This window comes from Amphiprion ocellaris, chromosome 24 (genome assembly GCF_022539595.1).
Source record: "Amphiprion ocellaris isolate individual 3 ecotype Okinawa chromosome 24, ASM2253959v1, whole genome shotgun sequence".
NCBI classification, from domain to species: domain Eukaryota; kingdom Metazoa; phylum Chordata; class Actinopteri; family Pomacentridae; genus Amphiprion; species Amphiprion ocellaris.
Genome location: NC_072789.1, coordinates 21,704,951 through 21,849,129, shown reverse-complemented (window position 1 = coordinate 21,849,129; position 144,179 = coordinate 21,704,951). Strand labels below are relative to the sequence as shown.

The window sequence follows — 144,179 nt, the reverse complement described above, 5'->3', positions numbered from 1 at the left end:
TGTCTCAGCTGTATGCTGTTTTGAATCTGATGTCAAAAATATTTCAGGGTTCTCAAACACTAATAAATATTTCTATTCTGAATGCAATTCTTTGTCCCTGACTTTCTATATGTACCTAAAGCTGAGTTATGAGGTTGAGTCATACATACCACTAGCGACGTTAGTCCATGAGAGGAAGGGCATTGGCTCGCCTTGTGCCTCACAGGGAAGCTGAGCATCTGTTTCAGCTTTCACAGTGAAAGTCTGGAAATTGTTCTTAGTTATCCTTGGCTTCCCTCTTGGGATAGATTCTCGTCCAGGTAGCTGGTGCTCCCTGGATGCATCCCGAGTGCTTGTTAGCAGTCTGTCTCTGGATGGATTAGACGTAGAGACTGTTGGGGCAGAGGTGGGTGTCTGCTCGACTAAATACCTGCTTTGCAGTTCTGTAGCTGGGAAAGTTAGATTTTGGCTGGTTAGTTTGTGGTCAGGTGACTGGATTGCAGGACGGAGGTCGGCTGTTCTCCTGGGCTCTGATGTGATGGCGGTGAGCTTTACTTGGTCTTGACTGTGGGTGACTATAATCCCGGGAGCCTCCTGGGTGGTGGCTCTTAGTGACGGGTTCGTTTTGGGTTGTGTAGAAGACGTTCCAAGTCGTGTGAAATGTGGCAAGACTCTAGATGGCATTAAAACATCTGGACTTGATGACATAGCAGAGGGAGGTGTTGTTTTTGTGGCATCTGTGGCAAGAGCATCAACATCAACCTCTACCTCATAGTCACCGCTTGTGGTTTCATTGTGACTGGAGTCATGATACAATTTTTCAGGTATTGTAGGTGGTTTTGTTGTAATCTTTTCCATCTCAGAATAATCCAGCATGCTTGGAATCAGAATTAATCCACTAGTAGTGTATCCAGAAGTTGTCGTGATTGTGTTCTCAGGGAAAGAAGCAGCTGATATGGATGGCAGTGGTGAGAAATCTATCCCAGACTCGTTCAAAGGCATCTTTCCATCTTTTTTAGTAGGTGTGTATTGATGGCCTGATTGATGCTCCTCAACATCTGTTTGCACTTGCGTTACAATGTGTAAACCACCAAAAGCATTGTCAGATTGTGATCCAAAATGCGTCTCTTCTGAAGGTTTGACAGGTGGAAGACCTCCAAACCTCTGCTGCATGGTGGATGTGAGCATGACAAAGCGCTCTGGAGGAGATGCACTTTCTGAAAGGGCTGTTTGAGAACTCGTCTTTCCATGACCCACTCCTGGAGAGGCTGCTGGAAATGATGGTGCCGCTGATGTGCTCTCGAGTTGTGGTTTGGCAGGGGGTAGACGGCTGTCCTTTGTTTCGGATGGAGAAGCTGGTAGTGAGTTGGGTTTGGTGGCTGCCTCATGGTCATGCCTGGAGACTGTGCTGTCTTTAGGACTCAGACTGCCTGACGACGCTGCTTGGCTGCCAAGGAACGGAACAGTGGTGCTGAAATCGACTCTTGTAACTTCTGATGGTCTTATTTTTTGCTCTGTGGAGGCGGTAGGCTTTACTGTTGCTAGGGGAGCATTTGAAGGTGTGGTGGCAGTAAACTGGTTAAGTTGATTCAGCTTTTGTTTCCTTCTGTTTGGTCTTCTCCTCCGACCACCATTCCTTCTCCTGGAGTTAGGTTGTCGGAGGCGGGATTCCCTGTCAGACCCTCCCACAGTACTGGGAACAAGTGTAGTTGTGGGAGATGCTGTCGTGAGCATTGCTTCAGACTGCAATTCATTAAGTGTTGTTTCCTTCGACTGAGTGTTCAACTGTGAAGCTGTTGTAGTCTCACTAAGATATTTTCCATTTTCTTCTTGGCTTGTGACAGATTCATTTGGGCTGACTGAAGATATAATTTGACTTCCCCTCATAAAGGTTTCCCTCTCATTATTTGAGCTGGCAGCGCTGTTCGGTCTATCTGCATTCTCACTCCTCTCCAATGCCTTGGACCAATCAGCTGTTTTGTCTCCGTCAACATCTGTCTTTGTGCTATGGTTCTCTTGTAGAGAAAATGTGCCGCCGCTGCCTGCAATGTTTGGACTCGCCTGCCAGAAAGTGACAGCGTGTAGGGGAACAGATGTGGTCTGTGGGAGGAAAAACACACTGTTTGAACTTGTGTGCAAGTCCAAGTTTGTATTATGGGTTGTGTGCTGTACACTGTATGTGTTCTGTGTTGTGTAGGGCTCTGTTGTGGCATGTATGCTGTGTGTGTGCTGACTGATTGAAGTCATAGGCGTCACATGTGTGTCTTTCCCTTGTGTAGTGTGTTTAATAGCTTGGATTTGTGTATGCTGTACAGGAGTACGTGCTGTTGTATAGTAATCTCGGCCTCCTTTTTCCTGCACAGTCATACCATCTGATGACCCTTCAATAGTTTCTTGTGACAGAGTTGTCTGCTGTGTCGCTTTAGTCTCTGTTGTGTGCTGAACTGGGAGTGGTGTCACAGTATTCTGAGTATTTCTGTCTCTAATCTTAGCCAAAATATCGGCCCACTTCTCTGGGTCTATTTTGCTTTTTGACATATTAATCCTCCTTCTGTTGTCAACTGTAACCTTCCTGTCTTCAACACGTGATCCTGTAGGTTTCCGAAGCACCAGCGGCCTTCGCCACATGTTCCTGGATGGATGCATGCCCCTCCTGCCAGGGGCCACACCTATCGGGATTCTCCTTCTCAAAGGATCCAGGCGACTCAGTGGAGGAACTTCCTGAGTCATCTCTATGTCCCCTGATGCCTCCTCTGTATCCTCTGTGGGAACTTTAATCTGTGTGTTGACCCCTGAGGCTGACTGAGGTCTTGCTGGAAACCTCCTCAATGGCCTTATGAGCCCTGTCCGCCTGACAACAGTGATTTTAGTAGCCAGTGTATCCACACCATGCTGATTAATAGCAATGCATTTATAATAGCCACTATCTAATAACTGAGTCTGTGGGATATGTAGCGTGCCATTTGAATAGACCAAAGCTCTGGAAGAGTTGGCTTGAAAACTAACTGTGTTACTGCTGGGTAGGATCCAGATAATTTCAGCATCAGGGGAGCCAGATGCCACACAAGGCAGGGAAACAGAGTTGCCAGCAAATCCCTCAATAGGTGCAATTGATGTGTCCTCTCCCGGGGGAGGACTGGAGGATTCCTGCACCGTCAGATGGAAGGGCAAGACAGCAAAGTCTCCGTGAACCCTTGCGATACAGTAGTAAATTCCTGCATCTGTGTGGCTGACAGCTTTAATAACCAGCCTTCCATCACTGGACACAGACATGCTGTTGTCTGGACGGCTGTACGGTACAGTCACTTTGGAGCCGTCTGGCAGCATCCACTGTATAACCGGTTGGCCAGAACTGTGCACGTTACAGTACATTTGGCTTGGTTTCCCCAGGATAGCACTCAACGCTTTACGAGTCGTGTTTGTTGACTCGATCATGACCCATGTCCTCCTCTGCCTCTGCACCAGCTCTGCCTCCACTGTCTCTGAGAAGTCTGTGCTCAGAATCAATTTTACCATCTTGGCTGACGACTGAAGTCTGTTCAGCTGAATGTCTACAGATGTCCGCATCAGCCACGCTGGTTGGGCCATCATGTTCACTTTTACACCGGTGTAGTAGAGAGCGTCCCTCTCAGAGTCCTGTCTGTACACATAGGTCAGGTGAGGATCTTTGCTAAGCATAATTCCTCTTTGTAAGTGGGCTGGGACGCTGCTGTAGTATGCGATTAGCCTCCATAGTTGCTCATATTTTTCCCTATCAACAGCACATTCAAGATCCACTGACAATGTGATGTTGGAGGCCAAATGGAGTTGGCTGACCTGCTCCCAGGTGATCTTGCTAAGCTCTCTTGGCTCACCGATACTGCACTCCAGATCCACCTGGTTTCCATGTTCATCAGATAAGGCCAAGGAGACGTTGCCAAAAGGTTCCTTGAAGTCCTCTCTGGGCAAAACCTCACTCTCAACACTCTCAGGTGGTGCTGTTCTGTGAGGAGAGCTGATGATGGGGCCGTTGCACACCAGGTTCTCCAAAACGTGGACTTCTTTTTGCTGGAGATGTCTGGGAGAAGAGCACATAGGACACAGCTGGCCACCAGGAAGGGCTCGATCCTTTTTACATTTCAAGACACCTAGGGCAAAAGAAAGAAGAAACTGTTGTCAAACAAAACCCAAAGCTTCTTGAATTCTTTGCTTTGAATGTTCCAGTGTATGAAGTCTGTTCATGAAATTAAAAATCTAACCTGGAGATGTTTTGTCCCAGTCATGGAACCACCTCATGTTGCAGTCACAGGTCCACGGGTTCCCATGGAGGTACAGGTTCTCCAGCTGAGGCATGGTGGCCACCAGCCTGGAGGGCAGAGACGTCAGTCCGTTGTCTGACAGGTAGAGGTGCTTCAGCGTGGAGACGTGGAAGTGGCCCATGAGCGTGAAGGTGGTGAAGGTGGCCGGGTGCAGCTGCTGAAGCTGGTTGCCCTCGAGCTGCAGCAGCCGCAGGGAGGTGAGGCCCTGGAAGGAGTCCGGGTGGATGAACTCCAGTCGGTTGTGATCCAGATGTAACCTGGCCAAAGACCATAGACCCTGGAGGGTGTGTCTGTTGATCTCCTTCAGCTTGTTGTAGCTCAGCTTCAACATCTAAACCAATTACAAACAAGAAGAAATCACAACATTATAAACCTTGACACACCCAATCACAGTCTATAAAGTAATTTAAGACGCATGCATAGCTGAAAGACAAATATTTTAATTTACTAAAATTTATGCATTAATCACTTTGAAACTGAATTCAGTTTGAGGTAACAATGAAATTGGGTTGGAAACTTCATTTTTCTTCACCATGAATCTTGCGTTTATGCTACCAATAAATAAATAACTTTCAGTTAATACCTTTGATTGTAGCAGTAAATTTTAATTCCCTTAACTCAGTTTACTTTGTTGGTTCAACATAATTTCAGAAGAAGTTCTCAAAACTAAAAGAAATCTATTTAATTTGTTGCATTAGTTTGTTTGTTTAGCCTAAACATTATTTTTTCATGGTGCACAGATGTTCATCTTAAATATAACACCTTAAATTTCCCTGAGACACAAAAAAGTATTCAATGACAGGAAATTGTTGTCTAATGTAATGATGCAGCCATATGTTATTCACATCAAATTTAGTATGAAGGAACGGTGAAGGGAAAATTCATGTATTGGACATAAAAAACAAACGTTTCAAGCAAAAACCTGTGTTTAAATGGACAATATCATGTCAAGTCATGTGTTGTACTATTTATCTTTTACATTCACTTTGCCAGTACAGTGGTAAACTTGTTATTAAAGTTATTAAAGTTGTGTCAAGGCCAAAGATCTTTTTAAATGTTCCTTTTGAGTCCCATTTTCATTCACATTATAATTGAAGAATATTTTGGCCCTTTTAGAATTGAGTTCAGGGTTTCAGGTTTATTTTCAGCTTTTTAACAATAAAAATGAAAAAAAGTAATGAAAAAGAATGCATGAGAGAAAACATGAAAGGAACAAAACAAAAACCGGGCTAGTTATGAACTTCTTCTTAGAAACTGTGAAGTTGAGGGACACAGAAATAAATCTGTGTGAGGATAAAGGTCTCGAACATGTTTTTGGAATGCATACCATAGCTGTATGTAGACACTGGAGATGCCAAAGGGACGTTTTATGTAATGTAATGCAAATGTACACTACCGTTCAAAAGTTTGGTGTTACTCAGAAATGTCCTTATTTTTGACAGAAAAGCATTTTTTTTCAATGAAGATAACCGTTTCCAGCAACCATCACTCCTGTGTTCTAATGCTACATTGTGTTAGCTAATGGTGTTGAAAGGCTCATTGATGATTAGAAAACCCTTGTGCAGTTATGTTAGCACATGAATAAAAATGTGAGTTTTCATCGGAAACATGAAATTGTCTGGGTGACCTCAAAGTTTTGAATGGTAGTGTATGTCTGCAAAACCTAAGAATGGAACCTTATAGAAGGCTCGTACGAAGAAATTATCTTTGCAAATCATTGTCACACTCAGATCTGAGTTACCTTCACCAGTGTTTCAATATTTTCATTCATGCATCCAGTCAGTGTGTACCTGAAGTGAAGTGAGGTCCCTGAATGCTCCATCAGGCAGGTCGTGGATGTCATTTCCGTGCACCATCAGCAGCTCCAGCTTCCTCAGACCAGCCAGTGATTTGTCTGTGATCTTATTAATGCTGTTGAACCTGAAACAGCAAAACCAGAGTGGTAATAAACATTAAACCCAAAAAATGAAAGCGCTTCAGCTGCATTAAGTCAATGGTGAGGATCCCAAAAAGGACTGACCCCAGGTTCATGCGCTCCACATGTCTGGGTACAGCAGCAGGGATGGTGGGGAGGGAGCGGAAGGTGCAGTGGAGCTCGGTGGGCTGAGGGCAGGAGCAGGGACGGGGGCAGGGGGCCGGAGCGACGGGGGGCAACAGCGTTAGCACCAGCAGGGTCTGGAGGACGCACAGGGCCGGAGGGTCCATCTTCATCTGCAGTCACGGCAGCTGCTTGTGTCGCAGCTACAATCACAGCATGTTACCAACACTGATACTGTTCTTCTCCCTCTTACTTATTTAATAGATTCCAAGTTTTACGCATCAAAATGCACTTCTGCAAAGAAAAAAGAGGAAGGAGGAATAAATCGATTTAAGATGTCAGTTGTAATTGGTCAGAGGTAAATTTCATTTACTGTAAAAGCTGACCCGACTTTGGCTCAAGATTCCTGAGTGACTCTGCCTCCATCACCGCTTGAATGGATGAGCTCCGGTAAATTACGCACGTTGCGCTCAAACTGGGGGTTTCAGCCAAAGTGCTTTCTAAATATTTTATAAACTTTAGCTCAAGTTATTGTTATAAAAAATGCAGACTCTTACCTCAAATCCTTGATAGCCTCTCTCTGGGGAGCTCCTCATATTCCATTTTAACATGGGAAAAAGGCAAGAAACCGCAAAGTTGATGTACAAACAGAACAAAAAGTGACGATGAGAGCTAAATTTGCTGTTACAAAATGTGAAAAAGCGCAGAAAGCAGATCAGAAACACAGACTGAAATGCAAAATCCTGAGGAGAAAAGAAAAAAGTTTGGGTCTAACCCTTAAGTGCCAGTGTGCGCTGTGGAGCTCCAGAAAGGAATGAAGAAGTGAAGGAGACGCTGCAGCGCAACGCGGAGACTCAACAGGAGGAGCCTTCTGGAGAAGACAGAGGAGGATGAAGGAGGCTTCAGTAGAGGGTCCTGACTAACAATATGATACTCTAGTGCAGCCAAACACATTCTTATGCTCATGAGTGTAAGAGTATTCGGTTAATGTTGCTGGGATATACTTGGTGACACATATTGAAGCTGAAAAATACAGTATAGAGTAACACAAACTGAGAGGGAGAAGCAGGAGGAAATGTGACGAACTGAAGTGTTTAAGGCCTGAGCTGAGTGTTGATCTGTTTCTGTCCTTATTATGGCCTGCACAGGCTGTACACATATTACACTGTAAAATCTGTAATTTACCCACTTTTCCTTCATAATTTCCTCTGTATTTTTTGAAATACACGAAATATTAATAAAATAACAAAAGAGGCTGTAAATTTACCTGTTTTGTAACTATAAATAACCATACATTTATATTTTTCTACAAAAAAGATTTTTTGACATAAAAAACTTTGCATAAATACATTTGCATTTCCTTTAAACTTGTGTCAAATTCAAGTTTAAAATTGTAAATAAATTTCTAAAACTGGAAATAATTAGCGACAATTAACAGCAAAAAGGATTGGTTCTGCAATTTTATTTACATTTTTTGTTAAATAAATTACATGGATATAATTATAGAGGTTTTCACAACAAAGATGTTGAATGAATGTGTATTCGTCAATAATTTAAGCACCGATACTCTGTGAAAATACAGTTTTTATCATTAAATCCTCTGCTGTCATAAGTATATAATTTATGATCATTATAGGTTAGGTCATTTCATTGTTTGTGCAAATGTAAATATCTTTTATTACACATTAAAAAGCCAAAATAATGGATGTATTTGTATTTTTCTCCTATTAATGTACTGAAGGTGTTAAATGCCAAAACTGATTTCACCATTTCCTGCCAAAGTGTCACACTTGACTCTGATTCCTGAAATGGAGTTCAACATAACACAGACCTGGGTCCCTCATTTAGTTATTCAGAAAGTATTTATTGGCTAACTGGGAGATGTGAGGTTCCTAAAAGTTGCTGCTGTCTCTGGGAAATACTGCTCTTACCCCACAATGCCAAATGCAGCATTTGGTCAAAATCATGTTTCTGTTTATATCAGACTTTTTAAATTAGTACTAAGTATAATCCAGAGCTTTAAAGGCAAGTGCAGCATGTATGAATTCTGGTGTTATCAGTGAATTCAGGTTGAGGTTGCGTGAAGCAGCCGGGACATTGTTCTCTCCTGGGAACCAGTGGATTGCTTCCCTGGGATGGAGGTGAGTTGCTGCCCAAGACAAAGGAGTTTAAGTATCTTAGCATCTTGTTCACAAATGACAGGAAAATAGTGTGCGAGATGAACCTTCATGGCAAAGAAGATCTACATTCCAACCCTCACCTACGGTTACAAGCTCTTGACAGCGACCAAAAGAATGCTTTCAGAATCCGGTGAAAAAAGTTCCCTTAGTAGGGTGGCTGGGCTCAGCTGGGATGTCCAGAAGGAGTTTAGAGAAAGGTCAGCGCTACTTTACGTTAAAAGGAGCCAGCTGAGGTGGTTCGGGCATCTGATTACAGTGCCTCCTGGGCACCTTTCTTTGGAAGTTTTTGGGCACACCCAACTCTTAACAGACCCTGGGGGAGTCCAGAACTCACTGAAGGGATTACACATGTCCTGGCCTTGGAACGCCTTTAGATCGCCCAGGAGGTGTTAGAAAATGTTGCTGGGGAAAGAGACGTCTGGAATGCCTGTTGCAACCACGACCCCTCCCTGGATAAATGGAAGATAAACAGCAGCAGCTAAGTACTTTCAGGATGGAGAGGAAAAAAGCTACCCAAGTCTAAGTTAAACTCATGCTAGAGATTGCTCACTTAGCAGATCTTAGTTGCATTTTACAACCTAAACGTCATTCGATATATGTGTAAACTCATGTGCACCTACTATTGTCATTTGCACATTTGCACATTTCTGTACTACTCTAGTATGTTCTGTTGATTTTTTCTATATCCCCTATAAATTTTATCTTATTTTATTTTACCTCCACTTTACACCCGAATATCCTGTGTTGTCTTATTGTTTACCCCTTTATTTACTGTTCATGCTGCTGTAACAACTGAATTTCCCTCCAAGGATTAATAAAGTCAGTCTAAATCTAGCTGTCCTCTCATTTTCTGATTCCATCAGGTCTTGTTAGATTCATCACAGATTATTTGGATGTATTAAAAAGTAAATCGATTCAACATGCAGTCAAGAACAAAAGTTTACAATACATTTGTAAAGGCCACTGGCAGCAAAACAGCCCCAGAGCATGATACTGCCACCACCATACTTGATGGTAGGTTTGGTGTTCTTTGGGATAAAGTCCTCTGCTTCTCTTTTCCAAACAGTTTTGTTGCTCATCATGGCCAAGACCCATGTGATATAGTTTAGATTATCCAAAGGCAGAGCGCACCTTGTGAGGCTGGCAGTATTGTTGTGATAAACTAATCAGTCATGAATTCTGCTTTACAGTTTGCTGTCTCTGCAGGGGCTGCAGTCTGTCTTTGTAGGACAGAGTTAGCTGTTAAACCCTTTGTCACATCCGTTGATTATGCATTCACGACATTGATTCCCGATCAAATTGCAAATTGAATTAAATTAAACAAACCTGTTGGCACACAGTAAGCCAGCAGCCTTCAGGGCCTCTGGAGTTCAGGTTCTTTGCGGCAGTTTGCAACCCAGTCCTGTTTACAAGGCCGTGGTTACAAAGACAAAAGAGCAAAACACAGACTACATCGATGTGTTGATTAGACTTTGATGTTTGACAGATGTTTTAGGGAGATTTAACCTGAAGAAGATGATTAAACAGACAGCAGAATATAAATGCATTTAGTTATGACGTACACTGAATTTATCCACAAACTGTTCTGTCAGTGTAAAAGGTGTTGAACTGCTGCGTCTACCACATCTTCACTGCAAGAGTGTTAAAAAGTCAGCTGAGTGCTAAAGTAAACTTGAAAACCCTCTCATTACTGCTGACTCACACATGCAGTGAACACCTACTGGAAAAAAAACATGCACAGACACATATACAGACTCAAAGGAAAGGTATAAGACATAAAAAACAGAAGTTGATAGGAGGAACGCCTGAGGGATAGTTTAAAAAAATCTTCCATCTGCGTCATTCTGTGCAACTGGATGCTGAATATCTTTCTGATATCAACTCCAAAGCTGATTTATGTCCTCGCATAATATCATGTGCTGGAAATTTGGGCTCATTTATATTGACATTGAATTTCTCCTCTGCACAGCTCTTGAAACGCTACCTTTGCTATTAGCTTTGGCCGCTGAGCTTCCCTCCCCATCTCTGGAAGTCTCCGTCACCTACGTGCTGCAGTTTCAAGCCTGGCGGCTGCTGAGTCCGGGCTTTGTGACGGTGTTTAAGTTGGAGGAAAACGGTGGTGGAGGTCAGAAGTGGCAGAGGGACGGTTAGCAGAGGGCTTCTTGCTCCCGCTGCTGGACCGAGAGTCTCCATCCATCATGGTGTCACTGTGACTCTATAGCACACCTGCACCAAAAGCACATGGGAGTAAGGCCAGTGACCGGAGGAGAGCCTCTATTATTCATCAGAGCAGCATGGATCATTTTAGCTGAAATATTTCATAGAGATCTGGAAGCTGAATGCTAAACTTCCATTTAATTCAAAATACAGGTGAATCCAAGGAGTGTATCAAATGGGCCCTATTTAAATTGGCTCAGAGGAGTCACCAGCTGTAGTCAATCATAATCACGAGAAGTATAAGGTCATGCCATGAAGAAAATTTGATAAGCTTTCTACTTCACCAAAACTGATAATTCAAGCTGTTGTATGTATATCTTTGATCCAGTAGATTTTGCCATATACACAGAAGACCTGTGATAAAACTATGAAAGAAACCAGAATGCATTTTTTTTGTTACAAAGACGCTTGTGTTTCGACGATTCCGTCAAAGAGTCATAGGGATCATTGGAAACTCATGGCCTTTACAAGTATATGCAAACTTTTGTTTATGACTGTAAATACTGTATTAATAGTTCTCAGATATACAGAACTCTTTATTCCTATAAGCTACATGACAAAAGAGAGTTTTAAGAGAACACACTTTATTGGTAGATACTGAGAATTTCCAAAGACAGAGCAGCATGGATCATTTTGTCAGAAATATTTCATAGAAATTCAGAAACTAAATGCTAAACTTCCATTTTATCTAAATGCAGGTGAGTCCAATGAGTGTATCAAATGGGTCCTATTTAAACTGACTCAGAGGAGTCACCAGCTGTAGTCAATCATAGTCATGGGAAGTTAAAAGGTCATGCCACAAAGAAAATTTGACTAGCTTTCTACATCACCAAAACTGATAATTCAATTTGCTGTATGTATATCTTTGATCCAGCAGATATTGTCATATATACAGAAGACCTATAATAAATCTATGAAAAAACCATAATGCATGATTTTTTTGGTTTGTTACAAAGACGCATGTGTTTCAGTGATTTCATCTTAGAAAGTTAACAGTTATAGGTATCATTGGAAACTCATGGTCTTTTCAAGTTTATGTAAACTTTTGTTTATGATTGTAAATATTTATAGTACTCAGACAGACAGAAACTATTTCTTCCTATAAGCTACATGATATAAGTGAGCTATAAGAGAACACACTTTATTGGTAGATACTGAGAAAAATTTCCAAAGGCAAAGGCATGGATGATTTTATCAGAAATATTTTACAGAGATCTGGAAACTAAATACTAAACTTCCATTTTATTCTAAATGCACATGAGCTTCTTTTCTATTTCATGGGATCCTCAGCTGAGCCACTGAAGGACAGAGACTGAGGTAGCTCCAAGAAGGTGGAATTATGAGACCTTTCCTTCAAAGCTGCATTAATGAATATATTTATACGACCAATAAATCAAATGTCTGTGTGTAATTTGAAAATGGTGACTATTAGTGACAGAGCCCAAGGAATTATCACCAACTCAACTCTACAGAGATTTTTAGCCTCTTTGAGCTGTTTTGATTTTATGGCCCAAAGATTTAGTGTTTTGGTTCTCGTCTCTCATCAACCACATTTCCAGCAGCAGCAGCTGTTTTCAGTGAAAAAGTAATGAAAAAAACACCTACCTGCCGAGCAGACAGTCCAGTATGGTGAAGCATTTAGCAGCTTAAGAGCCCAATATTTTTCTAACGGAGGTGGTGGGGATCAAAAACAGAGTTAAAAAGAAGGTGAAAACAAAATGATTATGAAACAAAAGTCCTTCTACAACAGTGTGAGTGACTGCAAAGCAGTTAAGTTGTTAATTTTCCTAATTTAAAAAAAGTAATGAGCAAGACTTGAAAAAATAACACATTAAAACGGAGTTTTTCAGCATTCAATCATTCACTCTCCCCTGCTCAAACTCATCTCGACACCCCATCTGTTCAAGCCTGTGATAAATATTTATCTTTTATCTCATCCCAGTCTCCTTGTATCTCTGTCTAGCCGGCCTATTAACTCTAGCTAGTTGTAGCTCATGATTAGGTAGCATGCCTCTTAAAAGACGGCTAAACAATACATTGAAAGGGTGAAAGCCACCAGAAATGAGCAGCTAATGGCAACTAATCCTACATCCAGTGAGTCAGACTGTAAAACAGCGAACAGGTTGAAAGTACTTCATCTGGACATAAAAAGGGAAAGTGAGCTTAATGAGGTCTATCCATCCATTTTTTCCCCTGGGGTTGGGTCATGGTGCCAGCTAGGCTAAGTAGGGTTTTCCATTTCCCAATTCCTCCTGTGGGATTTAAAAAGGTTCCCAGGCCAGATAAGATATGTTCAATGTCTATCCCAAAGTCTCCTCTCAGTTGGATGTACCCGGAAAACCTCCAAAAGAAGACGCCCAGGAGGCAACATCATCAGATGACCAAACCACCTCAGCTTCATCTTTTGATGGAAAGTAGCAGTGATTTCACTCCGAGCTCTGAGTTAATCACCCTATCTCTAATGCTGAACCCATTCACCCTATGGATGAAACCTATTTCAGCTACTTGTATCCACACTATCAAGTATCACTAATAATCCTTCACTGCACAGGAAAAGTATTTTTGGTTTTAAATTTGTTGGAGTTTTGTCCGATTGTGCCAATTTTTATTGAGGTCATTGTGTTCTTAGATCTCCATTACTACTTTTTGGAGTGTTCTATTATCATAAGTGATAGAACTAATAGCCAGAGCTGCACAAATAAAACCCACACTAATTCGATTAAGTGAAAGTTGTTACATCAGCTTGCTGAAAAGCTGCCTCAGTCCATTTCGAGCCCCCTGAAGCAGATCATGAGAGTAAATTGACTGGCAGACTGAGTCCACTTCGACCTGTTAGAGTCGAGAATCAGCGGATCAATCCTCATCACCTGCTAAGTGGTGAGGAAGAGACCAAATAGGTGTGGAAACACTCCGCAGAAGGTGTGACATCCCTCAGCGATTCTGGATACAACAACACCATTCAAGGTAAAACTGGACAATTTCCAAATGAGCAGTCGATAAACCAAAAGTGAAACAGTTTATGTCCATCAGTTCCAATACAAACAATGTTATTCCATTTTCCAAGTGCTGTTCTTGGAACTCCTCCTCGCTCCCTTGAGTTATTGCCCAAAAAGAAGAAAGAGGCTGAGGATAACCAAGCAGCTTGATGGATTAGTCTCAGGATTGATGAGGCTGTCTGTTTCCACTATATTTGATTGACTTTCAATAGAGCTTCCAATGAGCGGTGGAAGGTAATGTGACATTAAAAGCAGTTAGGGGCCCTCAGCGTGTCTCATCCCTGCCAGATATCAGCAGTGATGGACTGATATCATATATTTAATGGTTTCTGTAGCCGTGTTACTGTGGTATTTACTGTAAATCACTCAGATAGTTCGTTGATGAGGGCTGGGTTTTTGTAAATCATGATTTTTATACTCTCCAGTCTGTTGGCCTTTTTTTCCAGTTATTTTTTAACAAAGTGGAAACTTGGAAATACATCACTGACTTCCATAGAGGCTTTTGTACAAATCTAATTGCTTCTATTTATTATTATATTTAGACATTTTCCAGCTGCAAACTAAATTTTTCTACTTTTTTTGAAGTCGTGCATTTATAAGAAATCTAAAGGAAACATCCTACAAAAAGTTATCGCCCTGATGAAAACACATTCATTCAACATTTTTTTGCAGTGAAAACTTCTGTAATTATACAAGGTATTTTGCATTTAACAAATATATGCAAAATTATAGAACTGATAAGTCTTTCTCTGTTAATCATCATTAATTGTGACTGATTTTAGAAAAAGATTAAATATCGAACATTCTGTTGAACAACTTTCATATTTTTATTGATGAAGTGTGTATTGTTGGTACATTTTGCTATTGTTTTCTCACCAGTGTTTAATAAATAAATACGAATTGCTCACAAATATACACTATATAAAAGTATATTTGGAGGAGAGAAGAAGAGGACTTTATCCCCAAGAACACCAAACCTACCATCAAGCATGGCGGTGGCAGTATTATGTTCTGGGGCTGTTTTGCTGCTAGTAATCTTCACAGAAATGCATGTAAACTTTTGTTCTTGACTGTACACTACCGTCAAAAGTTTGGGGTCACCCAGACAATTTCATGTTTTCCATGAAAACTCACACTTTTATCCATGTGCTAACATAACTGCACAAGGGTTTTCTAATCATCAATGAGCATTTCAACACCATTAGCTAACACAATGTAGCATTAGAACACAGGAGTGATGGTTGCTGGAAATGTTCCTCTGTACCTCTATGGAGATATTCAATTAAAAATCAGCCGTTTCCAGCTAGAATATTCATTTACCACATTAACAATATCGAGGCTGTTTTTCTGATTCATTTAATGTTATCTTCACTGAAAAAAAAAGTCTTTTTTTTTTCAAAAATAAGGACATTTCTAAGTGACCCCAAACTTTTGAATGGTAGCGTATATCTAACTTGAATGGAAACAGTTTCATGTAATAATTAAAAAGCAAGTTTTAACAAATTTGTGAACATATTTCAACAGTCTTATGTTAAAAACTAATAATAATAATTTTTAATTTTATGGTTATTCACAGTTACACATTTTAAATGTCATTTTACATTGGACATGCTATTTCTATTGAGTTAATTCACTAATATTTTCCTGTATTGTTAAATCAAAGAGAAAAAAACACTGCAAAAGTCTTTTTTCTCTCTTTTTTTTACTCTGCACAGTTACAAAGTATTTAGTGATAATTGAAGTTTTTTGCTTTTTTGTGGCCTTTCATTTCCTCAGTGCAGTGAATGGCAGACAGAACCCACCATCAGAGTCTTAACACTGCTTGATTAAACATAATAGCTTTTGTTTGAGAGTCATTACATGAGTTTTTTAATCAAAACACAATTAGTTATGCTGAGGTCTCCGCGTTTCATCTTCACAATTAGGAATTCCTTCCGTGAGGTTTGGTTTGTGATGAGAAGGTCATGGACTGCAGGCATTTGCTTCAATTGCAAAAAGTACTTAAAGCCTGAGAGCCGATCTATAAAAACCCAGAGAAACACGCTGGAGCCGGAAAATTCAGGCAACAGTGAATTTATATTGGGAAGAGTGGTAGTTTTAATGGAGGAAATGGAGGAAAATCAACCAAATAGATAGCTTCTCATATCTTCTTGTGTTGTGGATTTTTTATTTTTGACGATTGGACCATATTAGTTCTACCAGTAATTGTGATGTAATCAGTCTAAGCTGTTTGAAACACAAGATCTCAGCATTCTCTCATTAGAACAAACACAGCTACTCAATGAGTCTAAAAATACCAATTCCTGATTCTGGCAGCCAATACAGGGCTGAATTCCAAAATGTCCTTGATGGTAATGTTTTACAAAACAGCTGTGAGTTTACTGAGTCCTAATCCCAATTTCCCTGGAAGCAACAAGTTGGAAGTTAAAATCAATCCAGTGTATATGCTTGACACAAAGAAAAAAGTTAGATCTCAGTATCCAAGCTGTTACTTAATGTTTGGTAAGTGGCCATGAACATTGTGTAAAAGCTCTGATAGGACACTGTCTGAAATATGGTAGGGCAAAGTTGGGATGTACTGTGGCTCCACAAGCTACAAAAGATGGTTAAAACCTGCATTTCCTATATGCACACCAGAAAACGTATTGTTAAATTAGACGTAGTACCTCTTACTGTTCAATATTCCACAGGTCTCTACAACCTGAGGAGGCAGTCACTTGGATGACAAGCAAATCTGTGTTGACATGCATTATGGGGGTTTAGCTAGAAACGGGCACCATGACAAAGACTTCTGTGGTGTTTCATGACCTCCGGCTAGAGCTTAAGTGGGATCAACTAGGACAGTGTTTCTATACATCCGTGGCCTTTTTAATCCCCTTGTAGCCTGTATCATATGTCTGGCATATAAAACAAACATCAGTACAGGTCAAATGTCTACTGTGCTCAGTCTGTGCCATTGATTAATCCATTCTGGGTTCATGATGCTACCAAATTTGCATCCCTTGCATGCAACAATAAACAGTGTCTCCCTTTAGAAAACCTGTGTGACAGCAGACATAAAAACAATAGAATCAGATTTGGATTCACGGTAGTTAAAAATTACAGGACATTCTTGTTAACAGTGGATCCAATGACTGTGGGAAATGAGTCATCTTGGTTATCAGACATTTCAAGTTTTGTGTTAAAGATGATGCTGAAGTCAGGAAGTTGATTAAACCAGACGGTCGGAATGGTTGAGTTCTTTGGAACATCTTTAGATGTCTTTGGGATATTGCACACAGCTACTGTTCGCAAAAAAACTGTATTTAACTCTCCCTAGGACTACAAACTGTTATGGTTATATGTCTGTCAAAGTCTATATGCTAAGCTAGGCTAAATACAAAAATGACTTTCTCATGCTACTCTAAAAATATCAAGTCGTACATTACCCTTCAAAAGTTTGGGGTCCATCAGGCAATTTCACGCTTTCCATGAAAACTCCCACTTTTATTCATGTGCAAACATATTTGCACTAGGGTTTTCTAGTCATCAATTAGCCTTTCAGCACCATTAGCTAACACAATGTACCATCAGAACACAGGAGTGATGGTCGCTGGAAATGGGCCTCTGTACCGATGTGTACATATTGCATTAAAAATCTGAAAATTCCAGCTAGAATAGTCATTTATCATATCAAGGTCAAGACTGTATTTTTGATTCATTTAGTGTTACGTTCATTGAAAAAAAAGTTCTTCTTTCAAAAATAAGGACATTTCTCAGTGACCCCAAACTTTTGAACATTAGTCTAATTATATTTCGCAGAATCTTAAATCGTTCCATTAACTACGACCACCATTGTTGCAGGATTCAGGCAAGGGGACCAAAGAGCACAAATGAACTTGGGCTCCGGCTGGTGCTAAATTAGAAATATGCCACACAACATGACAGGGGATTATTTTACTTACTTAGACATGTTACATATTGGTTGATTATACAACAAAGAGCCTAAATGTGATGATTATGTGGGCATATTAAGTGAATTATTTCATGATGGGTTGGAGCATCTCAAGGCTTGTGGGGTGGTGTTGAGCCTCTCTGAGATTGATCCAAGAAGATGCAAACCATGAACCGGTGAGATGGAAGAAGTCTAATCAGCAGAAGCTCCTAGTAGTACCTTCTGGTATTATTCCTGGTACCACAGGGCAGATCCAGACATCTAGTAGACTCCATGCCAGAATGGGGCAGAGCTACTTTGCTGGAACGTAACCCAACAGCATATTAGACAGGCAGTTGTAATTTTTTATGGTCATCATCGTAATTTTATGTCTGATCTGTGCAGAAAATTGTAATCCAGATGTTATCGACTGCCAGCTGTATGTGAGGAGATGGATGGGATGAGTTGATGATGTAGTCTTGTATATCAGCTGTCCAAAATCCCCATCAAGGGTCATCCATATGAGAAGATGGCCTGTGGATGAGTCGAGCCTCTGTATGCCGCCAGCTACCGTGACCCACCTGAAATAAACCAAAGTAAGCCCTAGTGTATAAATCTGCCTGAATGTGTGCTTGTGTGAGAGGGAGACAGACTGAATGAAAAAGGCAATAAAAAGAGAGAGAGGAGAGGTGAAAAGAATCAGCAAGAATAGTCCTGCTTTTACACACACTGTAAATCTCTCTCAGTCAGACATATGGCTTTTGTATGTGCTCAGGGTGCCTTTGTGCGATCTAATGACGATTTGCTTGGAAAACAGCCCACGGAGGCTGCGCCAAAGAGCACTTGGATACAGTTCTGACATTACGTAAACGCCAAGGGAAGCCTATTGCTTGGAAAGTTAGAAGGTGAAATCCTCAACATCTGCAGATGCATCCTGGGTTGCGGCGTCTGGACTCGACTCGGCAGCAAAAGGTAAAGAGATTAGTGCTTCATCCTTCTCGACTACGAGAGAGATGGTGTAAGGTGAAGCAAGGTCCCTCAAGATTTATTCCCACACTCCTGTCATTTTGTACTCCAACAGCCAAGCCAGAAATTGGGGAAAAAGCTGCAGATATAAGTAACACTGCTTGGTTGAACTTTAAGTAATTACAGTGAAAAGGAAGCTTTGCAGTCCAGCGGGAGGAGAGGGAAAAAGTAACTCATTTGGTGAATGGAAAATCCTCCACGACCTCGTCACCCTTGGACATATTTTCAAACGTTGCCATGTGTCAGCCTTTACAGCAAGAACTTGACTGATTTTCTCCCTCCATGTCCGATTCACTGGGACGGTTATGACCTCATGTTAGACCATGATCCATAGCAGATGACAGCGGGGGAGGTTGATGGATGTCACTCAAACTGTGATATTTTTTCTCCCTTGTTAAGTTCCAGCAGTTCACTTCGCAACTCAGTAACAGGACTTTTGGTCTTTTCTTGTTCTTTTATCATTTTCCTTAATAGCGGGCAGTAAACAAATGGTTATGTATATGTATCCACTCTACAAGTTTGCCATTCTGCTTCAGTCCTGTTGCTCTCAAAACAATGTTTTTGGCTGCAATACAGTTATTTTCAGATAAAAACTACTTTCTCAGTAGCAAACAGAAGATTGACACAGCTAGAGATTAGCTGCTGAATATAGCAGCACATATAGTGTTTAAATAGACTTTTTTTTTTCTTGGAGTTGGAGGAGACCAAAAGCTGAGCTAAAAAAAAAAAAAGAATATTGGGCTTAAGTTCCTATGGTGGACATAAACACCATTGTCAGGAGTGGTGCTGTGAAGTCCTAAAAGAAGACAAAGAGGACCCACTTAAACAAATGAGACACAAATCTTATATTTAGTCTGCCAAGGAACGTGGCAGAGTTATGTGACAATTGGCATACGTTTGTCTGTCTGTCTGTCTGTCTGTTAGCAACATTACTCAAAAACTGACTAATGGATTTAGATTAAATTTTTAGAGAAGGGCAGAAATGACACAAGGATCAAGTGATTCAATTTTGGCAGTGATGCGGCTTATAGTCTGGATCCATGGATTTGTTAAAGATTTCTGTATCATTATGAGATAGTAGCATGGCGTCACTGTAACTATGATAACAAGTGAACACTACGTCAACTGCCTATTGTGATGCTACTACAAATTGACTGCTGCGGACTTACCAGGATTTATCCATCGGAAATGATATAAGGAACAATTGATTAAATTATGGGGGTGTTTCCGAGTCCCATCAATTCCCACTGCTTCCTACATATTTAGGTCACGTGATTCAGTATCCGTACATAACATACACATACATAACACACACCTGTGTGCAGCACAAGGTCATTTTGTTTGTGGGTACATCTATATTAAATGGCCACATTCCATGTTGCTGTGATTTCTGATCATCAACAACTAATAAACAAATGCTACATTTATTTAAAAAAACAAAAACAAATGCTGTACTTCTGATAATGCCATATGGGGGAATGAACAGTCTTGGTGTAGTACTGCACTCTCTGAGTGTTTTTCTAGTTAGTCATGAAGTTACTGAGGAAATTTATCTTATCATACAGTATCTGCAACACAAGTATGTGAACCTATGCTTTTGGTATCTGGTGTGACCCCCCTTGGGTGCAATAACTGCAACTAAATATTTCCGGTAACTGCTAATTAGCCTCACACATGAACCTGAAGGAATTTTAGCCCATTTCTTTTGAGATTTACTTGGCAGTCACATGTCATGGAGATACATCCTGTCCCAGATGTAGCAAAACAGGCCCAAACCATGATGCTTCACAGTTAAAGAGGTGCTGCAGCAATGTACAGTCTGAGAACAATAGTGTGTTTTTCAGTATTAAAGCCCATAGACATTTTCTAGTAGACTCCAAAAATAAAATTATAAACCTGTACATGTGGATAATAAGTGCTTTTAACAATCATAATAAGGTGCTGCAAAATTTTACTTTGGGGTACTTTTATATTCAAAGATAATCTCCTTCAGTACTGGCCTTGTCATATTTTTTGTGGTAAATTTCATTTTGGTTCACATTTCTGTCTCTAAAAGAGTATCAAAAAATTGAATCTATAAATAGAGACAGTTATTTAAAATTTTTAGCGCACCATTATGAACTCATCCCATTATTCCATTATTTCCTCCACTTTAGACAGTGATAATAGTAACTGAAATGCACTTAGACACAATGTCCTTTCATTGAATAATTGTCTGTAGGTATCTGCCAACTGTAATCTCATTTCCTGCACAGCATTGTGCTTTCAGTGCACATGCTCTTGATCTTGCCCTCGCTAGAAATTTCTAAAGTTTCCATGCTGTGTGATGTAATCAGCCAGACCTTCTCCACCAGAAACACACATCCACGTGCATGCCAAGGGACCAGGAATAACATCTGTTCTTCTGTTCTTCAACTAGCAGGCACAGAGCAGCACAAAAACAAACAGCACCCTCCTTCACAACCGCATTGGACCAAACACAAGCGCTCACATCCCAGAATAAGCAAATATTCACTGTATTAATATGCCACAACCATAATACGTGTTTGTTTTGTAAAAACAAACAAAGCTTTTCTCTTGGACATAGTATGCATTAGCATATATGCTCTGCTCTATCTTACTGCTGCATTTTAAAACATAATTATGGTGTATAATTGTATTTTTGTATCCCAGAGAGTTGTTTCTATATGCAGCTATAACATTGTAATCTTAATATTATAACAGCAAACGATACAAAAGTTGCTGATGTGATAACATTTAATGCATGTGAGTATCATTAACCTCTAATTTGCATCTCATAAGACTTTAAAAACTATTAATCAGGCTGAAATTCCTGGATCATATTTTATTGTCTTACTAGTACATGAAACAACCAACAATATCTCCTTGGCTTTTTTATGTAGGGCTATTTTCAGTCTGAATCCACTGATTTCCATATTCCATTCAACACGTGGTTCAGGCATCTCATGATGTTTTGTCGTCAGTGCCGGCTGTAGGAGTTTGCAGTTCTGCTTTAACACCACTACAGAGCCGTGTGCATCACGTTGCATAAAAGTAAATCTCAGATGAATTGCACTGTTGCAGTTTTACAATATACCATCAGTGTATAAGATTAGTGGTGCAAACACATTGACTGGCAGAGTGTCTTTGTGCTTGAGCCGTTGTTTTCTTCTGAAGAGAGTGATGAAGCCAGACTTTGCGATACCTTGGGTGTTGAATTTCTCTCCAATTTACACAGATATTGTGCTTGAAGTTCAAATTATTCTACCCAATCCCTCCTGACAATTCAGAGAAGGTACAGTGGGCTTACTGTGAGAAGAAATACGTATTGTTGCATGAATTCAAAGGATAACAGAATTATTGTAGATTTAACTTATTGTCAACAAATCCTATGTGCAGATCCCTGCCAACTACTTTTTTGTCTGCCAATGCTTTGTGACTTACATGTTCTCTGCTCATTGTAGATATTTTCAAGCTCAGCTATGAATTGTGTTGAGTTTCAAAGCGTCCGTCGAGCTCCATATATCACATAGGTGTTAGGCTGCAAACATTTTGCTGATATTTGAATTGGAGGAGCTCATTTCAGGGTATAAATAACCTGGGAGGCCTTCCTCAGTAGAATAACTCAGGGGATAAACAGTCAAGGCCAAGCTTTAATTTTACGTGTTCAGGGCCCAGAGCAGAGCTTTGAAATGTGTTATTTTACGCGTATAAGTTGTTGATTTGTGGAAATAATTTACTCATATTTCTGGGTCAAGTTACTTCCAGAATACTTAAAAAATATATTAACATATCTATGAGGAATATTGGGTCTCATCTATCCATTTCCTTTACCCAGAGGGCTTCCAAGGCGTTTCCAGGCCAGATGAGATATGTACCCTAGGGTTTCCTCCCACAAAGAAGGTGCTGAGGAGGCGTTGTAACCCTTTTGACACAAAGAGCTTGGACAGGTCACCAGTCTATCGCAGGGTTACATATACAAACAATCAAACTCACATTCACACCTACAGACAATTTAGAGTTACCAATTAACCTCAGCATGTTTTTGGTCTGTGGGAGGGAGTTGGAGTACCTGGAGAAAACCCACGTATGTACAGGGAGAACATACAAACTCCGTGCAGAAAGTTCCTGGGAAGGCCAGGATGCGAGAACCGGGTATCTTCTAGCTACAAAGCAAAAGTGCTGATAAGAAAACACCACTCTAGTTTAGATCAGTTAGGTGGTTCTTCCCAGTCATGTACGTCCAGGTTTCCCCATCATCGCCAATGTAAGTGATTAGATCACCCAATAGAATTCTGTAGATGGTATCCCTTCCAGGACCAACTACATCTAATTGGTATTGGACTAGATGCAGATGTAGATGTATTGGATCTATACTTGTACTTCTGCTCCTGAAACTTATGACATATCTTTCAATATTTAGCCATTGATCCCAACCCACAGGTCCCCTTTACATTAGTGGCATCTCCTCGGATAATAAGTAAATTTGTTGGACAAATCCTGTCTACTGTTGACGTCATACTCTGCATTCTGGCTGTTCTCTAACCTATTTTTTCACCGAGCTGACTTTTTTTTTTAATCACCCCCCTCTTTATGTATTAATACAATATGAATAATTTCCCTTTATTATCCATCTTCAGCTAATTTCCCCTGACCCTGAAAAATCTGACAATTGTCTATTTGTCCTGGACAAAACTGGATCCTGTTTGCTGTTAATAAGATTTGGATTGGAAGGTTGTGAAAACCCCTCTGCTTTGGCCTTCATTTCTGTTTTGTATTCACACAGCTATTCATGTTGATAATCAACAATTAGATACTTGTGGACAGTTTAATCCATCAGGTTTGCGGTTCTACTGTTCAATAAGTTATCAATAAAGAGATTTTAGTTCAGATTCTCCATAGCTTTCTCCTCCTAATGAATCAAAGAGATGAGAATCCTGCAGGAGGACCAATACATGCCAGAGAAATCTTTTAATCCCAAGGGTAATCTATTAATGCCTTATAAGTGATCTATATAGCTTTAGTAAATGTTTTATTCACAATTAACAGTCATTAGTTATGGCCGATAAAGTCTTTAATGAGGGGAGCTTTATTAGAATGTTGTACCACAGTAAGATATTTAGATGACTAGTGTGGATTTCTTGCTGTCACAGTTATAATTGAGCATAACAATCCTTTCATAAGGCTGCTTCCAATCAGCAAATGTTGATCAGTGGCCCGGGGAAGCTTCTGGCAGCTATTTCCCTCCTCATATTTCTGTATTTATGTGTGCACAAAGTTTATTCAGCCAGTTCCTCCATTCAAAGTGGGCTTTTTTTTCACCGTTTTGTATTGTGCCCGTCTGTAGCCTCCCCCTGCCTGCTGTGCTGCAGCTGTGCTGTCGGCTGGCAGTGGGCAGGAAAAAATAAAAAAGAAGGGAAACCAGTCTGCCTGCTATCATAAAGCAGCCGCTAACACACAGAGCCACCTGAGACGGAGGTCAGACCGGAGCCCTGCAAGTGGCTGCCAGGTGTTTGTGTTAAAAATACACACTAATTACAGGAATGTAAAAACACTCATATACATTAAACACACACATACCAACAGGCAAGTATTTTGACACATAAATTAACCCCCACATCTGGGCCAGGGGCAGTAACTTAGAGGCTTTCCTGTGACGTTGATTGTATTTTTAGGGGCACTTTGGTGCTTTTGCTGGACAAACCTATTAAACTGAATGTCTATATGGGTCATTCCAGAATTGGAGGCCTCAAAATTTTTGAAAAATTAAGCTTCTCTTTTAAAATTTTCTGCTACGTATTCATCAACAACAGGAAATAAACTATCAGAGGCGTGACTGGCTCAGCTTACACATCAGTGGTAGCATTTTTATTCCATGTTTTATTTGTTGCTTGCTAACCCTACTCTAATCACATTAACAGGGTTGCTAATCCATGCTAATGTTAGAAGCTAGATATTTAGCTAGCTGTTACTGTTGACCAAGAGGACAAACTTACTGATGGAAAAAAGTAAAGAAAAAAGTCAAAATAATTTGTCTTATCCTGATAATATGCATAACAGGGTTGCATGAGGTAGAGTGAGATGTTCAATCAAGGCTGACAATGTTATGAAGATCTGAAAAATAGAAGAGCGGACATAGCTTTGTTCTACCCATTCTTTTGGAAAACTGTTTGATGATATCAATTCCAGGGTTTCATGTGATTCACTGTTTTCGTCTTCTTCTACCAGCTAAAAAGGTTTTGCTAACATGTTGTGGGACACATTTTCCATGTATAATAATTATTATTTAAAATTTTATGTTGATTAAAAAAATGTTCCCACAATTACAAGAGACATCAACGAAAAAATAATACCAAAAAAGAGATTTAAAATTCATTTTACTATATTATTTGAGATTAAATTTGGTCATCAGGGGGTGGGACAAGAGAAAAATGGCATTTTAGGAAGAACTCCAGACTTATTTGGTGTTTTTAAAAATACACTTTCAAATATTCTTTTCTCCTAGTTATTTTGATTTGGTCTCAGGAGAAATAAATTTACACAACAACTGCATGTTTTAGTATTTTATATATGGATTATTTGAAATTTGATGGGTGGGATGTAAAATGTCCTCCTGGAATGACCCATATGACACATTTGAAAACATCTGTGTAAATCTTACATTTGCTATTGTGCCGATGATAACAGTTGGAATCATTATGAGTTTCTCTGCTGCTTCTGGTGATATGATTAGTTGTTTTCTGATCACGGTGTCTATTTTCTCCCCATAAAACACAAGCAGATCCCAGCAATCAGCAGCTATGGCTCATAGGAGACTCAGCAACCACACAAACCTTACAAGTGTATGACTCACTGACAAACTGATAACAGGGAAAATCAGAATATAAATCCCAAACAAATTTAATGAACTTTGAAGGGCATGTTTGCATTGGTTATCCCCTAATATCTGATTTCAGTGTAACTGATGTTTGAGGCAAACAAGTGACCTACAAATTACAGTTTTAGTCTACAGAAAGCCCTGTAACTGCATTGACTCAAATGGTGCATTGTTTAATGGATTTCATCCTTGGACCAACTCAACTGAAGAACAATGTACACAATATATGGGCCCAGAAACCTGGAAACCTGGTACACATTCTCCATACATGTTCCAGGGCACAAACCCCACATAAACTAGATGACATCTTCAATATCCAACTCATAGAGCTGCATGGTTCTGTATTAAGTTGAATGTTAAACATGCTGTAAACTACAAGACTTGTAAACTTCAATGATGTGAAAAACCAGCCATCACCAGTTTCTCTTCAAATATACTGATATCAGTAGAAGTGCAACATGTGCACTGTGCATGGTAGCATGTGTTGAGGTCTTTCCACACTTAAGAGTGCAACAGATCAGCTGTAAATTACTCCCTTGTCTGGCATTTCCAGTACACAAAGATGACTTACGCAGCTGGATCATGAGAAAGCTATGCCGAGCAATAATGATGTGCAAGCTAGAGTTTCATGGGAGAGCAGCACTGTTTGGTGACCACCTGTTTCTGAGCAGGATACTGCGTGTATTCTGTAATGTTTGGTTGTCTCATTGCTGAAAGATCTGGTCCTGGTTGCCGTTGACAACATGAAAACAAGAGTTCACGGCTGGGATTTTCTCTTCATGTGGTACGAAAAAATGTCCTTGTGACCTGAATTCCTCAGTCACACAGAGCCAGATCACAGTCTCTATTATGATATCCCTTCTCCTGTTATTCCCCACAGAGGTATCAGTAACAGGGAGGATAATTTCAAATCTAAGGCACGTCCGCTCATTCAGCAAATCTCCTCTCCCTGGAGCGCCTCCATCTTAGCGGCATCCACTCCCCTGGGCACGAGCCACCCGCACTGTTTCCTCAGCTGGGGAATTCAGCCAGACCCATTCGTCTCCATCAGTAGAGGGATCTGTCTCCAGAGAATAACGTCCAGTGATCCAGAACGGCTCATGCGCTCAGAGTTTGCACAATAACACACGTTGCGGAGCCGCTGGCTGTTTAAAAGCCGCTGAAAGCCACTGTTTAGTTCAATTATAGATGAAGTGAAGGATTGAGGGTTTGCTGAAAAGCAGCATTTGCTGCAGGAAGGAAGCACTGGAGTGTTAGTTTGCCTATACTAGCCAATCAAAAAACACTGGATAAGCCAGTGAGATCTTCACACATGCACCACAAAATATCCGTGCATCAGTAATGTGTATCAAAACTGGTAGCACACTTACACTACCGTTCAAAAGTTTGGGGTCATTTTATTGTTGAAAGAAAAGTCGTTTTTTTCAATGTAAGACAACATTAAATTAATCAGAAATACACTCTAGACATTGTTAATGTGGTAAATGACTATTCTAGCTGGAAACAGCTGATTTTTAATGGAATATCTCCATAGAGGTACAGAGGAACATTTCCAGCTACCATCACTCCTGTGTTCTAATGCTACATTGTGTTAGCTAATCACACTGAAAGGCTAATTGATGATTAGAAAACCCTTGCGCAATTATGTTAGCATATGAATAAAAGTGTGAGTTTTCATGGAAAACATGAAATTGCCGGAGCGACCTCAGACTTTTGAACAGTAGTGTATGTTCAAACTTTAGTTAGCGGATGGAGTAGTTTGCTTTGGCTCAGTTCTGTTGCCACAAATCTTGACTAAACATATATTGATCCATGGTTGTAAATAGTTGCCAACAAATGCACTATTTCCTCCTGGTTGAGTAATACTTGCAAAAGGCTACAGTGGTCAGCTGTTTAAAGACATTACTGGGCCTCTTTAGTTAGAATCGTTAGTGCTTTGGCGTTTTGGTCGAGAGCGAAGTTGGAATATCTGAAATGGAAGGATTCCTTTTCTAGGAGTCATAATGTTGATGGTGGCGTCAGAAACAAACATGAAAGTATAAGCCTAGACTGCAGACAGAAGAAAATGTTAATCTTGCCATTAGAAAAACTAAAATTCTGATAGAATTGTTGTCATCCATCCATTCCTCCTGGGAGATCCTGGGTTTAAACTGGGGTCTTTTCCCAGCTGGACAAATTAAGGAAACCTCCAATGGCACCCAAAAAATCTTCATTGAAAAAAAACTGCTTTTCTTTCAAAAAGAAGAACATTTCTAAATGACCCCAAACTTTTGAATTGTATTGTGCATATAAACAATTACTCAAGACTGATGACTCAACCAGGGATTGATGCGTTTGAAATTAGAATTTCTCATTTTCTTGTCAACTTATATTGATAAAAGACGACGGCACATGAATGCTTTCAGGCAATATCGCCTCAAACAAAAGACAAAGTGGGACTGATATACTGTAAAGTCTAAATGACAATTAGGTTCCTGACAGAATATTGACATAAAGAGGTTCCAAAAAGAACAATTCCTCCTACTTTCAACTCATATTTCCCATATAAATGAGACTTTGTGATTCAAGGTTTGGTTTAATGTTTCTGAGGTTTAAAGGGTTTGTGAGCTCGACAAGGACTATATTCTCTACCAATGAAGAAAGAGCTAATATTTGAGCAAAAGTATGAGAGCAGCTATATGTATATTTGGGAGGTTAAAAACAACATACTATTTAATTTTTGCATGCAAAAGTCTGGGCAGGTGTAAAGACCTTTCACAAGAGCCACATCATTATGGCCTTATTACTAGGTCACATCATATCTGGCTTGTAGAGGCTTCTAGTCTTCAGTGGTGAGTACCGACCAACAGTGGACCCAAAAGGACCAACCAGGAAGTGGCAGCGGGTTTTTGGAGGATGTGCTGGAACAATTTTGATCTACAGTGACTCCAATTTGAACTTATGGGACAAAACCCTTTGATGCACAGTTTGGGTGAGGAGATACCCATTATCCATTGGAATTGGGTCACTTTTGACCCATGTTGTGCATCAAAGGGTCAAAGGATCTGCTGCTGAGGTCTTAGTGCCTGATACCACAGGACACCTTCAGAGGTCTTACAGAGCTGCTTTGGCAGCACACAAAGGGTGCACAGTTTACAAATTTCTTATATTTTGCACAAATCTTTCATAAAGTAGCAGAATAAAACTCACCATGATCCTGTGCTGCTGCTCCACATCAGGGGTGACTGTTTGACAATTATAGAAGCTTTTCAGGTGTTGTCTCTTACATAACAATGCGGGCCAGTTGCACAAAGAGGTCAAAGAGTCAGATTTTAAATATCTGTGTTCATGGCTTTAGTGCATTACCTCGTCCTGTATCCCTGCTTCCCCTTCCCCTCTATCTGCTAATGCATCACTAGGGCCAAGGTGAGGGAGCCACACCTGAACAGGAAAACAACCAGGAGCTGATGGAAACCATCTGTCCACACAGCATTTTGATGCATAACTGTGATTCCCAGGTTGCCCATTCAATGAAGGCGTGAGCAGCAGGACCTCATTAGTAAAAGATGGAGGCCTTTGGGGATGAAAAAACAAAGATCAGCTTTGTAAAGAAAACAGGAAGGCAGCCAATGAGATCCCAAAGTGAGGTGGACCGAAAGAAGAGGGATACTTTCCGGAGCGACCAGTGGTGACGTTAAAATCATGCTGACCTCTATGTGGAGCCTGCAGAGGGACAGAAAAGAGACGATGACATCATATTTACTGGTTATGTTTGCCAGGATGGGACACTGGGTTCCAAAAGGGTTCTTCCACAAAGGCTTTTTGCTTCTGTTCTTCTATTTGCTTTCAGAAGAACTCTTTCTTGGAAATAAGGGTTCTTTGTAAAACTTAGGGTTCATTTTGGAACCCTTATCATGCAAAGAACCTTTTTTGAAGGAATAAGGTTTTCAAGCTTCCTTGTTAAAAGAGCTTGACTTTTAAATATTCCAATGTTTAATGATGTTCTCCTGGCAAACGACTCTGGGGATTATGTGGTTCTGGTTCTTCTGGATTTAACTGCTGCATTTGGTGGGCATTACTGGTAGTGCACTGCAGTGGTTTAGGTCCCATTTGACTGGCAGAACTATGAGTGTGAGCCTCGATATCTTTGAATTCCCCCCTGCTCCGTTGTCTTTTGGGATCCATCCTCAGGAAGCACGGCATCGCCTTCCATTTTTATGCGGATGACACACAAATTTATGTGCCGTTGAAAAAGAAAGACTCTCAATCGGTCACACTGCTTCTGTCCTGTCTTGATGACATTAAAGCCTGGATGGCTTTAAATTTTTTATGTTTTAATGAAAAGAAAACTGAGGTAATGGTGTTCGGTCCCGGTGGCCCTTGTGAGTCTCCCCCTGTTGACTTGGGCCCCCTGGCTCACTATGTTAAGCCAGTGGTTTCCAACCTGGGTTTTAAAATGGACTCTGATTTTAAACTTGACCATCAAATCAGTGCCGTGGTGAAGGCTAGCTTCTTTCACCTGCGACAGTTTGCCAAGGTGAAGCCCTTTCTAACAGCAGAGCACTTTGAAATGGTGATCCATGCTTTTATTATGACCAGGTTGGATTATTGTAATTCACTATACCTTGGAGCTAGCCAGTCTGCCCTAGCGCGTCTCCAGTTGGCTCAAAATGCTGCTGCCCGTCTTTTAACCAGCACTCGAAAATATGAGCATATTATGCCTGTTTTAGCCTCCCTCCATTGGCTCCCCGTGTGCTTTAGGGTTGATTTTAAGGTTCTTTTATTTGTTCTTAAAGCCTTAAATGGTCTGGCCCCTCCCTACCTCTCTGAGCTACTCCATCCTCATCCCTCCTCACCAACCCTCAGATCAGCTGTTCAGCTGCTTCTGGAGGTTCTAAGGTCTAGGTGGAAGCTCAGAGGAGATAGAGCCGGTTTTTAAAACGAAACTGAAAACCTATTTTTATTCACTGGCTTTTAACACAGTATGAGACTCTGCTTCTGTTTTATTGTGCTGCTGTCTTAATATGTGTATGTTTTATTTATTGTTGTAATGTTTAATTCATTGTTTATTGTACAGCACTTTGTTTCAGCGGCTGCTGTTTTAAAGCACTTTATAAATAAAGTTGAGTTGAGTTGAGAATGTTTTAAATGCCAAAGTACACTACTGTTCAAAAGTTTGGGGTCATTTAGAAATGTCCTTATTTTTGAAAGAAAAGCATTATTTTTCAGTGAAGACAACATTAAATTAATCACAAATACACTCTAGACATTGTTAATGTGGTAAATGACTATTCTAGCTGGAAACAGCTGATATTTAATGGAATATCTCCATAGGGGTACAGAGGAACATTTCCAGCAACCATCACTCCTGTGTTCTAATGCTACATTGTGTTAGCTAATGGTTTTGAAAGGCTAATTGATGATTAGAAAACCCTTGCGCAATTATGTTAGCACATGAATAAAAGTGTGAGTTTTTATAGAAAACATGAAATTGTCTGGGTGACCCCAAACTTGAACGCTAGTGTATCTGGAATCTGATAAATCAATACATTTCCCTTTTGTTCTGCCATAGATATATATCTTTCCCGTCACCAGTGGCTTGTAAGAAACAATTTTACATGGCATATCATTCGGGTGTTAGGAGCAATCTTTGGAGCACTGCATTTAGAAAATGAGTCACAATTAATTGGGGGTTTGGCATTTTTTGTGGGCTTTGCAACACGTGGCCTCTTGCCTTTTTACAGTCAGCTCTGTTTGGTGTTTGCAAAGCTGGGCTGGAGCAACATGCCTAAATCCCATATTTCTGGTTAGGAGGAGAAACACAGCTACTTTTAAAAACTATGGAAAGAACAAACTTTTTCTCCTAGGGGTTAATTGAGAGAGGCAGAGATATAAACCTACTTCAAAAACATAAGTGAACTGAGACAGACCAGGCTGACAGTGAGACTGCCACTGAGAATTCATTGGATCATAACAGCAAACTCACAGAAAACTATCACAGAGTGCGGTTGTTTTAGTGTCTTTTAGATCATTATTTTTCTCCCCCAACAAGTGATTTTGTTCACTCATTCAAAGCAGCACAACACAGACATTTTTCAGGGAAATCTCTGCCCTGCAAACTACTTAACAGAACAGCTAGTGAAGACAGTGGAGCATTTGGCAGCAAAATAGTTGGTGGAGACCAAAAACAGAGCTAAAATGTAGTGAATATTGTACTTTGGCATTTATCAGGTGGACACAAACATCACACCAAAGGAATGATAATGTTGCTCAGCTGCATTTGGAAGCTGGTTCAACACTTCTTTCAAATGTGATTGTTTTTCAATACAGACTAGTTCATACAAAGCTGGGCTTTTAGGGTATAAAAGATAACTTACTATATTTTCCTTTGCATCAACAAATCCCCATAATAACAAAAACCAAAAATAAATTTAGTCTGTGCATCTTAAACCTGGTTTTTATTGTTACTCCACCAAGGAACGTGGTGGAGTTATGGGACGATCGGTGTCTGTCTGTCTGTCTGTCTGTCTGTCTGTCTGTCTGTCTGTCTGTCTGTCTGTCTGTCTGTCTGTCTGTCTGTCTGTCTGTCTGTCTGTCTGTCTGTCTGTCTGTCTGTCTGTCTGTCTGTCGGGAAGGTCAGAAATGACACAAGGACCAAGTGATTAGATTTTGGCAGTAATGCGGCTTATAGTCTGGATCCACGGATTTGTTAAGGATTTCTGTATCATTGTGAGATAGTGACACGGCATCATTGTAACTATGACAACAAGTGAACACTACATCAGCTGCCTGCTGACGATCACATGATTTCGATCCTACTAAAAATTGACCGCTGCAGACTTATCAGTGTTTCCAAGTCCCACCAATTGCCTCTTAAGACAGAGACCACAACAATTGTCGGTTCATTGTTGGTTTCTGGTTTCTTATGGAATTTGTTGAAAAAAAGGAAACTATAGAAAACCACCAAAGTTAACCTTTAAAAGTACAAATATTTTTGTATCTCTTATTTTGCCATCTGCATCCACGGAACACTGGCCCCATCCAAATGTCCAGATCCCCAGAGCTATAAAGAACAATAATTAAAAAGCATAATAAGCTGCATACACAACCTGCAGTTCAGCTGAGAATAATGTTTGCCATGTAAACGTTGGTCGCAACTGAGTCACTACTGACTTCTCAGTTGCACCAAGAAGCACAGAATTTATTCATGATTATTTTTGATTATTTTTCAGTGAGACGCATAAATAAAGCAATTTTTGGATTCTTGGTTTTCTCTGTCTAAAATTTGAAAGGTCTAAATTGTGAATCGGTGCTAAACCAATAAAAATGAATCAAAATTGAAGATGTTTGTTATTGTCTTAAGAAATAAACAGCACATCTGAGTTAGACCTGATTAAGATGATAAGAGGCACCAGAAAAAAATAATCAAATTCAATGAGTAACAGCTCCTCAACTGTGCAGCCAAACCGAACGACCTTGGGCTCTATAGATAAGAGACACTGATGCCATTGAGTCTGTTCTAAAAATGTTCAGCTATAACTCTGCCAAATCTTCCATTACCAGGCAACAGAAATGAAGTACAACAAAGCTACATTAATTTCAGCCACAGCAGGATGAGGCAGCCTTTTCGTTGACTGTGCCAAGCTTGGTAACCTTCAAAAATTTGAGTTTTTTCAACTTGTTTTATTATGAATTGCAATATGCATACATACATAAATATAACATGCATACACACACACACACACACACACACACACACACACACACACACACACACACTTGAGACCACTTGAGGTGCAAATGAGTGATATCTGATCTCCTATTGGCAAGATTATATGATTACAAATGTGATTCATGCTGTCGGTTGCCAGTTTATTAACTTTTAATTAACTACTAATTCAATTTACTACACTCAGTTGTGCAATAACTTCAGCCTCCATAAAAACTGGACATCAGCCAGTAGGATTTTATAATAGAAGTGATGATGGGACATTCGGAACACGGTACTAACTGACTGTTGATGTCCATTTTAATGAGAAAATTCTTAGCAATTAAACAGTTTTACATTAGGTCATAAAGTCAAGGACTGCAGTTCTTTCTGTCGAGCAATCGCATTTCCGAAATGTTGCATTATACCAAATGTGTGAAGAAAAAAAAGTATGATTTTCCATTCTAAAAAGGAAAAAGAAAGCCTTTAAATGAATGGAATGTTGTGGCTTTAGTGCACTCTATAGAGAATAAAAATAGTAGAAACTCCTCAACCTGCCAATCATGTTGGCTGCATTTCTTGCATTGTTTCTCTTTTTGCTAATTAATCTTAAGTAGTTTCAGTAATAATTTAAGAACAAAAACGACTGAGTTAAGGTTTGGCAAAGATCACAGTCATGATCAAACATCTTCAGCAATTTCACAACATATTTAGGAGTAATGTTGCAATGAGAAAACACAACTTAATACTGAAGTGCTGCCTTTAAAACCTGGAAAAATACATTAATGAAGCTCATTTTCCAGCAACAGTGTCAGGTAATGAGTCACTGTGGCAACAAACAAGTATGTCCCCGCCATGTTCATGACAGTTGTGTGTTTCTTGGAAACCTTTCTGTTGTATTAATATTTGTTTTTTTCTCTTTTTTTTGGTATTTGCAACTTTTTTCAGTTTGTCTGGTTGTGTTTATCATTTTTGCAGTGCTTCTGCTAAATCCCGTGCATGTGTTGTCAAACTGGTATGACACTGGAATGAGTGCACTGAGTGAAACAGATGCTAGACTGGATGTTCTGACTTTGTATGTCAGCAGATTGGAATGAACTGACTGTTATCAACATCTCTGCTGCTATTGCACCACAACTAAATTCTTCTACAGCCGAGGTTTTAATCACTCAGCAACCTCAAACTCAAACTCAAACTGTGTATCGTGAATATCTGATTGATCATCACCAGCCACACCATGAAAAACCAACCAGAGACAAAATGAGCCTCGTCTGACTCAGCGGATGTAGACAGTGAGTATTAGTCTGCTGCGTCTGCCATTCTTGTAACCTTCTGCTGTCTACATTACTGTTCAAAAGTTTGGGGTCATCAGACAATTTCATGTTTTCCATGAAAACTCACACTTTTATCCATGTGCTAACATAATTGCACAAGGGTTTTCTAATCATCAATTAGCCTTTCAGCACCATTAGCTAATACAATGTAGCATTAGAATACAGGAGTGATGGTTGCTGGAAATGTTCCTCTGTACCTCTATGTAGATATTCTATTAAAAATCAGCTGTTTCCAGCTAGAATGGTCATTTACCACATTAACAATGTCTAGACTGTATTTCTGATTCATTTAATGTCATCTTCATTGAAAAAAAACTGCTTTTCTTTCAAAAATAAGGACATTTCTAAGTGACCTCATACTGTTGAACAGTAGTGTACATGTTATGCTTTTTAAAATCCCCTTTGCTGCAGGAAACAACTAACTTGGGAACAACAGTCTCCATGCAGAAAAGGCCACCTTTTGCACCAGATTTGGATCATTTGGATGAAACAGACCCATCTTCTCTCCATTATTTCAAGGTCACTGCATCCTTGGCTTGACACCACTTGAGACAATTGTGACTGGTTTGAAGAAAGACAAAGCATTTTTAATTTTTTCCTCACAATAGAGCGATGTTGAGATGTAATCAGACCATTCTTCAACCAAAATAACTAGCACGGCTGCCTTACCACACCATCCAAATTCTCTGCAAAACATTAAATTTTCAAGGCTTGTACGTTGCTAGACGGGGGGTTATTGTTGTGTTTCTTGTAGTGAAGAAAACATTAACATACTGACAGCTAGAGGAAAGAAAGTTGCCTGAATTGGGAAGCCAATGGCAGAATTGTATCTGCATCCAAAGTCCCTTTAAAGAACCAACAAATGGCCACCACTCATCCAAATAGCTACAAACTCTACACCACACTTCCTTGGGAACCCAGCAGCACACCAGCCAAATCTGAGGTAGATCGACTGGCATGCAAGTGAGCGTGACAGAGGGGGTGATGGTCTATTCACTTGGACAGCAGACTCAGCAGAGTGAGGTAACCAGGGATGAGTCTAGACACCTTCAGTGAGTTATTCATGATTCATAATCAGATAGATGAGGGATTGACGGGGGCATGGAAGAATTAAAACAACCTTCATAGCAGCATGGTAGCTACCCTTTACGAGCTTCTCTCAGAATTAGATCAAATTTGGCTTCAAGTTGTGCAGGTTTGTAAAGAAAACACATTAACTGTCAGGAATTAGGATGATTCATTGACTTGTGGTTGGTTAGTGAGCGAGGCAGCAGCGTCTGGATGTGTTCCTGGCCAGCAGCAGAATGATGAATCTATGAATCTCTCTCTCTCTAGCTTTCTCTCCTCCTTTCCTTGTCTTAAAGCCATCAGCCTGTGTTTAATGTTTCCTTCCACTGCTGCCAAAAAGATGTCTTCAATAGTGCTGAATCTCACATCCTGCTCGACAGCAAAGCGTCCGTCGAGCGCCAGGGCACCGACGAAATGCTTTACTGTGTGTCAGGAGGTCAGGAAGCTAAGTGGGCTTAATGTGCAAACAAGCATGGCTGAGCTGCTAAGTAGCATCCGGGGGGAGCGGGGTGAAGTTAATATGAAAATCCATCAATGAAATTATACGTTTGTAGGGACGACAGAGGTGGGGGTGAAATGTCAGGCGCACAAGGGAGGTGTTTGAGGGAAGCCTGGATGATTGCACTCCTACTGGTGTCTTTCTCCAGAGGTCTGGTTTGATGCGAGAGCAAGACAAGAATCACAGTGGGAGTTTTTTGTGTGTGTTTTTGTCTCCAGAGGACTCGTGGAGGCAGCAGAGAAGCTCGATCACATCCAGCTGTTGAGCTGTTGCGCTGATGGATGGGAAGAGTCCATTTACCGAGAGAGGAGCTCCAGTGTGAAGTGCACACAAAGTGACAGGCAGCACGTAAACACAAGCTGGCTCTCTTAGAATCTGGCAAAGTCCAACCTGTCACATTAGAGGAGCTGAGTGGAAGTGAAGAGTTTCTGCACTCACTCGAGCCAAAAAATTGTTTTGTCCGTTCAGATGTGATGCCAAACCTATCCAGTGGTGTTGAGTCACGCTCACTATAATTTGATAGACTAATGGTTCACACACATTTTATTTAAACTTATGATATCTAAGTGTTGGTTCACCCAAACAACACAAAAAAACATGTAGCATATTTTGCATCTTTCTTCGTCATATCTCAGAAAAATCAACAGCCAGCTGTAGTCCAGGACGGTTGACAGTTTGACTCTCGCCTCTTTGTGTCCAGATGTTGTTGTGTCTCACTAACTGCTGATGGTGAGGTCAGACCCTCATTGCCAGAAATGTGTGTGTAAATGGGTAAATTGCAAGAAATGGAAAAGCACTTTGGATAAAAGCTCTATGTACAGTCTCCACAAAAAGTATTCAAACCTCTTTTTGCACACTTTGTTTTTAGAATTGACATTTTCCCCTTCATCTATCCCCAATAGCTCATAATGACAAAATGAAATCATGGTTTGGGCACTTTGTCATCTGCTTTTAACTTGGAGTGGCTGACGTCTAACTGCTCTACTATACTGTCTAATGGAGTACAGCTTAGATGGCCCTGCTTCTGTCAGATTCTTCAATCTTTGCAGCGGACTTCTAAAGTTTTGCTGGGTTGCTTATCAAGTTCATGACCAAAGATCTTCATGCTCTGTTAATAATTTCATTCCCCAATTACTGAGGTCATGATGCCTCTGGTAATAATCATAGCATTAGACATGACTTCAGGTGTTTGTCCTGATTTGAGTCTTTGTAGGACTTTATACAGGATTCAACAGACGTGAGAACCTCACTGTGCAATATCACTTAGATGTGAAATGATTCAAAACTGAGCCACCTCTTGACAATTACATTATTTCTCAGTTGACATGTAGAGTGTTGCCTCTTCCAATCAAAATACTTACACTATACTGAAAATACTGGAAGCAACATAGGAGCTATAAGCAACGAAATTGAACACACTTGTGATTTCCAAGTAGACTAGCTTAAGAATATGATTATAAATAAGCCTGTGAATGCTACAACCTCCTCAAGTTTGGACCTATTGACTGTGTTCATCTGCATGTCTACGTCATGGCGCCACATGGTAAGTAACTGTAATCAGTCCATCAGTTTACTTATGTAAACTGATGGACTGAAAAAAGCTACTGGGAGACTTCCCAAAGATAAAACAAACAAACAAACAAAAAAAAACCAAGAAAATCAATGACCACCTAAAAACACAGTTGCAACAGTAATCAACAGGTATAGCGTGAACCATAGTACCACTAATCTAAGCTGCAGTGGCTGCAGTCTTTCTAAAATGACACTACAGACAGTGCCTTATTTAAACAATCTAGTTCTGAAAAACAGGTGGCCAGGTGCCTCAGACTTGGCCCAGGTGTTAGTAATGGAAATGTGACTAACTATGTAACTCTGTAAATGTACTTCAAGAAAAAAAAAATCTGGTTTCTCTTTAGCCCAAAATTTCAAGATGAAAGTTTGCTACTGAAAATGAAACAGAAAGTCAGATGAATATGGGAAAAGCATTCTTTGCTCAGATTAAACCGAGATAAATTTGTTTGGCTCAGATGGAGTCCAACATGTCTGGAGTTAACCTGGCCACAACTACCACAGTGAATGCATCGTTTCGAGAGTGAAGCACGGAGGTGGGAATGTCGGGATATGAGGCTGAACGAGTGCAAAAGGAGTTGGGGAGATGACATTTATAGATGGCACAATTTCAGCACGGCAACAATCTCACCTTTAGGTTATTTTAAGGAGAAAGGTAGAGCAACAAAAGCCCTGCAGCAAATAGCAACTGAAAAAATGATCTCTGTTACTCATTTTAAGCACTGATACAACTGATGATGCAGAACAGCTGTCATTCCCATGTTTTCATGTTGACGTTGTCACAGCTGTTAGGTTTCTGTCCACGGCCTTCCTTGCCAGATGTTGGCTATGGCATAGTTTTGTTTTTTGCTTTACGAAAAGAGGACAAAGAAGAAGGGATTTCATGGTGTGCAGATGTTTCTTTCACTGTCTCTACAAAGATGGCCTAGAAACGTAGGTGGAAATGGTTTCCGCATGAAAGGAGTACTTTAAAATGCACTCTGAGGTATGTGGACCCTGGCACACTGTGGGGGTGTTTGACCAGTCACCCCAGGGCGTCAGTGACCGAGGCCAGGCAGATTCATCACTTAACTACCTCTCAAATCAAAGTGAAACACCCTTTGTTCCAACAACTAGTCCCTTCTAATTAAAGCAGATTAAAGTAGATCCATCAACAGGTCGCAAAGGATCTCACCCACACTGACAACCTCTTCTCGAACATCTCTGCGAGACCAGCCTCATGGAAACTCAAGCACTTCCAGAAGTGCAGAGTGAATGTAACTCTGTAATTGAAGCTGTAAAATTTAGTTCACAGTTGAGTAAGTTCAGTAATTAAATGCAAAAATTAAACAACACAGACAAAACAGGAAAGCATTTATGTAACAAGTCAGAAACTGATGGAATAAAGTCAGAATTGTCAAAAACATTGCCAAAAAATCATAGTTATCAGACTGAACATACAACTCCTCTTCCTTTACTTGGAATTATAACACCAGAGCAGTTCTTCTCCCTAATCCTCCTCAGTAAAAGCATTTCTCTGCATGATGCTGCATTCCAAACTGCACCTCAGCAGGACAAACACAATGGTGAGTCCAGGCACATTGGTGCTGTTGAGGTTGGGGGTTGGGTGGTGTGTTGAGGTGTCATCTCCTCCTCAGCAGGGGCGTGGTGCATTCATGACCTGTTCTGATGACAGGAATCCCAGGCGACTGCTGCTCACATGAGCGGAGGGCTCACTTGTTATTAGAGCGATATCACAGGGCATGTAAACAAGAGCACCCTGTTGTTTGGGCCGGGTGGGGCTTCACCGGGGCCAATGACAGGGTCACCTAATTAACAGTGTATAGCTTTAAATATGACATATCATCCAGTCACTGTCGTCTTCTTCTATGATCCTGAGCAGAACAATCGGTGCTTGGTCTGATGTTTGGGTGGAGAAACTGTTAAATTTTTAATGGCATCAATCACAAAGGCTCAATTTGTAAACTCGACCCAATTCCCAATTTAGTTGCTTCGAGGATGCTGTGCGAGAAATTGATTGTTAATCAATCTCTGCTCACAGCTCTTTAAACTGCACTTGTTAAGAATACCAAACTGAACCTTCTGGTCTTGAGTAACCTCAGGCAAATGTCACATTTACCTTTCATTAGCAACATTCTCAGTTGTTATCCAAATTAAAACTGTCTCTGAGGAATTTCAATCCAGCTTCTAGTTTCAATACAGTAAAAGTAGTAGATGACCCTTGAATCAATCTGCAGAAAGTAAAGATATCAGCTCTCATGCCTGTAGACTTCAGTACTGCAATCAACACCATTGATCCCAGCATTCTTCTGGCTCAGCTGCAGGCCCATGTTAACACCTCAGGGTTTGTTCTTAACGTTTCAGGTCTTTTTTTTTTAACTGTAGGAGAATATGTGGTCTCCTTTAGGGGTCCATTCTAGGCCCCACACTTTCTAGTCTGTACATGCAGCCATTGGGAAATATCATCAGAGGGCTCAGAAAGCATGTCTGTATCTATATGCAGACGATGCACCCCTATACATTCCTATCACACCTATCAAGCTGTCTTGTTGCCTCAGTAACGTTAATATCTGGATGTCACAATTTTTGAGGTTTTCATAAATGGAGGCAACCAAAGCCACTTTATGTGCCCTTTCTTCTTTTATTATACAACAAACCTTTATTAATCCCACAGTAGGGAGGTTCACATTGTTACAGCAGCAAAGGGTATAATGGCAAACATGAAAGAAATATCAGTAGAAGAATAAAAATAAACAAAGATGTATACACAAGTTCTGGTTCTTCCCTATAACAATACCTGTTCAGCATTTGAATAAACAAAACGTGAGCTGCCCACAAACCTAAACTAATTTGGGTGGGATAATTTCATAGTTTGTTGCAGTAGTTGGTTTCGTTGTGAAAAAAAAAATTGGTGTCATCTTTGATCGTACACTGCTTAATTCACAATCTTTTAATATGCAGACTAATGTTAATACAGAACTTAATCTTAATAGTTAAATTTGACAAAGTTATGAGACAAACGTTTTCAAAATAAACCAGGTGTACTGTTGTCATTGGAAAATTGGTTAAGCATGCTTTTTAATCTATTGGACAATAAATTTAAGGTTTGGGGGATACATGATATTCATCATCTGACATAATGAATTCTTGATTTGTCATGTTTTCTTGGGGCCATAAGCTTTGGAAGATGTTTGTTCTTATGCTTTTTGTATTATTATTTCTGTAACTTCCTGTGTTTCTGATATGGTTTGGTCTGTTTGAGGAATAATATTTTATGAATTGACCAGTGCTTCAACCCCTCTGGAAACGACCTGTTTCATCTGCATTTAGCTAGAGGATTTGCAGAAACCCCTGCTTTTTTTTTTTTTTTTTGGAAAGACTTATTACTAGAAACACATCTTACCATCTCAGAAATGTCACCTGTGTGGCAACCTTTCCTATCTAAAGAAGACACTCAAAGACTTGACTAACGCTGTGCTATTTTCTGGCCTTCCAAAGAAATCCTTAAAGCTTCAGATGATCCTGAAGGTAGCAGTTTGTCTCACTGAAATTAAATGTAGAGAACAAATTATTCTAGTTTCTAGGTTTTTTGTTGTTGTTGTTCAGAGGCTTCCCATTCATTTTAAGAGTTTGCTTTTTGCATTTAGATCTCTTAATAGCCAAGCTCCTGTATGTTTCTCTGATTTGTTAGCCATGTTTGCCCTTTCTTGATCCATAAGACTCTTTGATTTTGGTTATTACATTTATTATGGAATCTTGTTTTGACTCGTCTTATCTTTTATTCCTGATATTTTACTTTTGTTTTCTTTTTGATGTAAAAGCACTTGCAGTTAGAAAGACTAAGTGCTTCTCTTTCTTTTTCTTGTCTGTAGAAAAAAATCAATTTCTTACCATTTATCACACATCACAGAGTTGGTTAAAATCTATAAAGCGGCTTTAAAACCCACAGATTTTTTTAAATATTCCAATGGAGTTCCTTCTTTTAGTGCACATATGTCAAACTGAGCTGTAGTATATCTCAATTTGTTATTAAAAAAAACAAACTTCAAAGCTGATGAATTGAAATTTTAAATGAAGTAAGGAGCTGTTTAGAGGACAGTAAGTGTTGCTTAAGAGTAAGAGGTATTACATTTAAATATCTGAATTTAATGACTGTCCCAAATCTCAAATGAGCCCTTGTGAAATCTTTGCTGGCACCAGACAAAATTAATAAGACAGATATTTCTTTACTAAAGGGGCCTAAAAGTGTTAAATAATCTTTCATTTAAAACTTGTTTCCACTATGGACAAAATTCGATTAATTTGTTAGGAGCTTTTGCATCTTAATTGCTTTTTTTTGTTGTTTTTTTTAAAGGGATTTTCATGAGTTCTAATGCTGCTTCATACCATGAAGCAAAGTGGCACCCACAGATGCTCACACCCTGAATTTACTTTACCAGCAAAAATGATAAGAGGATAAAATCTGAGTGGGAAAATGAAAAAAAGCAGCACTCTGTCATCAACAGTCAGCTCCCTGTCTGCCCAGAATTACATGCTTATACAGCTAAACTGCATTCTCAGATATGTTTTGAGGGAAATACTCTGCTTTGATGCAGCTTTGCCATGGATTTAATTGCTTTGTTGTCGCTTCTTTTCAGCCAGCCAAACATATATTAGTAGGGGCGGGGTGGGAAAATGCAGAAGCGTCAAACATGTTGTGAAAGGGTTATATTTTAATCCAAACCGTGATATTTTCCTGAACCTAATCAAATAATTTTGGTTTGGAATGCAATATATGGGTGCTTCACTGTCAGTGTAGGACTCAGTGTTGTAGATTCCTCACAGAATGAAAGCAAATATGTTATCTGTAAGATCTTTGCAGTGTAAAGGAACAGTTATTTTATTTTTGAGCTCAGGCCAACATCATCACTGATGTTGTACTAATGTGACTGTCACAATCCAGACAAAGAGCATGAACATTTTCCATCCAAATCACTGGCATTTACTACAACATTATTGAACACCGGATTCTTATCAGTCAGCACTGATCAATCTGTTGCACAACTGTCAAAGTACCGGTGGTAAAATTGAAAAAAATGATTTTCTTGGTTAATCCATAGTGAAGGGATTCCCCAAGTTACAGAAAGCCCTCGCAAAGCCTGTTTTTATCTGCGACTTTAAAATTTAATAAGGGAAGTACTCAATTGTCTGGTAAATACTGTTATACAGCAACCCATTCTTATCATAAGGTCCATAGTAAGATGCTTTCTACTGGTGTCATTTGAGAAAAGAGAGTGCAATATGATATTTTAGATCGTCATTCCAGATTCATGTGTTTACCCACATTTGTGCATCTTCACTGGATCTAGGTCAGTTGTCCACATCTACGCATGGAGCTTGATGTTGGTTTTCTGAGGAGACAACTACCAGCAACAGGAATGAGGGTCGCCATTCGTTATCCATCTGTCTTACAAAACACAAACAGAAATAAAAGAAACAATGCAGAATCAAAGAGTATATTTCTAAATTCTGATTATGTTCAGAGGATTTTTTTTTAGTATTATACAAACACCACATTTAATAACAACATGGAGGTGCGTCATTGTCACACCCATAGACTGAAGTCAAAGTGAAACTAAAATACACCCACCAGCATTAACACCACCTACCTAATGTTGTATTGTGCCAAACATGGACTCCAGAGACATCTGAAGGTGTCCTTTGGTTTCAGGTACCAAGACATTTGCAGCAGATCCTCGAAGTCCTCGAAGTCGGGAGTAGGAGCCTCCATGGATCAGACCACATATGCACAACTGGATTGAGACCTGGGAATCTGGAGGCCAAATGAACATCGTCTTTGCCAGGTTAATCAAACTGTTCCTGAACAATGTTTGCAGAGTGGCAGGAAGCATTAACCTACTCAAAGAGGACCCTGCAATCAATGAATACCATGGCTGTGATGGCATGTACGTGGTCTGTAGCAATGTTTAGGTAGCTGCTACATGTCAAAGTAACATGAACATTAATGTAGGGCCTAAGTTTCCAAGCAGAACATCGTCCACAGCATCACACTTCCCCAGTTAAAAGATGCACCTGATGTAAAAGAAAGCCCAATTCATCAGACCAAGACACCTTCTTTCATTATTTCGTGGTCCAGTTCTGACAATCTTGGCGCCTGTAGGCACTTTTAGGGGTCAAGAGGTATTAGCATGAGCTGTCTGACTGATCTGCAGGTATGTAGGTCCATATAGTGTGTCCCTTTCTGGGACAACCAACACTAGGTTTTTCAGAATTTCTTCGACAGTAACTCCTCTGTGGGAAGCTTTTAGTCCCCATGTGTGTCAGTGAACCTTGGTCACCCATTACCCTGTCACTGGTTAACTTGCTGTACTTTCTTGGCCACTTGGATTGATTCTAACCATTGCATATGGCTGGAGAGTCAAACTCATTTTAGTTCAGGGGCCACATTCAGCCCAATTTGATCTCAAATGGGCTGGACCAGTTAAATCGGAGAAAAATAATCTATGAATAACGACAACTCCAAATATTTCCCTTTGTTTTAGTGCAAAAAAGTACATTCCGAAAATGTTAAAAGTCAAACAACAAAAAAAACAAGACAAAATATTACAAAAACAAGACACAAAATTACAAAAGATCAATGAGCAATATAATATTTCATTTTATGATCAAAACAACTTGCCAAGACCTAAAAATTATTAGTATTTTTTATTAAAGTCATTTATTTGGCCTTTTGTTTTTACAGCTATATTTAATAAGTGCAGTGGAGACAGACAGCAAAGGGCCGCAAGCAGGAATCGAACCTGATCCGCTGCATCAGTGAATCCCTTGTACATGAGTCGCCCACTTAACCTGTTGAGCTATTCAGGCGCCCTAGAAATTACTTTAAATTTATTGCTTTACAAATTTAGAATTTGCAGTTGATGTCTTCTCTGTAATTTATACACTTTACATAGTCATCCCACGGGCCGGATTGGACACTCTGGTGGGCCGGTTTTGGCCCGTGGGCTGCATGTTTGACACCCCTGGCATACAGGGATCACCTCACAAGACACAGAGTCAAAAAATGACAGCTTGTCTGTGTAGCCTCTTGACCTTAAAGCTATGGGCATCGGTTCGCCAGAGTTGAACATACGCACTGGCAAACAGAAAAACTAGATTAATTCACTGCATCCAGAAATGCAATCTAGAGTGGCTACATGAGGGTAAAAAGCTTGCTTGCAGGCCCACTAAAGTCTGCATTAACCTCTGAAATCCAACACCAGTCAAATGCCACACAAATGGAGGCTTAAATCCAGACACGGGACTTGGTCCAAGAATATCAAATAATGTCATTACTATTTCAGAAGATCCCAACAATGACAAAATCAGTGTTTTATTAAAAAGAGAACACTCCAAAATGAGTTTAGTGACCCTGTTGTGAGTATCACTTCTGTAGCCAGAGCAAGTCACTGAGCCAAAGGAACAGTTGCTAGTGGGTCGCCTCCATTTGTCTCTGGCCTGTGGCCTCACTGCAAGAGCACTAATTATGTCCGCAGCATTCGCAGCTCCCATTTACACGAGTTCAAGAGGAGTTCATTTTGTTTGACAGGACCTCATCTGTAATGGAGATTGCTTTTGCAGAAAATTCAAATGGACTTTAATTATTATGTTGTTGCTCTTTCAGGCTGGAGGTGATTAGATCTGGACCAAAACACATAGGCTGACTTTTAGTAGCGTATTGCAGTTAAAGGAAGCATTTTGCTGGGCTAGAGCCAAGTCAGTGTGCAGTTTTGAAAGAAAAATTACCTTCTGCATGAGAAACAGGACTCATTAAATCAGTCCACTCAGGAGTTTTGTTGCTGTACTATTATTTAGTCTAATATGGCCAGCCGGTTATGGTAGCTAATGCTACGTAATGTTATTATTCTTTAAACAGATATTAAACTGATATTATAAGGCCATTAATTAACTACATGAGTCAGTCAGGCCTTTATAGCAGAGAGGCTTAATTAAAACTACACTGGAATAAAAGACACAAGAGCCAAAAAAAACTTTCTTTGGTTTGATGAGACAAATATATGTCTGGCAAACACCACCATAAATTAATACCATCATTGCAGTGAAGCATGGCGGTGGCAGCATCATCACTTTTCAGCATGACAATGACCCAAAGCATTCACCCAGGACAATAATGGAGCAACTTCAGGACAAGTCTCTGACTGTCCCTGAGTGACTCAGCTAAAGCCCAAACTTAAACCCATAAAACATCTGTGGAGACACCTGAAGATGCCACTTGACAGCTGCTTTTCATCCAATCGGATGGAGTTTGAGAGGATCTGCCAGGCAAAAACTGCCAAGGATTGCAAACTTCCTACAGATTTAAAAAGGAAAACGTGAAGCTTTAATAAAATGTGTCACAGTAAATGGGCCGCTGTAAAGTCCTGAACTGATCTCAACACAACAGATTTCATTTTTTGAAATAGCGGTGTAGCTAATAAAATTACCATAGAAAATGAAATTTTCAGCTATTATCTGGGTGATGCGCTCTTTGCAAGCTAACTGTTTGGTATTCACTGTCAGTAAAATGCTATTAAACCCCAAAACTCAGCAGGATGTGCCAATGACAGCAAATCTGATAACAGCGCTGCTTTGTTTTACATTTGCATATCCTGGACAGCTCGCCTCGGAAACAGCAGGCAAGGATATTTTGAAACACATACGATGTCTTTGAAGCTTAATTGATGAATATTTCAGATGTTATTGGGGCACCAGAAAAGGTTATTGACACATCTTATATATCACCTTACAAAGTGTCACAATGAGACAAGACAACAAATGATACCTCTGCATCTGTTAAAAAGGAGAGCAGAGATCATAAAAAACAAAACTATATACTAAAAAAGGATTAAAGGAAACTGCATCAGTGGTGGTCATTTTTTGAAGCTTCACCATGAAGAATGAAATAGTTCAGTTATGTCATTTCTTTCTTTGTGAAGGTGAAAAAAATAGTTTGGTCCAGTTTTTATATGGCTTTCTGTTACTGCCACTCATCTTTAACTGGGATTCGTCAGTAAATACAACTTGACCACCCCTAGACAGCTCTCTATAAATGGGACTTCTGCATTTTTTATTGGGAAAGTTCTGGATCTGTGATGGAATTTTTTCTCAATCTGTAAGAGTTTTAGTTGAAGGCAACTGCTTCTTGAACTGAACCAAAAGGAGAGCCAAATAAAGAACTCCAGGTCCTTTCAACTATGATTATCATCACCTGGATGACTAAGATTCTACAGACGTAATCTTCTCTGTCTCTTTGTGAACAAAGCTGAATGTATTGATCTTCTGATGGTGGGTTCACTTTGATCGTACATTGAATACTTCTGATCCAGAAACTGAAACCTTTAGTCTTGCAATGATTTAAGCTGGAGAAAGCCTCCATCTATCTATCTATCTATCTATCTATCTATCTATCTATGGCAAGGTTAATTTGTGGAATTTCTTGTGTTCTTAATGGGGTTGGGACCATCAGTTGTGTTGTGCAGAAGTCAGGTTGGTACACAGATGACAGTCCTATTTGACAACTGTTAGAATCCATATTATAGCAAGAACCAATCAGCTAAGTAAAGAGAAACGACAGTCCATCATTACTTTAAGAGCTGAAAGTCAGTTAGTCCAGAAAACTGCAACAACTTTGAATGTATCACCAAGCGCAGTCGCGAAAACCATCAAGCGCTATGACAAAACTGCCTTATGCTACCTCATGAAGCTCACTGAGAGAATGCCAAGAGTGTGCCTCTGACGGATCAAATCCAACAGTATCGTCTGAATGCTGCTTCAATCGAAGGATGCAACCCAAGAAAAAAACAGAGGAGTTAACATGGTCACTGCCAGTTCAGTTTAACAGAGAAACTGCACAATCTGAATACTGATTCTTCATTTTATACATCTTAACTTCTTGTGCTTTCAGATTTTTCCAAATCCTGAAACTTCCCATTTCCAGATTTGCATGAAAATATGACACATTTTCACTGTGGTCTCGAACTTTTTGACTCTATACTACGTAGGCACTGGTCATTTAAAGCAGTTCTCTCACTGCTTCGGTTCAATCTTGTATGAAAATCTACTTGTCTGCTTTGATTTCAAAGTTTAGCTTGATTAAACAGAGGTGACTCGCATTACCACAAAACTCAAAATTGAAAGCAATTCATTGTGACAGATTATCTTCCATCTTCTTGCTTTGGATTGTTCCGAGGAAAAATTCAGCCGGCGAGAAAATATTACATTTGCATGTATACGATTATCAGCATGCTGCATTCAATTGTTCTCAGAAAATAGAGGATTAAATCATTATTTGGAGCGAATCCTGCAGTTTAGTGTGTGCAGGTTTTTTGTAACTCATAGTGCACACATGCAGTTTTTCTTACCTCCTGACTGGGAGCATTTTTTTTGTCACCAAGGCCTTCTGGGAAGTATTAAACAGCAGTCTCACGGGGTCTGCTGCCACTCCACCAAATTCAACTTGAAAGCACTTCATAGGGTATTCATTAGCTGACTATTAGGGCTTTGCAGCTCCACAGTCCTGACTGTCATCACTTAGAGCGAGACTAGCAGGGACTCCAGACAAAACATGACTCATTTTTCCACTGTAAACATAATAACCCTCCACGAAACACGCCGTTCAGCACATTAACACCGCTCCTACCTTTGGATTTCAAGAGATAGAGAGAGGAAATTAAAGCTCATGGACCTTAATCCATATTACAAAACCCTGAACCGTGATGAGGCTTAAAGACATACAGATGAACACAGTTACGCCGCCATTGGGAAAACATGTGGCAGCGACTGGAAAACGCCACATCAGGAGTTTCCTCATGAAGCGGTTAACCAGAGAAGAACCACCAACACCTTGCTTCTGTCACAAAGCCTAATTATCACCAAGAACTCTTAATAACAACCATCTGAGAATCAAAACAGGGCGGCGGCGCACCTTGGCAGCCTCACATGGCTGAGAGAGGAACTGCAGGGAATTGGCTGTAATGTCAGTAACTGAGTCTCTGAGGAATAAGTAGGAAGATACAATGGTTGAAAAAGTTTTTGGACACCCTTAAAATTTTACACAATCTCAAATATTATCATGAAATATTTGTGGAAAAATATTTTATGTGTTTCAAAAGTTGTGGCCGTATTAGACAGACACAAACAAATTATACATTTTTTAGTTTTTTGTTTACAAGAAAAACTAACAAATCTAAATTCTTGACAGTTTCAACTTGTCAGTTCTTAATATTGTCGTATGAAAGTCAACAAATAACAGAGAATGTGTTCAAAACTGAAAAAAAAATCATCACATCATGAAATTAATATTTAGTAGTCCTGCCATTAGCACACAGTAGAGCTCTAATCCTGGCTGGCATGTTCCCAATGAGCCTCACACTGTTGAGGGTAATCTTGTCCCATTCTTCTTGAATTACTGCTCTTAATTCTTAATTCTTATGCTTTGAAACAGAGCTTTTGATGATCCACCACAGATTTTCAGTGGGGCTCATGTCCAGGGATTGAGCGGGTCACACTAAGAGCTGGATACTGTGCTCCTGCAGCCAAGTTCTACTGTCCCTGGATGTGTTTAAGGGGCATTATCTTGTTGAAACATCCAGTTCTGACCTCGATGGAACAGCGCATGTGCAGAAGGGAGCATGCGGGTTTGGAGAATGGCACAACATTTAGCAGAATTCAATATGCCATCACAGACAGTGAGATCACCAGCACCAGCATGCATTCCCAAACCATGATACTACCTCCACCATGCTTGACAGTAGGTACTGTACATGCTGGTGATAATGCTGTGCCTGGCCTTCTGTGTACCCTCATATTAGCAGGAAGATGGAAACTGGACTCATCTGACCACAGAATCTTCTTACAATTCGTGGCTGTCCAGTTCTTGTGTACTTGAGCCCAACGATGCCAAGCTAACCTCTGTCTCTCATTGATCAGGGGCTTCTTGACAGCCTTGTAGGACCTTAAGCCATGATCTAAAAGTCAGCCACGTACAGTGCAGGTGGAACACTGGACACCAGTTTGGTTTGACCACTGCTGTTGAAGCTCCTGTGATGTCATTCGGCGGTTTTCCCTGCACATGCGGACCAGGATGCAGAAACCCTTGGACGCCCAGATGTTGGTTTGTCTTCCAAGCTGTTGGTTCGTCTGTATTTCTGCAGAGTGAATCCAACTGCTGAAGGATTGTATCTGCACTTCCTGGCTATCTGGTGCAGCTGAGAATCTGTATCTTTAGGCATGTTTCCTGCACTACGTTCCTTGCTTTAGTGATATTTGTTTCTGAAGAACTTTCAAATGTGCTGCACAGCAACAAAAGTTGTGTCTTTTAATAAAAAGCATGACCTTCATTAGTGCGTCACTCGTACCAAAATGACCCATTACTCAAAATTGCTCTTGTATTTTTATGGAACCAATTAATTTCAAGTTTTTAGGATTTGTTTAGTATTTTGGCTGTGACTGTACTAAAAGAAATAGCACTTGAAAACCTATGAGTAATTCTTAATGCAATATTTCACAAATGCATGGGGAGTCCGAAAACTTTTTTCCACCACTGTACAATCAGAGGAAGTCATAGTTTACCACATGCAGATCAGTTCTGAGGTAATTCTGTAGACTTACAATGGATAAAAACTTAAAATGGATAAAAAGGCTGTTTCCACGTAAAATCAATCTCACCTGAACCCTCAAAATCACTCAAAAGCCCAAATTTTGCTTTTGTTAAGTGTGATTTTTTCCCTTAACAAACCTTAAGAAAATTAGTCAATGTAAACTATATTTGAAAACTGTTTTGACAAATAAGTAATTGTGGCCAGAAGGTGAGCATGGCATCAACATATGGGTAATTATGAGACATTCTATATCCTATTTTGACCAATCACCTACCCCACATGGTGATATGACCCTTTAAAGTTTACCCAAAATGCACTTTAAAAAAAACGAAGTTTTAAAAAGACATCCAGGGTGCCAGTGCTTGTTTCTATTACTCTTTATCACAGACATTAAACTAGTGCAACTGCTTGATGTTAAAGGTTGGCTACAGAAAATAATGGCTTCAGATTGTGACATCTGGAGTAAATGTAGAATTAATTTTGTTGCTGTTTTAAACTGTTTTGTCAGCCCTGAAAAAATCACGTTTCTACATTCTGTACTTATGGTGGCTAATGCTAACAAATGTTATGTTAAACTGACATTATGATGCCATGAATTGATCCGATGAGACAAAAATCTAACTCTTTAGCCCAGAACTTCAAGCACTGTTTCCCTAAAACATAAACATCTGTTAATACCATCACTGCAGTGAAGCATGGCCATGGCAGCATTATCACCTTTCAGCATGACAATGACCCAAAGCATGCATTTAAGAAAATGTTGAAACAACTTTTGAACAAGGACAAGTGACTCCAAATTAAACCCCAAAGAACATCTGGGGAGAGACCTGAAGACAACACTTTACAGGTGTATTTCGTCCAATCTGATGGAATTTGAGAGGATCTGCCAGTTTCTAGACACTAAACAAAGAAAAGTTGAACTTATTCTACCGCTCAAAAGTTTGGAGTCGCTTAGAAATGTCCTTCTTTTTGAAAGAAAAGCAGATTTTTCGATGAAGATAACATTAATCAGAAATCCAGTCTAGACATTGTCAATGTGGTAAATGACTATTCTAGCTGGAAACGACTGATTTTTAAAGGAATATCTACATAGGAGTACAGAGGTCCATTTCTAGCAACCAGCACTCCTGTGTTCTAATGCTACATCCTGTTAGCTAATCACACTGAAAGGCTAATTGATGATTATAAAACCCTTGTGCAATTATGTTAGCACATGGAGAAAAGTGGGAGTTTTCATGGAAAACCTGGAATTGCCTGGGTGACCCCAAACTTTTGAACGGTAGTGTATGAACTTATGATGACTCAATAATAGCTGGAAAAAATTTAATTAAAATATAAAACTCCAGATTTAGACTTACCTCTATGTACTTCAAAGGTCTGTAGCTCTGAAAATATTCATAGTATGAAGACAAACTTTTGCATGACTTCTATTAAATATATTTAAGGTATTGTAAACAAAATAATAATAATAATAAAAAAGCATATTCTGGTGGGGTCAGGTAGAAAACTTTTTCAGATCTGGTTGGTTCAAAATAAAATGCTTTGTAATCAAATGGGAGTTCCCTTTCTGGTCTAAAATCCCCCTTCAATCAACCTTTCTGCAGCAGCAACAGCAAAAAACTGAATTGATTACTCCACCTGTAGCAGCAGACAGCCGACACACAATTAGTGACTAACTAGTGAACACTGTGGAGCATTTAGGAGCTCAAGAGACACATATTTCTGGACTTACATTCGTCAGGGGGACCAAGACACGACTCCAAATGAAGACTAATTTTGCAAATTGTATATGCAAGCTGCCAAACACATAAAATCACAGTAACAGTGGCTGTGTGGTTGAAATTTTCGAATTTCAAATATGTTTCCTTGAAAGAACTTTTGTCATTTGGGGCTTATTACAGTAGAAATAAAGCGACAGTTGGTTGAATTATGGTTAATCAATTCCAGTGCACACATAAGAAATATATTACATTTGTCTACAGGCAGACAATGGAGTATTTACTTTCGAAGCAGTTTCAAGGACATTTCTGTTTTTCTCAATAGCAAGAACCAAACCATGAGGAAATTATGGAGGTAAAAATAAAGCCAGGGGCCCCAAGAGACCCCAGCTTACTATTCATTAGTTTTGCCATTTTTATTATTTGCAAAATTGTCAGAAAATATGCACAGGGGCAAATAAGGCAGGGGTCCAACAGTGAGACTATCAGAGTTCTCCTGTGGTAGTTGTATGAATAGAAGTTGAATGTTTAAGTCATGACATATTTTTGCTGCATTATATTGAGATATAACGATTTAATACCAGAGTAATTTTATCTATGAGTAAAGAGACAAATAATGAAATATTTACTGTTGTGTGACGCCACTGTGCTATCAGAACAAACATGCCTCGCTGTATATCGCTGCAGCTCTTTGCATTCCGTCACAAAAACCTAAACTCCAAAAGCTTTAAACATCAATGAAAGGTTTGTTTCCCAAATGTCAGATTTCCATTTTGTAAATATAAATGCCTTGCTTGACTACACAGGCGGTCAGCTGACATTCAGAGTGACGGCAAAGGACCAGGCAGGACAAGAGAAGAAGAGAAAAGAGAACATGTTTCTTTCTTACGACTTTCTTCAAACATTTCCAAAGACGCTTTAGTCTTCATACAAACATATGTCATTGCTTAAAGTTCCATAATTAAAGGTATAAAGGGAGTTACTGTATATTAAAAGGCATTGCTATGTATTGGGTAGAAAACGATGAATCATTGCTCCAACAAAAACATTTTCAAGGCAAAGGTTGAGAATTAGAAAGCAGATTTCTGGGTAAGACAACATGGGTTCGGACTGGACAGTAAAAACAACACATGCATTGTACAAAAACGCTCTAAATGGATGAGCACCAATAAAGCACGTTCTTCTACTCAGCAGAAAAAGCTTTAAATACAGTGTGGACTGTGATATTACATTGTGAAGCTTGCCGATTCTTTATTCCTACATATAAAAGCTACATATAACCAGGACACACACACAGCTGCTACTGAATATGATGGTAATACATACTAGTTTCTGTGCATTCCCATACATAGTATACTGTGGATGACCTTTAAAAGTAAATGTCTGTACTGGGTTGACTCGTATGTGTCTTCGAAAACTACGCATTCAGTCTATTTTTGAACTGAAGCTGCCATAATTAAATATTTGGCGCCAATACTTAGAATTTTGCTATTTTCCTGGAGCAGAGTGCTTGATTTTATTTGTTGAATTCAGCTTATCATCTATGAAAGTCTAAACATATACCTATAGTAAACAACAGAAGTGAGTTCACCTCTGTGCAATATCGCTTAAATGTCAAATGATTAAAAGTTGCATCACCTCTCAACAGTTGTGTTATTTCTAGGTAGAACATCAAGTTACTTCCTGTTATCAACAATCAAAGACAAATACTTTAGAAAGACTATATTAAAAATACATTCCCCAAAGCAGAAAGTCAATGCAACAAAACAACCTTCAAAAAACCTGTGATCACTGAAACAAAAGTAAAAGCACAACCATGGTTTTAAAGACGGTGAACACCAGAACTTTCTGTTTTGAAACTATATGTCTGCATGCCTGCATCATGGCTCCGAATAGAAAACAAGAAAAGCAGTACTCCACCAAGGCTTCTCAGCCAGTGTCATTTCTGACGGATGAAGTCTTTAATAAAAAATTAACTTGCGCTGAGCACAGGCATGTGTTATGCATGTGTACATTATGTACGGATACCGAATCGCGTGACTTAAATATGTAGCGGGCGGCTGGAATTGATGGGACTCGGAAACATCCCCACAATTTAATCAACTGTTCCTTGTATCATTTCCGATGGATAAGTCCTGACAAGTCCTCAGTGATCGATTTGTAGTAGGATTGCAATAATGTGATCATCAGCAGGCAGCTGACGTGGTGTTCACTTGTTGTCATAGTTACAGTGACGTCGTGCCGCTATCTCACAATGATACAGAAATCTCTAACAAATCCGTGGATTCAGACTATGAGCCGCATCACTGCCAAAATCTAATCAATTGGTCCTTGTGTCATTTCTGACCTTTCCTGAAAATTTACTTCAAATCTGTTAGTCCAATTGTGAGTAATGTTGCTAACAGACAGACAAACAGACGGACAAATGTATGCCAATCGTCACATAACTTTGCTGCGTTCCTTGGCGGAGTAAAACTGACAAAAGAACTGAAAAATCTAATTGTAAAACTGGACAAGGATGGAAAATAATACAAGGAGATCACTGACCAACAAAAAAAAATCAGATTAAACACAGCTGCAGCAGTAATCAAGAGGTATAGAACGAGCTATAGTACCGCTAATCATGGTCACCTTGGTCGTCGTCCTAAAATCACGCCACAGACAGTACACAACTCTGAAAAATAGAAAGACAAATGTTTCAGGTTTGACACAGGGCTTATCTGTGGAGAGTTTTTGAAACAGCTCAGTGTGGAAGACATTACATTACGTGACCATATATGGATGTTATGGATGATGAAACAAACAAAACCTTGCTTGTTTTTCTGTACAAAACTGCAAAACAATATACTTTGGTAAAGAACATGAAAAAAGTCAGATGAATATTAGGAGCACATTCTTACTCAGATTGGGTCTAATATGTGGTGTGATCATACAATCATCATACAATCACATACCCACCTGAGTTCTTCACTGTCAAACTATAGTGAATGCATAGTCCTGACAGTGAAGAACTCAAGTGGGTATGTGATTGTATGGAGGGTAAAATATGATGGAAGGATGACATTAATAGTCCATGACTATCTGTGGTACACTGAAATATCGACTGGATGATTACAGTCTGCAGAAAATCTGAACTCTAGTTTACATTACGACCTAGTGTACTACTTAGAAGTCGTGTGATTACTGTATGGTGATACAATTTTCAAGTATTTGACATTTTTTGCACAGGGGTGTCCTCATTCTGTTGTATACTGTAGTTTTTTTTTTGTCTCACAAAGTTTCGTGTCTAACCATGAGGAGTTTTGCTGAAAGTTGAACGAGTTGCATTGTGGGTAATGTAGGAGCCATGATTTGATGAGGAAGATGAACGCAATGAAAAAGAAAAACTCCAATTCTGCTGCATTGATTTGAACACTAATAAAAGTGCAGAGAAGAATGCTGTTCAAGACATATTCAGAGCAGCTTCTACAGAGGAAGCGGGTAGCATCGCCAGAACTGTTTCATGAAGGGAGTTGCTAACTATGTGCACGGTAACTGGCTGACAGGTAATGGGACATAACATGTTCGACATTACAGGGAACAGTGGAAAAAACAATTGTGACTATATAGATAGAAGAAAGATGGATGGTGATGGTTGCTTTATTTACACAGTGAGCTCTGAGGGCTGAGGTCCAGGCTTCAGTGTTGTTAGATCGTTTCAGTTTACTTACTTTAAATTAAATGAGGCAATACTTTGATAATGTAGGGTCATTATATTCTAACACTACGGCATCGGGGTCATTTATGTGCAATACTGCCTATATTTTTCTTTAGTATTGATACAAATTCTGACCAAAATCTGAAAAGTCCCCTTATAGATTCCTTTTGTGCTCTTTTTGAGTGTATTTTTTTTCAACAGATAAATATGTTCCATATCTCCTTGTCGCAAGGCTTTTATAAGTCTTTATTAAAACTGATGTTAGGTACTTTTGTCTTAACAAAAAGGAAAGAATACTAGTCATTATATTACATGTACAGTGAGTTCTACAGCAGTTTGTGCTGAGAGAGAAAATTAAATAGGAGGAAGAATTTTGCAATTTGGATGATGACGGCAGCTAAATGGAAATAAATGGATGTGAATGTCAGGTGATGGAAGCCAAGAACTTCGTCTACTTTTAGTTTCAAGTGTTTTCTTGAGATGTAGATGTCAAAATGTCCAATAAAACATTGGCTTTGTTCAGACCAACATCAACACTGCATGAGAAGAATTCATTCATTCCAAAGTTAGCTGTGATTTTTTTTGTTGAATTTTAAGGGACTGCTGCTGTAATCTCAGATGCGAGAACATGTAACAACTTGCCGCCTGTTCTTTCAAACTTACATAAAGTTTACAAAACCAGAACATTTCCGCATCGCAGAATTATTTGGGCTTATTTTGTCGCAGTCAGCTGAATCTTCAAGAGTGTCTGATTGGTTGAAGCTGGGCTCACGCTACAGGGGTTTTAAAATCCCAACACATGGTTGCTTTACTTGCTAATCTCAGACATGGACACAAAACACAACGTTGGAAAATATTGGTGTTCGTAAATCAAATCTCGATTAGTTGGTGACATCGTTGCGTATTCTGGTTTGAACAGCTTTTTAATTTCACAAAGCTCGGTATCAAAAACTGCAGTGCTGTAGCTCCAATTCACAAAAACGCACAAATACAAAAGTACACAACAAGCATCTTTACCGCCTTTATTTCTAGCTAGCTTGTGCCTAAAACAACCTCAAGCTGAATTTAAAAGCAGATAGCGAAATACGAGCCATTTAGTAACTGTGCAATTTATACCTAGAATTTTTAATTTCAATAATCAATCTATAATTCGACTGTTAAAATAACTGTTAGTTGCCACCACATTATGAAACATTGTGAAGAATATTATGCACTGCCTCGTAATCTGAACACACACTAATAATACTTTGCAGTGGGAAAAAAACAAAAGCAGAAGCTAAATGAGTTTGGAAAGATGCGATTGAGATGAGCTGTGAGATTTTAAGTTTCAGTTTAATCTGTGGCTACAGTTAGCAGTTAGCATAAAATGTTAATCATGATTATCCCCGTAAACTTCAATCATTGATGTTAATCAGTCTGTGAGGGGACGTTGAAGATTGGATCTGTAACCACCTTCCATTACCAAAAAAAGCACCCAGAGTGCGCAGTACTCTGCCAAGGCTGCTCAGTCATTGTATCATTTTCGACAGATAAAACCTTGAAAAAATTTGTGGCAGAAATCACGGCAACATAGAATGTGTCCATTTAATAAAGATGTACCCACAAACAAAATTACTTTGTGCTGAGCACAGGCGTGTGTTATGCATGTGTACGTTATGTACGGATACCGAATCGCGTGACCTAAATATGCAGCGGGTGGTGGGAATTGATGGGATTCCGAAGCATCCCCACAATTTTATCAATTGTTCCTTTCATGATTTCCGATGGATAAGTCCTGATAAGTCCACAACAGTCGATTTGTAGAAGGATCGCAATTATGTGATCGTCAGCAGGCAGCTGACGTAGTGTTAACTTGTTGTCATAGTTACAGTGACGCTGCGCCGCTATCTTGCAATGATGCAGAAACCTTTAACAAATCCGTGGATCCACACTATGAGCCACATCACTGCCAAAATCTAATCAGGTGGTCCTGCTGTCATTTCTGACCTTCCCTGAAAATTTCATCCAAATCAAGTCTGTTTTTGAGTAATGTTGCTAACAGACAAACCAACACCGATTGTCACATAACACGACTGAACAACGTGGAGGAGGGAGTGTAAATCTACTCCTGTATTCTGAGCCCAGCTTCAGCTCACAGCGTATCGCAAGAAAAAAATAAAGTCAATGTCGCTCAGCACTAACTGCTAACATAAAAGCCACCTGCGAAAACAATGATTGAGGATTTAAGTGTACATGCAGCATCGCTGGTCTCCGACAGTGACACAATGCAGCTTTGTTTAGACCTGCTGTTGTTTTCTGTCGCAACACCTGCTAACGAGATGTTTTCAGTTTAGCTGGCAGCACTGCAACGGAGGCCGAGGCACAGAATGAAAATCTTGAGGGTGGACGTGTTCTGAAATATCAACTGAAATGCTGGTGAATACTGACTACATCAAGGTTAAACATGAGTTTCACCTCACATGACTCAGTTTTAGAAGCATGACAGTGATGACGATGATAATGATGATGACTGAAGGTGTGATGGGAAAGTCTGTAGACCAGCTGTGGCTGTACAATAATAACAAAGAACTTTGACTGTGGATGAACCTGTTGCAGAGCTGCAGGAGGAAATAACAGAGCTGGGAGGAGACAGCTTTACAGTAGGAGAGCAGCCTGTTCTGTACAACCTCACATGCACTGAGAGTACGACGATTTCACTTCCATTAGTGCTGCTGATTTCAAGTGATGTAACTGCGAGACAATATTCCCATCAAATTGGGGTGTAAGGCACCTTTTTACAAGTGCTACCTGTCACGCATTTTTAAAATAAAGTGTCTGACTACAAACAGTATAATAAGTCATTAATGACTACTGGCCAGCTGACAGTTACAGCACCAGTCTGGAGTCACATTAAATATGACTACATGAACATTTTTAAAAGCAGAGAAAATATAAAACATGACAATATAAAAAAAGACCTGATCATTCAGTTTTAAACCTAGAAAGTAACAGTCTTTTGGTTTCAAAGGAACCAGATTTTTTTTCTTTTTGCATATGAGCAGGCTCAGAGAAAAAACAATGATTAAAAAAATCATGAAATTAAAACAACAAAGATTTGACTTTAGTCAGATAAATAAAAATATAAAAAGCAAATCCTCTCTGTGGTTTGATACATGTCACAGCATCTGTCATTTGGAGTTCAGGGAAGTCGTTATTAAAGATAAAATGCGACCCCCCCTTATTTTGATAAATAAGTATTTTCTCCATGATAGTACCTGTAACAGTACCTTTACAATATGTTGTGTCAATTCTCAGCGTATTCCATCAATCAACCAATCAATCAATCAATAAATAAGCCAGGCTGAGAGTTCAGAAGTTCTTGAAGATCTCCAAGTCCTTCTGAGGCACAGGAGGGTCTTTCTTCCAGTCGTCCTCTGGGTAGATATCAAAGTTGGAGGTGTCGCCTTCATGGGAAACTTTAGGAACTATTGGAGGCTGTGGAGACAAGATTAATGCAAGTTGTATACATAATCAATCTTAAACTGAAATTATAAGTTATTAAGAGAAGCAGAGAGAGTAAAATGATTAGTTTGTAAAACAGAGTTACCTTCAGTTTCCTCAGAGGAACCGCATCCCAGTCAATTGTCTTGAACCATCGGTGCTTTTTCACATCATCTGCTCCGTTCTGAAACAGACAACAAGACAGGTCTACGTGTTGCAGCAACAGCGATGAAGAAAAATTATTTAGCTGTTCAGGAAGGAAAAAGGTCAAATTTGCTTACAATATGTTAAAAACCTGCATAAACCCCATAACCAAAACACTTATTAGGTGATATTAAAAATAATATGACAGCCTAGCGGGGTTCGGTAAACATATAAAGATTAGCTGTGATGGCCAGAAAAAGCATTTTTATTGTCTGCCTTTCAGTAGACAGTCAATATATCTCAGGATACAAGGAAAAACGAGGTCAAACACATATGATATTTCTCCCCTTCAATCTGTGGCTTCACTACAAAGTGAACATAAAAACAGGGTAAAAGGTTGGTTTGTCTGGATTCTAGAGTACAGTTTTATAGAGCGTCACATTGTAATCCCTTCATGAATCTTAGTTTCTTTTTTCCATACTATAAATTAAATATTAACTGAATTCTGAAATGAATCGCCTAAAAACAATCACAGTGCAGCAGCAGGTGCTCTGACAGGCCACATCCAACACTCAGCTCCCACTAATATGCAACATCTGGCCAATCAGAGCTCCTGCTGCTGCTCTGTGTGGCCCAGACATAATTGAAATTTCAGTTAACTGATATGAACTCTCAGTGTGCATGTTGCTGACATGCAGTGCACTCAGAAAGTATTCAGACCCTTCACTTCTGCAGCCTTATGGTAAAATCATTAAAACTGTTATTTATCTGTCTCAGTCTGTAGTCACTACCCCATAATCACAAAGTAAAAGCAGATATTTAGGATTTTTTTGCAGTAGAAACTGAAATATTACATTGACACAAGTATTCAGGCACTTTTAGACCCTGCTGGACATCTCTGGAGAGATGTCCAATTGGAATCAAAGCAGGGTTCTGGTTGGACCACTCAAGGTCAATCTTTTGTCAGTCAGGCTTTTCATTAAGGATTCTGTGCTCCAGTAAGCTTTCTTTCAACCCTGACGGACCTCCCTGTCCCTGTGACTAGAAAACACCCCCATAACAATGATGCCGCCACCACCCTGCTCCATCGTTTGAATAGCATTCGGCAGGAGACATGCAGTGCTTGGTTTCCTACAGACATGATGCTTAGAATTGAGTTTAACCAGGGTTTCATCAGACCAGAAAATCTGGTTTCTCACAGTCTTAACAGTCCTTTAGGCAAGTTTACTGCAAACTCCAAGCAGGCTTTCATATCTATCTCACTGAACTCTGCAGTCAAACCCAGATCAGTCATCATGTTGGTCATCTCTCTGACCAAGGTCTATCTCCACGATTAATTCCAAACTTCTTCTACTCAAGAATTATGATTATGGTCACTTGAACCTCAACTGTAGCAGATTCTATGCTTTGTAACCTTTCCTAGTGCTTTTCCTTGACACAATCCAGTCTCTGAGGTCTGTAGACAATTCCCTTTCATTCCTTTTAAATTTATGGCTTTGACGTTGCTCTGATATACATTGTCAGTCGAGAGACCTTGCAGAGATGGCTTTGTGTCTTTCCAAATCATGCACAATCAACTGAATTTTCCATTTTGCACATTTTTGGATAGAGCTGCCATATAACAAAATGTGAAAAAAAACAAAAAGAGTCTGAATACTTTCTGAATGCAATGCATAGTCTATGGTAATGAGAGACCAACTCTGAACAGTGTGCAGACTCCCTACGGCTCGCCAGTTGTGTGCAGATATAGGCTGATGTCTTGTCAACACAAACAGCAGGAGCAGATAAATTAGCGAGGGGTGTCACTTTCTGCCCTGTATGAGCTCACTGAGTATTAAAGTGGATGTGCTGTACTTAGCTGAACCTGTATTTTTATTTCATTAGCCTTCAAGATATCTAGATAAGTATTGATTGAGTTGAAATAAAAAAATCAGCATGTTAGTATTATCATCATGACAATCCTGTGCTAATGCTAGAATTTAGTTGAATGCACCAATGTGCCCAAGTAAGGTCTCATAAAGCTGTTAGCATAGTTGTTAGCTTGTTTTTGTTGTTTTTTTTCTTCATAATAACAGACATGCAAGAGCAGCAACAGGCCACCATGACAGAGATTTCTGTAATGCTTCATGGCTTCTGGCTAGAGTTCCCTTATCGAAAATGAGCTGTAGTTTAATAGGACAGCGTTCCTTTAGCTGAGTGGCTAATGTAATACAGCACATTATATGTAAATAGCTTCCTCTGCATATAAAAAAAATGGCTACTCTACTTCAATCATAACAACGCTTCATTGGTTAACAATTGATAATGTGGTTTTAAAAAAATGGTTTAATATTGGAATCCTAGTACAGTAACTGCTCCTCTGTGTTGTGTCATTCCATCGGAAAACTGAACGAAATCTAAGCTTTAAATCGCAATACGTAATCAGAATTATTACTTTAGTAATCTGCCAAAGAATGGCGGAGTTATATGACGATCGGCGTATGTTTGCCTGTTACAAACATGACTCAAAAACAGACTAATGGATTTTAATGAAAATTTCAGGGAAGGAGACAAAGGACACACGGACCAAGTGATTTGATTTTGGCAGAGATGCAGCATAGACTGGATCCATGGATTTGTTAAAGATTTCTGTATCATTGCAAGACAGCAGAATGGCGTCACTGTAACTATGAGAACAAGAGAACGCTATGTCAGCTGCCTGCTGATGATGAAATGATTGTGATCCGACCACAAATCCACTGCTGCAGACTTATCGGGACTTATCTGTCGGAAATGACACAAGGAACTTGAATTCCATCAATTCTTGCCGCCCGCTACATATTTAGGTCACGTGATTCAGTATCCGTACATAACGTACACATGCATAACAAACGCCTGTGCTCAGCTCAAGATCATTTTGTTTGTGGGTCCATCTATATCAAATGGCCACATTCTATGTTGCCGAGATTTCTGCTGTGGATTTTTTCAAAATTTTACCTGCTGAAAATGATACAATGACTGAGCAGCCTTGGCAGAGTACTGTCCCCTCTGAGTGCACTAACCAGGTGCACTAACCTGATTTTAACCAACATTTTTCCAGCTTTAGTAACACTTGTGGGCACTTGATTTCATTTTTTTTAGCTTCTGTAAAATAAATGAAAAAAAAACTCACTTTCTCTTTTCAATTTTTAACGATTCGTGGCATCATAACTTTGTCACACCGCACAAAACACATCTTAAGTTCTTTCTGCGTCTAGCCATTGTTTTGCCGTTTTCATGGAGGTGCAGAAATTTATATTCCAGTGAAAAATGAGTAAAAATTAGAGGAAAAAATGCCCAGAAACTGCTATAGGTTCAGATGATTAAGCATTTGATGGTAAATGAATTGATTGCTTTGAATTTAAATATGCATTTTTTATATACATAAAAAAAAGCAAACTGACAACTTTTTCTGAAAGTTTTTACAATCTTTCAATTTATCAGTTGAGTCTATTTAAACACTGTCAAAGTCTGTCATTATTCTGGCGGCACTCTTAAGCCTCCGCACATCAATATCTGTGCTGTGTTAATGAGTGCTGTGACTACTCTGTAGAGAAATACTGGCAGCCACAAATCAATATCATCTTGTCTGGGATTATGTTGAGTTAATCATGGGGCTCAGAGAAGTATTTGTTTTATTGAGAGCAGCTCTGAGTCTCTGGCTCCCTTCACTAATGTTAATGGAAGCACCCTAGTCCTCCAGTTTCAATGAGGACATACACAGCTCCCACTGATGAGTGATGAAGCGCCATGCTCCCAGTAAACTGTAAATGGACACAGGACTTTTCATCACTGGATCTCTAAAACAGTAAAACTCAAACCATCAGCTGCGCTCTGGGAAGTTTAAGCAAACACTTAAGTGTTTTTTTTAAAATCCCACTGTTATAAATAAACAGCAAATTTGATATGAGGGTGTCAGGGAGATTAATTCACTCCAGACAAACAACTTGACTCTTTGCTGAGGAGCTTCATTGCACATGATGCTGGAGTTTGTCACAGTTAGTTTGAGGTCAAATTGGATTCTAGCTTAGGAGAGAAATTCTTTCTAAATTGGTTAGTCGATTCTGTGTTAGAAGCTATTTATTTGAGATTTCTATCAAGATTCTCAATACGTACACTACCGTTCAAAAGTTTGGGGTCACCCAGGCAATTTCATGTTTTCCATGAAAACTCACACTTTTATTCTTGTGCTAACATAACTGCACAAAGGTTTTCTAATCATCAATTAGCCTTTCAACATGATCAGCTAACACAGTGTACCATTAGAACACAGGAGTGATGGTTGCTGAAAATAAGCCTCTGTACCCCTCTGTAGATACTACAGCCATTTCCAGCTACAATAGTCATTTACCACATTTATAATGTCTAGACTGTATTTTCTGATTCATTTAATGGTATCTTCATAACTGCTCTTCCTTCAAAAATAAAGAACTTTCTAAGTGATTCCAAACTTTTGAATGGTAGTGTAGCTGCTCATAACCCTGTTTCAGGTGAAGCTAACTTAGCAACTTGTTATTCTAAAGGTGCAGGAAGTTAATATGAATGATCTTCAAGCCAAGAAGGGACAGATTTATTAGTGTGGAACAGGTTTGAGAGCAATGGACAGTTAATATTCTGAGAACCCAGAGTTTGGATTTTTGACTTTGTCTTCCTCACTATCTTTAAAAATGAACACTGTGGGTCATGGTGGTTTAAATTCCTTATTCCTGCAAAGCTCAAAACTAAAATTCCTTCTCCCCAACTTCAAGTTTTCTTTACAGTGTTGTGCATCTGAGAAATCTTTAACCCTGTAACCCTGCTTACTTTCACAATTTCAGCTTATTTTTTCATGGCGTTTTATTGGAATCTAAACAGGAGAACACTATTTGACAAAAACCGCTTACTAGCATGTTCTGGAGCTTTCAGCTACATCTCATGTTCTGCATTCACAAACAGAACTTGCTCAGTCCTTGTTCTCTTGAAGCCATTTTTATGTGACCTAATGTTGACTGGGTTAGGTTTATGCTATGATTTGACATGTATATAAAGAGAAAAATTAAATGAATTGAGGCAATGAACATATCATCTGTTAAAAAACATCAGGTTTTGAGTCTCCTTTCTGCTCTGTGTAAACACTGCCTGCAGTTCAACCCAGTTTAGGCACAGAAAAAGCTAGCAGGTGATTTTAATGAATTTCAAGATTTTCAGCTTTGACTGTGCTGAAAGTCTTTTTTTTCATCTTTTTTACAGAAACTGAAAAAAAAAACTGAAGTCAAGAGCCCACAAATGTTACTAAAACTGGAAAAATGGTGGTTAAAATCCCACCAATTTTGTACTGTGAAACACCTGTTACAGCTGCATTTGATTGGAAAATGTGTCTGATTCTACCAAATAGAATGTGTTTGACTTTGTGCCAAGGACATTTGTAGCAAAGCAACACATTTATGGCTCTGTAACTGACCTGATTAAACTTTATGACCATTTTGGAAGACATAGGCGGTTGAACTGCACAGTGACTGTTTCTACTATTTACTGCAACCTGCTAAATTAAAATGACTTACTGTAGTAGACTCAAGTAAATGTACCTAATAAACTATCATCTGCATATATACAAGATCCTAAAATAAGTCATAGCTTTTATAGTCAGATACAACTTGATCATATTGAAATCATAACTGGGGTTGTGATTTTAATGCATTAATGTTGATTAATTAATTACAGAAAAAATAATGCGCAAAAAAAATATCAATTTAATCACACCTTTCTCAGTTTCCTAATTTCTGGCACACCACTAACCCACTTGCACACTCCAGCCCAGTAAGTGGTGGCAATGAACCTAAAGTCTGTTTTCCAGCCCTGAAGAAGATACGCAGGACGCACTGAGGGATGTCAGCGACAAGAAAGTTTGGTGAACAGTCAAGGAAGATGAGACCGCTTTGAGCTCGTTGGGGGGAAAGTCTTCTTTTAAAAAACTTCCTGATGGCAGCTTGGATAAAAGCGTGGTTGTGTACAAATTATGCAACAATGCAGCACTCCAAGCCAACGGTATCACCTCAATGTAAAACATGCTGCTGTTAGCATCAGAGCTAACGTTAGCTACGACAGTACTGGTACCGGCAAACGGTGTAGCCATCCCATAATAGACCACTTTTCAAGACATTGAAAGTGTTTTAATTTCCAAAAAGTCTTAAAATGTTGAATATAATCGCTATAATTGCACTTTTGCAGTAATTTGTGAATGTAGTACAGATGAAAAATGCATAAATATAAATGAAACAAACATTTTTGTTGTTTAAGATTACGTGTAGCCTACGTCTATTCATCCATTCAGTCATCAACCAAATTTATTAGAATTGAAAAACTTTGCTTATTGTGTCAAATACTGCTATTTGACAAAAATGCAATCGAATATGATTAGTTACAAAGCCTCTAATTAATTAGATTACCACTAGTCACAGTACAAAATTCAAGATTTTGTGCTGAAAATGTGGCCTCAAACTGAAGTTGCTTTGTGTTCACTCCATGATTAAGTCTTGAATAAACTTGTCAACCTCTGTTGCTGAAAGGATGCTGCTGTCATTATGGAATTAAGTCTATTTACACATTGCGAATGTTTACAGACAGTTCTCCATCCTGTTAGAATTGAAAACCTTTAAAAAGGTCCAAACAAGCCTTCAGTGTAATTCGCTTCATTTATAATAATTGGAACCATGTGGCACTCCAGTCACACTGTGGGTCTTTTTCTGTCCTGCCCTCAGACTGCTGACGTCAAACTACCTACTGAAGGTATGAAATATGGTGGGCTGCCATGTGGTTCAGGGGAGACGGGAAGTCTAACCAACTCACCTTCATGTTTCCTAGCCGTCTGGCTCGGTCAATGACCAGAAATTTCTTGATGAGGTCTCTGGGGAGGAAACGAAACAAAGTCAGTGAATCTACAGCTGCACAGCGAGTTTCTCAAAAGTGTCCTCTCTATTGCAACACGAGGAAAAACTGTCACAAAATCCTCTTGGCCCTGTCAAAATGACAAATGCATCCCTGCCAAAGGTAGCCTGACAGCCAGCAAGAGGTTATGGAGGCTAGTGAAGAGAGCTGTGTCCCTTTGACAATCTTTTAATTGAAGAAAGTGAGCACTTTTTTCAGTTTTCAGGCAGCAACTTTCTGACACTATAAACCTGAGCATGTGATGCAGACATGCATGGGAGGGGAATGAGGATAATTCACATGCGTCTTAAAATGCCACAGTGTAAATTTTCTGATGAAATTTGATACCTGCTGATGAATTGAGCGCTTTCGATAAAAGTGTCGTATCTCACAGTTGGCAAGCTGCTGACAGGCTCATAAATATGGCGGCTGGATGTTGACAAGTCAGCGATTTCTCAAGTTTTTTTTTTTGTCTGAATCCTTCCTAGAGTGATATGTTATACAGAAATATTTTAATCAGCTCCAGGGGGAAAATATTTGTATTTGTGTCTTTTCAAAGATTCCATGGAGGAAAATTCATCCAGAAGGAAAAGAAAACCCAAACAGGAGAGGGTAGAAAACAAACTGCAATCAATTTCTTCCTTTTTCATTTCCCATGATGCTTGTCCATTTATACTCTGGATATGAGCATTTCTATTTCAGCTCCTTTCTGTTTCACTGTAAAATATGCCATTTTCTCAGTCACTGTTGGCCCCATTTGTGTTTATGGATGTACATATTGCGTGTATTTTTTGAAGTATCAACTTCTATCAGAAAGCCAAATTGCTCCTTCAGCACATTAAAGCTTTACTCTACTGTAGCAGCTCTACGATTTAGTGGCTTTACCGAGTCTAGGTTCACAATCTGCAATTACATGAAGAGACAGAAGACACTAAGATAGCCTAAATCCACACAAGAAGTATGGCAAGTTCTCCAAGATACCTGCTAAGTACCTTGAAAGACTTTGTGCAAATGTACTGAAGAGAGCTGGTGCTGTTTTAAAGTAAAACGGCGCTGAGACTAAATATTGATTTCTGTTTTCTGTTCTTTCTTTGATGTCTATTGACACATAAGAACTATTCATGCCGTCTTTAAAAGCCTCCTCATTTCACTTTGAAAACCTCTGCACAGTATTGTGTAAAATTGTACTCTTTGGGGTCGCTTAGAAATGTCCTCATTTTTGAAAGAAAAGCAGTTTTCTTCAATGAAGATGACATTAAATTAATCAGAAATACAGTCTAGACATTGTTAATGTGGTAAATGACTATTCTAGCTGGAAACGGTTGATTTTTAATGGAATATCTCCATAGAGGTACAGAGGAACATTTCCAGCAACCATCACTCCTGTGTTCTAATGCTACATTGTGTTAGCTAATGGTGCTGAAAGGCTCATTGGTGATTAGAAAACCTTTGTGCAATTATGTTAGCACAAGAATAAAAGTGTGAGTTTTCATGGAAAACATGAAATCGTCTGGGTGACCCCAAACTTTTAAAGGGTAGTGTAACTCTGGGCGATTTCATTTCTGCATTCTTCTCAGGCTCCATTGAGAACCAAATGCTGAAACAGAAGCTGAGGTAAAGCAGGGTGCTACAGGTCGGGTCGGGTCGGGTCAACATGTCCATAACAACTCCTTAAGTAGCAGCTGATTTTATGACTGATTTTTACTGCCGGGGTAATCCCTGGATGCTTCTCCAGTCTGCCTGATTGTTCACCAGCAGGACGCCTGCAGCCCTGGGCAAGGCCTTTCACTGCTTGATGGACAAGTGTGTGTGATGTAGGACTGTGTAAGAGTCATATCAATGTTGGAAATATTAAAAATCCCTCTGTCTGCTGGCTGCCAGATAGATGGCTTAACGGTGGAAAGCTGGGAGTTCGTTGAATTATCAGGGGAAGCTGTGGATGTCCGGAGCCACTGTGTGACGACTGACTGAGGGAGTGAACACACACACACACACACACACACACACACACACATCTACGCTGCACTGAGCCTGTAATCTTGCACATTCTTGTGCCCTCAAGCTGCTCTAATGGGCAGTGTGAGCGACGGGGGAACTGGTCCAAATCAGCCGGGTGTGTCATTAGTGACTGCAGGTCCACCTGAAGTCCCTCTTTAGCTCCAGGGAGCTCACTGACCATGTGTTGAAGGGACGCTGCAGCACCAAAACACCCCATCCATGGGCAATAAAGTCCCACAATCATTTAAAGTATTCATTTAAACAGTTATTTGAATGGTAGGGGGACAGCTAGGGTGTGTTAGTCTCCCTCACTGGGGATATTAGGATATCCTGACCTGTCACAGCTTATCCAGCTGCAGGCCAGTCTTGGTTTTAAACGTCCACCAGTGAGGCTGCAGCTGCAGTTGAGGATGCTCACATTGAGTTCTGGGTGTTTTTTGTTGAAATCTTTAGTGTTTTTACTGAACTATTAGGTATTTTTGTAGCGTTTTTAAATTCAGATATATAAAACCAAAAAAATATACACAAATTAATGAATGATTCAGTACTATTCACATGATATCTGAACCTTGTGGAGAAACATACTAGACAAGTTGCAAACAAATAAATTTAAATGCCAGTGAAAAACATTATTAATTTAATGCTAAACTATTAACCACGCTGTCTGCTGTAAACATCCCTTACAGGTTACCACAGATACCTGCTGGCAACTTTGAAAGGCATGTTTTTACTGCACTATTTATCTGAGCCAGAAGTTGTAAAAACTGATTTTCCGATTGTCCTTGAATTACTCTTCTATTATATGCCTTTGGGTCACGAACCTAAATTACTTTGAAACTTAAAATCCAGCCTTGTCATTAAAAAATACTTCATACCACATGTCTCCTTTGAAAATTTGCCAAAAATAAAGCTAGGTTCTAACTAGATAATGGAAAAACAAAGCACTCGTTAACATTTTATTGACTCAATTGCAATCCGAAGTCACAAGACAAAAATTTGGGACATTTCTGCTGAACTGTAGGCTGTGAAAGCATGTAAACAAAATCAGAATGTAAGCAGTAACATATCCACAGTATGCAGAATCACCAATTCTTTTTTTTGTATTGGTAACATCTGTGGGCAACTGGATAAAATGAAATGAAAATTCTCAGTTATCGGTGATAATACACAAATCGGTTAGTACTGTGAATACTATATTCAATTTCTACTGATAGATTCCTCTAAATCCGCACTGATCCTTTAAGAAAACCGGATGCATTGTTCCAAGATGGCACTTTATTCATTATATTATACTGTAAATTACAAGTGTAAGAGTCTGTCTTTGACTGAACCAGCTGACTTTCCGTTGACTCTACATATGTAGCAGTCATGAAAAGAACTTACTGATCAGCTCTTTGAGATTTTCTTAAAGTTAAAAACACCCCAAATATTGACAAAAAAATGAAAAATGTATTTACTTACAGAAGTGTCTTGCGTAAACTGTATGGAATAAACCTCTTATTGGGCCAATGAGTGGCACATAGCTGTGCTGGGTTACAGTTCATCCATGTCTGCCATCTGCTTTGACCCACACTTCAGCTGTTCAGTCTGACCTCCATATAAAGCAGATACTCTGGATAAACTCTTCAACGTTTTTGAGTTCTCTATACTTCTAGTTATAGCAGTGTGGGACTTTATATTGCAGGGGAAAATGAGCCCACGGCGAGTAAAAAGGGAAAACAAAAACACCCAGAAACTGCTGGCCAGAGGTCATTAATCGCCACAGAACACTTTGTCATGGTGCCCCTTTACTGGCTAAACTAGCTCAACAATGCTCTCTGCTTGCCTCCTCTGGTTACTACAGCAGTAAACATTAAAAGCCTCCACCTGGTGACGCAGCTACATACTATAGCAAACTACACTGCTTGAAGTACATCGCTTATCTACAAAAATGGGATCAGGAGATACTTAATACTGGCAGAAAAACCCGATCCCCAGTAAAACACATGCTATTCATATGCTTTTGTACAGATTAAACAAACAACACATAGTGTGAATTTGTAAACACTGGATAGAGCCAGACTCATTCTATTTTCCCATCCATTTCCATTTTGGATCCAGTTCTTGGGTAAAATCCACACTATTGTGGCTAAAAATTGGAACCCTGATACTTCAAGGAAATACACGGATCAGCTACAACATTATAACCACCTGCCTACTATTGCGTAAGTCCAATTTGTTCCACCAAAATAGCTCTGATCCATCAGGACATGGACATAGGAACTCTGTGGATTGGGCTTGTTGCAGCACATTTCACTACTGCTCGACATGACTGGAAATTTAGAGGCTGGATCAACACTTCAGGTTCGATTTTATGTTCCTCAAGCCATTCCTGAGCAGTTTTTGTTGTGCTGTGCTGCCATGGGGAGGTATACCTAGTCTGAAACAATGTTCAGGTGGGTGGTACATGTCAGAGTAGTATCAGTGGTGTAGCAGAGTGGTGTAAGCGATTCATGTTTCCATGCACATTGCTAGGTTGCATTTTTGACCCAAGCCCGGTGTCTGGAGCTTACTTGACATAGAAATCCAGATGGCGTGGGAATTCCAGTTTTCCGGCCAAAATCTTCTGATAGATTCCAAATGGATTGTCATCAAAGAACGGCGGGTACCTGCGAAAAGAAAATAATTGTCAACTCCAGCCTGCTTCCTCTGAAGCTTTACACACACTGTCACAGTATGCAAACCCAATTTGTGCTCTGCGAAAAACAGCATGATGCAAGGAACTGGAAACGCAGGTAAGAGCTTCCACACACTCACCTGAATGAGTCTGAACAACACGGTGAACAAACATGTGGACAGGTCACCATTTAGACAGGGGGACGGCTATGATAACTTGCTGCTGTAGACAGAGGCGTCTTTGTTCACAGCTTTTGTTGATAATTTTGCGTGTTTCTGCCACCCACGGTCCTGCTGCTGCTGCACTCCACTGAATGCTTTCCCAGCTCTCCTGTTCTTCCCTCTGCTTTGGCCTGGACAAGTCATTACCCACAAATTACATAATGGGACCAGCCTCTAAATGCATTACGGACAGAGCAGACAGGAGCATAATCGCACCAGTTTGTCACAATGCTGCTTGCGCTCCCAGTGAAAAGCTCCAGAGTCGGGAGACTGTGGCTCTGGGAGCTGGCTGTTCACCGCAGACTCCACTCATGCGATTTTTTAAAATGTTTTTCTTTTTTTTCCCAAAATTGATGCTGTCATGGCTGAGGAATCTGGGTCAGTGTAGCAAAATGCAGGAAGGATGACAAGATATATCCATTTTCAGACTTATTTTCTAGTTGACAAAGTGACTACGGAATAAAATACACAAACATGGCAAAGAGACAGAACAGTTTATAATGGAAACTTTAGAACGATTACCTCACTGTTTGTTATTATCTGGATATATGAAGGTGTTCAAAACTGTATCTACGAAGCCGTCTTTAACACGTTGCAAAGTGTTAAAGAGAAGTTATTAAAGATTTACACAACACAACCATTTGTTTTTGCTCCATCAGAGATGTCATTTACAAGTTTTAAATGCAGGCATTTGACGACTTTGACATCTTTAATTCCAGTTCACGGTCTGATTTTATTGACTAAGATTGGTTTTAGATGCAGCATGTGAAAGACAGCGGCTGGTTCCAACAATATGGGCAGCCAAAGAGTAGCACATAATGATTAATGTTTTAACAGCCCTTGTCAATGCGGCATGAATCACTGGCAAGCAAAAAGCTTTTGATGACAGCAAAAACAGTTTGGTGACAACAATGTCATCGCTATGCTTTATTGATATAAAGTACCAATTTATCATGAGAAATACCACCTTATTCTGTTTTTCAAAGCAAATGCATCAATGGTGAAGTTGAGTGACATGAGGGGCTGAGAATATGCAAGCCTTCTACCCGTGAACAGCAATGTCTTGACCTCAGTGTGGGCTATATCCATCTGACATCAGTCAACCTTGTTTTATCGATCCTGCACGCACTGACATCACTTCCAGCACCAGCCAGTTGGGGGTTCTTTGGAAACAAAGACTGAGTCTTATAGGAGATCTTTCTATCTTAGAATCTTTCTTAAAGACAACAATCCACTCTCAGTAGTTCTATTCTATTCACCATTACTATCAATGAATCTAGCGCCTTCCTCCACAGTAAAACATTCAGTCAAGACTGCTGTTAAAAGCTTGATTTAGTGGGGATGTTCATGCTCCCCTGAGAACTACCTTCTAATGATGTCAATCCTGAACCTTATTTTGGAATAGACTGCACCCATTTACTAGCATTTATCAAAGTAATTTTTAACTCAAAACCAAACCTAAGGCGGATCCTTTGTTTACATTCCCCTGTCACATGGGTGTCTTAAATGCTGTAATTTTCTTAATAAATGCAGCATTATCAATCAATAATTAATATAGGAACGCAGTCTCAGTTGATTAGTTGACAAGTTATAGCTTGATTAAATATGTTCATTGGCCAGAGGTCATTAATCGCAACAGAACACTTTGTCATGGTGCCCCTTTACGAGCTAAATTAGCTAAACAATGCTCTCTGCTTGCCTTCTCTGGTCGCTACGGTATTAAACATCCTCCACCTGATGGCACAACTACGTACTACAGCAAATAAAAATGTCTCAAAGTATATCTCTTATCTACAAAAATGGGAGCAGGAGATGCTTAATACTGGCAGAAAAACCTGATTCACTAAAAACACATGCTGTTAATACACTTAAGCTTTTGTACAGGTTAAACAAACAACATACAGTGTTAACTAGTAAGCACTGGATAGAGCCAGACTCATGGCTATTTTCCATTTTGGATCCGGTTCTTCAGTAGCAAAATACACACAGACTCTAATAAATCACTTATCAAACCTTTTTACCACACCTCACTCTTGTATTTAGCAAAGACCTATGGAAAACATGCAGGTATTAGTGAATTATTTCAGCTGAATGTGACTGTTGCAGGTTAACTGCAACACCTTTGGTGGGTTGTGTGTTTTTGTAATCCATCATGGACCAACAGAGCAGGGATTTCAACTTTGAATTATTTCAGAGCAACAAATGAATGGAATCAATTTAATCGTTTGGAATCAGATTCATTCAATGTGTCAGACACATTTAATCAACATTTCATATATTTGATGTGCAGCCCCATTTTAGGGTAGCATGGTTGTTTGCCAAGTTCGGCTAAAATCTGCTCTGATTCTGTCGTCTCAGCTGAATAGACATATTGTATACGTTTTAGTATATGGTATACGTTAATACTTTTGTAAAATTAATAATTCAAATTGATCTTTTTTCTGATTTCTGACATTATAACTTTATACAGCTCAAAAGACATTTCTGAGTTTTCTCTACCTCTAGCCATGGTAATACTGTTCCCAAAAGTGCAGGAGTTTATATTGCAGCAGAAAAAAAGAGCTCACAGTCAGTAAAAATATGACAGGAGCAAAGAAATGACAGACACTGCTTGGGGTTTAGAGGGTTAACCTGAAGAAACTTTCGGTGACAAGTTTCTGTAATAGGACTCCAGAATCTCAATTTCTAACCACCAAGTTGACAGTAGAGCTAAGGTGGATGATGACTGGCTGGGGAGCCAATGAGTGGTAAGGGACAAGAAAGGGGTCAATTTCATTTTTATGCAGTCAATCCAGGAAATTCTGATTAAACATTTTGATTAAAATTCCAAATTGGGATTTGTCTTTGCATTAAAATACTTTCTACTGCAATTTATTTCAATAATTAGCATGCATGTGACCCTGGGTCATCCTCTCAGGCCAATGGGACTGACAGAACCACTATATGTTATCACTATCACTATATGTTGCTATGGCTTTTCTACAAACTGTACTAAGTCTCCGCCTGGGGAGTAAAGAAAAATACAGGAGGCAGATTTTCAGTGTGAGAAGAGTCAGGCTTCATATACACAGCCACATGTACAACTGCATATACACACAGGATGATTGGTTTCCATTAAGACCAGAAATCTGGCCCTGGAGGCAGGATTATGGAGGGAAGACCCACTCTTTTTCTTCTACTCTCTCTTGGCTTCCTCCCTTGGGGGCCCTGACCTCTCGCTGAATGTTTTTTCAACTTGTGCTTCACCCCAACAGAGAGTGATCTACCACTGCTAACTTTTCAGAAGCAGACGCTACATTCTTGGATCAAGACCTCTGAAGGACGGCTACAAAATTCTGCAAGATGAAGAGAGCTCTTTGTCTGTGGGGTTTTATAGTAGTGCCCCCTCCCTCGATGCGTCTGCTGATTTGCTGAGGACAGCACAGCGTCCAGTCTCTGGCAGGACTGCAACACTTCAAAGCCTAGCTCTGATGAATACTGGGAAAAGGTCACATTCCTTCCACAAATTCAAAGCCATGTAACTTTTCCTACCACGGCATAAAGAAGATGGATGAAAGGGGTGAGGGTAAGCCAAGCTCACACACAGCCGACCTTTTAGTAGCACTGGAAGAAGGTGCTCCATATTCATGAGTTAGAGCAGTAAGGTTTAACCAAAGAATGTATATTCATCTTAAACAGGATAAATAGGTGTCACTTCAGTGGTCATTAAGACACCGATTGTCAACAGGAATACTTTGATATGAACCAAACTGATGTGACATTGATCTATTGCTTAGCTGCTTGTAGGGAAAAACTCACACACCAGCTCTGCAGTTGTTGTCAGTTCTATGGAGCTTATTAGCATCGTGTAACTTATTGTTTAAATTGTATGGCACACATCTTTACCTGTTTAGGTGCAAGGCCAGAGTGCCAAAATGATACATAAAGTCTGGGTGTATGACAAAACCCCAAGCGGGCTTCCACTCTATCTCATGAACAGCATGTCATGCCTAAATGATAGAGTCTGATCACCCTCCATTATTCTCTATGAGGCTTCGTGCAGGTATCCTGAGGAGTGCTAGTCTGTAGTCGCCGGGGTGGTTACCTTTGTAAGACTTCTTCACGTTCTAATGACACCCACCACCTTGTGTCCTCCAACACCTCCACCTAAGTGATGCACTCCCAATTACCTGCTCTGAGTGCTGACGGATTTGACATAGGGAATTGCGTGGAGGCCAGTGCATGGTTCCTGTTCAGTGACACTTAGTCCTGGCCAACCAAATAGAACCTTGACCATCAGTGTGGTGCTTTGCTCTGGTCATGCGTCTTCTAGGTTGTACTTGTTTTCTGCATACAATGTGAATCAAGGTAAGATTATTCCTTGATCCTTTTTCAAATTTCCATCCATACATTATCTATATACTCATTAAGGTCGCTGGGGGGCTATCACAAGGCAACATATACAGACAAACAATCACGCTCACAGCAATTTAGATTTACCAATTAACCTGAGCATGTTTTTTTCCCAGAGTACCTGGAGAAAACCCATGCATGTACAAGGAGAACATGCAAACTCCATGCAGAAAGATCAGTGGAAGGAGGGGATGCAAACTGGGGATCTTTAGGGTGCACAGCTAAAGTGCTAACCTCCAAGCCACTGTGCAGCCCTTTTTTTGTAGAGATTCACCTGGCAAACATGTATTTGATTGAGAAAGTCTAAATACACAGAAAAACTGTGGCAAATTCTCTAAAATGCTGGAATAATCTACCTGGGAGTCCAGGGAATTCTTGCATTTGTTGAGCTGTCGTGTATATTTCAGTCAGGTCATAACAAAATTTCTAAATTAATCAGGTTAATGTTTGTGATTAATAACACTTAAGGATCCTAGCCTTAATATTTAAACTACTTAGATTAATTTCCATAGTGATGTCTTAACCTAATATTTCAACTTTGTAGGCTAATTTGTAACGCCAGTCTTATTTTTCTACTGAAAAACCTGGATTTTAACCCAATGGCTTTGGTCCTAAATGTGCCATATCGGTAAGAATAACTTGACTTTTCTGCTAAGCAGCTTGAAAGACTCTACAAGATTACCGTCTTTTTTTTTTTTTTAATCATTTCACTGCACTTTGAAAAACATTTATGCCATTATTTTGAAAAGGTTCTCAGCACGCTGTTAATGCTTAAAAGTTTTGTGCTGTACTTTGAAACAACTTTGGGAAAACCTTAACAGCATTTTGTAATTCTTATCTTGCATATGAAAAGAGCCGAAGATAAAATTATAAAAGCTATTAAAGATTGTCAAAGAATACCTGACGATATGTAGGCAGGCCCATGGTATTCCACTGCTGCAATTAATTAACTGCTGGATTGATGAATGTCACCTGGCGTGTCCCTGAAACAAAATCTCAATCAATCTTAAAGTCAGTCTCAACCCTCAGGCTTGTTCTCAGAATGCCAACAAGGCACAGACATTATTATTCACCGCGGACGACGGAGGACATTAGAATAAACCGGAGTGCTTTCTAAAGGGGATCAGCGTCATTGTTCTTCATCAGCTACAGTGATTCCCTTTCACAGATTAATTTGTCGCAGCTCTGCAGTGTCCAGTAAGCACACAATGAATAGATTTCCCACCCTGAGACAATAACGGCAGCGAGATTAATTGAATAATTCCTCTGCTCCGTGAACACGAGCTCCTCAAGCGCTCTGCTCTCTCGCTCTCTTCCTCTTGCAGGGCTGCTATGGTGGATTGCATCACTACTGTGCAGGTGTTGATGTTTTGTGTCCACCACCCTGTGTGTCTACACAATTGTCTTGAAAGATTATCATCAAGTTTATTTCAGTCACGTGGAGGAGGGCTCAGTTTTCATCACCAAGGCTTCACAGAGGTATCTTTTTTTCACCTGTGTGTGGTTTGAACATGAGAAATTCTTTCTGTAGATTCTTCTCTGATCTCCCAGACAGCAGATTCAAACCTGTCCACATAACCAGCCCACGTTACATCAACTCTGAGTCTTTAATGGTCAAACAGCCCAACTGCCTTTAAACAAGTGTTAGTTCACTACTGCTTTACCTCAGTTGCTCTCTTGGAGAAGAGCGCCCCCCAGTGTTTGAATCGGGCGGGGAGGTGTTTACTGCACTTACCCAGCCAGCATTTCAAAGATGAGGATACCCAGAGCCCACCAGTCCACCGCTCGGCCGTGACCTTTGCTTTGGATGACTTCGGGAGCCAAATACTCAGGAGTGCCACACAGAGTCCAGGTCCTGATCAGAAAGAGGGGAAATCAGCACATCAATAAACTCCTTGTATGCCTAAAATATAGCAACATTAGTGTTTATGGGCCTTTAAGTATCCATTCCCATTATTATCAAAGGTTGTTGGAGAGCTCTATTTACAAAAGGCTTCATTTACAACTTCTGAGCAGCAAGTTTGACAATACAAGACTAAACTTAATAGTTGAGGTCACCCAGGCAATTTCATGTTTTCCATGAAAACTCACACTTTTATTCATGTGCGAACATAATTGCACAAGGGATTTCAAATCATCAATGAGCCTTTCAACACTATTAGCTAGCACAATGTTAGCATTAGAACACAGGAGTGATGGTTGCTGGAAATGTTCCTCTGTACCCCTATGGAGATATTCCATTAAAAATCTGTCGTTTCCAGCTACAATAGTCATTTACCACAGTAACAGTGTCTAGACTGTATTTCTGATTAATGTTATCTTCATTGAAAAAAAATGCTTTGCTTTCAAAAACAAGGACATTTCTAAGTGACCCCACATTTTTCACTGGTAGTATACATCATCGTGTTTTAAGATATTTAGAGCATCCTATTAAACTGGATTTTTTTTTAACTATCAAGAGCAATATTTGCATGTTTCAAAATTCAAATTAACCATTATTGTTAACCCTCTGAAACCTAAGATGTCTTGGCAAATTTGAAAGGCATGTTATCTTTTTTTTTTAAATATAGCCAAAATGGCACCATTTATCAGAAAAAGAAAATCAACAATTTCCAGTAGTCATTGAACTGCTCATCTGTGACTTTTGGTTTAATCCAGAAAACCAAAATCTAAGCTTCAAAGCATGATATTTAATCAAAATCACTATTTTGCATGCCTCATTTAAAGAGTTGTCAAAAATAATTCAGATTCTGTAAAAAATACAAAATTTTGCACTGTTCAGTGTAACTCAGAAGATATGACTGACTCAGTTGTGACAAACAGTCACACAATAAAAATTCTGTGACTTTTTAACTAAGCTAAGTAAAAACCCAGGAGACATATGGAAACAATTAAAAAATACAAGTAGTCAATTATCTTTAGTACATATTTTCCAATGTCAGAAGTCCCTGGGGACACTTAATGATTGCCGATTCCAGTTTATTTCCTGATTCAATTTTAGTAAAAGTTTTGTAAAACAAAGAATTTTTTTCTTTTGTAATATTTGTGACGTTACAACTGAGTCATACTGCAGGTACCAGGTGTTCGGATGATAACACTAACTCAGTATAAGGATATATACCGTTAAACTACAGTCCTTCCAAGTATGCTCTAGGGTTGGGGATTGATGCAGTATTATCATGTATTTTGACGAATGTACTGCAGTCAAAGAAAGGGTTCTAGAAAAAATCTGTAAGATGCAGTAATAGTTTGAGGCACTGACTATGGAGATTTTATCCATTATTCTGACATTTACTGCTATAAATAGCCCACTGCTGACTTTGCATAATGCAAACAGATCTCTCTTTTAGTAGCGTCCTTAGACCAAAGACAAAAAAGTTTGCACACCTAAATCTATAATCATTTGATTCTGTTTTTCTATGTTTAGCAAAGGGGAGTAAAAGACAAGAACAAATGCAGTGAGAGAAGAGAAAAATTCAAATTAAATGAAGTGTTTGAGGGGAGATTTCGACAAAGAGAAAGGCTGAGGAGCCCTGGAATAATAAGTAAAGACCTACTGTGCTGGAGGATCTCTGCCTACACTCAAATGAGGTTAAAAGAGCCAGGAGCCAGTCTGATATGTGATCCAAGTCTTAATACATATGATACAGGCAACCAATGTAGTCCTGTTGCTATTGTAGATATTGCGACTCTTGTAGTACATGTCTTGTAATAGTCAATGAACTTCATCAACCATGAGTTTTATTCTACTCCTTTTGAGCAGATACGTTAGGTAGAATGTGGATTTCTGCACATAAAAATGCTCTATTTTTATTTTTTACGTAAAACAGACTACTTGTTCCCAATACAAGTAACTCTAAGGGGCATCTCTAAACTGCAGCTGTTTCACCGACAATATTAAGAGTATTTGCCCACAGTAATTGCTTCGGATGCCCTTTCTGCCCGAGTGAAAACATAAGCATCTGCCACACTGTCGGTTAATGTCAGCTACTGTTTGAGAGGTCATGTGTACATTCTATTCTGTTTGTAAAAGGAGAGACTCGGGGAAGACAACACCCCTAGGTAAAGTGATCTGCTTATGGCATCTGACCCAGCTGGCTTGTAGTACTATGTGGACGCAGGAGTAATGGATCTGCGGTCGGGATGAAAGCGTAATGAGGGTGAGGCTCCTGAACAATAAGTGAAAGATGCCCGGCCTGCGTGAATAATAACAGGAAGCAGATCATTTGCTCGTGGATGTGCAGCTGATTGACACCGTGTGCATGTGGAACAAACACGCACGGCGTTCTCGGCGAAAACCACTTGTCCTCTGATGAAGAGCACTTGGCCCGGCGCCAGCCTTTCATCGTCTGTCACCGATATCACCTGGGTAATGACCTCTTTCGGCCAGTTGCCATAGCGACGGTAATTTGTATGGAAATGATGTCGGGCCTCGGGTGGAGGAGGAGGAGGAGGAGGAGGCTGCTGATGTCGGGGGAATAAAGCGTAGGGGTGCAGGACGGGCGGAAGCGTGGCCACGGTGGAAAGAAGACACGTGTTGTTGATCCTCACTGTGTCATCACACAGGGATTCATGTTCAAACTTGCTGATGAGTGCGTCTGCCAGCAGGGGACAGTGTGGCAGCACGAGGAGAGTCTATCTGTGCCGGAGCTCCATCATGCCCTGAACATGGAAAGTACAAGAGAGCTGGTGGCTATGAGGCAGTTGTCTTCCCATCCAAGGCAATTCTGCTGCCCTCCATTTATATAAGTGGGTCACTTGCACATCAGAGAGGTATCTATTCCCCATCTGTTTTGCTTTCGCAGTCTGGGGGAAAATGTAATCTTACTCCATTATGTTTACATGTCAGCGGGGGTCATCGCAGTCGTGGGTGAAATGCCGGGGAGAAACGCTGCAGCATTGAGACTGCAGTGCAGATATAAAGCCGTCCTCCTCCTCCGCTGAGCATCTTTTCAATTCTGCTGAGGTCGCCGGGAGGCCTCGCTCACTGTATATCTAATTCAGACTAAATGACACGAGTTTGTCCTTCAGTGGCACTGCCATGGGTCTATTGGAGTTGGGAGGATTCCCTCAGATTCCCGACGGAAGATATAAGCTTTTCAAGGACACCAAACTACTGGATGTGCCCAAGGTAGCTAAATGTCTACATCGGCTGTTTAAAAAGTCAATCACGTGTGAGGTAATGTGCCAGACTAATTAAACACTGCAGCGCTTTCATCTTGTGTGGCGGCATGAGTGTCTGGCTTCAGTGTTCTAGAAACAAATCGGGATCACATGTAAAGTCAAAAGTGTGTCTACGTGTTGTGAATGTCCTCACTCAAAAGAAGAAGCAGTTATCACAGCCTCATCCTGGCTTCATCACACCGCCTCCCTGATCTCTCTCCAGCTAATCAGTGGGGGTTTTTTGCACGTCTTTGTAGTCTTGATATGATAGATTATGCAAATGGGCCACTTTCATTGTCAGAGCTGGAGGAGAAATTCAGCAAACCACTACTACTGGCACAGTCTCCACACAAGAACGGGTGTTTGAGACACTCTAAGATGGATTTCATTTGAAACATTCTCAATGCCTTTAGTGAGGATTCAGCAATAAATAAAAACACAGCAGGGGGCTGAGTTGGTGGGAGCAACATATAAAGCATCCTGGTCTGGCAATTGGCTCCTGGTCTGTTTTCCCTCTCAGGCAAAAGAAATGACAGATTTCTATAGCAAGATGCCCATCCACATGAATGGACGAATCACTTTATACAAGATATCCTGTGTTGTAATCAATGGATTCTGAAAGATCACTCATTTTATTTAAGTATAAAAGTGCATGTCACAGAGTACCGAAGCACTAATGGACACCAAGAGTCATTAACATGCAAATATGTCATGTCAACTATTCATAACTATTAAATGTTAAATGTTGACAGAAAAAATAAATGGAATAGCACAAGTTTTATGACAGATTGGAGAAGAGGATGTGACTTCAGTGTGTGGGTACTCCATGTGGTACAACATTATCGATTTTTTTTTGTATCCAGCACCTACGTGACACCTACTTCTGTGGATGTGCAACATAACTATTCTAACTTCTCCTGCTCCGTGTGACCTACATACTCAATTCAATTCAGTATGTTTTATATAGCCCCAAATCATGACATATCATCTCTTTACATAGTAAAGGTCAAGCTCCAACAATTTTCTGACAGTAAGAAAACAAGAAAAGCACTCAGAGAGCGCAGTACTCCGCCAAGGCTGCTTAGTCATCGTATGATTTCTAATGGATAAGTCCCAATATGTCCGCAACCATCGATTTGTAGTAGGATATGTGACCATCGGCAGGCAGTTGACGAAGTGTTCACTTGTTGTCATAGTTACAGTGACGTCGTGCCACTATCTCGCAATGATACAGAAATCTTTAACAAATCCGTGGATCCAGACTATAAGCTGCATATATATATACATACACACATATGTGCATGCCAGAATCTAATGACTTGGTCCTTGTGTCATTTCTGACCTTCCCTAAAAATTTTACTCAAATCCGTTAGTCTGTTTTTGAGTAATGTTGATAACAGACAGACAGACAAACGTACGCCAATCGACACATAACTCCCTTCAAGCAAGATTTTCTTTTAATTAAATCATAAAAATGACACCATTTACCAGCAGGAAACTGTAAACATGGGAAGAATTTTGAACTTTCCAATGACCTTTGAACTTATCATGTGCGACTTTCGGCTTTGTCAGAAAAATCAATACACTTTTTTCATGCCTCATTTAAAAATCTGCCAAAAATAAACCATCTGCAGGAACCAGAATCAGTAAAAAAAACAAAAAATTCTGCACTCCTCAACGTAACCGAGGAGCAATTAATGACTCAGATGTGACCGACAGTGACATGGCAAAATTTAGGAACTTTTCAACTGAACTTCAGGTTGTGTTTCCACAGAGCTGAGAGGAAACAAGTATGAATACATATTGAAATTTAAGTAAAATATCTCTACGATACAGAGCCACCATTTTTTTCAGTGATGGTAACACCTGTGGGCACCTGGAAAATACCTACATTTGTTGATATCAGGACTTCTCAATTTTTGTACACTTACTAATAGAAAATAAAACATTTGTTTGTTCACTTTTCAGTGATTTATTACACATTAAGTGTGTTACATGGCAATGACATTTTTGAGTTTTCTCTGCTTCTAACCAGAGGTATAAGACTTTAAATTTCAGATAAAAATGACCCTAAAGTGAGCAAAAATGTGAAACACCCAGAAGTGGAAGAAAGTGCAACACATCTAAACATCAATTTGTGAATTATTTTAAACACTACTTTGCTTTATTTTAAAATTTTGAGAATACTGCAGAAGTAAAGCTGTTCCATTTACGACAAGAAAAATCTAAGCTAACATAAATGCTAAAACTGATAATCACATGACAGCATTAAAATTATGTAGTGTAGCAGAAGCATTGTTTTTCAAATTCTGTTTAGCATCTCAAACCCTTAAAATCTGGCTTGTGACTTAATCTAGAACAGGGGTGTCAAACTCATCTTAGTTCAGGGGCCACATCCAGCCCAATTTGATCTCAAGTGACCACAAAAATCACAGTATAACCTATAAATCACAACTCTAAATTTGTCCCTTGTTTCAGTGCAAAAATTAAGTTCTATAAATGTTTCAAGGATTCAAGGAATTGTCTTTTGTACAAAACATTATGAAAAACCTGAAATTTCTCAAGAAAAATAATTCAATTTCAACAATATGATTCCTCAGTTTATAGTTTACACATTACAACGTTCAGATCACAGAGTATCTACAAAGACGCAAGATCAAAACAACAAGTCAGACAAAAAAGACAAAAAAAACCAAAAACAAGACACAATATTACAAAAATGAGATGCACAATGAAAAAAATGACACAAAATGACAAAAGCGAGAAACAAAATCACAAAATGACACAAAACAAAACAGACAAAAAATTAGACAAAAAAGTTATAAAGCATCAAAAACGAGACAAAAAATGACACAAATGACACAAACGAGACAAAAAATGACAAAAAATAGTCAAACAATACAAGCGAGACGAAAAAGGAAACACAAAACGACAAAAACAATGAAAAAGCAAAACACAAAATGACAGAAATAAGACAAAAAACACAAGTGAGACAAAAAGAAAACACAAAACGACAAAAACGAGACAAATCGACAAAAGTCACACAAAAAACAACAAAAACAAGACAAAATATTTCAAAAATGAGACACAAAATGACAAAAGAAGCATGAGCAATTTAGTATTCTACTTTATGATCAAATCGACTTGTCAGGGTCAAGAAATTATTTTAACGGCGCTCACTCAACTGGTTGCCCGGGTGACCCATGAACAGGCGATATAGTCCCCGACACAGTGGCCCTTTGCTGCAGTTCTTCCACCATTCTTCTCCTTACTTTCCAGTCTGCCTCTCTACTAACCTGTCTGACATGTTTGACACCCCTGGTCTAGAAGTTGTGAATCACCAGTCAATATTCATATGAGAAAAATGTTCTTATTGATTTGCCAAAATTGATTTCAACCAGCCGTATTTCTCCTGAGATGTGAAATATAAGTTAACCAGTCATTCAAATTAACTGACAGATTTGGATCTTGAAAGAAAGTTGGCAAGCTCAGCCACCCGAAATGAGACTGATTCGAGCCGCCTCAAACCACCGCAAAGTGTAACTGTGGCCTGAATATGAAAATGCTGTGGGAAAGGATGTCTTCCAAATTCAATTCCACGCGTAATAACAGCTTCCACACTGTACACCTGCAGCTGTAGGTGAGTGTAGCCTGCTGAGCACAGCGTAGGAGGGAGTAAATGTACAGTATGAGATCAGACATGCAGTGTAAAGTGACAGCTGCTTTGTCATTCACTCTCTACTGACAACCAATCAAGCATCAGACATCTCAAGCTGAGAGCTGAGTATCCCCGACTGTCATTCTTCAGCAGCCACATGTACCAAGACAACTGCTATGTGCCACAACAGCAGCCAAGTAAAACCCAGTCTCTGTGTAATACATCAGAACAGGAGAAAACATGTTAATCGTCCAGGATTCATTAAATTATCTGCCATTATCCAATTAGATATCATACAAACTATGTATGAAGAGCAGGTTTTGTACACATTTATGTTATTGGAAAGATTATCTGTGTAATAAATGATATTCTGCCATGTCTGGATAGCATATAAAAACAGTAATAATTCCTTTGTCAACACTTATACCTGCTTATGTCAAGAAGTCTTTTATTGCTATATAACAAGGAATGCCCTCCGTACAAAGTCTCTTCCACAATACAGAAAATGCGACACTACTGGAAATACTGGACAACAGCAAAAAACGCATTGAATGGCAACAGCATGTCCAGGCAAAGCAACAGGTACAAGGTGTTTAGCAGGAAATAAGTCGGGTATGGAGATATTAAGTGTTTGATGATCGACAAATTATAGACGCACAGGAGTGAGAATGCAAATGATGTCAGAGAGGAATTCATGCAAATAAAACAATATATAAATAAATCAAACGGATCCAAGCAGCTCAATGACACACCTGGATCTGAACACAGAATTTAAGCTGACATAAAGTTCAGTTGTTACTTGGTGGCTTGACAATGTTCACAAAGGCTAACGGTAGGCTAACCTAGCATGAATGCATGATATGAACTAATGCTAATAGCTTTAGCAGCTACCAGTGATTCAAAATCTAACCTTGGATGTATACTACTGTTCAAAAGTTTGGGGTCACCCAGACAATTTCATGTTTTCCATCAAAATTCACGCTTTTATTCATGTGCTAACATAATTGCACAAGGGTTTTCTAACCATCAATTACTCTTTCAACACCATTAGCTAACACAATGTAGTATTAGAACACAGGAGTGACGGTTACTGGAAATGGGCCTCTGTACCCCTATATAGATATTCCATTAATATTCAGCCATTTCCAGCTACAATAGTCATTCACCATATTAACAATGTCTGGACTGCATTTATGATTAATTTAATGTTCTTTTCATTGATTAAAAACTGTGTTTCTTTCAAAAATAAGGTCATTTCTAATTGACGGTAGTGTATGAAAAGAAATTAACTGAAAGCTCGACAGAGGAAGTGACAAGTAATACAAGCGGTAAGGCGTGAACATTTCCATCGTCCTTTCTTGAAGCTTCACTTCCATCCTCTGTCTGCTCAACCCCTCTAGCTTTACAGATAACCCAGTGGTGAGATCTTAACATTCCGTATCAATTCCGACTTCAAATTCTTGCCAGCATCTACCAATGCCGCTTTAATAACAAGGAACCATCTATTTTCTCCATCAATCACAAATGCTATCTTCCTGCAGTGGCACAGCAAAGGCATCAAAGGCTTTCAAGATCAATATAAAGATCATGTCTTTTGTAGTTACACAGAGGTATCCACTGAATAACTGCTACCAGCATCCCACCTATTCTGCTATTTTCAGATTTGTCATCGAGCTGTTTCTCTGTATTAAAGACCCCCTGTGGTGAAAATCATGTTTTTATCTTGTCAACATGGCCATACAGTGATTTTTCTATGCTGGAAGAACTACAGTGAGTTAAATAAGCAGTCGGCACCATTGCTGAGTGTTTTCAGGGACTTTAAAAGTATACTTCCCTAAATGTAGAAGTGCTGCAACATCTCCAACATCTACCATCCCCCCCTAATATTGACATTATTCACCTCCAAATAGACACTTTAGTCTTTGCATCTCAATTATAATGACATCTTCTTCTACTTTCCTGGAAATCCACGTGAGCCTCAACAATCTACTAACGGCCTCTAAAATCCCAAACCTCCCATGATTGGAAAACCATGATATCCTTTAAATTTTAAAAATAATCATGGGAAGAAGAAGAAGAAGAAGAAGAAGAAGAAGAAGAAGAAGAAGAAGAAGAAGAAGAAGAAGAAGAAGAAGAAGAAGAAGAAGAAGAAGAAGAAGAAGAAGAAGAAGAAGAAGAAGAAGAAGAAGAAGAAAGAAGAAGAAGAAAGAAGAAGAAGAAAGAAGAAGAAGAAGAAGAAGAAGAAGAAGAAGAAGAAGAAGAAGAAGAAGAAGAAGAAGAAGAAGAAGAAGAAGAAGAAGAAGAAGAAGAAGAAGAAGAAGAAGAAGAAGAAGAAGAAGAAGAAGAAGAAGAAGAAGAAGAAATATAGCCAAAACAACACCATTTGTCAGAACCAGAAACTTTAAAAACAAGAAAAATTCTTAGATTGTTTACGCTCTGATGGTCTTTCAGCTGCTCTGTTAGAAAAAAGAAGAAGAAGTATAGTCAAGACGACACCATTTGTCTGAACCAGAAACTGTAAAATCAAGAAGAAGTCTTAGATTTCTTTTACTCTCTGATGGTCTTTTTGCAGCTGTGTTAGAAATACGAACCAAATCGAAACATAAACATCGTCTACAGTATATATATATATATATAATTTATTTATTTATATATTTGCACTGAACAGAAACAATCAAAAACAAACAAACCAAAAAGATTTCTGGGCCTCTCAGCTCAATCAAGAAGCTCGGCTGAGACCAACATGACAAAGGTACTTTTCCGCACAACTATTGACCACGTTTGCAGTTAAAGAGAAGAAAAGTACAGAAGCGACTCAGAAGTAAATACATCACAGTTGATCCATAAAATAAATGCAGCATGGTTGAAAAATGGGATACAGAGGAGTCGTTGGAAGATGTGTTCAGCATAGTGAATCATTTTCTAGAGGTTATGAGCAGAGTTTGTAGATACTATATAAAGAAACAACAGAATGTAACTGGATCTCAATAAGGATGTCCAAAATCAGTCTATGAAGAAACTAAAATAAGTAATTTTACACAGTAAACTGAGTGAACATGTAAGTTAGCAGAAGCTTGTTTCTGTTCTTTAACAGTAGTTTTTACAAAGATGCCTGTTTTATTTCCAAAGCAATTAATAACTGTCATCCATGCTTTGATCTAGGACCCTGTCTGTGCAGAAAACTGCAGATCAAAGACACAAAACATCACACAATGCTGTTTCAACATCTCAACACTATTATATCTGATGAACTGTGTTGAGCTACGACTCAGGCTGGAAAAAATGTGAATTTCATTGACTATTGTTGTTGTGATTCTGAATAATCGATGAATTGTTTAGTCGGTAAAATGTCAGACTGTACAAGATCGTTAGCTAAAAAATATAAGAGAAAAAAACTAAACATGTCCAGGTTGCAATGACATAAAATGTGGAAAAAAACCCAGCAAATTCGGTCAATATCCATGCACGACTACTCGTCTTCTATATTTTCTCATTCTGTGACACTTCCTTACACTTTCCTTACTTTACTGACACCCTTACTTGGATTGTTCCTGGTGACTTTTTTTGCCATGTTGTTGGCACTTTGGTTCAGCGGTGCTGCAGTTGCATGGCAACCAGAGCAACAACAGGCATCGGCAAAGAAATCAGAGGAAGGGTTGTGGAGGAGGAAGCAAGAAGGCAGAGATATGAGACATGCGGTCCTTCTATTACCACGGACAACGAGACAGATGAGCTTGCAGCCCTGGTGAAGAACCGAGGGGAGTGCCGTAAACGTATTGTTGTGTGTTTCACAGAGATATAGCTGTATGAATTGCTCCAAAGCCCATTACCATGGATGGCTTTCAGATGGTTCTGGTTGATAGGAATGGATCAGAGATGGGCACGAGAGGATTCAGATGGCTTGGCGCTATTATTAAAAAAGGTGGGAGCATTATGGTGAAGGAACATTTGTGTAGCCCACATATTTAACTCTTTGTCATGGGGCTACATCCACTCGACACAGGACATCGCTTACATTCACCCCTCTGCTAAATGTGACATTATCCACTCTGCAAGACTCCATTTTTTAGCAACCGCTTAAAAAAACAAATCCTTGCTGGCGTTACATAAATAATTCTGATTCTAATAATTAACTTAGACAATTAATTCATTACTAATATGGGTGGAAATTATAATTTTTTTTCCCCCAGAACAAATTAAGTGACAAAAACCTACAGAAGTGTAGAAACGAAACTAATCATCTGAATTATACAACAAATTGTTCTTATTAGGGCCTAAAAAAGTCCTTTTGCAGTTCAAGATTCACTGCTTAAATTCCTAAATACTGGAACTAAATTCACTTTTAGTGTAATTGAAGTTAAATAAAAAGAAAACAAAAGCAAACAGACACATTTTTTAAATATTTTGCTCACCTGTCAGAGAGCTTCTTAGCGAAGCCGAAGTCAGTCAGGCGGATGTGTCCTTCGCTGTCCAGCAGGATGTTCTCCGGCTTCAAGTCTCGGTACACGATTTCTTTGGAGTGGAGGTACTCGATGGCACATACGATCTCCGAGGTATAGAAGAGGCCCGTCGCATTGCTGAAGCGCCCACGGCTGCGCAGATAGCTGAACAGCTCGCCGCCGGGCACGTAGTCCATCAGCATGTAGAGGAAACGTTCATCGTGGTGGGTCCAGAACCTGCCAAGAAACAAAGGAGACACAGGTCGAACGTGATTCATTGTTAATGGATGTTTTTTGAGAGCCCGGTGTAACTTCTCCAGTCCACAGTCCTACATGTCCTTTGGAGGGTAAAACTGTTAAAGTGCTGTCTGACGAGTTGGGGAAATCAGATAAAATGAGAGGCAGTATCAGTCTCAGACTCTTCTATCCCCCAGTGTGGTTTGGAGGAGCGTACAGCAACTATTTCAGCTGGAAGGGCACTTCAGAGGAATAAAAACAAGAGAGAACTGTCACTGATGAAGATGGAGGAGGCTCCAGTGTTTTCCATAAGTGCTGGCTGCCGGCCACAGACGATTACTGACTCTTTCCTACACTGCTATTTCAGCTCCACACTTCCTTTTTTCTGTTTTTTGCAGCTCTACTTATCTCGACATGCAATCGGTTTATTTCCAAACATACAGCAAACACAGTCCTCGCATGTTCTGGATTACAAGATAAATATCAGAAAACAAGCCAGCAGCTTATTGCAGACACACTTTGTATAGAACATAAATGTCAAAGATGTCTCGTTAAACTGTGGAATGAGTGCAATATATCAGAAGTGCAATAATGAGAATATATAGGAAGTGATATATGTACACTTGTGTGGGTGAGGTTTGATGTTTCATTCATTTATTCTAGTATTTTATCATTTATTTATTTATTTAAGCTATTTTCATACCATGTTTTTACATTAGTTCTATTTGTGAATGATGCACTGACTGGATTGCATTCGTAATGTCGTTGTACTTGTTACAATGACAACAAAGTTCTATTCTATTCTGTTCTACATTGCATCAATTAAGGAGCATTGATGAGCTGATTTTCATACTGCATTTACTATATTGATCACCATCTGTCGTCTCTCAGTTTATATCCATCTGAACAGTAAAACCCAACAGCAGGTTTGAAAGGTTTTCTTTAAAAAAAAAAAAAAAGGACATAAAAAATCAGCAGCATGACACCATTAATCAGCAAAAGACTGTAAAAACAGGAGGACTAGTCTATAAACTATTTATATGTGACCTAAATCTAGCCTTAAAATTGTGATACTTCTTAAAAATCACATTATTCTACATGTGTGTTTAAAAATTTGCCGAAAAAAAATTATTTGTGCAAACCACATTTAGTCAAAAATGGAAAATTCTGCATTCCTTCACGCAACTGTACAGCCTTTGAATGACTCTGCTGCCACTAACAGTCTTGTAGGAAAAATTCAGTGACTTTTTGGCTGAACTGCAGGCTGTGTTTAGCAAAAGCCGAGCAGAAAGGCGACAAGCATGGCAACATATTCATTCGTATGTCGAGCCACCATGTTTTTTCCAGTACTGTTACCACTGAATTCTATTTTGTTATTGATAAGTTGTCAAAGAAATTAAATTTTCATTTTTGTTTTCTGATATGATATTTTCCTGGTTTCCATAGAGGTGCAGGACTTTACATTGCAGTGAAAAATGAACCCACAAACGCTGCTTCGTGTTCCATGTTCGTCATTTGTGTTGGCATATGTCTCGAAAATCATAATCTACAATCGATCATGTGCACATTTCAGCATGTTTGTTTCTACTGCATCAGGCCTCGCACTGTTCAACACTTCACAAACGGAATATTCTTCAGTCACTCGGGCATCACAGAACATAACGTACATTCAATATTTGGAAACAGCAAGAACTGGGAAGCAGCATTCAGTCTCTAGAAACAAAACAAACACCTATTGCAAAATTCAGGATTTGTGGCCGTCAAGCTGCTGTCATCTGTTAAACACACGTAAGAACAGCAACGTACGTAAAAATCTGTAAAAGTCTAAACTTCGTTTGTGTTTTTCAAACACCACACACCACCAACCATTTTTTGCTTTATTTAATATGATTATTCAGCTTGATATAATACATTTATTGGAGTTTAATTCCCCCAAACCATCTTATTATATACATATCAGCCACAGTAATAAAGCTACTGCCTGATATTGCAAAGCAGCATCCACATTAATGTCACAATCCAAGGTTTCCCAGCACATCACTGCACTGTCAGTAGTTTTCATGTTTTGGCTGATTAATGTACTATGTATGAAATTTCTCACATTGCTGAGACCTTACTTCATACAACAACTGTGCTTTTTTTTTAAATACAAGGCTGAGTCGCAGTGAATAACGCACCTCACGCTGTCCTTTTCATCTATAATTAGCCGACTGTATTTTCTTTCACAAATTAAAAACAAGTAAAAACAAACCTGGCGGCACAAGACTATTTAACTCCTGCTCTATTTTTAAATGTAATTCTGAACACTGTTCGATGTGTATTAAATACACATCAGATTTAGATACTGAAATTACAGCAAAGCCTAACTGGGACAGGCTTTTAGAGACTGTTTTTCACATTAGACAAAAGGAGGATATGTGCTGAGGGACTGATTCTCACTTAAGTAAGGAATATGCTTGGGAGATCAGTGTTTTATTGCACCCAATAAAGTTCAGCGTGACTCCTCTGTACCACACTGCTGATTTCACTCACACCGTCTGTTCCTTAAGACTGCAAATTATACTGGATTTGTATCAGCAGGGAACTTTTATTCCGATCAGGACAAGTCTGGAATGTATTTTAGTTTGTGTTATAATGAGACAATGGAGCAAAAGGTGAATACTTAGATGAAGAAACATCAGAATACTTTAGCATTTTAAGAAACGGTCTTGTTGTGCTAGATGGGGTTAGTTTAGCTTAGCATAAAAACAGAAAGTATGGGGAAACAGCTAGCATGGTGCTATCCACTGTTAAAAACACCTTTAAAGTTTGTCTGATTAACATTTCCAGAAAACCTGAAGGTGCTATGTGCTCAAACTATTTCTTGCTGAACAGCAGCTGGTAATAGTGACTGTTTGTCTTGTTTTACAGAGAAGAAAACAAAAGCTGTGTTCACTGATTGAATCCGTTTCAGCCGGAGACGCTGTACAGGTGGGTGGGTGTAGCTTAAAAAAAAAAAAAAAAAAAAAAAAGTCATAAACCTAAAGTCCTTTTTACATAAACTAAACAAACAGGATCCAACATGTAAATTTAGGCTATGAGAGCTGTTTGTCATCCTGCTTTCAGTCTTTGTGCTCAGGTAGGCTGATCACAATTTGATTCCTGCTCCATGTCAAAGTCCCAAAATGTGGAATTACTGCTTTAAAAACGAGCAAAATGATTTCTTCTAATAGACATGGAGGATTTTTTTTTTAGATGATTAAGAAACAAAATTGACTAAATGGCTGAACTATTCGGAAATTATGGAATAATTCATTTTGACACCATCTTAACAATACTTATATGTATATCAAATTGGAAAATAAACCAAATTGTCTAACTTTTAATTATATATCATTGGATACTACTTTTACTGAAGTGACAATAAAGTTAGTGGCTGATATGACAGAACATCTGAATATTCTTTTCTGGGACTTTTTGGCTGAACTGCAGGCTGTGTTTACGAAAAACTACAAAACTAGGAAGCAAATCTAAAATCTAAGTATTATAACATCTACAACATACAGAATTACCCTGTTTTCCCAGTTTGATGACATTTGTGAGTTTTCTCTTCCTTTACATATGGTTGTGCTGTTTGTATGGAGGTGCCGTGAAAGATCTGCCCACATGTGACAGGATTAAAAAAAACTCCCACAAACTCTTTGGTGTATCGCGGATTAATTAGATGTTTCGGTGTCATTAAATCTGGCATCATATTTAAAATTCATTCAGACGAAGACATGATGATTTCTCATATAGTCAGTGTAGTTTTTTTACCGTGTGGAGAGTCAAACTATTTCATTCAGACCTAATTGCACCAATGAGACAAGTAACCTGTGAATGTCATAAATTCTCCTAAATTGCTCGTTCGTGTCACGTAAGAACAAATCTGCTCTTATGACCAGCTCTTGCAAGAGACCAATTGTGCGCCTCCATGATGTTGGAATTAGGTTCACTCATCACTGCCTGTCCAAGTGGTTGATTATCTCATTAGTCCTGGGTGACATAATGTGTGTGGTATTGTGACGAGTACTCAGCCTCAGCGCTGAAACATCAGTTCTGTGTTTCTAATTGGAGTCAGTGTGTCGGGATTCGAGACTACACTTTAACTTTCTTTACAACGTGTTTCCCCAGTGGATCGTGACCTCTGCCTCCCCCCTTGTGTGTTTGCGGCCGAGACTCACAGTCGGATGAGGAAGGGGTGGTTGACCTCTGTCAGCACCTCCTTCTCGTTGTGGACATGCTGCTCCTGCTTCAGTCGGATCACGTCCGGGATCTTCATCTGCTTCAGGGCGAAGAAGGCCCTGCTCTTCTTGTCCTTGACCAGGAAGACTCGGCCGAAAGTCCCCGTGCCTGTGGAGGGAGGGATTTTTAATGCATCTACCAATTACTATCATTACATTTGAAACCTTTAATGGGTCATTGCAGAATTGAAGGACATTTTGTGTCCCACACATCAAATTTCAAATAATCCATGTACCAAATATTAAAATATGCAGTTATTGTGTAAATTTATTTATCCTGAGAAAACTAGGAGAAAAGAATGTTTGAAAACATTTTTAAAAATACCAAATAAGTCTGGAGTTTCACCTAAAATGCCATTTTTCTCTTGCCCCACACCCAGGATGACCACATTGAATCTCAAATAAAACAGTTAAAATTAAATTTAAACCTCCTTTCTTTGGAATTATTTTTTCATTGATGTCTCTTGTAATTGTGGAAACACGTTTCTTTTTTAAATCAATATAATATTTTAAATAATAACTATCATGCACGGAACTTGTGTCCCACAACAACCCTGTTAGCATGACCTTTTTAGCTGGCAGAAGAAGAAAACAGTGAATCACATGATACAATGGAATTAACATTATCAAAGGTGTATTTTTTAAAAAATTTGAGGCCCAAATGTCCTCCAATTCTGGAATGACCCATATAATCATTTTCACAAAACTGTAACAAATGCTCATTGCACGTTCCAAGGTAATGTCCGAAATCCAGTGATATTAATTTTACAATACTGTAATAGCAATGATTCTAATGACTCCTGGACTCACTGAAAATCATAAGTGCTTGTAAATTTAGAAACTGAAGAGCGAAAATACCTGTTGGCTCTACAGTCCTGACAAAAAAATGACTTACTTCTCCATCCTGAGTCACCACAAGATTTTAAGTCTATTATGTGAAGACTTGGGTTGTTTTTTTTAATTTTTTGTATTACAGAATAAGTACAAAGTGACACTAAAAGTATATTACAACCCATTTATCTGAGCACTCAATGACTTGAATTTGTGCAGCTTCTTCAGTGTGAGATAATTAATGTTTAAACAATATAACATGATATGATTAAAACTTTATGAAATCATCATTCTTGGTAAGCAATCAGTGCTAAAAATACACTATTAAAAGCTCTAAAATCAAAAGCTGACATACTTTTAAGGACAGACATTCTTTTATTCTATATTTAGTTCTGGTTTCATTCATGATGTTGCCACCTTGTGACTTCCTATTTAAAGACCTTTGCATATTTCTGTAGATGAAAAACATTAGTTTGTTTTACAGGAAAACGTATTTAGGTAAAGCCATAATCATGTCGTCTTTGCAAATCTTCAGTCACATACAGAAGACAAACTTCCAAATTTTGAAGGTAAAATACACAATTCTTCCAGATATATCAAAAAATACTGAAGCATAACCAACTGACATTCGTATTGGTGTATTGTGATGAGGTCAACTTTTTGCACTGTTTCTTGCGCAGGACCTCAAAACAAGATTGAAGCAGACATGCTCATTCACAATTAATAAAACAAATTAAGAAACACGTTTGACAGCTGAATAGGACAGAATCAGGACAGTCTTTCTTCAGTTCCTTCACAACCAATATGTTTAAACTGACAAGATATGTTTGCTTGAAGTCATCTTTCTGATGTAAATGTTGATTGGATAAATTGATAACTATAGAATAATGACACCATTTGGGTTTGAATTGGTTCCTATAAGTCTTTTTTCACTGTGCAATTCTGTGAGCCACCAGGTTAAAAAAAAACTCATGCGAAAATGAAGATTTAGGCAGAAAGAATAACCAGACTAAGTGTGAAAACTCAACACTGTAAGAGAAAATAGAGCCCCACTTTTGGAGAAGGCTAAACAACCACCTAAACCTGCATAGTTATTTATACAATGAGGTGTTTTACATACGATAAAAACAATTGCTGTATTCTACAAAGTAAAGGATTTGTTGGAGAACGAAGTATTGTGCATGTTCTATAATTCTCTGATTGTTCCATATCTGACCTACAGCATTGAAGTTTGGGGAAATTCCTGCAAGACAAACATCCAGTCAATTTTCATTTTATAGAAAAGAGCCTTCAGAATAATCAATCAGGAAAAATTACAGATATCCAACAAATCCATTCCTTCTTCAGTTAAAATTGTCAAAATTTCATGACACAGTAGATTATACTACCCTGCAAATTAAGTAGAAAGCTTATAAAGAAACTCTACCAGTCAATGTCCAGAACAGATCTGCAAAAAGAGAAATAAGTAAAACTTAAGAGAACAGAGATTTTGAAAAAAACAAGATTTAGGGCCAGATTGATTAAATTCAATTTTATTTATATAGCGTCAATTACAGGTCAAATTGTCTCAAGAGGCTTTACAGAACCCATATGCCTGAACCCCAAGAGCGAGCCCTAAGGCGACAGTGGCAAGAAAAAACTCCCTTTTAACGAGAAGAAACATTGAGCAGAACCCGGCTCTTTATGTGGGGGGATCCATCTGCCTGCTGGCCGGCTGGCAGATGGGTCCTCATAATAGAACGCTGCATTTCTGTAAAAGGGGTCAATTTATGGAACAATCTAGACAAGCAATCAAAGGAATCTAAATTGCACACAAGAATTAATGTAATCAAAACCAGCATATTTTTATGCTCAGACTTTATAGACATTTTGTTTGTTTTTTATTATAAATTAATTGTTTAATATAAAAGGGCAGAGTAGATAAGTTAATTCTTCATTGTGCTCCCTTTCATTCAAGAGTTTGGAAACTTTTGTTTTTGTATTGAATTGTGTTTTTCTTTTGTCAATGAATGAACTAAAAAACTAACAATACGATAAAAGACGTGCACTGAAATGTTAGTTAAAGTACATGTATGCGAGTACAGGGGGTCCTTGGTTTATGACGTCCTCGACTTACAGCATTTTGTCGTTATGTCGGAATTGGTTATGGACGGGATCTCGGTCCTTCATGTAACCAGTAACAATGAAATGCCGTCGTTACTGGCTACGTGGAACTACAAATATGTCGTCACGCGGCGCTATAGGACGCTATATTTGTCGGCTGCACACCACCTTGGAGTGTGCTACATTCGTTAACTTTTTGCCCTTCATCATGGCTCCCAAGCACAAGTCAGACTCTTCTGACGGCAGGTGCTTCAAAGAAAAGGAAAGCCATCTCCATGTAAGTGAAATTAGATACAATAAAACACTCGGAACATGACTTCTCAGAAGATCAGTTCAATATCGTGATGCACATAATGGCTTTGTTTACATTTCTGGTGAAATGCCCTGTATAATCAGTGTCTCCATTGATGGTTTAACTGTAATACAGTATATTATAGCCCTAGATTATAATTATACGGTAATGTAAAAGCTAAATTTTACCTCCTAAAGCTCAGTGAATCAAGTATTGCTGTGAAAATGGAAGTTGTTGTGTTTTGTCAGAGGTGAAAAAAAGGACAACAGTCTGGATTGGGTGTGATGTGATTTGTAGTGACAATACAACTCTTTCAGTACAAATGGCGGCAGTCTAATGACAGCAGATTGTCATCAGGTCTTGTCTATTATCGTCCCGGCCTGTTATCAGATTTTATCACAATCGTTACTTTGATCTGATAGCTGATTAAATTAAAAATGTGTTCCTCTGGCTCGGACTCTCTCTGAACTGCTACTGGCTCCTCATCCCACCCACAGCATTATCAGATTGGTTATAAATCTCAAGGAAATGACCGATCAACACTGTGTTTTTGGAGATGTGGGAGAAGCATAGGTGGGAGGTAACGCAGATGTAAGCTGAAGTCACCGCATGAATCATTATGATCTATCTCAATGACAGCCGTACCAGAGTTCATTTTCACTGTGGAGGAATATTACTCCATTGAAAAAGCCTGAACTTGTTATGTTTGGGTGAAGCATAAGCATACCGACAGAATGAAGACATGCCGGTGAGCAATTTTTCAGGAAGCCGCATTTAATAAAAGGGCAAAAGTGATAAGGGATTTCATTCAATGGAGGTGAAAGCAATGGCTTTTAAATCACTCACTTATCTCTTCCGCCTGAAATCCACCATAATGCACTTTGTGGCAGTAAAAAAGAGCCAATGACTATGTATTGACTTATGCAGTGAGGCTTGAACTAACCAATGTTTACAGCTTAATAATGATGAATATTTAACAAACTGACAGATTACAATATTGAAAGTGCAAATTGGCTTCAAATGTTGAATGAAAAATATTGAAAACACCCATCAAAATACAGCATCAGATCATTTTCGCGATATTCATCTTTTAAAAGTTCAACTTTTAACCCAACAAGAATGATAAGTTCTAAAGCTGATCAGAAAAACGGAGAAGATTACAACTCATTTATGTCTAAAAAGAACTCCATATTCTGTCTCAAACACTTAATTTAAAGCCACAATGAAATGGAACATTGTGTGGAGTAGTCTGTAGTTCTTATACGACCTACTAAACGAAAAGGCACAGGGTTTTAATGGGCATAAAGTTGAAAATGTAAGGATATTAAAATTAAAATAGGAATACAACAATATATAAACACTCCACCACTAGTAGTTCTGCATTCACAATACAGAACTATTGTTGGCACGATGTACCTAAATGACCTCTTTCATAGTGAATTTAAGAATATTCTGTCTGTTTTTAAATTTAGATGAACTGAAGTAGGATCGAGATAAAAAGAGGATTCTTAAAAGCAACACTGAAAATGAGGCAAAATACAACTTTCTGATCAAGGAAGATCTTTAACTGTTAAAAGTTTATATTTTGCACTAAAAATAAGTTTGTAAACCAACAAAAAAAATAGTAACAGCTGACAGATAAACGCAGTGGACTCAAACACAAAATATTTCCCTTTGAAATGGAAAAAAAAGTAGAAGCATAAAGCAGACGACAGTGCAATACTTCAACCACCGTTGCATCACACTGTGCTCATCTCTGCAAACAGAGCTAAAGTGAGCTCACATGTACAAAGTCAGGTGACTGTTGCTTAACTGAACCTTTTAAGTGTCACCAACAGAGAACAGAAGAGCTTTAAATTCGTCTGAATTACAAGCCGACTGTCATTTACGCAGACTGAGAGGACAGAGAGAGAGATGAGCAAACATCTGCATGCGAGAAGTTGAGATTTTTGCTTTATCTTGTAAACACTTTGTTGGTTTACATATAACTGAGAGGTCGGTGCAGATATGTTGAACTGTAAAGTCACACATTAACATTATCTTCATATCTTAATTATGCATTATTGTTCAAAAGTTTAGGGTCACTTAGAAATGTCCTTATTTTTAAAAGAAAAGAATTTTTTTTTCAGTGAAGATAACATTAAATTAATCAGAAATACAGTCAAGACATTGATGTGATAAATGATTATTCTCACCGGATGTGGCAGATTTTTTCTACATAGGGATACAGAGGCCCATTTCCAGCAACCATCACTCCTGTGTTCTAATGCTACATTGTGTTAGCTAATTGTGTTGAAATGCTAATTGATGATTAGAAAACCCTTGTGCAGTTATGTTAGCATATGAATAAAAGTGTGAGTTTTCATGGAAAACTTGAAATTGTCTGGGTGACTCCAAATTTTAATTGTTCAATTATGTATATACTTATTACACATAGACGACAAAACAATAGCAGCAATAGACACTCCGTCAATAAAAATATGAAAGTGATTTAACAGAATGTTTGACCATTAACCTAAATGCATCAGATGAAAATGCCACGAAAATGCATATCAAAAACTCAAACTCTACTGGCATGAGCAAATGCCAGTTATGCTCCCTTCATGACTCATAACTGCCCATCATATCCGGATATAATGGAGCCCCTTCGCCCTCCATTAGTCTCCCCATGGCTTCCATCAAGGTCTCCAAAAGTGCACTAGAAAACAGCCACCTGGGTCTGTCATTGCCCTAAAACATGTCTCCAGAAGTCACCTTGGGGAGGCGACAGCAGACGGGGACCAGTGGTGACCCTTAAGAGATGGGATTTGCGATCAAAAAACATCCACGACCCTGGATGTTCCACCTAAGCAATGCAATACCTACGGCCTGCTTCCAGCGCTGCCAGAATTGAAGAAGGGTTAGTCCCCGCCAGCCGACCCTTTTCCTTATTAATGTGGGTAAAACTAATTATATTTGTTGGTGTTTTTCCAATAAAATTATCACCCATGTACCTTGATAAACAGGCTAAAGTGGTCAAATTCAAAGTAAGATCGATCAAAACACAGCTTGATTTAAAACAGGTCATTTAAAAATATCACTAATTATCAATATTGACTGAAATTAAACATTTCATCGTGATAAATTTTATTCTATATCACACAGCTCCAGTATTCATTCATTACCAGAGAAACAAGGTTCTCATGTATTGTAAAGTAGAGGCTGCCTTTAGGTGTCAAGGTGTGTGTGTTAGCGTCAGACCGATTATTGGCCTGGCCGATAATCGGGGCCGATATTTGGCATTTTTCTGATTACTGGTATGGGTATTGCTACTGAACGATTATTGATGCAGCCTCCTCTTTCTGTCTGTCGTCACTCTGTGATCTCAGAAATGTCTCTCAAACAGAAACTGCAAAAAACTGAAATAGAAACCAAACCAGGTACATAGCTACTTGCACAATGCTACTGCTATGCTAACAGCTAACGGCTAAGTTAGAAGGCAAACACAAATTACCCAAATATACAATCTTGAAAATGATAATTAATAACACTGTAAGATATGAATCTCAGTGGGAAATAAAAGTGAGAGTAAAATGTAAGGTTAAGAAAATAGAGAAGAACCGCAGAAGATCAATCTCAGTTGAGCCCACATAAGAGGAGAACATCCTAATTTAATCACTCCTATTTTTATTTCACATATTCAGTTATAGTCACCCTTATTAATGAGGAAGCCTACATCTCAGTCGATCCTTCATGTGTGTTTTGTGTGTGAGGTTAACATAATTGTATGCACAGATTCTGATATCATTAGAAAAATTCCATATTTACATTTGGTGAATGATTCAAAACAAGAAAATGGAAAATCACTCTTGTACTTCCTTTTGTCTGCCTGACTATTGCATTAGAATCAACAACCAAGTGGTTTTGTGTGTTTTTAGAAGAGTTATTACAGACAGTTCCAAAACTTAATTATAAAGGTTGTCCATCAAAAAGAAGAAACTGGTCACAGATACAAAAAAAAAAAAACACATATAGAGATGCCTTATTGCAGGGGTGTCACATTATTTTAGTTCATATTTTGATCTCAAGTGGGCAGGACCAGTAAAATCGAAGCATAATAACCTATTAAAAAAAACAAACAAACATAATTTTCCTTTGTTTTAGAGCAAAAAGTACATTCTGAAGATGATCACTTGTAATGAACTATCTTTTTGCAAAACATCATGAACAACCTGAAATTTCTTAAGAAAAATAAATGCAATTTCAACATTATGCCTCAGTTTATCATTGACACATTACAACCTACAGATCACAGTGTGTCTACAAAGGAACAAAACATTTAGTCACAGGTATCTGAAGCTGAATGATATCGGATTTTACTTTATGATCTACATGACAAAAGTCAGACAAAAAAAAGACAAAAAACAACAAAAAATAAGACAAAATATTACAAAAATGAGACAAAAGGACAAAAACGAGAAACAAAAAATTACAAAAAAATGAGACAAACGAAACAAAAAAACACAAATGACAAATACGAGACACAAAACGACAGAAGCAAGAAACAAAATGAAAAAAATATGACAAAAAATGTAAGTGAGACAAAAAGGAAACACAAAATGACAAAAACGAGAAACAAAACGACAAAAACATGAGACAAATAAAAGTCAGACAACAGAAATTCACATCAGCTTGTATACTGAGTTTCTTTTTTTCCCATTCAAACGTCAACATGTCAGTCTGCTGTCTCCACTGAGACGATAACAGGCTGTTTGATGCACAGCTTTCCTGTAAACCGTCTGCCTGCTGGGCAGTATAGTTCATTTCACTCTGTCTCTTTGTCTGCCTTTATGGACTGGTTATGTAATTAGTTACATGTCTTTTGTGTACATGTCAGTGATACAACATGAGACTGGAATCTTTAATATGATACATAGAAAATAATACTATCACTGTGGCTTTCATAAGTCTGACACATCTGTTTTATATCAGAGATGCAACATTGATTCATAACTTTGTTTCCAGTTTGCATTTTCCTTCTAAAAGATATTCAAGAGGCGTCTCTGTTTTGACTAAATGTGACTGTGTTGAGTAACTGTGCTGGCATTTTTTACAGACTTCATTTCTCTACGGGACGAGGCAGACAATGGAAGATGGTGTTTTGAGCAGGAGAGATCAGACTGTGAATGGAGTCAGGTCACAGTGTGATGATGATACAGTGAGAGTGGGCAGTAATGGCTGGAAATCCTGCAGGAGCACACCAGAAAAAACCCGAGGCACAGCGACTACAGTTTCTGTGGCTTCGTGTCGGCCTGAGGTCTGTGCTGTTTCCCTGCTAAAGATGAGGAGAAACATTTGGCATTTTGCTCCTGCAGTGCAGACGAGCAGCGAGGGAGACACTAAATGGCTGATGACAATATGTGATATAACACACTCTGAGTCAGACATGGAGCTGCTGCAACTTCCAAATGAAATGCCGGCTGTCTCGTTCCTCCGCTTTACCTACAATGAACCTTTGTCTATGGGCGCGTTGCCGTGGAAACAGAGAAACAGCAATACACCGTCAAAGTCAGGTGAAAACCTCATATATCTCTTTAATGCCAAACTTTTTAGCCATTTCTTGACCCTCTGAACCCACAAAGACAGGTTGTTTTTAGAGCTGCAGCTATCGATTATTTTAGCAATTGAGTATTAATCTAGTGATTAATCGAGTAATCGGATTCTGTGCTTGATGTTGCAGCATGAAAAGTGGAAGTGAGCTCACTATGCAACAGAAATAACCATCCTGGAGGAACATGGGCTGACATCTGCAGTGTATTGTACATATATAGTATAGTACATGGTTATTATACATATATAGTACAGGGGTATTGTACATATACATAGTATAGTACAGGTGTATTGTACATATATAGTAGAGGTCGACCGATAGGGGATTTTCAAAGGCCGATACCAATTTTTAAAAAAATTTTCAGCCGATGGCTGATATCTAAAGCCGATTGTAGAAGCCGATTTTTAAGGCCGATATCCCTTTTTTTTTTAAAGCACATCGATTACAAAAGGCAATTTAAACACTAAAAGTATATACATGTATATATTACAAATTAAATACACTAGTAGAACTCTAACATTTATTGAACACAAAAAGTGAAAAAGTACAATAACATAAAAAAATACTGAATCTGGTTAGTGCAAGTCATTTATTTTTGTCTCCTTTTTAAATAACACTTGCAGAATTGTGTGTTTGAAGCTTATAATTGGTTAATTTTCCCATTTGAACCACATATCACTGACCTCACCTACAGTTTACCTGAAGTCTTTGAATTTTTGTTGCCTATACCTTGGTTGCAGCTGACTCACTGAATGGCTTTGCTGATGCACAGGGGAGTACAGAATTATTTATTTTCACAGTATCTAGCGCCTGCTAATGGTTGACTTTTGGCAGATTCTAAATGAGACAATGAACCTGAAAATCACACGATTAGATGCTGTCAAAAAGTTGAAATTGTATCTGATGATACTATATATTTGTATAGTTTCAGGCTGTGGTCAGTGGGGTGTAATATTCTGGTGATTTTTACATAAAACAACTAGGACTGAAATGATTCCTCGAGTTATTTCAGTAATTTGATTCCTACAATTCCTTGAGGCAAAATTCTCTGAATTGAGGCCTCGTGGAAGGTGGTTATCAACTTACTTTAAGTCAGACTTTCTGCTTCAAACTCATCCACGCAAACAGGAGTGTTTAACGCAACATTTGACTCGTTTTTTGCACAAAATGAACCGATTGTGTTCAGCTGCTTCAGTCAACAGGTCGTTTTAATGGAGAACAGTGAGGAACATAAAAATTTATGACGGTGAAGAGCTGTAAGACAGGAATGCTGGTAGAAAACTGTTAAACGTGCATAATGTATTTATTTTACCAATCAATGCAGCCGATTATTTCGAACAGACAGCTGCACAATAAAACTATCAGACTTCATATATTCAAACATGATATTGTACTGAAGTGCATGTAGGTCTAACACTGTCTCAAAATGAAGGAAATCACTTTAATTTGTGGCCAAATCAAAGTGAAACTAAAGTGACTGATTGTTGACTGTAATAAATACTAATAAACTGATCAGTTTTCTTATTTGTGTTCTATCAGCTGCAGTACCAGCAGTTTAAATAGACCAAACATGAAAACATATTTGTGATTTCTGCATCACCAACTAAAAACATGTTTGTCAGTAAAAAATGAAAAATTCTACATTTGTTGTTGTAACCAAGAAGCCTTTATTGACTCAGCTGTGTCCAAAAGTCTTGCTAGAAAAATTCTGGGATTTTTCAGCTAAACACACCATTTTTTCAGCTTTAGTAACACTTGTGGGCACTTGGAAAAATGTCGCACATTAATTCCAGGTTATTATCTTTTGTTGTTGTACAATAAGTAATCAAAGAAATCTTTTTTTTTTCATAGCAACATAACTACAGAAGGTACTGTTTGGATTTTAAGGGTACTACGATTCTTCAAGTACAACCCTGTATTTTAATGATCCATAGCAAATTAAAATGGAAATAAGATTGTTTTAACTGTGTTTTTCATATAAATTCTTAAGAAGTACTCTGCAACAACACCGTTTTGAACAAATTACCATTATAGAAAATGATAATTAAAATGTAAAGTAAAAAAAAATATATAGCAAAATAAACAGAATTTTTTTTTCAACAAATCACTTTACAGACAATAATGTTGTGGTGATACAAGTGTTAATTGGAATAATCCGATATGAAATAAACCATTATGATTCTGTATGATTTAACTGTTCAGTATTATATAAGAATTAAACGCTTCACCTTCAACATATACTAAGCAAATTTAAGTGCATCGTGTTAATAAAACCTGTTTTACGCTTCACTTTTAAATAAAAAAAAAAATCAATGCAGAACTTTATCTGTGAGTTAAAGAAACTGTGAAAATTAAGAAAAACAGTGTTTGTCTGTATCCGCAGACGAGATGGTGCTGTGATTATTTCAGACTGAATCTATGAATGCAGCTAAAGGTAAACAATCGTGTGGCATATGCTCATTTTGAATATTTTTAGCGAGGAATAAAAGAGCTAGGCAGTCAAACTGTGTATTTCTCTGCCTGTATGGGTGTCTGGACGCAGCTTTTTCTAAATATTTTGACAGTTTACTCATGTTTTGTGCAACAATCACTCTCTGCATCAACTCTACTGTTGCCCTAATTACTGTGTCATTTTGCACAGAAGACATTTTTGAATTCTCTCCATTTCTTGTCATGCTTCTGCCGCTTCCATGGAGGGACAGGACTTTATACTGCAGTGAAAAAATTAGCTCACAGTGAGTAAAAACGTGACAGGAGGATAAAACGGTAAACAGTAAGACCTAATTTATCACACAAAGAAAGCACTCCAGCCTAACTGTCATATCAGGTAAGATTATCAGAGATTTGGGTTTATCGCAGTCATGCTGATCAGAAAGAAACAACAAACTGCAGCACAGAAATGCCAAGGACAAATCTGACGTCCATAAGCCACACTGTACACTAAAAATTAGAGCACGATGGCGAATAAGTGGCTGTAACTGACCTCAGAGACCTGAAAATAATTTTCATTTCTTTATTTGGACGGGACAGTGCAAATTAATAAACGTACAATCTCTTAAGTTTAGACAAAGTTGCAGTAAATAAGCTGGATTTAGCACATGGCTACTTTCCATCTGTTGTCCCAAACATTAAAGAAAAACAGAGAGGGTTACAGACATATAAAAACAATATAGCAAAACAAAGACAATGATGATTAATTAATTGTGGCTGGGTTAAACCTACCCTAAAGCACTGCTATTTTAGTAAAGCGATGTCTAGGCAGAGCCTGTCATAATGTGCTTATAGTAAAAGTGCCTGTTTTTAAAGTGCCTGATGTTCTCAGTGTTCACATTGTTAATCACCCATGCATTATACTGTCTCTTAAAACTGACAAAGGTGGCGCTTTCTCTGATAGCTATAGGTAGAGAATTCCAGTTTGTGCAACCTTTAATAGATAAGACATTCTGTGCAAAGGAGGACTAAATTTTACTTCATTACCTCTTGTGGCTAACCTTGCATCAGTAAAACCATTTTTCTTTTTGATAAAATCCCCCAGGGGTCGTGAGGCCATCCCATTCACAGACTTATATATTAAGCAAGCACTTTTAAATGACTTGAAATTCTCACGGCTTAGGAATTGATATTTCTTTAAGATTGCACAATGATGAAATGATTGTGGCTTTTTGTCAAACACCTTGACGGCTTTTTTATCAAGCTGTTCAATGGGTTTTAGAGCAGCAACGGTATCAAGCAACCAGGTTGTGAAGCAGTGTTTGATGTGAGACAGGATCATGCAGTGGAGCTAGGATTTAGCGGCTTCTGTTGTAATGAAATGGTAAATTTGTTTCAAATTTTGTATATTAAATTTTATTACTTTTTTGATGTGTTTTTTAAAACTGAGGTTGGAGTGCATGAAAATGACCTGAAAATAGAACTTCACATCAGGAAAACACAGGGAGAAGCAGCTCTAGCTTTTAATGAGATACGAGGAGCCTTCCTGCATGACAGCGTGTTAAACCGGTGTACCATTTCACGAACATCATCCCTACATTGTGTTTGAACACATACATGGAAAAACAGGATGAGCACTTATCTCCAAGCACTCAATGCTGGTGTTATAAATCATAGGGCCGCTTCTTCTGTATTTCCAAACACCACAGTGGTAATCAGAAACCAAGCAGGGACAAAGGCAACCACAAGTAGTGGCCATTACTGCAATGACTTTAGAGAATAATGTACTGCAAAGTGATATTTACCCCTCCTCTGGAAACTGGGTCATCCCTGACTCCACCTGCTCTGTTTCTGGGGCTTCAGGAAAACAACAACGCTGCACGCAACTCTTGAACTTCCTGATTTGCTGACAGGATGCAAGTCAACAGATTTGCACAGAGCAGACACACAATACCCGGAATATTTATGCAGGGGTGCAGTCTGTGTTGCCTTGGAGTGATGCTCTCCGGGTCACACAGGCCACTGTGGCAGCAAATAAATCTAATGGCGCAAGAGAGTTGCCTCATGATTTCAATGACAATTAAAAGAACAGCGGGCAGATAAAGACCTTTTGCTGGTTTGTTTTAGGCAGCTAAATCCCTCTCATCAGACAAAATGGCTAGGCAAATTGGATTTTTAAGCGGGGCACATAAGCTCGGAGCTTTTTCACAACAGCACAGGATGAATGCTGTTGCCTGCAGCACACCTTCCCTGACATTAGGCTCAGGCTTTGTTGCTCACATGTAGCTTAATGGATATTACTGAGCGAGCGGTCTCCTATAAAGTCGCCGCGTGACATCATAAATCGCAATGCATGTTAAGTCTTGCTGCGAAACATGACTATTACTATTAATGAAAAAGGTCTTAGAGATGCTGTGTCATCACTCTGCAGGGCTGGATATCAATTCTATCACCGCAGCGCATCCGTCAGCATCACTTTTACACTGTTCATTGTAAAATAAAAGAAAATAAAGAGTGAATAAATGGGACCAGTGTTAACAACTTGGCAACGTCTGAGACTCCCAAGATGTTGAGGAATGTTCTGTCGGCCAAATCGTGATACAAAACAAGTTTTTGATCTCATATGTAGATTCAGAAGCATAATATTGAATGAAAAAGCTGTTGGATGAGTCCAAAATAAGCCAGCAGATTTGAAATTTATGTTTTTTTTTACCCCCAAATCATCACCATTAACCAAAGCAAGAGACTTAAAACCAGACAAAATTGCTGAATATTCAAATTTTGTTGTGGTTTTCTGACAAAAACAACCAAAAATAAGCTAAAAATTTTAATATTTCATCAAATCACTTTATTTTACATGAACATTCCACATTTGTATTGATCCAATTCTGGAAAAGAAAACACAAAATTCTGCATCCTCAGTTCAACCAGGAAACCATTAATGGCTCACCTGACAAAAATTCTGAGACTTTGCAGCTAAGCTGGGCTGAACTGCAGGCTGTGTTTACATAGAGTAGATAGGAGAAGAATGAAATTCAATGAATGATGTACGGTGCTGTGAAAAAGTATTTGCCCCCTTCTTGAATTCTTATTTTCTGGAAAATTTTCCTCACTTATCTGTTGATAACCAAAGCAAATACTAAATGCAGTTTTTAAATGATTTAATGTTTGAAGGGAAAAAAGCTTTCCAAGGCCTACCTGGCTCTATGTGAAAAAGTAAATACCCCCTTTGTTAAATCATGAATTAACTGTGGCTTAGCACATTTTTTGGAAAGCAAGTTCAATTTCACTGACCACATCCAAGCCTGATTACCCCCAGACCTGTTCAATCAAGAAATTAAAGAGGGGAAAACATGCAAAAGAAAAACAGAATTTGAGAAGGGAGCAAATACTTTTTCACAGCACTGCAAGTAGTAGTAAATGTATATCTATGGTATGTAAAGCCAGTTTTTCCAGTGTTGATAACACAAGTGATGTGCATGTTCTTGCATCGATTTCTGTGTTCTCTCCTAGTCATGGTTGTACTATTTCCTTAGAGGTGCAGGGCTTTATATTGCAGTGAAAATGGGCCTGCACCTACCATGCATGTCTTAAAACTGTAGGAAGAAGCCAGAGCACCACAGGAAACCCACGCAAGCACAGAAAGAACATTTATCCAGCAGGTGCCTCCTATATTACATCTCTTATAGGCACATTAGCAGGCTTTAACTACTTTCCGTTGCACGGATGGGTCCTGGCACAGCATCAAATCCCAGATTTCAGATTTACAGCGTTTCTCACCCGACCACACAAGAAGTAGTGTTCTGTTTTTAAAAACATAGGAGTCGTGTACACTCAGTGATAATCATGCCACTGCAAGAAACAGCGCGCACATTCTTTTCCACCAGTTTATAGAGCCATTCTTGTGCTTGATTCTGTTTTATGAATCTCAATTAAAGTCGAGTCATCCCTACTCCCACAATTATCCATAAATGGATGTAGAAACTCTTACTACATACGGCTATTTATAGCACCAGGGCTACTATAAAGTGCCTCGAAAAGTTAACGTAGAGCCCTGTTAAACCCCGTTATCTCTACTTTCATGAGCTTTTTCAGAGTCATTATGTTTTTTTAATTTACTATTGTGCTCTTATTTAGATAAAACTTGATTTTCGTAACAGTTTGTGAGATTTTTGTGTCTTTTTTGCCTGTTTATTTGGGAATTAGCATCTCTCATTAAAGAACTTCCGTCAGCTGCTAATGGAAGCTGGACACTCGCACACAGCTATTCCTAAAAAGCCTGACGCACACAGCAGATAAGAAAGTCAATGTGTTCCGAGGTTTAACTGAAAAGAACCTACTGCATGGACAAATGAACTGCAACTGGAACGTCAATCAAGCATGCCAAAAATACCCAACATAAGTCAAACCTGTGCGCTCAAACAATGGTTGAACAATCATCGGTATTTCAACACCGTCATACTGTCATTAGTAGAGATCACCTCCAATGGCCTCCATGCAGATGATGGCGACATTATGTGACCCATAATAAAGCCAATTTTCCCAACACAACTGCTGTCATCAACTCTGTATTTTTGCTCACCTTGTCATAAAATATCGATTCTATCTGCCCAGCTCCAGCTTGGTAATGAGTGCTGGTTTAGGTGGGAGTCAAATTTCACACTGTTCCCAACATCTGATGACTGAAACAAGAAGAACTGTCTGATTAATTTGACTGCATTGAAACACAAATGACAAAGGGGAAAGTGATGCTGCAGGGAGACTGAAAACAGGGTTTAGATCAGACCACCCTCATTCCTTCTCTTTTTCCCCCCAATTAAAGACCAGTTGAATTGTATCCAAGTTGACGTATTAACAAATGAAACGCATTAATAAAAATGTATTTCAAGTCAGCTGTCAATAATTACAGATAATATTTACATGCTATAAAATGAACTGTGCGATTTAAAGACAAAACTGACCCAGTGTGTAAACATGATAGATGGGAAAAGAGCTGAACTACAAAGCAACACCACTAGGCTAAATAAAAATCCCAATCTGAGATAATGGGTATCACAACTTGCTTTGTCAACCCAGGTTTTCTTTATCTGACTCCTACAAAAGGAGGAACAGGTTGTTATCATGGTGAGCTTTGAAGAATATAGTTAGGGCAAATGACAAAGGAACTGAATTCAATTCAAATTTCAAAACTGACAGCTGCAGATTAGAGCTCTGAAACTTTACATACCTAAACATGATACTCATCAAGTGCCTTTAGTTTCGAGGCTGTCCAATAATAAAGGATACTTTAGCTTTTGGCCAAATCAAACCAAAGTTCTTACGGGTTAAAAGACATCCATCTTCATGACATCAATAATCTCACTTTGTGGTACACTGGGGATCAAATGAAGCATTAAAAACATTGTTCAAAATTGACTTTTGTTTCACTCAGTTCTTACTATGGGGCCTGTACTTTGAATTTAGCAAATCTAAACTATTATTTTTAAATTTTTCAAACTGTTTAACTCCTGAGTTTAGCTAAATTCAGAGTATCGCTTTAAAATTCAACAACTTGTAGAAGGTGTGTGCTGCCATCATTTTTTATTTGTTACTGAATAAAAATACAATGTTCGACATGCAAGGCGTGTTCTTGGAATGAATGATTCTTACTTTTACAATGAAGAGTCATAAAAAGTCCTGATTGAGTAAGTTCCTGCGTAATCTCATGATGTTGTGACTCAAAGTTTTAGCATTCAGAAACGTCAAACAAATAACGTCAAACGCCCTAAAGGCAGGATTCTGTCTGAACACGGTGAACCTGTGAACACTGCTGCACTCACTGGCCAGTGTCTAACATATGAAACATGACCTCAGGCTGAATTTGGTTAATATCTGATCTATCAAGCAGTGCACTTTGGGAAACCGTTTCACTGCAGTTTCACTCACAGTTTCTGTTAGAAGTCTCCTTGACTACTCAGCAAAGCAGAGAAAGAAGATATAAAAAAGCATTCCTGACAGGTTATTATATGGTTTGGATGCACTAAATGTTAATGTTTGAGCTCTGAACACTGTATACAGCTGCCACTCGTTACCTGGCTTTGTGTAAAACCTGAGAAATTACATACATGAGTTTAAATGTCTGCATGAGATAATAGCACGTTTTCTCTCGCTGTAATGACTGTTGATGTAAATCTAGTTTTGTTGCATTGAAAAGAAAATAGCTACCCTTGAGTACTTTGTATGCTTTAATTCTGTACGTCTGTAGCATCTTTTTAGACAAAAAATCTATGGGAGTGTTGTTCAAATTATGGCGGAACAACCTTAGTCTGCAGCAGCAGGGTTTATATAAAGTAAATCTACCAAAAGGAAAAATGATAAAGGATGAAGTAGGTCAGCTGGAACTGGCTGACATGCAGATAAAGTAGTGAATATCCTGATAGGAGACGAGGTGACTCCCTGTTCTTGTTAATGTGGTAGGGCTGGGAAACTCTTATCACAACAAGCTGTTTATCGCAGTACATTTGATTTTAATACGTCTGTACATGATGCTGGTCCCAATCAAAGACAGTCTGAGACACTTCTGGACCAGACTTCTTGATGATCGGCTGGATTCTGGCTCTGTGTGTTTATTGAAAATGTGACATGTGATATACTGCAGATTACATGTTGCTTTATCATCTGTCAAAGTTGACCCACATTTCTGAAATGATGCATCTATTCCAGCATGTTTGGTTGTTTATCTTTCAGGCCTGCACTCCTTCACGCAATCATTCAAGCAACTATCAAACTATAGCAACAGGTAGCTGCATAACCTGAAAACACATTGTAAGGTGCTGTAGTTTGATTATTATCATCACACATGGGGAAAACTTTCAGTGTTTAAGAAAACATAAATAACTTAGATTTTAGCACCAGCTGCTATTACTTTTTCGTTGCTTATTAGTGCATTATTATGTATTATACATTACTTCATGGAATATTTTATTTATCAAAATCTTGAGAGCAATATTTACCCCTCAATCATGTATTTTTGTGGCATTCTAATTTCTGACACTGGCTTTGGGTTGCCCACGTTTAGCTTTTTTCAAATTTATTTATTACTTTTTGCTATATTTTTCCTGTTATATCCATAATTTTTTAAATCAGTTTTTAGTATTTAGCATTAGCTTTCATGTAGTGATTACATTTTCAACATCTATCAACTGTCATAACCAGAATGTTTTACTTAGTTCACGATGCACGTTTTGTTGTTAGGCCACTATTTTAACCACTGGATCAAAATGTTTAGCTCTGTCAACATTAATTTATTACTGTCATCTGACTATTTCAATAATTTTTTTTACTTTTAGCCATCTATTTAAAACATGTTTTCTCTACGTTCAGTTCAGATCTCTAATTCAGTAATTTCTTCATACACTTACTGAATTATTTGAGAAGTTTATTTATTACTATAATATAAATATCTGTAATAATCATGTATGTATTTTAACTAAAAGTCTCTGCTCATGTCTTAAATAGTCTTCACTCCTTCTCAATCCCAAATTTGACATTCAACCAACTCAATATGTGGAGTACAACTCTATGATCTTTCCAAGTATCCACGAAAACTACAAAATTAGCCCTGGAGTAAAAATAAGGTCTTGATTAAACACAAGTACAGCTAGGGAAGTGTAGTTTTTGTTGGTATATTGCATTCTATTCTACAAAGACTGGTATCTACAGACTTGCAAGACTTAGACAAGTGACTAAATCTACAGACCTTTGCATATACTCACTGCCATTGAAAGAAAAACACTGGTATTGTACCTCGTGGGAAAATTTGTGACGTAATGTGTTTTGCGAAACTCCCCTTTCCATTTTTTTTCTGGTCTGGAATTTGCCTCGGGTATTGTTTCGCATGCAGTTGGAATAAACAAGTTAGCAAACAACCTGCTCAGTGAACAAACTAGCTTAGCTCGTTCAACTCTTGCAACTGTGGAACATAAAGTATGCATGTGTCATTTATGTGTCCTCACTTAACTCTCACAATGCGATATTTGTACTCTTTGCACACTGCAATGCTTGATACAAAAATTCCATAAACCTAGATTGCACAAACCAATAAAATCAGCATCTCCCACTGCTACAGTTGAGTTTTCATGCATTTGTAATGACATGCATGATCACTTAGGGGCATATTCCATATTACATAGGACGGAAATGAAGCTGGGTGGAAATAAGGCAATACAAACCCCAAAATTTGAGTCAATGCAGCGAGTACAATACAAAACCAGCACTGTGCATGCTTGGCAGTGGAGTTTATGTGCAGAATATGTAGATGCAAACCTACAGTGCATGTGTGGAAGTGGAATTACACTGGAAAAGTAGCATAAAAACAACCACATGTCTGCAGCTATCCTTTTGCACGTCCACAAAAGAGTAACATCAAGGCTTGACATACATTTTGCCATGTCCATGAGAGTCAGGTCACCAATATTTAAGTCTACATGGACTGGACGCACAGTTGAGAATGCAGTAAAGTGGATTCACTGGTCACAGAAACTGATCCACTGAATGGAACAAAGTCTTTAAAGTGGACTAGAACAGAAATAATAACAACTCTGGGTCAGTGGTGTCTGCAGCTTTATGTGTACTCAAACCAGTATGAGGTTTAACCCCAGCTAGGAATCACTCCTGAAGCTTAGAGAGAAATACTGCATATAATACACTTGAAACAACAAATCATAATTGGCCAAAACAGGTTCAGACATGCTTACCAACTGTGGCAACAGTCTCCAGGTCATCAAGGCTGTATATCCGGTTATTTGGTGATGCTTCTCCAGCTGAACTGCTGGCGTTGCCTTTACTTTCTTTCTGGGTCTCACTGTTGACTCCGACTTTTGCTTTGGAAGACGCCATTTCTTAGTTTTGGGACTAGCTTGACTATTGGGGTGTATAAATATCCAGCTGGACGCCTGCAGAGTTCACATCATACATTTCTGGACGGAGACAGTCGCCAGGTCTTTGTCTAGCTTTGACAGCGCACGTCGGATACTGGTGACAGAAGCTTTCCACATTAGAGGATGAAATTTAAATAAAAGTAGCTAACGTTTATCTTAGCAAGTTCAATGACAGGGGAGAAAATTAAGATACCGACACGAGTGAGACAAAGAAGCCGGACACAGGTGCACTGGCATTAGGCGTTAGCGGCTAGCAGCTAGCAGCTAACATGGTGTGCTCATGAGAGAGGCCCCGCAAAACTGAAAGAACAAATATCTGAATTTTAAAATCCCGCTAACTAGATGAATTCCGAGGATTTTCTGACCCGAGTTTACTGCTTTGCCCCATTATTTGCTCAGCTACAACAGCAGACCTCACCCAGCAGCTCCTCTTCTGTCCACATCAACCAGGAACAAATATTGCATCGCTGCTCAAGTAACTGCCGGTCAAGACTTTCAAAATAAGAGCAAACGCTAACCAACTAGGCGACTTAACCAACTTCCTCGAGAGAATAGCAGCGTTTTCTCTTAAGATAAGTCTGTTCTAGTCGAAATTAAAGTAGCACTATTGTTTTAAAGCAGTAGACCGAACAGTTTAAAAAGAAATCCAAATACGTTTAGTGTTTTACTCGTAAATTTCCTGTACGTGCTGTTTGACTGCAGCTCTGGTACCTTGACACTAAATGAAGAAAGAAGCTGCATGTTGACAAAACGCAGCCAATGAAAACGAAGCTGTCTCTGGACGTTAACCAATCACGGATGAGCAAGAGCGTGGCCATAAAGACAGGTGTGGTGAACTCAAGCACCCAGAGGTGAAATAAAAGAAGGAGAAAGCCATTAGTGACATAAAATATGTCAAATAACACATTCATAATAAGAAAAATCAATAGCAAGCATATTATTTTAAATATACCTTGGCTACAAATATACTTTGACTACAAGTTACTCTCAAAAAAAGACTAAGCATGCGTGGTTGCCACTAAGATGTATTTTTCTGTTAATTTGTATACGTTATTATTTGTTATATCTAAAAGCAAAATTATAATTTCTTCAAAGTTTATTTTATTCTATATTGCAGTTGTTCTCTGACTTTGATTTTTTTTTTCATCCATGCTTGCTCTGTTTTTGGACAACAGGAACAAAACATTTTTAAAAAATAGTCCTCCCATACTCTTGAAGTCTTGTTTCTTCTGACCTTTTGCATGCAAAAAATAATCTATAAGTTCAATATAAGCACGGTAAATTATAGAAATAAAATAAAGAATGCTGGCAAATATACTGAGGTCGTACCTGAATACCAGACATAAAAATGAAATATTGCACCTGAAAAATGAGATGAAAATGAACTATTGCACATTATCAAGTTGAGCCTACCTAATAAAGTCCAACATTCACACACCTTCTTGCTCTGCGTGTGTGCACAAAGAAAGAAATATGCATATTCTTTTCATCGGATTCATAAAGGTGCAGACACACAAGCCTCATTTTCACTCCCGCAGAAAGCCATAAATGGATGTAGAAATGACAAAGTCAGGTCCATTTGCTATCGAAAATACATTTCGTGTTGTGCTATATCAAAGAAAAAGTCATCATTTGTAGATGGTTAAAATTACATTCTAAAGTGAGTGTTTAATCAGCTTTTTTTTTACTGATTTGGGTGTAGATTTCAGCAATAATAACACCAAACTGTGTGGTCATTTGCTTGTTTCAATCCAGTATTGCCCTCAATAACCCCAAATGAGTGTGAGTCTCCTTTAAATAGCCCATGGCTATGTAGGCTATACTTACACAGGAGGTTAAAGTTCTCAGAGGGGCAAAAGAGGAAATTCAAGACACGTGTGCCACTGACATAGACTTAAAATACTCAATACTGAGTCAGCTGCCAACAAGGTTCAGTTCCCTTCCTTCAGTCGGAGCTGGCAGAGGAGAGCTCAAGTCCTGGCTGGACGCTGTGACAGTTATTTATTTAAATATGGCTCGAGGTGCAGCATCTGTGCTCGCTTTGAACTCCTGTCTGCTGTACAAATGTGTATTTTTAGTCTCCTCCAGTATGGCATTAGTCCTCCACCGGCTAAATCGGGGTAATTCTGCATAACAGAGCTGTTTGAATGAGGGCACATTCATTATAATCACATGTAATTCAGATTTCCTGATTTGCGCATTCAGTTGCTTCATAGTTTTAAAGTTTTCTGACCACATTAGCAATGCAAAGCAGAGCGACGGTTATTAGTATTCATGCCGCAGCCTGGGTTTCTTTTTTTTTTTTTTTTGTCAGACTGTCTGCAGCATGAATGGAATAGTGATACGTTTGATTTAGACAGAGGTGGCCTAACATTTGCACATGCGTCCTCAAGCTGTGAAACTATTTGGCACTCCATGCTACTGCAGCAGCCCCTTTTGAAGCCGCCTGTCAAACATTAAAGGAAAGAGGAGGGAGGCTTTTAGGACGATCTCTGGCTGAAAGATAAGGCTTTGTCGAGTGCCTTGGATTCACCTGATGGGATTGAAGGCGTTATCTCAATGAGTGAGACTTTAAGTAATCACACCAACAAAGAATACGCTCAGTGATATCAGACAGTGATCTGCTGCCAATGAGAGTTTAATAAAAATGGCGTTTTTGATCATAAAGAGGAGGAATTTCAGTACTTAATTCTTGCATGACACTTATTTCAATGAGAAAATACATATACACTATTGTTCAAAAGTCTGGGGTCACTCAGAAATTTTTGAAAGAAAAGCTGTGTTTTCAGTGAAGATAACATTAATCAGAAATACAGTGTAGACATTGTTAATGTGATATATGACTTTTTTAGCTGGAAATGGCTGGTTTTTAATGGAATATCTATATAGGGGTACAGAGGAACATTTCCAGCAACCATCACTCCTGTGTTCTAATGCTACATTGTGTTAGCTTATTGTGTTGAAAGGCTAATTGATGATTAGAAAACTCTTGTGCAATTATGTTAGCACATGAATGAAAGTGTGAGTTTTCATGGAAAACATGAAATTGTCTGAGTGACCCCAAATTTTTGAACTGTAGTGTATATAATATACCACAGTGAGTACACCTCTGTGGAATATCATTTCACTGTGAATTTATTCCAAATTGCATCACCCCACAATAATTACTCCGACAAGGAACACAGCGGAGTGAAGTGACGATCGGCGTACCTTTGTCCATCTGTTTGTCTGTCTGTTAGCAACATTACTCAAAAATGGACTAATGGATTTGGATGAAATTTTCAGGAAAGGTTAGAAACGACACAAGGACCAAGTGATTAGATTTTCACAGTGATACATGCTATTGTCTGGATCCACAGATTTGTTAAAGATTTCTGTACCACTGCGAGATAGCGGCATGACATCGCTGTACTGATGATCACATGATTGCGATCCTATTACAAATCGACTGCTCCGGACTTCTCGAGATTTATCCATCAGTAATAATACAAGGAACAACTGATTAAATTGTGGGGATGTTTCGGAGTCCCATCAATTCCCGCCGCCTACTACATATTTATGTCACACAATTTGGCATCTGTACATAACATACACATGCATAACACACACACCTGTGCTCAGCGCTGGGTCATTTTGTTTGAGGGTACAACTATATTAAATGGCCACATTCTATGTTGCCGTGATTTCTGTCACAAATTTTTCGAGGTTTCAGCCGTTAGAAATGACACAGCTGAGCAGCCTTGGCGGAGTACTGCACTCTCTGAGTGCTTTTCTTGTTGTATTGGCGCTAATGTAAAATCGTAAAGCCTCCCTTTAAAATACTGCAAAGGTTTTCTGGAAGATTCAAGTCAGGTGACATACTTGGCCAGGTCCGAGCCATATCATCATACTGACACCTCCGTGCTTCACTGTCAGGACTATGTATTCATTGTGGTACTTCTGTTCGTGTTCATAGCAAACATGCTGGATTCTATCTGATCCAAACAAATTTATTTTAGTCTCATTTGATCAAAGAACATACATCAGGTTGATTATTTTATGTTCTTTTCTTGCAGTTTTGTGCCAAACAGCGAGGAAAAATTCTTTCTGGCTGCAGTAAATTGAGACTGATGTTACACAATGTCGTTCCGACTGTCTGAACTGTCACAGAAACTCAGATTTTCACTGAAAAAACCCTGTGTTTTGTGTTTTTCAGAGCTACATTGTGCAAATGCATCGCTGTCTGTCGTGTCATCTTAGGATGGCGAACGCAGTCCTGATTAGTGGTGCTATTGCGCTGCCTGATTACTGCTGCACCTGTGCCTTGACTGATTTTTGTTGGTCTAGACTGGATAAATGTTGTGTGAACATAAATGATACTATTTCATAATCACAATGCTTCATTTTATCAGCATGTTTTAAAGTCTTAAGTCAACACAAACCTGCAATATTCATGCTAGTTAATCCACAGTAGAGGCACACCTGAATTGTCTTCTTGTATCCCTTTCCATCTTTGTGAACTCACGCAATGTTTTTTTTCTCAGTTATATGCATTACTGAGACATTCAGAAATGCAAGATAAGTCTAAAATCCAGGGAGCGTCTCCTAGAAGCTGTCACATTTTCACTATTAAACTTATCATTCAGGTCTGTGCAGGATTGCAGCAACTGGGTTAACACGGGTTAAACCACACTTTTATTTCCACATAGCTGTGCATCCTCTTTGTCACACTTTGAAATCTGATAAAATTTGATATTCTAGACTGACGTTGGATAGGGAAGGTTTATTAGGATCATGCATATGCCTTTACATTTCATGTTAAACACTGTTTTTCCATGATGAATGGGTTGTTTTCACTCTCATGCAGACTTTTTTCACACCATCTGTTGCAGGACTCCTCGTTATTTATGACTACAGCTGCTTGTTCAGGCTTATTGTCCTGCTGCAGAATAAATGTGGTCCAATCAGATGCCACCTGGATAAAACCTGGACTCTAAAACCGTTATGGAGCTCTGCATGTTCAATTAGCTTTGCCAAAAACATTTCGTGGAAACCATAATTGTTGCTGGGATAATGTTTACCAAAAAAGACTTCTCGATTCTGAGAAATCTGACATTTCCGGATGGCATTTGGATCGAACAGCAGAATTCACATCTTGCATCATGTTTGTGTTGTTTGGTTTGTGCTGCTGAACTAAAGAAAACCTCTGAGCTGAGGTTTTCAGTTTCAATACAGCAAAATCAACTGGAAGAATAAATAATTACTTAATAAGCAACAGAGACAGACTTTGTTAATGAGACGCCGCTATTGAAAAGAATCTTTGTCTTTTGTGTTCATTTTACTCACAGCATTTATTTTTTAATGTGAAAATAAAAAAAGCGTGTTGTTCAGAATAATGATAATAATAAAGAATAACAATAATAATTATAATAACAAAAATTGCATGAACAATAATGATAACAATATAAATATAATATTAATATAATAAAATAAATAAATATAATAATCAGATATTAGATATTATCTGATTATTATATGTATTACTAGAAGAAATCTAAAATGCAAGCCCTACCAAAGCTTAAGAGGTACATTTTTTTTCTTTAAGTAATTTACTGTTATTTTACAGATTTTGTTAAATTACAGATAATAAAAATATCATTTAAAAGTAATTTACATACTTACCGTAAAAAACCAGGCCACTACTGTTATTATCAAAACATTCTCCTTACAGAACTATACTTTTAGAATTGGTATATCTTTCTTTTATTATGTCTGAGCATAGAAATACATTAATATTGAATTTAGCACAACAAAAAGTTATTTGACTTGTATATTTCCTTATTTGAAAGAAAATAATGGATATATTTAGGATCGAAAAACGCTGGAAAAACTTACAGACTTTTCGTGTTTTGTGAAAATACAGATAATACTACAATAAAATACATATAAAAAATAAATATGTAATTTACATGTTAACCTTAAAATAAACAGATCAATACTGTTAATATTGTCCACGTCTAAAATCAGTGCTTTTCTGAATGGAAATTCATTATTTCATAATAAATATCATAAATTACACTATTTAGCATGTTTAAATTTGCAAACAAATTTTATTTTACAGTTTCAGTAATTAGAATTTTTTAAAAACTGTTTACTAAAAATTGAATAATAATAATTTTAAACTATTATTTTATAGATATTTCTTGGTTTGTTAATTTACAGATAAAATTTCTTAAAATTACAGAAAAAATAAAAGATAAAGGCCGAAATTGTACGTCCACATCAAAAATTGGTATTTTATGAATAATTAATTCTTTTAAAATGATTGAACATAAAATTGCACTATTTAGCACATTTAAATTTGCCAAAAATGTGATTTTACAGACAGTTTCAGCAATTTGAATTAAAAAAATATATTAAAAATTGAAAAGTGATAAATACTTTGAAACTATTGTTTTTACAGATTGTTCCCGTTTTGTTAATTTACAGATAATATTGAATAAAATATAAAAATATTAATGTACATGTTGACTGTAATGAAAAAAAAGCCAAAATTGCACATAATATCCACATCAACATCTACATCTGTATTTTATAAATGGCAATTCATTCTTTTACAATGATTGGCCACAAAATTACTGAATTTTTGCACATTTAAATTAGCAAAAAATTATTATTTTACAGACAGTATTTATCATTGTCATCTGGCTCAGATATTGGCAGCATGAAGTCTAAAGCTCAACCAAATATTACCTCTTCACCATGCAGGCAGGTCATAAGCATCATCAAGATTCATCCTCTGGTGACCAAATGTCACCACAGTTTGGCCATTATTTGACCCCTCCTGGCTTCAGCCATTTGGTCTCTTTTCTAAACCAACTGATGAGCCTGAAGCGTGTTCACCATTCAACTGGTAGGAACCATTAAGGCCACACTGCGTTCTTGACCAAAAAAGAGTGTAATGTCTGAGCGCCACTCCTCTCTCGTGGGTGTTTTAGTGCACTGCCATCACCATTATCTACCTCATAAATACTTCACCCATCTGCTGAAGTCAGTCACACTGGAATCTGGTCATCCAACTGTGTAATTTGCCTCTTGCAAACTGTGTCTCTTCCCATTTTCAATGTGTAACTCTTCTCCTCTAGAAGTTTTCCTCCTGTTGGACGTGTCGCCACCCTCGAAAGATGTGCTGCTATTGGAATGATGATGGGGCATCAAGGAGGGGTGGCTTAAGCTGTTATATGGGTCATTTCTGAATTGGAGGATATTTTAAGTCCCAACGTTGCAAAAATATAATTTAGATTCTTCAAAATAGCCACCCTTTGCTTTGATTACTGCTTTGCACACTTTTGGCATTCTCTGAATGAGCTTCATGAGGTAGAACCTGAAATGGTTTTCACGTCACAGATGTGCCTTGTCAAGGTTCATTTGTGGAATTTCTTGCCTAATGGGGTTGGGACCATCAGTTGTGTTGTGCAGAAGTCAGGTTCGTACACAGTTGGCAGCCCTATTTGACAACTGTTAGAATCCATATTATGGTAAGAACCAATCAGCTAAGTAAAGAGAAACAACAGTCCATCATTACTTTTAGAACTGAAGGTCAGTCAGTCTGGAAAATTGCAAAAACTTTGAATGTATCCCCAAGTGCAGTCGCAAAAACCATCAAGCGCTACGATGAAACTGGCTCACACGAGGACCTCCCCAGGAAAGGAAGACCAAGAGTCTCCTCTGCTGCTGAGGAGAAGTTCATCTGAGTCTCCAGCCTCAGAAATGTCAAGTTAACAGCAGCTCAGATTAGAGCCCAGATAAATGTCACACAGAGTTCTAGTAGCAGACACATCTCTACATCAACTGTTCAGAGGAGACTGAACCAATCAGGCCTTTATGGTCCAATAGCTGCTAAGAAACCACTACTGAGGAAAAGCAACAAGCAGAAGAGATTTGTTTGGGCCAAGAGACACAAGGGATGGACATTAGACCAGTGGAAATCTGTGCTTTGGTGTGATGAGTCCAAATTTTAGATTTTTTCTTCCATCCGCCGTGTCTTTGTGCGATGCAGAAAAGGTGAACGGATGGTCTCTACATGCATGGTTCCCACCGTGAAGCATGGAGGAGGAGGTGTGATGGTGTGGGGGTGCTTTGCTGCTGACACTGTTGGAGATGTATTCAAAATTGAAGGCACACTGAACCAGTATGGCTACCACATTCATAGTTTTGATGCCTTGAGTGAGAATCTACAATTTCATGAAAATAAAGAAAAATCATTAAATGAGAAGGTGTGTAAAAACTTTTGACTCGTTGTGTATTTGGACTATTTAAGCCACATGGAGCTCATATTATGTGAGCCAGCATCAGCATTCTTCTGTTCAGTTTCTGCTGTTAATGTGATTCATGAATGGCACAAACGCTAATTCCTCATAACCAGCAGCCTCAGGTGAATCTTCATTTGCAGAGTTGATGTCAGCAAAAGAAAACACTCATCAGCACTAAACCTGACAACCTGCACCGTCAAGTTACTGTGACAACAAACTGATAAAACAGGCCTCATTGTGTTTGGATAAATTCATACTGACGGCGATACAACAGCACCAAATCCAACATCACAGGACAGAAAAAGTTGCTCACCTATCATTTCAGTAGTTTGAGGAACATCAGGGAGCTGAGTTCTTGATTTAATTAAATAAATGCACAAGACTGGATATCATTTTGGCATTCTGATTAATATAAACACTGACTTCACTGACAAATTTGTGCTTTTTAATGCTGTCCACCATCAAAAAGGAAAAATTCCCAAACATGGCTGGACAAAACTGTTGCCATTACCAACACGCAGCCTTTGAGAGCACAAATATTAGACACGACCTATTGAAATGAGGGTTTTATTTGCTAATTTCAAATGAACAAATATGTATCCCTGGACTGTGGTGGGTTCCATGCACACTGGTGATGCAGGGAGGGGATTTTCTAACCATACTGCACCTCTTTTTTTGCTTGTTTGGGCAGGAAATGGGCCTACATCATCACTACATCTGTGTACAAACATTTATTACAAATTTGTGCTAAAATTGATACTCAAACTGGAGAAATTGCTGTTAGTTTTTGTCAGTCACCTGAATGTGACTCCGATTAATAACTGCAATTACAATTAGATTACTTAATAATTATTGTATTTGGATCATCATTATGAAGCAAATGCAAATTAGTGCCTTTCTATGCTCAGTCACTCGTGTGCTTTCATTACCTAATCACCAACTCATTTTGCCTCCTTGCATGATTTTGCTGAGGAGGCACACAACTAGCAATTCAGCGCTTAATTATTATTCATTGATGCCTAATCATGTATGTAGACAGTAAGACAAGGTTACATTTGAATGTGAAACGCCAGAAATGTGTCTAAACAGAGTTCAAGCCTCACATGCAAGTTTTGAAGTCATACGTTCTGCATCACCTGTCATGCAAGAACGTATGACTTCATCTGGGATGTGTGTATCTGCACATTCGTTGCATTTGATGGATCCACCTTGATTGCTAGGTTGCAAAAGACACGCCATTCATGCTTAGGCCCTCTGGTGAGAGTGCACCGAGTCATTGAAGTCCAATTCATGGTTTTCACATGACCGATGCCAACTCTGAAAGGCGACAACACACATGGTTCTATTCATACCACAATAGAAACGCATTGCTGTGCTCGCAGATGACAAAATTGCCTCACACTGAGGACAGAGAAACTCATGGGACAGTTTCTGAAAGAGTGGCTGTGACTTTTTCCTGGATATAGCAGCTAGTATCAGACTGAACACCATGTCAGTGATAATTCCAGAGGTGACTTCAGTGGGTGGACATAAAGTGTCCTCAGTGGCTACAGTGGGTGGACATAACACAGGATATCTGGAGAATTTAGAACTCCTTACTAGGTTTGGGCACTGTTAATGGCAGATAGTTACAGATTGAACTGTAGCACCATGTCAGTGGTTATTACAGAGCTGAGTTCAGTGGGTGGACGTAAAGTATCCCGAGTGTCTACAGTGTGTGGGCATAACAGTATATCTGGAGAGTTTAGAACTCCCTACTGTGTGAATTGCAGCTAGCTGAAGACTGAACTGTAGCAGCATGTGTGCAATTATTGCCCGAAATAGACTGAGCACTGTGGTCAGATGTAGCACGGGATATCTGGAGAAAGCAGGACTTCCTTCTGTTTATGTGCAGCGTTGATCAAAATCCAGCGGCGACTACTTCAGTTACAACTGGTGGATTATAAACATCCAGAATGTCCTCTTTTAATTGCTCCTCATAATAAGCATTTGTTTTGTAGACCGTTTGGTTTTCTGTTCCAATACAGCCCTCACAGATTTGCGTGGATTACAAAATATACTTTTGCAGTACCTTGCAGATATGGACCACATGAACTCTCCTTTGAAAGTTTTTTTTTTTTCAAGAAATATGTGGAATTCAGTGCCCACTCTACCACTATTCTTTAATTTCATGCACTGCGCACCCAGACAGCTCGCAGTCTTTACTGTTTCTGTTGGTGCATTGCCATGCATTTTTGCATGTTACTGCAACAAACTGCCAAACCATGTCTGACTGTACTATGTGCACTGGGTTAGGGTTCGGATTGGGCCAGTGGTAAAAGGCTCTCAGAATATTAGTCATTTACTGACTGCACAGAGGTCACGTTGTAGAAGAAAATGTGTGAAACTCTGTGCAAATAGGTTTTTTAACTGGACTAGACTATTTTTTAAAACGGTGTTAAACCAATGCTCAACTTTACATGCAAAAAAATTAAAAAAACATTCCAGATGCCATGCACAAACACATTGATTACATGAATACTTCTGAACAAACTAACTAGACACTGGTGTGCACAATGCAAGATGCAAATGTCTGTATTGCCTCTTACATTTCCACAATAATTGTATGTATTATGGGTGCAAATGGAAACATACATTAAACACACAAATGCACTGGTGTAACAAATGTATTCTAACCCTGGATCCCACATCAGTGTCACCATATGCTCTCTCCATTAGATGCTACATGCTGAAGAGTTGAGTGCATACAGTTGCTGCTAATAGAAATTCCACTGTCAGGCTGCAAATAAATCTTGTGTGGCCATGAGAAAAGGAAAATACAGAACAGTGAAGTGTAGGAGATCAGTAAACCAGTTGTAAACCAGTGCAGCCGGGTGCAAATTGACCTTGAACAGGCTCTTCAGTGAGATATAGCAGGTGTAGCTAAGGGATGGATGGCGCTCAGTCTTGTAGTCTGTTTAAGTGAAAGTAGGGTCCAACTCCATGTTTCTAAAAACACACAAATGAACTAGAAGTCACCAGAATTTTAATGCAGTAACTTATGTGCACCTATTCTCATTGCAGGTCTGTGATTCTCTCTGCAGTTCATGAACCGGAGTTAACAGTGTTGAAGGAGGAGTGTTGAAATGCAGCGTTGTCTCCACTGATGCGCTCATGGATTTGTTGGAGGCGAATGCTGTTGTTGGCCCAGACTGTGTTTATGTTGTTTTCTGCTCAGCTGTGAACAGCTCTGCCTTCCACCAGCTTCTACAGTCTCTTTGGAAGATGCAAAACCATGTTCCTACAGCAAACTGTTGCCAAGAATTTAGTGACACGTGTAAGAATGACTCTATTCATAGGCTTTCTTTGTGTTTTCTGAATATGTGGCTTGTTTTGTCAAAATTCTAAACCTAAAACCACAATCACAAGATGCAAATGTCGACAAATCTCAAGTAAAAGCAAACCCTGCATGCAAAAATGACCAACACATGACATTATATGAGTAGATTGCAACATATTCATGCAGTCATTTCGCCCAGTATAAAGTGAAATTAGAGTTATAGCAAAGGCTTAATGATATGGTGAACTGCAGTAAACATAAAAGAGTAACACAGATTGGACATCATTTCAACATGTACAGATGATAGATGGCACCATGTAGCAGCTTAGATTGGCCTGAACTTTCCATCCAGCGTCCCACAAACTCAATCTACAGCTTGGTACTGTCATCCTCCATCTCCTCCTCTCAGTCCTTCACCATTTACCTCCAATTTCCTCCAAAACAGGAGTCCTCCTCTGCAACTCAGATTTCCAGGTGAACAATAAAGCAACCACTGTTTACAGCTGGGAGAAGTGCGTTCTGCTAATTGGATAAAAAAAAATGAAACAGCTTGGCAGTGTGATTGGTTTTGCATTACAAAGAAACTCAAGAGATTTTCATTAGAAATGTAGAGAACTGTGTGCAGTGTTTTCCAGAGAAGTTTAATTTAAAAGCGAAAACTAAGCGAAAGCGGCGATTGCATGAGCAATTTTGTAGCATTGATTTAGGGATTTGGCACAGAGGTTTAAAGTTTCAAAGATTACATTTGTATTTTCAATTTTGGTGTGCAAGCAACTGTGAAAAACTAAGTACTGCATCTAGTAGAAGTAGCAAACTGTGAGCTTTCTAATGTGGCATATACGCTGCACCTGTATTCACCCATGATTACTCACTTATCGTCAGATTTATTGCCACAGCAATGTGTCAGTGCTGGAGAATGTTCTAATAAACCAAGTACACTGTAACACATGTGATGCAATATTTAATGTATATTACTTATATGCAAACACACAACTATCCTATAATGAAATAAATCAATAAATACAGAACAGGGCTTCTTTGGATAGGTATGACTTCTGGAGCTGGAGGAAAATTAATGAAACAACACAAATTTGTTTTTTAAACAACTGGATTAAAACAAAACACTTGATGGAAATCAAGGAAAGCAGTAAATACAATTAATTAAATGAAAAGATTACAAAATAAAAATATAGTAGGAAGTATCTGATTTATACAATTCAATAAACTTCAGTCCTTAAAGTTCACAAACATAATCATACCATTTAAACGTTCATAACACAAAGTCCATTTAAGATTAGTGGGAAAAAAAAATAACTACTGGCACAGCATATTCCTACCACCCAAGCAGTAATGCAATCAGGCTCGAGGCCTGCACCAAACCAGGATTTGCAGGGGTTTTCTAGCTAGGCATCTCCAATCCAACAAAAAAAACCAAAACCCTGACCTGTTCAGGTAAACAGGTAAAGAAGAATGGGTCATTGCAACAGGATTTTAATTAGCAAATCTGGCATTCCCACTTCCAACAGCAGTGTTTTCTTGCTTACCTCATCATCCATCCAGTCTTTCCAGATTGAAAATACAGTTGTGTGCTGAGACTTTCCGCTTGGCTGTGTGGTCTTTCAAGACTCGGTCTGACTGACTGCATGCATTAATTCAGCTGCGCAGGTGTAGGGCGGGACCAAGGTGTGCTACCATCGACTGACACCTTAGCTGTCCAATAAAACAGAGCAGGCTTTCTCCTTCACGGCCAACAAAAGTATTTCAGAGTGTCCTGTTTTACCTGGGTTACATCACCATTGGTTATCACGTTTTTACTCACTGTGGGTGCATTTTTCACTGCAATATAAAGTCCTGCACCTCTATGGAAACAGCACAACCAAGAAGAAGTAGAGAGAACTCAAACATGTCCTCTGTGCAGTCTAACAAATCTAAAATGCTAGAAATTATAAAGATGTATCACCATGCTTAATGTATCTTACAGCAGCTTGCTCCTCTTTATATTGTTTTTGAGCCATCTACCTTATTGATCATGTAATTTTTATGTCTTTCTTGTCCCCTCCTCTCTGTTGCCTACAGTTCATCTGAAAACACTGTTGTCTGATGTAAACCAATTATTTTAATGATTTTGATTAAATATAGGGATTTTAAGGTTGCATTTGGTTGTTTTCCTTGATCGAGTCACACGTTGCACATAATTATTTTGATTATTTAGACCACTGGAAAATTGAAAATACGACAGTTCTTTTCACTTTTACAGTTTCTGTCTCGAATAAAATGAGTCATTTTTGGTGATTTTGGCATTCAGAAGGTTAAAGTAAATAGCTAAAGTTCTGTACATGTGGTTAGTTTTTAAACTTTAAAAGATAATTCTGGATCTTCCATAAACTGTGACATTCAAACAGGCTGTTTGCAGGGATTTCAAACTCAGTTTACAAATCTTGGTGTTGAGTTTAACGAGCAATCTGCGAGTTGGATTTACTAGTCTGTGTTTGACCTACCAATGGTGATCAATCTGTGCGCTTGCTTTAACAATCTGTATTCAGTTTAACAATCTGTGGCTTCACTTTGAGAATCTGTGCTGCCAGTCTGTTGTCAGTCATTGTTTATTATTCCATTTCCTCATTTTATGAATCCATATGTACACATTTTTACATTAATGTTAACCAGTGTAAGCCTAAAAAAAACAAAAAGTGAGTCAGTTCAAGAATAAAAATCAAGTTTTCAAAGCAAATCGTGTATCAAAATCCCCCCTGAGCTCCCATTCAGCTCCCATTATTGTGAAAAAACACCAATAGTAATAGCTTAACACGGACATAAAGCAATAAGGCAAATATTCCATTAGACTCTAAAGGGCTTTCGGCGAGGTTAATTAAACCATCCTGGACTTTATGTTTGCAAGGCATCCAGATGCTGACTTTATTGCCTCTGCTAAAGTGACAAGAAATGAGGCTTGGGTTATGGTCCAGTATTAAAGCAGGAAGCTTTGGCAGCTGTCCACAGAATGTGTCAGAAAACTCCCACGCATTGTGCATTTCTACACAACCATCTACCATTGCAGAAAATCACTTTTTATGAACACCGTGCCATTTGTATGTGTGGGAGGCAAACCGCTCTGTGCTAATTCTTCCACAATTGACCTCATTTACATTAAAAAAGTGAAGCTTTGAGAAGGTAGTATCACTATTAATTTTCTGTCAGGAGTCTTTAAACTGCAAATGAGAATGGCACAAGCAACAGTGATAGATTGAATTGGACTGACTGTGCTGGATCTCTTAATGTTTCCATCCTCTCACATCTCTACCAGCAGTCGGATGGAGTTATCAGGGGGTGCCCTGACAACTGAGGAGATCCAGACTGGCAGGGTTAGGCAGCATTTCTCTTTATCCGTCTGCCTGTTAGCACATAAAAAAAATCCTGTAACACTTTCCCCACAATTCTACTAGAAAGGAAAAAGGAAATGTAATCTAATGGAGGCAAATTACTACTTTCTCTAACTTCTGAAATGTGAAGTCATTCCTGTTTCTAAATTGGTTCCAGAAGTAATATGCAACATTTTGTACTGCAATAATAATGGATGATTTTCTTTCCTGCAATTTTTTAGGTGCCTAAATCCCCCCAAAATGAATTTGCCATGGCGATGGGAGGTTTGATGTGTATGCTGTTACTGTAGGAAGCAGTGAGATTGTGGTCACCAAGGTAACAATTTTGCCCACTTTTGCTGCAATAGAAAAAATAAAACTTACAAACTGCACAGGAAAAGAAAGAGAATTACATTTTTCAGGTACTGTGGGAGTATTGGCTAGCAGGGACGCTGTTAAGGGCCTTCCAGTGCTTGTACCAACAAAGTGTACTCTGCATAAATAAAACACATTTCCAGTGGGTGTTGGACTCAAACAAGGTTGTCCCTTGACTCTGATTGTAATATTGAAAGGCAGGATCTGAAGGATGTCCAGTTTGTGAGCTTCTGTATGTGCTTTATGCAGATGATATGGTTCTGTTGGCCTCATCAGACAATGGCTTGCAGCTGAAGCAACCTCAACATTTAAAGCCACGGTTCTCTTCCAGACACCAATGGATTGTTCCCTCTGGATTGTGGGTGAATTGCTGCCCCAAGCAAAGGAAGCGAAGTTTCTTGGGATCTTGTTTACAATTGACAAGAAAGTACAACGTGAGATGGACAGATGGCAAAACTCCTGATTTGCCAGTCAAGCTACATTCGTGCCCTCACCTATAGCTATGGGCTCTGAATAGAGACCAAAAGAGATCATGGATGAGTTAAGTCCATAGGATCAGCCATAGTTTGAGTATCTGACTTGAATGCCTCCAGGGCGACTTCCTTTGGAGGTTTTTCGATCATACCCACCTAGAAAGAGACCCCAGTGTTGACTAAGGAATCATTGTCGAGATTGCGTATCTCATCTGGCCTGGATATACCTTACGGTTTCCCAGGAGGAACTGGAAAACAATGCTGGCAATAGTGACATTTGGAATGTTCTGATTAGCCTGCTGCCACCCCAGTGACAGATTAGTGCCAAAAAATGGATGGCTGGATAATCTGAGTCTTTTGAATGATGATATATGATGAACATGAGCATTCTATACTATAAGTCTTGTCCAATCTTTAATCATACTGTGCATGTGACATTTATATAGAGCAGTAACCAGGGTATTTATACTGCTGTACACGGATGTCACTATCTTCATTTACCAACTGATTACTACCAACATTTAGAGATTTATGGATATCAGAGACACGAAGTATGTTTGCATGCACACCAGCCTACACTGCAGCTCTGATGTATATTTAATTCAATTAAATCCAATCCAGGTTTATTCATAAAGCACCAAATCAAAGCAGAAGTCACCTCAGGGCACTTAAGAGAGGAAGCCAATGATTCTCCACTGAGAAATACTAAATCAACTTTGATCCAGCTTTAAAATGTAGTTTTAGCTTCAAACAATAAAATATCAGTACCATATAGCTGTAGTCTGTCGATCCTCTTGTCCATGTATCTCACATTCAAACTGATTTTGGAAGGTTTGGGCATTATAAGCCTGTCTGCTCTGACTCTGGAAGAAAATTACTACTTTTGCAAAATCTACAGGTGTCCATCCAATTTGGTGCTGGGACAGTTTTCCTGCACTGAAGTAAACAATTTAGCACCAAACTGCTTCACTTAAGTCTTTTGATGCTGTTGCACAGAAACTACTTGTAAGTGCAACAGCAATAATAGTTTGGCAGTGAACATTTTCCTCCTTTTGTACATCCACAAAATAAAAGACCGTCTATACTTGAGGTACAGCGATAAGAAATTCTCTCATCGAATCATACATTTAACGTAGTGGAGATGTAAATAAAGAAGAGAAGATGAGCTGCAGGAGGATTTGAGACTGAAGGGAGGATTGTGAAAAATGAGGCTGCAACTCAATATCAGCAAGATGCCCCAAATACTGTGTTGCTCTCTCTGAAGTTCACTCAGAAGCTGAGTCATCCAGAATCCAGTCTCCGAGGAGATGCTGCTCAACATTCTAGACTCAGCCGCGGCTGAAATAGATTTCAAAGGAGAATACTGACAAATCCCGATAAAGGCAGGGACCTATTTTCTTCTCACAGCTAATTCCATCCTGCATTTTCGAACCATCTGTAGCTGCTTGCAGACACAAAATGCTCAACCTGAGATATTAAAATATTGGTAAAAACGCAAGCTGTTCAAGAAATTTACTAGTGGTGTGTACATCTGCTGTAAGAAGACAGCTAAGAGAACTAATTTCAGCCTTAGTCTGTATACATGAGCTGTCGAATCCTGGTTAGAATGACAAATACTGGCAGCAACAGGTCACAGTAGTTGTAACTGCTTGTTTGTCTCTCAGCAATAAGAATTCAACAGATTTTTTTTTATTATTTATAGTGTCATTTACTTTAAAAAGTCATAGATTTAAGAAGGGATTTCAATGATGAAATATTGGATTCAGATTCAATATTTGATCTGCACTATTATTCAAAAGTTTGGGGTCACTTAGAAATGTCCTTATTTTTGAAAGAAAAGCAGTTTTTTCAATGAAGATAACAATAAATCAATCACAAATACAGTCAAGACATTGTTCATGTGGTAAAGGACTATTCTAGTTGGAAATGGCTGATTTTCAATGGAATATCTACACAGTGGTACAGAGGCCCATTTCCAGCAACCATCACTCCTGTCTTCTAATGCTACATAGTGCTAGTTAATCGTGTTGAAATGCTAATTGATGATTAGAAAACCCTTGTGCAATTATTTTAGCATGTGAATTAAAGTGTGAGTTTTCATGGAAAACATGAAATTGTCTTTGTGACCCCAAACTTTTTAACGGTAGTGTAGATTGGAACAAAACTTTCAAACTGCAGACCTTATTACAAAACCTCAAAGAAATCAGCAGTATCAGTGCGTATCTTTTGTTAAAGGCTGAGTCCAAAGATAGAACTGTGTCTTCTCACACCTTTTTTTTTTTTAGCCGTTTGTGATAGATTAGCCCTTCTATGGAAGCAGAATCAATAAGTTGTCCTTCCATGGACCAGTTTTTGTAGGTTTTGACTAGGGCTGCCCTGAATGCCATTTTTTAGGTTCTGGAGCTTCACGCGCAATCAGAAGCAAACATCTGAAGCTTCTGAGGGAGCATTCATTGACTAAATGGACCCAAAGTCCATTGAGAGTTATAGTTTGGTCTCACAGTTTGGTGTATTTCAGACACAAAATGTGTAAAATGCTTGGGCATTTAGGGACACTGTGGTGTTGTCAATTTTCTGAATCTTCCAGCTTTGGCTGTATTAATGGGCCTCATATCCATAACCTTACACTGACATCTGCTATCTCTGTCCTTTTTATCTCTGTTGTCTGTTTTTGGGTCTGTGGTATAGTTTTAGGTGCTGTTGAGAATTAAGTTATGTTATGATGTCAGTAATTTCCTTAGCCTCAGCTGCTTCCACCTTACGCCTTAAGTTTTATTTTAAAAATATGCATCAGTCTCAACTAGTTTCTGAAGGAAGTCCTAAGTTCTCCAGATAGCCTGTGCTACATCTGACCACACTGTCCTCAGTGCATTTCAGGGAATAATCACTCACGTGGTGCTAAAGTTCAATCTGTAACTGGATTCTATATCCTGCAAAAAGTGTAATGAAACATCCTCAGGTGCCGAATATTTTGTTGTTTGTTTTGTATTTGATAAGAGGGTTTTTGATATTGCCTCCATAGCATCTGTGGCATCCGCTGTCCACATTCAAAACACGTATCCTCAAGCAGAAACCATGAATTGACACAACTACTTGAAAACAGAAAAACATAGCCAAGTATTTTGAGAAAATTCTTCATTTAGAGGTTCATGATTGGTACTAAGGGTAAACAACCCTTGAACTTTCCAGCACTTTTGTTTCCTCTATGCAATGAAGCTGAGCACAAAGGTGTTGAGGTGGTGGATGGCTGTGTTAGAGTTCTTCCGTTACAAATCTGCAATTAAACCACCTGTACATGAACTTTAACCGTGATCTTTCTCAGGGCTTTACTGTTCCTTTCTGCCAGATAAATTGTCCAGTAAGAGTCCGGCATTAGCTTGTCCTTTTAAATTGGGGATGTCACAGGAAAAATAGAAGAAAGAAAACATATACTAGTCCTCAGTATTACCTGCACTGAGCCTACAGTACCTGTGTTGAGGGTTGAATCTATTTGTGCTCCAAAGATGCAACCCCAGCACGAACATACCGCTGCATTTTATCCACAGTTCTCTGGCTTTGCACATCATGAGCTTTCTATGTCATTTTAAGGGCAATTTGACTTGGCCTATTTCTGACAAGCACCACTTGGTCTCTCTGCTGCAAAGTGGCCATTGTTTCAGTAATGCAGTGATTGTCTGGCCATCTGTCGCTGCAATTGAGCCAGTGTCTGAAGCGACACCCCTGATGTTTAATGAATAAGCCCAGTTCTAGCAGGGACTGAGACATACTGAATGCATCTCGTCTCTCCTGAACAGTCAGCCAGGATGACTCTGGGGCCAGACGTGCTCTTCAGAGCGTACCCGCTATTCGACCACCTCTCGAGACGAGCGCCTCAGATAAGCCCCAAGTGTTTGATGGGAAAAACTGTCTCCCTACCTTTATCAATCTCAAACAGAGAGCTTTTTTGCACCATTATTCTGTGCTCTAACTGATAAGGTGTGGAGAGCCCAGAGTGGCGTGAAAGACATATTGTGCTGGCCGGCGGTTTTGCAAAGATAAAATGAGTCTGAGCCACAAAGGTCAAAGGCATCCGAGAACAAGCTGAATGAGTCTGTTCACGCTGCTCAACGGAACATCCAAGGATCATGTTTAATTCCACACCGTTATCAGGAGAGTGTCCCATGTTCTGTGGGAACGTGTTCCTGTGCAATACATGACAACAACACGGATGGTACCTGAATGCCATTTTAGTTTCCAGTAATAATGCAGAGAACAAAAGCTCATTATTTTTCTAAATCCAGGACATCAGCGTGTATGAATGTTTGAAAGTATCGTGCGTGTCTGCATTATTCAGTGAAGATTTTTCGTGTCTTCTTTTATAGGTTTGTGGTCACTTAGCTTGTACTTGGTTAGGATCTATTTTGCTTTAAAAAAAAAAAAAAGTCAGACAGTAAAGAGCGATTCTGCTAAATCATAATATCTTCTAAAGGCCAGATAACATTTTATCCTATTTTGGCTTTACGTTTCTTCTTTCCAGTGTTCCAAATAAGGTTGATTTACATTAGGTTCTAATTTGGCTTGCTCTGATTGGTTTCAAGAAGGTTGGGGGGACTCTTTCTGGGCTTGGATCTTGGATTGGAGGCCTTTCGAATGGAGGTTATTTAGGAGGGTGGATTTAAGATGAAAAGAAATGGGAGTGCTTGGGTCAATATATAATTGAGGGACGTTTGAAGTCCATGGGATATATTTTGCATCCATTTTTATAAAAAGTAAAAAAAAACTAAGGTTTTTTTATGTTCATTATGATCATGTCTTTACAAATTACATAATTATTACAATGTAAACAATCACTTATTAATGAAAAAAATAACTGGATATCATTAAAATTCCAACTAAATAACCATTCAAATTTAATAACAGCTACCTTCTAATTATCTAAACAATAATAAAATTAGCTTATTCAAGAATTGTTTTGATCGTGTTCTTTTTGTTACATTAAGATAATCATGACAGATATTTCTTTTTTGGCAATATATAAAATTTTATATGGAAAATAACAAATTGGCTCTGTGTCTGAGAAATCACTTTCAACTAAGTTACCCATTACAAAAACACCTGTCAATGAAGTGTGTTAATTCCAGATCACATGACCTGCTCCACATGATGTCATTTCCTCCTGAAGAAAAGACTGGCAAGACTCCAAGGTATGTTCTTTCTTTTTGTTCTTAGTTATTTAATATAGAGTAGTGTGCGAGTCAAGTGTGGACAGTGTTACAGCAATATCTTCAATTTCAATTTTACTCAACAGTATATATACTATTCAGAAGAATCTTTCTGTAAAAATGCCATGTGGTGTTTGATTAGAATAAAAGAAATGTTGACTTTAGGCCTGACAACAGAAAAAAATGTTAACTATGATACCTGTCAATTATGTTACAAAAAGTCCCACAATTATATATTGACCCGTTTGTTGAATGACTATTTCTACTCTCTATATATTTGTTGATATTTTCTGTGTAGGCATAAATTGTACTTGCAGAATTCTGCATGTCAAGATTCTGTTGGATGTTTAGTGTAGCTATCATTGAGTGGAACTTATGCTTTACTGCCATATAATGCAATGAGCTGGAGGATCATACCATTTTTTCTTTGGTTACACCAAGATAGGTATACCTCATGCTATGTGCAATATGCTTATATTTGGTGGAGTGTCTTTGAAAAATCCTTATTTTGTCATTCTTCCGACCAGGCGCAGTTCTAACAGAGCTTTTCTGCTCTGTCCAGCTGTTGCCGTTGTTCAGCAGGAAACCATAGAACAAGGTCATCAGCATAAAACTGAGATTTCACCTCTGACCTCATTCTACTGTCTCCTGCTGAACATGGACAACAGCAACATCTGGACACAGTAGAAAAAGTAGGTGCGATTAAAAATAATAGCATCAAAAACACCCCATGTGTCAGAAGAACAAATACCACTTCACTGTAAGTAGGACTATATTGAAAATACAGCCATAAAGTCAGTACTCAGTGTAATGAAAGTGAATACAACTGTGATTGCTGTAACCAAGTTGAGCACACCTGGATGGATGGATACATGGATGGATGGATGGATGGATGGCTGGATGGATGGATGGATGGATGGATTTCTAATTATCCAAACTGCATGAATATAGTGATAAAATGAGCCATGAACACCAGAACTTCCTCAGTTTTGGATATATAGGCTGTTTATTTGCATCAGCTACAGATGCTGTCCCTCTAAAATGACACCAAGGACAATGTTGTTTTTGCGCAAACAGGACAGTCAAGTGATTCAAGCATTGCACAGGAGAGCTCTGCAACATATAAAATTAAGTTAAGTGGCACAAGTTTTTATGCCATTTTTGTCATTTTAATTAAGAATAATCTTTTATATTATTGTTTTTATTCTATTTTGATCCACACAAGAATGATTTCATGTTTGAAATATGTTTATTTTTCACTTTATAATAGATTTTAAACATTTTGATAATTGAAAATTATTACACAGAACAGCAATAGAAGGATGGCATCCATTTTGTTGACATTTTTCCACTCTTTTCCTCTAGCTGTTGTTACTCTCTGTAAATAATAATCTTCCTGATCAGTGACACTTCTGACATAGCGTGTGTGATCCACAGTAAATATATTCCTGACAGCAGCAACTGATAGGAATCACAGGTTTTCATGAAATTCTAGGGCAAATGCATGCAGTTCATTTTTGACCCACTTATGGAAGCTTGGGGTAGTAATACAAATGTTCTAATTTCTTCAAAGTATAAAAGGTAGCTTAAAAATTTAAATGGAATGATATCAAAAGCATGTTTTTTGAGGAATCCCTAGAAAATAAAATGATAACAACTTTTCATTACAAAGATATTGCAAGAAAACAACCTCAACAGGTCATTATGCATCTGAGGGTTAAAGAGAAAAGCAGAACAACAGTAGCTGTAGCATTATATTTAACTCGGAAACACATTTAAGAAATCACAGTATTTTACACCCAATCCATCCATCCATCCATCCATCCATCCATCCATCCATCCATCCAACCAACCAACTGGTAGATTGTTCCCTGGTGAGAGGGTGGAATTAGTTTGCTTTCAGCCCAAATATGCTCTAGTCCCCAGGGCTAGGAAGTGAACTAGTGTCTCTTTGGTGGTCCAGCTGGGGCCTATGACACTAACCATGGCTTGAAAAAGAGAACTTCTCGCAAGAGCGTCGGCTGAAGTCAGAGGGCTCGGTGTAAGCGAAACATGCAGCTGCGTAAACCTTAAACCCAAGCTAGCAGCGCATTACTGCTCATCACAGCTCAGCCACCTGGAATCTATGGGAGTGTAGCTACAGGAGCATCAGCTGCTGTCAGCCTGTGAGGCTCCGACTGCTCCGGATGTTGACAAGAGGCAGAGCAGCAGCACAGTGATTGGTGCGAGCGCTAAACAAGCTTTAGTCATTTACAGTCTGTACCCAGGAGAGCAGAGGGGCTGCCTGCCTGCCTGCCTGCCTGCCTGCCTGACCTGAATCTGCCGTCTGATGCCCCCAGCTGCACTGTGGGGGAAACACAAAATGTCAGAAATGCTTGTCTTTTTTTCACTTTAAAGAGCTGCTTTAAAATCACATCACTGCTTCTTTCTGACAACTGAAGATATGTAAGAGGAAAGTTGTTTTTCTGGTCAGAATTCTGTCAGCTCCTGTTTAACCCTGTGAACACCAAGCAGTTTCTGGGCTTGTTTTTTCTTTTCTGCTCTTGTCACATTATCATTTTCACTGCAATATGAAGTACTGCACCTTCGTGGCTACAAGTAGAGAGAACTTAAAAATGGTTTTTGTGCAGTAAAACAGTTATGTCACAAGACAAGGCAAGATTATTATTAATCCCAAAGGAAACTCTTGGTATTAACGTAAAAACCAAGAGAAAAAAGCTGAAGTTGAATTCTTTTGATGACTTATTGTCCTTAATTTGAAAAAATCTGGAATCAACATGTACGACTTTGTCAAAACTACATAAATTCTACACACAACAGATATTTTTCTATTTACAATTTTAATGTGTTTTCATACTCGTTTCCTATCTGCTCTGTGTAAACACTGCCTGCAGTTCAATTGAAAAGTCCTGCTGAGTCACTACTTTTAGAGTTTTTGGCTCCTATATGTGGTGTAATGCTGCCAGTTCTATCAAGATAACATGCCTTTCAAATCTGCTGGGCGTTTTTGGGATTCAGAGGGTTCAAATTTAATCCTTGATATGCCTAAATCTGTATCCTGATGTGACATAACTTTATTTTAAAATGCTTTGCTTGTCTGTAGGAAGAGTTCGTCTGTAGGAAGAGTTCATCATGAAGCATGAGATAGATGAAAATAATTCTCTCCTTTAGATCCCAAAGGGTTGGTTTTAGCAACAGTTAGGACTTGTTTGCTAATAAAATCTGTGCACATGTACCATGACTGCACTATCTAGGTGGGTCCCAGAACTACACTCAGGTTCTTGTTCTTGCAGCCAAACAAAGCAGAATCAGCCCCAAAACCATTCATGAATTTATTTGAGGCTCTTAAAGGCCACAGCACAGATAAGAGGCTCCAACAGCACGTTTGTACTTTGGCCTTTTAGGCAATTGGACAGACCAATATCTCAGCCACCTGCGAACAAGTCCTGCTAATGATGCAAATACAATATTTAGCTCTTTCTTGGTGCCTCAGTACAGCGTCTCTCTGAGAAAAAAAGCCCAGGCTTGCCGTTGGGAGTGGGGAGATAAAGATATCCAAGTGGTCTTTGAGAAAACGAGTTAATCCGCTGCAGTGCAGTTCAATACAGGAAACTGTCAGAGTCGGCCTTAGATGATTAAGATAGGGAGTTGTTGCTTGGATGTGTTTTTATCCACTTTTCTGCTGCTGCTTCTTCGCAATACGAACATGATGAATGTGCAACTGTGTGGAAGCAGGTCTAGGACACTAAATGTCATCTTGTGTAATCAAAAGAGTCCCACAGATGATATATTTATACTGTGGGTTGTTGTGCTAATTGTTGTGATGCTACATTGGACTGTACAGAGATTCCTCAGTAGATGGATTTCAGTTTTAGCAGGAAACACCACACTAGATATGAGATGTTGGTGCTGATACACTGTACAGATGTTTAGGTTGGACAAAGCATGAATTTTAATATGTTCTGTTATGGTATTTCAACAATAATCAATCATTTGTTCTGTGTTTTGTGTCTACAGATTACACGTTTTAATAAAAAGAACAAAACAACAAAAGCAGTGGCCCCATATGTGAAGGCATTCTTCCATCGCATTTTTAAAAAGATGCAGCTTTGCACATGTTGGAGTGAGTTTTTTTTTTTTTTTTAATTTTTGTGGTTCTTTTTGCACAAGTGTGGAAAAATGGCCCAAGTTAGCTTTCACCTACATGTATGAAATTTTGTAAGCACATGTATAATGTCCATATTTAAAAAAAAAACCAAAACATTATTATTATTGTTGTATAGTAAAATTACTCAATTACCCTACAATACTTAAAAATTTTAACCTCCGCAGTAGATTTCACCTAGATGTATCCTACCCAGACTGACAAAAAATGTACCTTGGAGACTTGTCCAAAGCCATTTTATGTCCTATTGTTCCATTTTTGCAGTTTTTTGTCATTTACAGCTGTTATACTACTCTCAGGCAAAATCTTCAAACCAGGGTGTCAAAGTAACATCCTCATGAATGCCACATAAATGGTTTCCCAGCACAATATTACACTGTAAAAAACATGATCAATGCTATTTACCCAATTAATCAGTGATTTAAAAGTTCTGGATGATCAACATATGTGCCTTTTTTGAGTTACTGTCACCGCAGCACTGATTGGAAATTGCAATTTACATGGTGTGGTCGACATGACATACAGCAACACAACATATAATGAGCGGGCCTTCTTTAAAATTACATAGTGGACAAATTAACTGATGTATTCTGGGCCTGAAGACATCTCCATATCCACATTCAAACCTCTTCATTGAAAGGACAGAGAACTTGACTGTTTTGTCGAGCTAATTTTCAATTAGGTAAATACAAAATATTGTAAACAGACATATTACGTAGGAAACTACATTGACAGTATGTATCCCCAACCATATATCTGCAGGTTTTCCTTTCAGGCCTCAAATAACCCCAGGAATTTTCAACAATAACGGCCGCCTGGATGTAGTTGGAGAGGCAGAAAACAGGCAGTAAAGCAAGTTCTGCTTCATGCTGCTTGATAAGTTTACCGCTGTGTGAGCACGCAGGAATAACTGAAGGCCCTTCACATGCGTGTATCAACAGTTTCAGCTCGTTTCAGCTTCTCGCATCAGGACAGCGGAGCATTCAGAGGACAACCGGGTCAGAGGAACTGTTGCAAGAAAATCAAAAACAGGATCTTTTCAAAATGAAGGGAACACTGTGCCACTGCTAGCGCTACTGGAAATGATGCCACCACCCTGCTGTTTATTACACAGTAAAAATGCTGGGTTGAAAATGACCCAATTTGGGTTGTTTCTGCAATTCACAGTTGGGTCAAATATGCACAAATTGTCATTTTGACTAGCATGTTTGATTGTACAACCAATGGGACTCTATAGGTATATGTTTCAAGCTGGGTATGATTTTAAAGTTTGATTGAACCTTTAAAAAATCATCTCTGTGTATCAAAATTATATAATTACAAGATTTTCCATTGAAAATATGTCTTCCAGCAAATTTAAAACATTATATGTGCATGTTAACAAGGCAAAAACAAACCTGGTTTTAATTGGACAAGGTCTTTAAAGGACCGTATTAGCATTTTTGTTGCAATGTTTTGTCAATTTGTAACAACTCAGGTGCTCTATTTATATATATCTCTACAAAGAGCATGTCCACATTTTCCCACTAGTTTTTATTCATTTCTAAACTTCTGCATCTGCATACACTTACTACAGATAGTTCATCAGTCTTCCTGCTTCTCTGTCTGCGTTTATTGTTGCATCACTTTACCAAGTCTGAAAATGAAGCTTTATTGTAAAAAGAGCAGAAACCAGTGGCTGGAAGATTTTACATACACACATATAAAGCTGAAAACACCAAAGTATGCCTTGGAAAAGGGTTCACAATAATGTTTAGAAAGATTATTCTGAAAATAAAGGACCCAAAGAGAGCCTCAGTGTTACCAAAGTGAATATAGTTGTTATTGATTTGGGTTTTATTTCTTCTAAAGACTTCGAGACGTTTCTTCAAATTTTTTAAATATTTTTACAGGTCATTTTTAAATGAAGACTATGCAGTTTGCATTTTATATTCTCACCTTTCAACTCAGCCTGTGTTTTCCATTGATTTCTGGACATTATGAAAACCAATTATCAGGCTCTTGAAGCTTGTTTGACTTGTATAATCCATTCGTCCATTCATAACGCAGCTTCTTGTTTGCTGGTTGACCTGAAAAATCAATGCTGCATAAACTAAATAACAATAATACACCTTGGAAAAAGCTACTCCAATGTAGACTGCAGTTCGAGCAGTAAGCACAAAACATTTGTGCCAGAGGGTTTCTGAGAAAACTGCCCTATTTTGTTATGTTTGTGGAAATTTCGGTTGAGTGGCAATGCAGATTCCCTGCCTCTGGCTGGGCACTGGAGTCTGAGGATACAGGTGATGTTCTTACGCATACAAAAGAAACTGTAGATGTATTTAAGCTGGGGGATAGTTAATTTATAGTGGGCCATGACCACTTTAAGGCTATGTTGTTCTGGAAGTAGGGCTGATTTGGTGTTTTTTGACCTAAGAGCACAGAAACAAAAGGGTTGTGTTGCTGAAAAGGGGAAAGTCCCACAACAATTGCTGGGATCTATTATTAGACAGGCTTGACTTTGGTTTCTGTGAAGGCTGATCTACAAACAACAAGCCTGTAGTTTGAAGTAGAACCTGGATTCTGCCATCTGGAGGAATTTGAACAGGGAGATCACAGGAAAATACACTTCATACAGATATATTTCCCATCTACCCCTACGATGGCCCGCCAACCTGTCTAGGGTGTACCCCACCTTTGTCATCTGGGTTAAACTCTGGTGCTCTGTGACCCTCTACAGGATAAATCGTTAATGGATAGATGAGTGCAGGAAGCCAGGAGTGGATACTGATTTGCAGATGGATTCAGCACGAACAGCTCCTGCCCTTGTTGATTAAAAACTTAATCTAGACAGCACTGTGTTTTCAACAAAACATTTGGCTGATGAAATTTGCACGATCACTGCACCCATCAGGTTCGCTGCGATCGGAGGTGACGGACGCCTTCAGCCTTCAGCCTTCAGCCAGAGAAGCAGCGAAACATTGCTTTTTGTCCTGAAGAGAAACTCCACATCCTGAATCCCAAACCCTGAACCACTGTATATACCGTATATTACATATGTGTTACTATTTTCATCCCAGCAACATTGCTCTGTGCTCCATCGCACCATTATCCTCCTACCTTTGGAATATAAAGTGTCAGTAAATCTGGATTTACTTTTAATAGCCATATTTATTCCCCAGAATCTGCACAATTTGCACTAAACTTGGCATATGTGAACACATAGTTGGGCAATAAAGCTATATCTACATCTGTTTCCAAATTCATTTTTGATTGACAGAACTAAATAAAAACATAAAACAAAACAAAACAAAAAAAACACACAGCACTAGCATATGACCACATAATCACATTAGGTTGGGATAGTTAACATGTTAGCACCATTGGACATTTACTGTCATAACTTTTCAACATCTGCATTCTCCCTTTATCTCTTGTTTGGTCTCCACCTGCAAAATGTCAAACCCTATAGCTGCAAAACATTCAATTTTTTTGGAAAATTTGTGACCTAAGTTGGAACTATTTATGTCTTTGTCGGAGTTTCAAACAGTACAAGTCTGAACTGCAACTTACAGAGTCTTTTTCAGGGCTTTTGCAATGAAAACAGCAACCCGATGCTGCTGGAAACACTTCGTGAAAGGAGTTTGTATACTAATAAATAATATGTTTGTGCCCCCCTTGTAGCTCAACATGTTGAGCGGGCGACCCATAAACAAGGGCATGTCTTTCCCTACTCTTCTCCCCATGTTTCCTGTCTCTCTCTCCACTGTGCAGTATAACAAAGGCCAAAAACATAACTTAGAAAAAAAAAATGCTTCAAGGCCCTTGGATCTAACAGAAGGAGTTGGGATGTTTTGCTTGGGAAGCTGTGTCCAACTTTAAAAGAATTCTTACTCGTGACATCTTTCATGTTACAGTTAATCTTCTGATGCATCGTTAATATAAAAACATTGAGAGAGGCTCATCACAGCCTCCACACTGAACACTGTCAGTTTCAGTCTTGCTTGGAGAGACAGATGCAACACCAATAATGATGATGATCAATAGCTTGGAATCCATCTCGGTAGTTCTGGATGTGAGGAGGCCTCTGACGCTTCCCTTCCCCCACTTTGTCCCTCTTCCTCCCTGCCAGCTGTCCATCACAGGAGGAGAGTGTCAGGATTGGAGTGTACGTAATGACAACTTACATAATAGCTTCCTGACTAAACATAGCAAAGCTCCTCTGGCTACGGCTGAACTACGCCTGCTGCGCCTTACACCTCCTTAGCAAACAGGAGGCTTGTCTCTTTTCCATGTCTGGCCACGGGGGGAAGGAAACATCCCCCTTGGCGTCCATGTGAGGGCGCTGTGGAACTTTGCCTCACTGCAGGTGAGAGTTGTTGATTCCGCTCTGCACTGGAGGTTTAAATTAAACATTAAACACTGAGGGAAATGAGAAGAGAGGAACGCGAGAGGAAGAAGCTTGGAGATGACAGAAATGACGGGAAAGCAGAGAGAAAGATTCTATTCATGAAATGTCTACTTTCTTTCTTTGCAGAAATCTGACATAACACAGTGGGCGGACGATTCATTGCTCATGAGGGACGATCTGTTTCGGCAGAGGATGAATGTTTTGGCGCCGTGAGACCTTTTACTAACAACCCTTGTTGTATTGTAAATATATGAGGTCCCAAGGAGCTGATTTAAAATGCTGCTCAGCACTTAAACACAGAAAACACCAATGATTATGTATAGCGGCGCCATTAAATATAATGCACAGAGGTGAAAGGTCTCTGGAGGAATGGATCGCTGTTAGATACGCTGAGGATAAAAAGGTCAGGATGAGAGTTGAGATGTTGGTAAGGGTGGCGGTAAGGTGAGGTTTCTGCTCGTTGGGGTTTCTATGAAAGTTTAAAGGATCTAGATATAGGTGCGTCCGTGCTTTCTTTTCCATTTTAAGGGCCTACATGTGATGTAATCGAGTGGCTGAAATGTCAGAGGTGGGTTCGGGCAGCCGGAGTGAGAGGATTAATGCAGTGGCTCTCAGCCATGCAGCCAGTTTTGCTATCATGACCTTGTCGACTAACTGCCAGTCAACTCAGACCTCCGAGGGGGGTTTCTGCTTCCTTAGCCGAGGCTGACGCCGCGTCTGTCACGGCAAAAAGAAAAGGAAAAAAAAATCCACCTTCCTCGCGGCCCCCTTCCTTCCTCCCCTTGAGAGACGCTACATGGCAGGTAGCGGCACAACCAGGAGACTGCCGAGGAGACGGAAAGCAGGGAAGAGATTAGAAACTCAACTCAATCAACCTTGGGTGAATTATTTCCTCTGAATTAGGAAAATCTGCTGAGGACAACTGGAGGACTTACTCAAAGACACACACACACAAAAGTGATTTTCCCTTTGTGTAAGCCAGTGGTTTTTGTGTCTATAAGAAAGTGCATAAATTAAATCACATTAGATAGCGCCTAAGTGCTTGACACTGGTGCCCAATTAAGATCTGCGAGGTCTGGAGCACAGAGCGCAGGAGGAGCCTATAGCTTTTTAATAGCAAAATATATGATAAAACTG

General features: G+C 38.9%; 2 protein-coding genes across 4 annotated transcripts in view; both read right to left on the bottom strand.

Annotated features, from left to right (window-relative positions):
• Positions 1-7,137, bottom strand: part of mxra5a (matrix-remodelling associated 5a) — a 16,052-nt gene extending 8,915 nt beyond the window's left edge. The window contains exons 1-5 of one of the 3 annotated variants that reach the window (XM_035948181.2): positions 6,873-7,137; positions 6,298-6,609; positions 6,068-6,197; positions 4,218-4,608; positions 150-4,106 (exon numbers count right to left, since the gene is read on the bottom strand). In XM_035948181.2, coding sequence (XP_035804074.2) covers positions 150-4,106; positions 4,218-4,608; positions 6,068-6,197; positions 6,298-6,488 — 4,669 coding nt within the window. In that variant the 5' untranslated portion in view covers positions 6,489-6,609; positions 6,873-7,137. Of the gene's footprint in view, positions 1-149; positions 4,107-4,217; positions 4,609-6,067; positions 6,198-6,297; positions 6,610-6,706; positions 6,726-6,872 lie in introns of those variants that run through there. The other 2 variants (XM_035948182.2, XM_055008513.1) reach the window with 2 other exon arrangements.
• Positions 7,138-52,896: 45,759 nt separating this feature from the next.
• Positions 52,897-113,933, bottom strand: prkx (protein kinase X-linked). Its single transcript, XM_023290372.3, has 8 exons — positions 113,287-113,933; positions 93,246-93,414; positions 88,780-89,043; positions 77,282-77,401; positions 70,830-70,925; positions 66,202-66,259; positions 59,321-59,398; positions 52,897-59,208 (listed from the first exon to the last, which is right to left on the bottom strand). The coding sequence occupies exons 1-8, from the start codon at positions 113,426-113,428 to the stop codon at positions 59,083-59,085; spliced, it is 1,053 nt and encodes a 350-aa protein (XP_023146140.1). The 5' UTR covers positions 113,429-113,933; the 3' UTR covers positions 52,897-59,082.
• Between the last annotated feature and the right edge of the window lie 30,246 nt (positions 113,934-144,179).

Bases quoted from the DNA above. Each gene is read 5' to 3' on its own strand.
- prkx (XM_023290372.3), bottom strand. From the start codon at position 113,428: ATGGCGTCTTCCAAAGCAAAAGTCGGAGTCAACAGTGAGACCCAGAAA. The intron at 77,402-88,779 runs GTGAGCAAAATA...CTTTCTGATCAG, and splicing joins GCTAAGAAGCTCTCTGACAG to GACCTGGACTCTGTGTGGCA. The intron at 59,209-59,320 runs GTAACTCTGTTT...TTGTCTCCACAG, and splicing joins TTCCTCTGAGGAAACTGAAG to CCTCCAATAGTTCCTAAAGT.